Consider the following 143,314-nt stretch of genomic DNA (forward strand, 5'->3'; position numbering starts at 1 on the left):
TACTTACACAAGAAGCATAAACACTGTTGCATTTAGAGTTGGAAGGGACCCACAAGATTAAATACAATACCCCCTTCATTTTCCAGTTGGGAAAAAGTTTGCAGAGTAAGTTGTCCTGGGGAGCTCAGCAAGTTAGAGGCTGAGCCATGCTTTGGTCTGCCTCCACCAATCTCCAACTCTCCCTACTGCACTCTGCCCCAGGAAGTACCCAGGAACTTCTACATGTAAGTTGACACATTGAATCTTTATTCCTACTAAAGTTGAAAAGAGTACAGTAGCCCTGATGGTCACAGTTTGGTATGTAAAACCCCATCCACCTTCTCCAAGAATAGGACCCCACTGGGTATTTACTAGTGTCGGAATCTGCTCAATATCCTGTTTTGCTAAAAAGTGCTTTTTCCCCTGTTGGAAATTAATCATTTTAATCTCGTATTGGGCTATCTGGGTTCACATCCTGAATTCTTCCGTGAGCTAGCAGTGTGGTCTTAGGCAAGTTTTCAGCACCTCCACGACCAAGTTTCCTTCTCTGTGAAACAGAACAATAGTTTCTATGTTAAAAGGGAGTAAAAATGGTGGAATAAATTAATAAACAAAAAGCATTTAGCATGGGTCTTGCACATAGTATTTAGAAGTCAGCTATTATTATGATTATGATTATGATTATTATATTCTCCCTGGTGCTCTGTTTCTGGTTATCTTTCATTGACATTTAACTTTCAAGTTAAAGTTGTAGGATGCATGTTTTTCCCTCTTTTGCAAGTTCCTTTGTGAAGGGGACAATGTCATAATAGATTATGTCTAGGACAGAGCTCTGCAGTCAGCAATACTCAAAGAATTGTTGACCTGTTGAGCCACCTTCTCGTCCTTATGTAACAGTTGGGATCCAAGAATTTCTTTTCCATAAGCTACAGAAAAGCCCACATTTCTGGTTTGCAAGATGGCAGATTCAACCAACTGGATTTAAAAAGAAAAAATCAGCTGTTTAAGGGAAAGTTCCAGGGCCTCCCTGAAGTGGTAGGGACAAGATGCCTATTCTTTGTGGCAACTGTAGGCAAGATCCAAAACAAGAGAGTTCCACTACAGCTGGCAAGGTTTGGGTTAGGTAGCAAGAGGAGCTTCTCGCTGATCTGGGGCTTGATAAACCTTCAGCGAAGGCTGTGGTGCTTTATTTCTAGAATGGTTCTCACAGCATCCCCCCTGAAGACAAATGGAAAGACATTTCAAATCTTTTTTTAAAAAAATGGGGGGGCAGCACTGTGGCATAGTGCCACCTGCAGTGCCAGCATCCTCCATGGGCACCAGTTCGAGACCTGGCTGCTCCACTTTCAATCCACCTCTCTGCTGTGGCCTGGGAAAGCAGTGGAAGATGGCCCAAGTCCTTGGGCCCCTGCACCTGTGTGGGAGACCTGGAAGAAACTCCTGGCTCCTGGCTTCAGATTGGTGCAGCTCCAGCTGTTGCAGCCAACTAGGGAGTGAACCAGCGGATTGAAGCTCTCTCTCTCTCTCTCTCTACCTCTACCTCTACCTCTACCTCTACCTCTCTTTCTCTCTGTGTGTAACTCTGACTTTCAAATAAATAAATACATCTTTTAAAAAAAATAAGACATCTCATGTTCTTGTGCAGGTAAAACAGAGTAAAGAAGCCAGCATCCTGGGACTTGAGCCTGAGTATCAACAGTTAACTTCCCAACAGCTGGCCCAGTAGCACCCTTCCTGGTCACAGAGGCAGTGCCCAGGGTTATCCCTCTCTCTCCAGGCTGTGGTGGAAGGGAATATTTGGGAACAGTGGGCCAGGGGTGAGGGTGTGAGGAAGCAGCGACATCATCTCCCTTCAGCAACCTGAGCTCCTTGGGAGAAAGGTGCAGCATAAATACCAGGTATTATGACGATGAATCAGAATTGTTTCTCTTTAAATCCCTTCTGCACCTTAATACTCTGAACGATGAACCATTTCCAGGAAAAGAGAATAAGAGGTTTGAGAGTGGTTCTCCAATCAAGTGGAGTGTTCAGGGTCCTTTCACCCAGGCTTCCTAAATTTTATTTTTCCTCTCAGGGATCAAATGTCTCTGAGTGGCCAGACACCATTCTCTCTAAACAGGAAATTCCCTATTCCTGACCCCAACCTTTCCCTTCCTCCTCCCCACCCCCATTTTATTTACTCACTGACCCGAACATAACATAAACATTGAATCTCATTTATTACCTGAAAAGTATCTGCCCTCATTCTGTTGATTTAGTGGCAATTATTTAGAAACAAAACAAAAACTACAAGATTGGGTCAAACAACTCTGTGTGATGTTTACACCAAAGCAATTCTTTTGGTATTTAATTTAAATAATTGATAGCTTACTCCCCAAACACACCATGAATTTTTTTTACAGTCTTCTTATTTTGAAATAGTCCTTCCCCAACACATCTCTTCTCTGCCTGGAAAAATCCTCCCCATCATTCAAAGCCTATTTAAAATACCCCCTCCTCCGTGAAGACTTCACTAATAGTCCTCTGGTACCCACTGCAGCTGCTCCCTTCTCGGTGTTTTGAGAGTGTGTAGGGTGGTCCCGCGTCTTGGGTGTTAGCACAGCACAGGATTCTCTGGGACTACTGAGAAGCAATCACATGGAGGAGGCCACACAGGGCTCTACAATCATACTACCTGGTTTCACATACACACTCTACAGCTTCTTGGTTTTGCGACCCAAAGCCAAGTGTTTTAGCTTTCCTGTGGGCCAGGAATTTCATCTTGTTAGGTTTTGCTTGGTGAACTTCTGACCTTTAAGAGGTTCTACACAATCCTTGTGGGATAGATGGGTAAGGAAGAAGGAAAACTAGAGAGGAGAATAAATGAAGATGGTGCTTGGGGAGATTAGAAGAAAGAGGGAGGAAAAGAGGAAGGACTTTTAAAGAAAAATGAATCACTTTGGATTTGTTGAGACATCAAAGATCTAACCCCTAAGTTTGTGACCCACTCTACAACCTAACTCCCATGGGGCTCTGGCTTGGAGGATGGAAGTTAATTTTGTCAACTAATGCTGTATCTTGAAAATCAGCAGAGTTTGGACTAAGGCTCAGGTGCAGCAACAGGATGAGACATGAGCAGACAGGTTCCATCAGTCTGCCCTGGCACAGTTCACAAAGTCTGCCTCGCAGGCAGGACCTGGCTTTGGGACTATCCCTTTCCCTCCCTACCCTACCAAGCCAGTCCCACATAGTCTTGGACTGGAAGAAGCCTGTAGCTATAGAACTTGGCAAACAGCGTAGCCTTGTAAAACACAAGTCAGACAGTGCCACTCCCTTGCTCTTGGGGCTCTGATGGCTTCCCCAGTTATCCAGGATATAATCAGTCCAAGGTTTTTACCAAGGTCCCAGCCCTGAGAACTTCCTGTACTCTCTTCTTACGCGGTCTCTGCTGTTCCTCAAATATACCTAATAGGTTCCTCTCTGGTGATCTACTTATCAGGTTAACAGGATGCATCTAGAAACTCTTGGAAAATTGAATTAAAAGATAAAAATAACAGCAAGCATTTGACATAGTTGTTAGTACGCTGCTTGGGATGCCCATATCCCATATTGGAATATAAGATTTGAGTTGAGCTCTATTCCTGGTTCTGGCAATCTGCTAATGCATACCCTGGAGGCAGCAGTAATGGCTCAAGTGGTTGGGCCCCGGCCAACTACATAGGAGACCTAGATTGAGTTCCTGGTGCCTGGCTTTGGCTTGGCACAGCCCCACCTGTTGGGGAGTTAACCAGTAGATGGGAGGGTCTCATCTCCTCTCCTCTCCTTTTCTATTCTCTTCTCGCTCTCTCACTCTCTCTCTTTCTCTCTCTTCCCCCATCTTCCTTCACTCTTTCCCTCTTAAAAGTTAAATATTTTTTTAAAATATAAACTTTATTTCAACATAATCTCCATCAACTTCAAGACACTTTTGCAAGTGATGACTCTAACCATTTAGTTCACCTCTAAAAAATGAGCACCTCTATAATTTAACCATGTCGGTCCTTTTTTACATTACTAACTGAAGAAAAATGGGCATCCATGAAAGATTAGAAAACAGAGGGTGGCATTGTGGTATGGTGGATCCATGTCCCAGCTGCTCTACTTCTGATCCTGCTCTTTGTTAATGGCCTGGGAAAAGCAGTGGAAGATGGCCAAGTGCTTGGGCCCCTGCACCCATGTGGGAGACCCAGAAGAAGCTCCTGGCTCTTGGCTTTGGCCTGGTTGAACCCTAGCCATTACAGCTATCTGAGGAGTGAACCAGTGGACAGAAAACCTCTAACTCTGACTTTCAAATAAATAAGTAAATAATTTTTTTAATGATTTTATTTATTTATTTGAGAGGTAGAGTTACAGACAGTGAGAGGGAGAGACAGAGAGAAAGGTCTTCTATCGCTGGCTCACTCCCCAAATGGCTTCAACAGCCAGAGCCAAGCTGATCCAAAGCCAGGAGACAGGATTTTCCTCTGGGACTCCCACATGAGTGCAGAGGCCTAAGTGCTTGGGCCATCTTCTACTGCTTTCCCAGGTCACAGCAGAAAGCCAGATCAGAAGAGGAGCAGTCAGGACTAGAACCGGTGCCCATATGGGATGCCAGCTCCACAGGCGGAGGATTAACCTACTGTGCCACAGTGCCAGTCCCAATAGATAATTTTTTAAAAAGAGAGAAAGAGAAAACAAATCAGAAGGAGCCAAATCATGACTGTAAGGTAGATGGTTTCCCATTGGAATTCTCACAAAATTGTCCTTGTTTGAGGAGAGGAATGAGCGGGATTATTTTCATAGTGAGGAAGGACTTGCTGGCCGAGTTTTCCAGGACTTTTTCTGCTACAGCTTTGGCTAACTTTCTCAAAACACTCTCCTAATAAGCTTTCAGAAAATCAGCAAGCAAAATGCCCTGAGCACCCCAAAAAGCTGGTGTCATGACATTGGCTCTTGACTCGTTCACTTTTGCTTTGACTAAACTGCTTCCAAGTCTTGGTAGCCACTGCTTTGAATGTGCTTTGTCTTCAGGAGTGTACTTCTAAAACCGTGTTTCATTGCCTGTTACAGTTATAGAAAGAAATGTTTCGGGATCTTGATCCCAGTTGTTCAGAATTTCCACTGATAGGGCCAGCTTCGTGGTGCAGCCGGTTAAGCTGCCCGTGATGCTGGCATTCTATATGAGCACCGGTTCGAGTCCAGGCTGCATTACTTCCCATCTATCTCCCTGCTAATGCCCCTGGAAAGGCAGAAAATAATGGTCCAAGTGCTTGGGCCCCTGCCACCCACATGGGAGACCTGGATGGAGTTTCACGCTTCTGGCTTTGGTTTGGACCACCCTTTGTTATTATGGTCATTTGGGGAGGGTACTAGTGATAGAAGATGTGTGTGTGTGTGTGTGTGTGTGTGTCCCCTTCTCTCTGTAATTCTGCCTTTCAGATAAATAAATCTTCAAAAAAAAATCCCCACTGAAGGCTCTGCCCTGGTCTTTAGCTGACCAGAACAGCTTTGACATCCATTAATCAGAAAGTTTGCTCCACATTAGTTTCTTAGAACTGTGGAAGCTGAATCATTTGAGATGTGTGTGTTTTTGACAGTTGTTTCTGCTGTTAGTCATTGGTCCTCTCAATTAGGGTGCAAACAAGATGAATGTTTTCCTCGCAAATTAATGTGGAAGACCTACCACCATGGGCTACACCTTCAATATCATCTTGCGCCTTCTTCCAGAAGTTGTCCGTTTTAAAGTGCCAATTTCTCCGGGGAGTGCCATCACCACGCACTTCCCATAAAGCATCAGTGACTCAACCTTTCTTCTCCCCGAGCTTCACCATAATTTGCTCTGGCTTCAATTTTAGCAGACTTCATGTGGCTTCAAGAGGGGCTCTTTACAAACTGACGTGTCATCCTTCAGAATGCCTCAAATTGGATGTTATTCCAGTGTGTTATAACAAGTTAGTATAAGGTTACCTTTGTGCAAGAATGTTTTTTAATCAATGCATAATTTTTCATAACTAATATTTTCAGTGAACTTTTTTTTATTTTTTTAATTTTATTTATTTTTTTGACAGGCAGAGTGGACAGTGAGAGAGAGAGAGACAGAGAGAAAGGTCTTCCTTTGCCGTTGTTTCACCCTCCAATGGCAGCCGCGGCCGGCACGCTGCAGATGGCGCACCGCACTGATCCAAAGCCAGGTCTTCTCCTGGTCTCCCATGCAGGTACAGGGCCCAAGGACCTAAACCATCCTCCACTGCACTCCTGGGCTTCAGTGAACTTTTTTAAAACCCCTCATATATGCATGACCTGCTCCCTCCCCTCATGCAGGCTCGAATGTCACCTCTTGGGAGACGTGTTCCACGGCCACGTTATCTAAGGTGGGCCCTCACACTTGCCTCACTTACCTTTTTCTATTTACCTTCATCACACTTATCTGACACTGCATCTGTTACCTGTTTGCTCACTGCTTTACCTGGTGTTTATCTGCTTCTGCCCACTATGCACCTTGTGATTGCAGAAACTGCATTTTGTTTCATATAGTGGGCACTCAGGAAACAAATGGCGAGTGGAGGATGGAATGGAGGAACCCAACTCATTCATTCTCAGGGAGGAGCTGAGGGCCCAGAATGGGGTGGATTTGTTCAAAGTCACACACATCTGCTCATGTGAGGCAGATCCTGGGTTTACTCTCATCCCCTGGATCCTGCAGGCAGACTTTGGTGCCAGCCACACTGACAGTGTGCTGCAAAGGGGCCGTGGCACCCTCACCACACATCCACATACACCCCCCATGTGGACTCTGCAAAGGAATCTTCATCGCAGAAAACCCAATGCACACAGGCACCCTGCTCCCAGGTTGCTCTCTGCACTGTCCTCTTCTCTTCTCATCTCATAGTCTTACTCACTGCTTACTCATTCTGAATATGAAAGGAAAGATGATTTGGGACACTCAGGATGGCCAATCACGGACTATGTCCACAGATACAGGACCAAAGTCCAGTGGATTTTGTTATGGCAGGGCTAGAGGACAGAAGAAATCTCTGGCAGCACAGGACATTTGGGACTAGAATGGGTGTCCAGAGAGGGTGAGATATTTTTACAGTCCTACAGAGACAGGAGAAAGCCCCAACTCTCCGCTTATGTAACATCCGTTCAGCCATTCAGCAAATATTTATTGAGTGTCTGCTGGAACGTTTTGATGCTAGACTAAGATCAGGTGCATGAGCAGTATGATCTGTGAGGTATCTGCTAGCCCCAAGAACATTATAGGTTTATAAGTATGTGATTTGGCCCTCAAAGAACCTCTTTCTAGAACAACATCTTCATCCAATAAAGTGCTGAACAACAAGGACAGGAAGTATCCACCAAAGGCAGTGACGTATCTATATCCCCCTCTCTGCCCTATTTCAGAAACAGATAACAATGACACCCCATCATAGAATCTAGGATCTGAGGTTGTCTGGGCCCTCCAGAGCTCAATTTTTCCATCACCCTACCCCTAAGAAAGACAGGACTTCCTTTGTCCTGGGCAAGTGTGGGTCATTCTGAGAGATTCCCTAACATAGCTGATCCCACAGCCTCCTTTGTCCAAGATGCAGGCCCTAGAAGTCCTTCCCATCACAAAACTCCTTCTTCCTTCATGCCTCCTTGTTCTCGCTTTTTAAGTTTTGTTTAAAGTTAATCTGTTATAATAGTCAATTGTTTCAACAACTAACACCTCACATACTATTTTCTAAAGAACACATTTAAAATTAATCAATCTGCCAAGTATGTGTTTGATTTTAATTATATGCAAAAATCTATACTAGCTTTGGGAAGAGGTACAAATTAAAAAAATGGGAAAATGTATGGTGAGTCTAAAAACAGGCATCTAAATTGAAAATCTCAGCTCTGGCCCTTGTCCCTGTGACAACAATCCTCTTTCTCATCTCAGATTTATCATCTGTAAAATGGAAGGCGCAAGCCTTGCTCCATCTATCTCACTGGGTTGTTGCAAGGCTTGATTTAAAAAATAAATGGGGGCTTTATAAACTGTAAAATTCCATGTAAATGTGAGTCAGACACAATGCAGTGTAGTGGAAAAACACTGAACTTAAAGCCACAGAGTTGAGCAAGGCCCAGGACTGACTCTGTCAACTACTTCCCTTGAGACGTTGGGCAAATCACTTAACCTCTGTTTCCTGATGCATAAAAATGGCTTGTTGTGAAAGCTGAGACACTGCATGAAGAAACATTGCTCACTGGCTCCTGGGCCCTAGCTGATCCTCAGTCCGTTCAATCATTTGCAACCTACAAGGGGAGAACTGAGCAGGCAAGTGGACCTCAAAGGGGTTGCAGTAGCAGGGAGCACCTTGGTCTGGCCAGGCTTGAAGTGTCTGCCTGAGGAGCAATGAGAAGTGTGACCAGAAGGGCTGTGAAGTGGGGGACAAGGGGAAGGTGAGTGCCCCAGAAAGAAGTTCAAGCTTCAGAGAGACACTGATGGTGTCAGGACTGGGGAGTGTTAGAGAGAAGCTTCTTTGTGGGAAGTGGCTCAGGACTGGGGAGCACTCTGGAGTTGTTGGGTTCTCTACTCCAGAGCTGGGGCGCTAACCTGCTGCAATGGAATGTGTGATTCAGAGGGCGAGGACTGTCCAGCAGCTACTTGACATAACCAGAGCCCAGAGAAAGACCTAGGCAGATTTCTAAAACGTGGGCCTTTTTTTACCCACCAATAGGTTTAACAGACGGCTGTGCTTGTGAAGTTTCTGTGGGTCAGAAATCGGTGGAGTGCCCTGGCTGGGTGTTTGGACTCCAGGTATCTCATGAGGTTGCAGTCAAGACATCATCTGGGGTTGCAGTCATCTGAAGGCATGACCTGGGGAGCCACCTTCAAGATGGCGCACTCACAGCACTGGCAAAACGACATTGGCTGTTAGGCAAAGACCTAAAATCTGCACCACATGAGCCTTTCTATAGGACTGGTCAAGAGTCCTTTTGACATGGTCTCTAGCTCCCAGAGCAAGTGTCCAGGGAGCTCAAAGCCAGAGTTACAATGTCTTTGCTGACCTGGCTGGCGCCGCGGCTCACTAGGCTAATCCTCTGCCTACGGCACCGGCACTCCGGGTTCTAGTCCCGGTCAGGGTGCCAGTTCTGTCCCGGTTGCTCCTCTTCCAATCCAGCTCTCTGCTGTGGCCCAGTAAGGCAGTGGAGGATGGCCCAAGTGCTTGGGCCCTGCATCCACATGGGAGACCAGGAGGAAGCACCTGGTTCCTGGCTTTGGATCAGCACAGCACGCTGGCCGTAGCAGCCATCTGGGGGGTAAACCAACAGAAGGAAGACCTCTCTTTCTCTCTCTCTCTCTCTCTCACTGTCTAACTCTGCCTGTCAAAAAAAATGTCTTTGCTTTGCTGACCTAGCCTCAAAAAACACACAACCATCACTATCATGGTATCCTATTAATCACACCGGCCAATCCTGATACAGTGTGGAAGGCTCCACCAAAGAGAGGAACCAAGGACCATTGGACACCATCCTGAAACTGGCTACCATGGCAGAGAGACTGTGATGTTGAAGAGAATGGTCTTGGAACCAAGTGGACTTGAGTTCAAATCTTAGATCTCTGATTTATTCCCTGTGTGACCTTCTTATTCTGTAAAGTGGGAACAAAACTTGGAGCAAAATGCAGCAAAATGACTCATGTTAGCATCCTGCAAAATTGTGAGAAGTTAGCAAGGTGATATACAAAGAGTGCTAAGTCCAACTTTGGATGCAGAGTCCATTTTTGGTTAATGAATCTTTGTTCACTGGTACAATGGACAAGCTGGTAAATGGAAGGCACTTCTGGAAGCATAAACCAGTCCTGTGGTAGGTTGAACAATGCTGCTCAATGGTATTAATGCCCTACTTCCTGGAACCTGTAAATAGAGTAACTTATATGGCAAAAGAGACTCTGCAGTTGTAAACCAAGAATTCTGAGATGAAGAGACTGTGCTAGATTATCCAGATGAGCCCAGAGCTGTAATCACAAGAATCCTTACATGAGACCCACAGTAGCAATAGGAGTGACATAGAGGGGAAATGCAATGTGAAGGCGGAAGTGGAGGTTGGAGTGATGGAGCCTGGAGCCTGAAGCCAAGAAACCAAAGTGTGCTGACAGCTGGCAGCTGGAAGTGACGAGGAACAAACTCTTCCCTGCAGCCCCCAGAAGGACCTAGTCCTGCACACACCTTGATTTTAGCACCCGTAAGGCTCACTTCCTACTTCTGACTCTCAGAACGGTAACAGAATGGTTTTATGCTGCCTTCATCCACTGAGTCTGTGATGTGAATGGAAGGGGGAGGGAGAGGGAAAGGGGAGGGTTGCGGGTGGGAGGGAAGTTATGGGGGAGAAGCCATTGTAATCCATAAGCCGTACTTTGGAAATTTATATTAATTAAATAAAAGTTTAAAAAATGTGCCACAGCAGTGATAGGAAATGAATACAATCCTTTGAGGGTACCTAACTGACACCTGGCACCTAGGGAGGCAGACAGATGCAGAGAGAGGATAAAGGAGGAGAGGGAGTGGGTGTGTATTACTGCCTTGGGGGAAACCCCTCACCCCCTGCAGAGTGGCAGCCTTAATTGCTACAAGTGGCAGGCTAGCTGAGTGAAAGGAGTGAGTCCAGACCCTGAACATGAGTGAGAATAGAAAGAAAAGCCTAACAGAGTGGTTTGAAGTTGACAGGCCAGGCTTCAGTGTCTCTGGTTTGTCCAGAAGTAAAATTGTGCTGGCTGGTTGCTGACAACATCAGTGGGCCTGGTCCAAGATGAGCCATCTGCTCACTTCTTTCTTGCTCAGAAAAAGGCCAGTGAAGGGGGCTCAGAAAAGCCATCTCCTGAACCCTTGGGAGAGCTGGAGGGAGCGGAAAGCGGAAGCTTCACTTACTCATCCTTCTTCTCCTGCTGAGCCTGCGTCATTTGCAACGCCTTACTTGATTCATGGCTCTGAAGGCTGGAAAGTCCAAGGGCATGGCTCCAGCATCTGCTCAGCATCTGGTGAAGACCTTCTTGCTGAAGTGCCATGGTGCCTGCACCTGTTGGCGAGGGGCACCGTGGCAAGACAGAAGGTGCTCTAGCACAGGTCTCTCCTTCCTCATCTTATAAGGCTGTGAATGCCACCGTAGGGAGCCCACTCTCATTACCTCATTCAATCCTGTTCACCTTGCAGGGGTCCAACTCCAAATGCTCCTAACATATGAATGTGGGGATGACGTTTCCAACACATGAGCTTTTGGGAGACAGCTCCTGTGAGGCCCTAGAATGTGGAATATAGGACAAGTTGGAGAATCTGGAGAATTCTGGAACTCTCTGATAGGTCAACCAAAGGCTACTATTGGAGCAAAGCAGACGTCACCCACATGGTCACTTTGACAATAGGATCCCAGACAAAAGAAGGCAGTTAAAGAACGTCTGGGCCTTCCTTCCTCAAACAACAGTGTCCTGAGCATGACTCTTCTTGGTTGATGTTAAGATTGTTCCTAAATCTGTGTATATAAAATATATGAAACTTGTATAACTTAAATTTAAAAAAGAATTAATACATGTATACAGTAAACAAAAAGTCCAAACTGTACAAAACTTGTATAATGAAAAAAATGTATTCATATTACAATGGCTTCATTGAAATCAGTTACATATTATTACAAACAACCCAAGCTTTGGAATGAGTTTTTTATTTCATCCTTCACCGGCAACTTACAAACTCTCTGAGCATGGGTGTGTATCTTAAATTCAGTCACTACCAGCAGATCATCGACAAAATGGGAATAATTACCCTTATTTCAAAGTTGCTGGGAAGGTAAGAGCTATGTGTAGTATGCCTAGAATGCAATAGGCTCTCAGGAAAAGAGCTGTTGCTGTGGCTGTTGGCCAGGCCATGCCTAGTGGGAGAAGCCTATTACACCAGATGGGAATGGTTGACCCTGAAGAATCTCGCTGTTCTTCCATGACCTTTGCCACTCCGCTGATGGACACTGCTCAGGAGTGAGGGCTGAGCTCTTGCTTGGTGCCAGACACAACTGATGGGATAAGTAGGGAAGATGCAATGACTGAGCTAGTGGCGGGGTACAAGCCGGAACACCCATAGGACCCTCTGCTTCCTGGACAGCCACCACCAGGCAGCCTCCCCAGTAGACTGTTCTGGGTCAGTGCAGAGCCACCTCCACCTCCGCAGGCCACGCCAACTGCTAAGAACTGGAAGATCTCACTGGCCCAGAATCCCGTCCTCCCTGCTGAAAGCAGGCTCTGAGTGAGACAAGAAGGCAGACGTGGCCTATCGGTAAACAAAGCCCATGTGGTCTCCCCCAATAGCCATCGCCTGTCGGTAAACAAAGCCCATGTGGTCTCCCCCAATAGCCATCACAACAGAAGCTTGTATCTCCACTCATCCTGTGCCAGAGGCTAGGCTGACAATCTTCTCAAGGAGGTGTATGACCATTCTACCCATTTTCTGGATGAATAAACCAAGATGTAGAGAAATTAAGTAACTTGTTACAGGCTACCCAGGAGGTGAGCAGAGAATGAGGACTGCAATCCAGGCATCTGAGTGTGAAGCCCTGCTTCCCTTCACCAGGGCACTCAGGAACACTGCCCCAGGGACCCACAGGACAAGGAATTTGCCCTTGTCCATGACCAAGAGGAGCCTGCAGTGCTGAGAGAGGCAGCAGATACCCAAGTGGTAATCTGGGGATTCAAAGAGGCTTGCTGCCTGGGAAGATCCAACCAGACTGCACTTGCCCTGTGGGTGCCTGGCCCCTCCTTTCTCCCTCAGCGCCCTCTCCACTGCTCCAAGACCTTGGTGGTGATGGTGGGGGGAGGGGGGTTGGCCCCTGCATCGCTAATGGAGAGAAAGCTGCTGCAGCCAAGGCCTCCCCAGGATCTCCAGGCCAGCCCTAGGGGAGAGGCTTCTTGGCTGAGGACGCTGAAGAGTTTCAAGCCCTGCAGAAGCCCCTCCCAGGCAGGGAATTAAACAAAGGACAGAGAGGGAGGAGGGCCCATCTGAGAGCTGAGCTTTCCCCCACCAAGCACGGAGCCAGCCTTACACGTCCTGAGCACTGCAGCCCAACAAGTTGTAACTCACCCGGAGTTCTTGCCCCCAGCTGCAGCACTAATTACAAGGGAGAAGTTGAAAGGGAGTTTTCCAACTTTTGGTGACAGTGCGGTTTTCTCTTTCACCCTCCTTTCTCTTCTCCTCCCCCGTTCTCCCTTCCTTCTTCCCTCTCCTCCTCTTCCTCTTCTTTGGGTTCCTGCAACACGCTCCCACACCCTGAGCAAGAATCACATGCTGCAAGCACCTTCCAGAGGTCATGGTGTAGAATCTCTGCCTTCAAGCACCAAACCATCGCTCAGCCATCAGCATCCTTGAGAGCTGATGATCCAGGGAGTAGGTTTCTCCCTTTCACAATGGTCTTCAAAAGCAATGGTTATTTCTCACAGTTCAAAGAATGCACCCTCATGCAGAATGTGCGGAATGTGCAGTAAACCTTTGACATTCCAAAGGATCATATCTCAAGATCTTCATGAGCCCCCAAATTTAAGAAAATGTAACTATCAGGGACATAACCTAAGGTCTTTACAAAGGGCTCCTTAACTCTAAGTCTAATCTACATCAGCACAGACTGAAGCAAGGGATGACCTAGCTGGAGGCTGGGGGACAGATCAGGCACCACCCACTTTACAGATGAAGAAACTGAGGCCAAAGGGATGCATCGCTCAGCTAGATGGGAAATTAAGGTGTGGCAGAGAGTAGGAAACTGCCTTGGGATGAGCTGAGAACTGGCTGGTACCTGGCTCGGCCAGTTAGTAGGAGACACGGGGAAGCCAGCAGAAGCTCTGCCTCCCCACCCCCGCAGCCACCTCTTGCACTAACAGATTAAGTCCTCCAGCTTGACTAAGCCCAGGTTTACCAGAATCCAGAGCCGGGCCCATTTTGTAGGGAATGAGACACTGGTGGGGCTGAGCAGCCTCCCCCAGCCCAGGTGGTTCCTCTCTGAGGTAGACTGTGTGCATGAGAGCTGAGACCACACATCCCCAGAGAAGGCAGCCACGAAGGAGAGGAGCAGCTGCTGGCCCTACATGCTGCAGGAACAGTTGGTTCCAGAGTTCATGTCCTACCATGCAAACAGGGAGAACTTGCCAGTGCTGCAACTTCTAACCAGCCTGCTTCCTCACGCCCGTCCCACACTCCACACTACTGAATCCTGGTCCTCTGACAACTAGCATCAAGCAACGACAAATTTGCCTTGCACAGGAAGAAAAAGACACCCCAACTGGCAGTTGAGCTTATACCACTCTTCCTTGGCAGCTAAAGAGCTCTGGGCAATCTCTTGGAGTTTGTTGCAACCTGTGTTACTGCCTATGCTCCTTTCCCTGGGATTTAGCTTGGGGCTAAAGCCTTCACTTGCCACTCCCTTTGCACAACCCAGAGCCAGCTGTGTGGAGTCTTCATTCCTAGACCTGCAAAGGACCGACACAACCGTGGCCAGATTTCTCTGAGCCCTAGCCCCAGAGTCTTTGCTCTCTGCAGCTGCAAGGTCCTAGCTGGATGCCCCTCTATCTTGCGCTGGAACCTCTAAGGTTTGATTTCTTTTTCCCTAACCATGCCTAAGCTCCTCCAGCTTCTGCTTCATAGTTTATCTCCTCAATGGCTCATCAGAGGGAAGGAAGAGGAATGTGAAGAGAGCTGTCCTAAATAATAATAGAAAAAAAGAGGGAACTATCTGCATACTACTCTAAGAACTCCACTACTGAGTTTGTGGACTTCCATTGCCTCTGAAGCTCGTGAGATCCTCGGGTGATCACTAACATCATAAATAAGAGTGTCAGTTGTTAAATCAACAACAGGAGTCACTGTGCACTTGCTCCCCATGTAAGACTTCTGTCCTTAATGAGTTGTACTATGAGAATTAACAGTAAAACCAATCTTCAAACAGTACTTTATACTTTGTGTGTCTGTGTGGGTACAAACTGCTGAAATCTTTACTTAGTAGAGAGTTGATCTTCTGTATATAAAGATAATTAAAATGAGTCTTAATGAAGAATGGGATGGGAGAGGGAGTAAGAAGTGGGACAGGAGTGGGGGTGGGAGGGCAGGTATGGGCTGAAGAACCACTATATTCCAAAAGCTGTACCTATGAAATTTATATTTATTAAATAAAAGCTTTCTTAAATATAAATAAAAATAAATTAAAAAAAAAACTCTGCTAGCATCGTTCTTCCAAATGACCTAGAGGGAAATTTAATGAAGAACATCAATGGGTCAAGTTTGGGGGATGGGGGTGGGAAGACTTTTGAATTCTCCAAGGATCTTCAAAGACTTGAGAAATGTTTGGAAATAGAAAATTAATAATTGTGGAATCATTTGCAAAAAGTAAGAGTGCTAAAATGAACTCTGCCCAAGATGCTGTGGCCTCTGAAAATCACAGTTTACATGCACAACCTCCCTACTGGCTCCGGTACCCAGCTGCTCACACGAAAATGCACATGTGCACCACCTGCACACAAACCGGAAGGCGCCAGGGACCGTGCCCACCCCCTGGGAAGTTGCCAGAATCAACAAACAAAAATACAGGCCACCCAGTTAAATTTGAATTTCAGACAAACAGCAAATAGCTTCTAATAGGTCTCAAGTCTTGCATGGGACACATTTATACTAAAATTTATTTGTTGTTTATCTGAAATACGAACTTAAGAGAATATCTTAGATTTTATCTGGCTTCCCCAGCCCTACGGCGTCTGCCTCTCAGTCCCTCGCAGAAGGACTCCTGCATAGGTGCACGTAGACACTCTGCCAGGAGCACGAACTTTAATCCACTGTGAATTCCTCCTGCTTTCATACCACCATCTGAAACTTACCCGGGACTGAGGACGTAGGGAGTAGCAGGCTTTTTCCAAGCCCTCCATCCTCTGTCGTACTTGTGATCTCATTCAGGAATGTAGCTGTTGACTCAAAGGATAGGGGCGTAGAGGTGCTCAAATTCACTGAATGTCAAGACCTTTGGCATGCTAGAAGGTGATTATCTCACCCATTCTAGACTCTCCTTCCACTGAAGTCCTGGGAGAGGAAGTTTGGGTTAAGAAAAGCCTGAACGTATTGGCTCATGGAAGAACTTTAATTCTCAAGTGCTAGAATAATTAAAGAAGTTGCTTAGATTACTCTTTCTGGTTTCTTTAAAAAAAGATTTATTTATTTATTTGAAAGGCAGAGTTACAGAGAGGCAGAGGCAGAGACAGGCAGAGAGATCTTCCATCCACTGTTTCACTCCCCATATGGTTGCAATGGTCGGAGCTGGGCTGATCCAAAGCCAGGAGCCAGGAGCTTCTTCCGGGTCTCCCATGCAGGTACAGGGGCCCAAGGACTTGGGCCATTTTCTACTGCCTTCTCAGGCCATAGCAGAGAGCTGGATCAGAAGTGGAGCAGCTGGGTCTCAAACCAGCACCCATATGGGATGCTGACACTGCAGACAGCAGCTTTACCCGCTATGCCACAGCACCAGCCCTCCTTCTGGTTTCTAAGGTAATATCCCAAAGATGTCCAGGTTAGTGGGTGCTGTCTTGGCAGATCTGTTCATAAAAGTGAAGAAGGTTGCTTTGGACCTGTTACGAATGGCTCCCAATCCCATGCTCCAAAGAGACTAAACTTGCTCGTGGAGACAGTGTCCCAGGATATCTTTCAGTCCCTTCCATGCACACAGGCTGGAGTAGGGGCAGCCTTCACGTTGATGGTCTCTCTTTCCTAGTAGAGGAGAGAAAATATCCCCAAGATCCTGATAGGGCTCCTTGAAACATCTCCCTTGGGGCTTTGCCCTTGCCAGGCACGTGTGAACAAGACTCCCTCATGTTTCTGACTCACTCTGAAATGAGTTCTGCCCAAGAGCTTGGGTCTGAAGCTGGCAGCTTGGCAGAGAGCCCAGCAGTGGGGGAAGGAGACATCCTCTCCAGGTTTCCAAATCTGCGTTGCCTCATCATATACTGCTGGCCAGCCTTCCTCTGAGCCTCCATCTCCAGGCTGAAACTGTGGGGTCACTTAAACCAGACAGGTATTGTCAGGAGAGCCGAAGCGGTGATCTCTATGAATGTATGATGGGTTTTTTTTTTTTTTGGAAGATTTATTTATGTACTTGAGAGTCAGAGTTGCAGACAGAGAGAGGGAGCAACAGATACAGAGAGGTCTTCCATCTGGTGGTTCACTCCCCAAATGGCCACAACAGCTGGAGCTGGGTTGATCCAAAGCCAGGAGCCAGGAACTTCTTTCAGGTCTCTCACATGGTTGCAGGACTCCAAGCACTTGGGCCATCTTCCACTGCTTTCCCAGGCCATCAGCTGGGAGCTGGATCAGAAGAGGAGCAGCTGGGACTCAAACCAGTGTCCATATGGGAAGCAGGCACCGCAGGCAGATGCTTAACCTACTACACCACAGCACCAGCCCCTATATGAAGGGTTCTTAAAAGAATGGGGTACAAACTCAAAATATCAGTCATCTTGCAAGAGTAATATATGGTTGGAAGCTTTTAAAACAAAAATTACTTACCAAAGAGCCTTCCCTTGAGAAACTCAGAGTGTGTGGGATGCAGGAAAGAAGCTCTCTGGTTTCCTAGAACTCAGTCAATTTAGAGAGAAACCAGGTCAAGCTACAGGCTCCCAGAGGACAAGGCAAGAGCAATGGGAAGAAAAGTTCAACCTCCAGCAAGAGGAGAGACGTTTGATGCCGCTGGTGCTCGCGAAGAGTGAGAGACGTCTAGCATGAAAGCTGGAGAGTGAATTCTTGTCGTGCAGCTTCTTGCAGAGCTGACGTTCCACAAAGACACACAGTCCCAACACTCTGCAAGGTGGGAAAAAAAGGGGCTGTGCATGACAGCCAAACACCTCTCAAAGTCAGAAAATCCATGATGATGTTCCAGTAAAGGCTCTTCTGGCTTCAAAGGAAAGAGCCTCTCTCCAGCTTGTTCAAGGGAAGACAGAGACTGTTGAAAGGGTACCAGCAGGGTATGTGGACTCACAGTGCAGGTGTCACAAGACCCTGGAACAGGAAAGGCAAAGCCTTTTGGATCCATAATCATTCTCCCTTGTCTCAGCTGAGTTCCATCTTCCTTACCTGCTTCTGAATATTTGTTCTCATTGCCCTTGTCTCAGTATCTCAGCCTCCTAATACTTCTCAGTGTTACCACCAACCAATCCTTCCCTCTGTGCCTTTCATTCACGTTTGTGAGAGAGAGAGCCTGCATGGCCCAGCCTCCAGCATGGCTGTCCTACCCTGAACCAGTCTCAGTGATGGAACAGGGAGAATACAAACCATGGCCCCACCACCCGAGAACAGGGGCAGAACAGGCAGGCACCATTGCGCCTGTCACAAAGAGCAAAGAGGAATACACCAAAGGGGGAACCCAAGGTCATCTTTAAAAGAGTGAACACTCTCCACTACCCACAATGAACATGAGAGTTGGGACTTCAGATTAGAAGCTCATATCACAATATGCTGAGAACTGTCACGCATTAGCCTGTTTCATAGACCCACAAGCCCTGCACAGAAGGCTAAATGTCCGCATTGCAGATAAGAGAAAACAAAACAAAAAACAGGTCAAAACAGTAACCCGCCAAGGTCACTCAGCTAACTGGTGGAGGCACTCGGGCCCCACTCTGATCTGTGTGATGCCTAAGCAGTGTGTTCCCAGATGGAGTCAGCAATGCTTTCCTCTGCAAAGGAAGCCAAGTGGAATGCGAGCTAGAAAAGGCCATCTACTCTCCAAATCACCCTAAGTGAGGAAGAAGGGGAAGGGAGAGGAAGACCGGAGGAAGAAAACGGACTCTTTTTTCCCTGAATAACAGGAAAGATGCATGCTAGAGATGTGGAAGACATGAGGTCTGTCTGAGGAAGCTCGGGGGAAGGCACAGGCAGCAGTGAAAAATGAAATGCAAGGCCCTAGAGAAGTACTCACTTTAAAGGAACAATTTTGCTGTTGTTCTTTGTTCTTGTACCAAATGTACCTATAAAAAAAAAAATCCCTGCCGTTGCTGTAGCAACAGAGAGAACCAGATCCCCGGAAGGCCTTTGCCAGGTCAAGAGCCTTGTCATTCATCCCAGCCCCCACCATTTCTATTATCAAGGTGAAGGGCAGAGGCCTGCCCAGACACACACTCGAAATACACAGCAGAAACCCAGACTTCGCTTGGACTGGAAGGAAGAGAAAGTCAGACAGGGCAGCAGGTAGACACTAGCAGCTCTGTCCAGTTACACCTGACGACAGGGACAGAGGCAGAGGCCAAAATCAATGCCCGAAGTGGATCCACAAGGAAAGTAAGAGGAAGCGGAACAAAGAAAAATGCTGAAAGTTAAAACAGGCGTGTGTGAACACACACACACACTCACACACACACACACACATAAATAGAGCAAAGAGAGAAGGGCAAGTGGCCTTTTTTGTTCCCGTGAGAGATATCTGGACTTTGCAGCGAGATCCTGTCTTGGGTCTTTTCCTCGTGTTTGAGCTGCATTGAATGGGCAGTTGCCTGGCATGAAGGTGTTGTGAGTCAGCCGCAGATTGGAGCTCAGTCCCTCTGTCCCTCTGCTCTGCTCTCTGCCAGACCACACAGCCTCCTGCCCTGTTCTGCCAAGCCCAGCTTAGCTCATTGTCCAGGTAACACACTTCAAAGGCACCAGGGTGAGATGGGGCGGGCTGGGCCAGCCTCAGGGTGGGAGTATATCCCAAAAGGCTCAGGCCCAAACACTCCTCATCAATCTTCTGAAGTATCTTCCCTCCCTCTCACTTCCCTGACACTTTGAATAACCCTGGGATGTTAAAACTGGAAAACCCAATTTCTCACTGGGGCTGTCAGCTTCTTTTGCACTATGAGTCTGTGTGGCTTTATTATCGTGGGGTTGACCAGATGTCAGCCAATGTTGCGGCACAGTCCTGCAATAACAGAATTGTGTGATCTTCTCTGGAGTTGGCTGTACACTCTAGGATTGTCAGATGATGGGTGCCTAACTGGTCAGAAAATACAGGGCATCTGTCAAGGTGTGTGTGTGTTGTAGAAATGTCCCCGGGTGTGGGTCTTCCAGCCCCCAAGTTGGTTGCTTGTATCTGTCTTAGGACACAACCTTTGTGCTGCTTTATACTAAATAGATAGATCTGATCCCTCACAGAAAACTGTGACGATCTCTGCAATAAGGAGACATACTTCCATTTGTGTACCCGATAGCACAAAGTGTAGCTAATCCCCTAACACCCTCGTTCAGTGAATGCATTTGCTGCTGGCCTCCCCCGAAACTCTGCAGAACTTGACAATCATGAAAATATAACATGTCCTCCTCTTTTAAATCCTTTCTTGATGGGGTGCAAGCATGAGATCCAGCACTGGGCCCAAGACTCAGAACCTAAGATTAATGTATCATCTGTGTGTAATCTTGGACATGTTGTTTATCCTCTACAGTAATGTTGTCCAATAGAACTTCCTGTTTTATGCAAATGTTCCATATTTGCATTGTCAAATACAGAAGTCACCTCTAGCTATGGAGCTCAAGTTTTGATTTTGTTTCATTTTATTATCTAAATTTTGATAGTCACAAGTGTTAGGTCTGTATTAGCACAAACCTAAGAAATCTCATTTTCCAAAGGAAATCAGAATAAGAAGACCTTTTACCTCTTAGTTTGAGAGGAAGATTAAATGAGACAATTCCTGAGGCTGGCACGGTTGTGCAGTGGGTTAAGCTGCTGCTTGCGATGTCACCATCCTATATTGGAGTGCTGGTTTAAATTCCGTCTACTCCACTTCCAGTCCAGCTTCTTGCTAATGCGCCTGGGAAAGTTGCAGATGGCTCAAGTGCTTGGGCCTTTGCCACCTATGTGGGATAACAGGATGGAATTCTGGGCTCCTGGTTTCAGCCTGGCCCAGCCCTGGCTGATGCAGCCCTTTGGGAAGTGAATCAGGGTCTTCCTGTCTCTCTCTCTCTCTCTCTCTCTCTCTCTCTCTCTCTCTCTTCTCTCTCTCTATCTCTATCTCTATCTCTCACTCACTCACTCAATCAATCATTTGCTCTGACTCAACGCTTTCATTTCTTTCTTTTGCACACACACACATGACACACACAACAACTCCAGATTCTTCAAAAACCCCACAGGATGTGAACATGAATCTTAGAGTCCTACTCTGAAGGCTCAGGGGTTAGAGACTTCATACAGAGTGCACAAGAGATGACACAGGAAGCTGCACACCCAGCAGGTGAGTGACTTGTGCACAGCATTCTCTTCCGATACCACCAAGCCTCCTGCCCAGGGCGCTGTCCCCTCTGCAGACTCTCTCCAGGCACCCTCTGTCTTTCCTCTATCCTTCAGTACTTTGGTCTCCTTCTTTCTCTTTTTTTCCTTAACCAGGTAATTTTGCACCTAAGAATATCCTTTCAGCATTTGTTGTTCTTATTGAATATAAGCCCAAGTGTGATGAAAAATCTCTTTCCCATCCAGTTCTAGATGTAATCTTAAGGAAACTTAAAACTACAGTAATGAAGCAAGATTTGACATCCCAAGCATCCACAAAATTCTAATGGAAGGGGCAGGCTTTGGGCCTAATGCTTAAGTCACCAATTAAGATGCCAACATCCCACATCAGAGTACCTTGCTTCAAGTCTCAACTCTAGGCACTGAATCCAGCCTCCTGCTACTGTAGACCCTGGGAGGCTGTGGTGATGGCTCAAGTACTTGGGTCCCAGCCAGCCACATGCCTGGATTAAGGTCCCAACTCTCAGTCTCATAAAACCAAGTGTTGGGCATTGCGTTGTTGGGAAAGGAACAAGTGTATGAAGATCTCTCTCTCCCTCTCTCTCTCCCTCTCTCTCTTCCTCCCACCCACCCACCTGCCCTCAGGTACAGAGGTAAATAAAATGCAAATGGAATTATTTGTGTGTGGTTCTCAATTCCTTTTCCTAAACACTGAACTGCTGGAGACACATATGTCTCCCCTCACTCTCACCTGCCCTGTGCTGTGTTCCCTGGGTTCTAGTCTTATACCTAGTTCAGCTCTACAAGCTTCTGCAGAGCAAGAACTAGGTCTGATCTTACATACAGTCTCTGGCCTGGAACAAAATCACCTTCTCTCAACTGTTGAAATAAATGGAGGTGATACGAGTGTGTCTTTTCCCTTCTCAAGAACCTCTAGAATCCTTACCAAATCTTAGCCTGGACAGCTCCCCCACTAGACAGCAAGGCTGAGAGCATAGAGCTCCTGAACATGCCCCACACTTCCCAGGAGCAGGTGTAGAAGAAGGGCTTGGACATGTGTGGTCACTGGGTCCCCACCAGTCACCTCTCTGCCATGCTCAGTGACCAGCCCTGGGCCTGGGACACCCCTTGTTCTTGGGAGGAGAGCCCCACATCTGCCTCCTGCCACCTGAGCTCACTATGCTGTTGCCTGACCAGTGAAAGAATGTTGGGGAAGGTAGGGATGTCAGTTCCCTGCCTCCTGCTTCCAAACCACCTCTCTTCTGTCGCACCCTGCACTCCAGCCACACAGATGGCAGAGGGAGGGGGAAGCCATCAAGGAGCAGTTCTTATCAGATTTCCAGGCCTCCACCTGCCCTCACTGACCTCCCCAGGGCCACCCTGAGTCACTGTTGAAGAAGTTCAAAATGTAACTGCATGCTTTTCTGGTGCCCAGGTTAAACCCTTCTAGGCAGTTCCAGGAGTCTGCCATCCCACTTTGTCCATCCCAGCAGATCCAGGTGTTCATTTCTCACAGACCCCACCCTCTGTACCTTGACATGATGACTAGGTCTTCACTTCCCTCATTATGACGAAATCCAACACATTTCATCCCCTCCTGCTCCCCTGCAGCACCTCTCTGCCTATCTGGAAAACTCGGAAGAGGAGGTGGTTGCCTGCCTACCCAGACTCTGAGCTCCTCCACCCACACCAAAAACTGTCTATTCCAGCTCTCTCCCTAGGTCCACCCTCTGCCTTCTCCTAGGGCCATTGGAGTCAGCATTCCCCAGAGAAATGGAGCCATCAGGATAGACACACACATACTTACTCAGGAAGATAAGAGATTTACAATGGCAGTTGGCTCACACAATTATTCAAAGCAGGAAATCCAGAAGTATAATTTAGTCCGAGGCCAAGGGCCTGAGAACTGCACAAGCTGGGGGAGAGTGGACAGCATTAACATCATCCCCAGACTTCAAAAGCCCAAGAACCAGGAATTCCAATACCCAAAGGCAGGACAAGACAGACGGCCCAGCTCAGACACAGACAGAGCAAAGCCATTTCAGCCACTCTTCTGCTCCATCTTCTTCTATCTGGGCCCCCAATGCATTGGACAATGGTAAGGGCAGATCCTCTTTAGTCAGTTCACTGCATCAAATTCTCATGTCTTCCAGGTACACCCTCCAGATACACCCATAAATAATGTGTAACCAGCTCTCTGGGCATCCCTTAACCCAGGAAATTTGACGAAAATTAGTCAACCCAACCAGTAATCCAGTCTGCCCACCTCTCTTCTCTCTGCCAAGGACAATCTCTTGGATGAACTGGTCTGTACTGATGATTCTGTGTGGTGACTTGTGTGACTTCTACCCTCAGCAGTCCACTGCACTCCCTCTGAATCAGAGCCTCAGTGACTGTTCTTCACCAGTCTGGCTGCTCCAGGCTGCTCCAGGCTGGCTGGCAGATTAGCATGGTGGTTAAGTGTGGAGACTATCAACTCAAACAGCTTAAGCACAGAGCCCAACTCCTCTTAGTAGTCATGTGATCTTGGGCTAGTTTTCCAAAGCGGTCAATGCCTCAGTTTCCTCAATCATAAAGTGAAGCTAAAAGTATACTTCCCTTGTAAGACTACAGAGATAATTCAGTGAAATGATGCATGTCAAGTGCCCAACATATAATACATCTTCAACAAAAGTAGACCCACTGAGGCAGACTTTTGACCTAGTGATTAAGGTACTGGTTAAAAGGTTCACAACCCATATCAGAGTGCCTGGGTTCAAGTCCCAGCTCCAACTCATGACTCTAGCTCCCTGCTAATGTAGACCCCAGAAGGCAGCAGTAGTAACTCAAGTGATTGGGTTCCCGCCACTCCCATGGAAGACCTGGATTGAGTTCCTGGCTCTCAGCTTTTACCCAGCCTAATCCTGGATGCTGCAGGCACCTGGGGTGTGAACAAGCAGGTGGGAACACTCTCTCCCTCCTTACCGCTCTTTCAAATAATAGTTTTCTTCTTTCTTTGTAAGTGTCCCTAGCTTCAAAAAGCAGAGACTCAGACTGCCTTTGCTTTGTTCCCCTGGATATCCCCTCCTTCTCCTTTCTAGCAGTGGTTTACACTGCCCAGGTCAGTTCAGATCCAGGTGCCCTTCTCTGCATGTTCCCTCTGGCTGCACCAGTTAATATTGCCAGGCTTTGGGGACTGATCCCAGATCTGTACCACCAACCCTGCCACCTCGTCTGTGCTCAGCTGCTTTACCTGGATGGTCCCTCTCCACCTCCTTTTCTCTACCTTTCTCTTTGCACCTCCTACCCCATCCTCTCAGATCTCAAACTCTGGAAACTGCAATTTATTCACCCTCCACTGACCCATGTTCCCCAAATATTTTTATTGGTCTCCAAATTCTTCCTCCATAATATAAGGAGAAATCACCTATTACCCTACATATTACTCAGAAACTAAGTGAATTTTTAATACATAAAAAGAAATATGCTCCATGAACCTAACATTGTACCTGAAGCTAAAGAGTCATGTTTTCATTATATCTTACAACTTAGTCAATGAGGCTAGAAGGAGCAAGTAGAACTATATAGAAGTGTCAAGATGGCTTTGGAGTGATGGCTGTTAAACCTGAGGGATATTTTCACATCTTTTTGGAATTTACCATAGTGAAAAGCTTTTTTTAATCAAATTAGATAACCAGTCAAATCTTGGAAGGAAGGAAGGAAGGAAGGAAGGAAGGAAGGAAGGAAGGAAGGAAGGAAGGCTGAGGAAGGGTGAGCTGATACTCCCTTCCCAACCCCAAAGGTTAACAATAGACACAAAGTGAATTTCAACTGCCCCTTTATGCACCCCATGTGCCCTCATGTGTATCCCATTCTCCACCCAACCTGCACCCTTCCTGGTTTTTGCCAGACCTGTGCACAACTGTAACCTCGGTTCTTCAGCTGTGAGAAAATAGGTAGGTGGATGGATAGATACAGATGTACACATGCGATGCCAGCCAGTCAGGAATTAATAGGATCTTTTATAATTAATTGTATTGTTCTTTGCCACTTCTTTTTGGGGAGAGGTGGGGGGTTGGATCCAGAGACCACAACAGAGCTCTTTGGCATCTGACAGCTCACCTTTAGGTCTCTAGAATACAGAGCATCCTCTCGCCACATTTCACATTGCAATTTTTTCCAGAGTCCAAGTTGTATGGGGCCCCTGACACACTTTCAGACCAGGAACTATCTGATTCCAGTGATCGGCTCATTTGTGTCTTAACTGATGCCTTCTGAACATGGGACCCATTGCATCAGATGAAGAGGGTGTGCATCACACCTTTCTGGGGACCAAATAAATCCCTTTACCTGTCCAGCTTGGTGACTCCTCATTTAGAATCTGGCTCCTTTTTTTTTTTTTCTTTGACAGGCAGAGTGGACAGTGAGAGAGAGAGACAGAGAGAAAGGTCTTCCTTTTGCCGTTGGTTCACCCTCCAGTGGCCGCCGCGGCCAGCGCGCTGCGGCCGGCGCATCGCACTGATCCGAAGCCAGGAGCCAGGTGCTTCTCCTGGTCTCCCATGGGGTGCAGGGCCCAAGCACTTGGGCCATCCTCCACTGCCTTCCCTGGCCACAGCAGAGAGCTGGCCTGGAAGAGGGGCAACCGGGAAAGAATCCAGCGCCCTGACCGGGACTAGAACCCTGTGTGCCGGCGCCGCTAGGTGGAGGATTAGTCTATTGAGCCAGAATCTGGCTCTTAACCTTTAGAACCAACAATAGTCCTCACTGGTTTCCTCCCAGGCTCACAGAGTAAAGTATCATTTGCTTCAAACTCAGGCCTGACCAAGATCAAGCCTTAGGAGATGCTCAGGGTGGACGCCTGCCCTCTCCAGCACAGGCAACTCTGCCCGCAGCCACTGCCCCCTGCCGCCCTTTACCATCTGGTCGGGTGTCTAACTGACTGTGGAGAGCGGGTCAGTTAGCACAGAAGTAATAGCTATCAACAAAGGAAATGAAAATGTTTGGTTTCTTTTCTTTTGCCTTCAAAACTTTGGCAATCTAGAAAAGATAATAAGGGATTGAGGATACTATTGAGTCATCAAAAAAAGAAAAGGAAGAGCAGGAAAGAAAGAGACTTCATTTATCCCCAAGCAGTCACCAAATGCCTGCCAAATGCCTGTTGCTGTTCTAGGCAGCAGGCTACCCCACAGAGAACAGAGCAGCCCAACTGAAGGCATTTTCTTTCCAGGTTTAAATCGGGCCTGGAAAGACTACAGAAATAATGGTGTGGATCTGAAAAATCTGGTTATAAATGTACCATGTAAAGGTGGTTAAAGAAGGCATTGTGAATTATAATCATTCTAACAACCACTTGAGTGTATTATGGGTTGAACTGTGTCTCCCAAAATTCATGATGAAGTCCTAGCCCTGAGCACCTGAGAATGTGCCCTTGTTTTGAAAAGTGCTGCTGCAGATATACTTAGTTAAGATGAAGTCATAATGGAGTATAGTGGACCCTTAATCCAAGAGGACTGGTGTCCTTTTAGAAAAAAAAAAAAAGAAACTATTGCTTAATGGGTTAAGCTTCTGCCTTCAATGCCAGCAACCCAAATGGGCACCAGTTTGAATCCCAGCTGCACCACTTCTGATCCAGCTCTCTATTAATGCATCTGGGAAAGCAGTGGAAGATGGCCCAAGTGCTTGGGCCCTTGCACCCATGTGGGAGTCCCAGATGAAGCTCCTGGCTCCTAGCTTTGGATCAGCCCAGCTCCAGCCATTGCAGCCATTTGGGGAGTGAACCAACAGATGGATGATCTCTCTTTCTCTGTGTCTCCTTCTCTCTAACTCTTTCAAGTAAATAAATAAATTTTTAAAGGAGAGAGAATGTGTATAAAATGCTTTGCACAAAGTCTGGCATGAAGTAAATTTTTATATGTTATATATAATAAAAAGTATTATTAATGTTATGAAAGAGAGAGAGTGGCATTCAAAGTACATGGCCTAGGGAGCCCTGCCCTCCAAAATCAACCTGTTCCAGTTGGGTAAATATCTCCATCCACTCAGTCTTTCAATTCTTGCTGCAAACAGATGTTGGCATTTTTGGTTGGCTTGTGGTTAAGACACTTCCATTAACTGCCTGCTTGGTAGTCAAATTGGTGCATTTATTCCAATTCTACATCTATAAAATCAGAAAGAACTGGTAAGTCATGATGTTTGTGTTGTATAAAGCACTTCCTGCTTCCTCATTTACAAAGATATCAGAAGCCAACTCTCCTGGCCCCATGACAGCTCTGTGTGAAACCCCCAATATACCCAATCCCCCCCGTCCGCATACACATCATCCATAATAAAATAGACTGTTTATATGTCTTATGTTTACTTCATATGTGGTTTTAAAAATATTTAGTTATTTATTTGAAAGGTAGAATGACAGAAAGAAGGAGACATACATACATAGAGAGAGAAAAAGAGAGAGAAAGAGAGAGAGATCTTCCATCCACGGGTTTACTCCCCAAATGCCCAGAACAACCAGAGCTGGGCCAGGCCAAAGCCAAGAGACAGGAATTCCGTCCAGGTCTCCCATACTGGCAGAAACTCAAGTACTTGGGCTATCAACCGTTGTCTCCCAGGTGCATTTGCCAGAAGCTGGATCAGAAGCAAAGACAGAATTTGATCCCAGGCACCCTGGTATAGGATGCAGGCATCCCGAGCAGTGTGGCTGCACCCGTGCATCACAACACCCACTCAGATGTGTGTTTTTGTCCAAGTCTTGTCACTCGGCTGCATGCAGATTCCTTCCTCCCGCCTGGAAAGGAACTCTCAGAGGACAGTTCCTAAGTCTGTTTAAAAGCCCGTTAACAGCCCAATTAGATTGAAAGACTTTGCAGTCCTTCCAACAAATCAAGATTTGATTAGGACCTCTACAGGTAAGTTTCTTGAAGTTCTAGTCAACTCAGGGGTCTGTGAAACTGTGAACACAACTCTGTGTTCATGGTCAGGTGTCTGCATTTTTGGCATTCTTAAGGAGGTGACATATGTGACCCTGAGCTAGGCAAGCAATACTGAATACTACTCATGCACTCTTCAAGCAGAGAGCCATCCAGAATAAGAGGGGGGAAAGAGAGCAAATGACCAGAGCAGTGTTTTTTGTATTCTCTACAAGTTGTATTGCTGGGGGGGGGGGGGGGGTGTGACTTTGCTAGTAGTCTCAGATATTAAATGTAGTTTAGGTTTAATCTTTAGATTTAGGAGATGTTTTCCGTTTTCAAAGGCATGGGATCAGGGAAACACTGCTTGCATTGTCATTTGCTAATGAGCTGAGGAGCAGAAGTGGGATTGATCCCGAGACAGTATATGAGGGCTGAGCGAAGGCTGGGTGCCATGGTGCCATAGGTCAGAAATGAAGGTTTTGCAGAGCCATCCTGTTTTGCAAAGGATTCAAGGTGTTTTCATAGAGCATTTTGATTCTGCTCCACTTTTGTATTTCAAAATAACTTTTAAACTACTATGTAAGACATGACTCCACTGGAGTTTTTTTCTTAAAAGTAGAGTAGGACAATTAAATCATTAAATGGAACATCAGACATGTATACGCCAAACTCGAAAACTGCACTGTAACAGTTAAACTACAATCACAGAAAAAGTAGTGATTTATTTTCCCCCAAACTTCAGCCAAAGATCAACCAAAACACTAAATTAATGTTTTATTTTTGCATCCCTAGATGTGCAGGTTTGGTTAAGTTATTTATATATTTGTTGGATTTTACAATGAGATAAGCATATGAAGCTTATACTTTAATATGTTTGTACTTATGCTGGTTGCATTATAATTAACATATTTTAACTGCAACGATAGAGATCTGTTATAGTTTATTTTTATTTTTAGGTCCATAAGTTATTCACATTTGAGACATACAGAATTGACCGTACTAGTATAGAAAAGGACAAAATACAAAACATCAATGTGGGGGCCAACATTGTGGCGCAGCAGGTAAAGCTGCTACCTGCAATGCCAGCATCCCATATGGGCACCAATTCAAATCCAGGCTGCTCTACTTCCAATCCAACTCTGTTAATGGCCTGGGAAAAGCATCAGACAATGGTCCAAGTGCTAGGACTCTTCCACCCATGTGGAAGACCCAGATGAATCTCCTGGCTCCTGGCTTCAGCCTGGCTCAGCCCTGGCAATTGTGGCCACTTGGAAAGTGAACCAATGGATGAGATCTCTCTCTCTCTCTCTCTCTCTCTCTCTCCCTCCCTCCCTCCCTTCTTTCTGTGTAACTCTGACTTGCAAATAGATAAACATATCATTTTTAAAAAATCAGAAAATATCAATGCAGACATTGCCAATAGTCAAAATGATACAGAGATATACCTTGGCATTTAGGATTTAGGAAGATGTCAAAATAATTAGAGGATGGTAAATGTTTTCCATCCAAAAAAATCATTTATTAAGTGCCTCTGTACCAAGAACTATACCCGGGCTCATAGCCAAGAGGTCGAAACAGAAGGAAAAGCAGAAACAAGAAAAAAGGTGAACAAGACCCTGTGCCTTCAGTATGTTATGCCCAGTGGGGAAGACAGGGCTACACCAGGTAATACTGATTAAGCACTACCAAGGTTTACATAAAGTGCCTAGGCAACCCTATGGTGCAGGCAGTATTATTCTCCTATTTGAGCTATGAATACACAAAGGACCCTGTGAGCACCAGCTAGGAGCCCTTAGGAAATCACACGAGGGAAGCAGCTAAACTTTGCAAACTAGATGTGATTCTAGCCGAGTCTTTAATAATGACTGGGAGCTTACCAGGCAACACGAGGGAAAAGGTGCTCCTGTCTGATGGAAGCTTGTGCCAAGGTGGAGGTGCCAGGGAAAAGCACTGTTTCTCTAAGGAATGGCACAAGGGTCTAGATTGGTCAGGCTGAGAACACAGCAGAGGCAGCTGCTTTGAAGAGGTTCAGGTCTATCTCGTCAGCCCCAGTCATGGATCCAACCATGTCTCTGAACCTTTCCATTCCGGTAGACAAAAGTGTTTTCTGGTGGTGTATAAACCAGGCTCACCTCCTCCAGCCAGGGTCACTACCAAACACAGCCATACAGACTGTGTGCTGCACAGCAAGAGCCCCAACTAAGTGATGCCACTCACACAGCCTGCACATTCATTTTCACAATGGGTAAGTCTGGTTTCTGTCGCTCTGAGAGGGGGAAAGAGAAAGAGGAGAGAGAAAGGGAGACACAGAGAGAGAGAGAGAGAGAGAGAGAGCTTATCAGATGCAAAACACCTGATACTGGGTACTACATGGAAAAAGATTTATTTGTCTCATGATTTGGGTGACTAGAAAGTCCAAATAGCATAGCTCTGGCATCTATGAGGGCTCTCCAACTGCACTGCAACCTAGTGGAGAAGTAGAAAGGGAGTAGTTGCGCACAAAAGGGAACAAGCAAAAAGGTGACCTCATTCCGTAAACACTCCTTCTCAGGTAACGAATTCAGTGTCACAAGGGGGAAACTAACCCCTGAGACCTAACTCACTCCTAGGCAAAAACCATGAATCCTTCCTAAAGATGCAAGTATGTCCCATAAGACACTCACCACCTCAATGGCATTTACAGACGGGATCAAGTTCCCAGCACATGGACCTGTGGGTGACAACTACCGCAGGCCATCCCTGGGCAGTGAAGTGTCTTGTCCTAACAAAATCTGTGTTTTACAGGTGCCTTCTGTTGAACCATAGAAAACTACCTAGCAGAAGGACATCTGCAAGGTATTCCACACAAAGGTGCTCCCATGCAACAGTGGTGGCAACTTTGTTCTTCCCACTTCTCCATGCTTAACTGTGATGAAACATCAAGGCCAACCACACACTGTGCATTTTATTTGGCCTTGTGAGGGCTCAAATGCATCAGATTAAACCTGCCTCCAAGCCCATGTAACACTCTTCTGTCTCTTCTTATTCCATGTGATTTTGTCTTCCCTACCCACTCCACGCCAACACCTCCTGGATCTGGACTTACTAACTGCTGTCTTCTAAGTCACAACAGATCATTTTCCCTAGTTAATGTCGTTTTCCAAAATTCATGCACTGCTTCCAAGCTGCCCAGGGCAGGAACATGCCAGATCCCATGATTAAGAAGACAAAAGGTCTCCAGCCAGAAACCATATTTATGGAGCCCTCTCTGTCCACCCCCCGCCCCATCTGTCTGGAATTGCTCCAAAAGCCTCCTAAACATCAATCCATAAAACGATTAACTTATGTACTGCCCACATGGGGCACAAATCACTCTGACTCACAGCTGGCTCTTGATGCTGTAACAGCCAGCCTTGGGGTCAACATAGCCCCTAGTTAACTTGCCAGTACAGCACCACGACAAAATTAACTCTAGGGTAGCACGTGCTCTGTCTGTCCTGCAAGAAAGCTCCTACCAGGCCCAGAAAAACACTGTGGGGAAAGGATATAGCATCTGATGAGTGGCTTCCTCTTAGAAGAGAGGAGGGACGGTAGGATGGAGCACCTCCAGTGAACTGTTACCTGTAACACTGTGTTTCTTTCTAACAAAATCTCTAGCAGCAAGGGCAAAATGTTACCATGCATTAAACAGCTGGTGAGTGGAAGATAACTTGTTATGTCATCTTCTGCTTTTTGTTTGAAATGGCCCAGGTCCTTGGACCCTGCACCCACATGGGAGACCAGGAGAAGCATCTGGCTCAAGGCTTCGGATCAGTGTGGTGTGCTGGCCGCAGCGGCCATTGTGGGGTGAACCAACAGAAAAGGAAGACCTTTCTCTCTGTCTCTCTCTCTCACTGTCCACTGCCTGTCAAAAACAAAACAACAACAACAAAAAAAGAAATACACCATAATTAACATTGTCAAATGTTTAAGCAGGGAAATTCTGATAGACTTAAAGTCACAAAGTTCTGACCCAGCCTTCTTCTCAGAGGAGAGGGAGCAGGCATGAAGGTAGCTGCTGGTAGGACTTGGAGGAGCTGGCACCTCTGGCTGGATGAGCATTGTTTAGGCACAAGCAGCTGTGGTGCCGAGACTGGGGCAGCACATACGTGACACAGAATCTGTCCCTCCTCCCACGCCCAGATCCCATTGTTGAACAGGGCTACCACGTTCTGCGGCTTCCTCTGTGGAAGACAGCCTTTTTAATGATGTATCTATTCTGCCACCTAGCCTTCGGCACAGTCACTGCAACAGCCCTGTAGTTGTGTGTCCCTCTCCTGCAGAGACCATAGTGTCCCCAGACATCCCGCACGTACGGAGGGACCTAAACAACTGGGGGCTTTGCTTCTTGAAGATCATTGTTGCTTAGTTTGGGGCCAGGATGAGGGAACAGCATGAGTACGCCTCATCTGTGCTGGCTCCAGGGAAGAACCTGAAGTCGAGGTCCTGAGGATGCAATAAAAAGCATAAATAAGCACGTTTGAGAGAAGGATGAGCGCAATGCAGAGCTGAGGATAAAGATAAGACCCTTAGCCAACAATTCTCCCCTCTAGTCAGAAGGCTCCATAATACTTTATGTCATATTCAAGTCTGGCTTCCTCAAACTATGCTATCTGGTATAGTCCTTGCCTTGCAAATCACTTAGGAACTCACAGAAAGGGACCCCAGGCAAGGACTCTTCAGCTGTAAATGCTATCTCACCTATGAAAGGCTGCACAGATCTTTCACTTGGTTGCATTTCTTAAACCTTGGTTTTGATACACAGTTCATTTTTAAAGAAAAAAAAAAAAGAGTGATCCCTGAGCAAGTGAGACATAAATGGGTGACACTCGATTCCTACTTCTCCAAGTAAGACTTAGTTGAATGGAGTCAAAGCTGCTCTTTGCCAGAGTTGGAAAGCTCACAGCTGCAAAAGCAAGTCCACAGCAAAGGAAGTCCTGGGGCAGGGTACCTGGCCTCTGACATTAGCATCTGCCAGGAATAAATGAGCCCCTCCCAGCCAAACTCATGGAAGAAAAACTATGCTGTTTTCCAAAGCAATCTTCTAAAGAGGGCTGTGAACAGAATGGAAGGGGAGCATAAACAGAATCAGGAAAGGATCATGGACATCCCCACTTCCCCCTACACCGTCGTAACAGAACCAACACACTCCCCTTCCACTGTCATGCTCTGATTATGAGAAGCAAAGCTCATCTAGCCAATTCCCCATCTTTGGACCAAGCCACTTTAGACAATCTCAGGTGACTGAGAAAGCTTCTCTCAGCCCCTCTCCCAGAGCCTACCCCAGCAGCCCCAATTCCTGAATCCCTCCTCACATAAGTCCCTTTCAAAGTTGGGACAAAGAGTGCCTGCCTAGCAAGGACACAGTAGCAGAGGAACCTCTGCGGGAGGCCCCACCCACCTCCTACCACACTCTGCACCTTCCTTCTCCTTTCCTCATCCATCCCCTCTTCTTTTATCCGAGCCTCAGGAAGAAGGCCACCTCTCTTGGAATACAAAGGGCCTGGAAATAGGCCACTCACGTTCCTTGAGAAGGAGCACCACCCTTTCCCCATCCAAGCTGGCTTCTGCAGGTGCACCTGGAGTAGACTGAACCAAGGAGGTTCAGAAAGAGGAGCAGGAACTGGAACCCCCATTACACACCACTCTGCCAGTCTGAACTTGACACAAAAGAAAAAAATGACCCCTGATCTCCCTCACTTCTCACCAAGCTTTCAGGTATCCATTTGAGTCGCAAGGAGACTTGTGTGACTTTTTTTTTTTTTTTAAATCGTTACTCGGGAAGTCTCCCTCTCCCAGCCAACACCTAAAACCCCTTTGGCAACAGGAGCTGAAGCACCACTTTAAACTTCAGGCTTGTTTTAAAATGTGCCTTTTGGCAAATAGATAAGTGAGAAAAAGATCGGGATCTGGGGGGTGTTAACAGCACCAGGCGAGATTCTCCTGAACCGAACTAGCAAGAGAAATATTTTCTTCAAGGCAGCCGGCCAGGAAGAATTCTTATCATAGATAAGGGTGCAGTCTAGTGGCAAACTTCGTGAAATGCAACAGCCCCTTCTCCAAAGCAAAGTTAGAGCCCATCTCAAGGGAGCCAGGGCTGTGTAAAGAGCCTCGCCCCGAGGTCTCCCCCAAAGGGATGGTGACCTTGGTCCTCTCTCCCTGGCCTGCCTGTGAACCCCATAACCCACCCACAGAGACTTTAGGAAAAGCTAAACAGAACACCTGCCTTCTTTCAAGACTCCAGCTTTCTTTCATTTTACTAAGGAAACAGCGGTCCCAAAGTGTTAGAATAGACTGAGGTTTTAAACGTCATGGTGAGGGCTCTGGTAGGAACCCCCTCTCTGGAATGTGCCTGCCGGCACCCCTCACTCTTATAAGAAGGTGTCCTGCTCTGTCACGTGGCTGCCCAGGAGAAATAGAGGGCCAGGGCCACACCTGCTGGCTCCCCTTCCCTCTGAAAACCCACACACAAACACACAGCAAGTTCTTCAGTTGTCACAGGGTTTCTTCCAGCAAGTGTCAGTTCTGCCACTCAGGGCTCCCGACAATGCTGTTGTGAGAATGTCCCTTCCTACAAGACTGTGCAACACTCACCCCCCCACACACACATTCCCCCAGCTTCCCGGGCCAGCCCTGCGGCTGAAGGCAGGTGGCTACTTCTTGCCTCTGACTAAAGACAGTCCAGCCCTAGCCCCCAGCCACACAAATGCCCCTGCACCAAATCCCCTTCTTCAGACTCTGGTGGAGGAAAATCCAGTTTTTCTTCTTTTTTTCCTCTCTTTAGCTCAGCTCACCATCCATGCCTGGCCAGCCTACACTACCCGTCCCCAAACACACACACACACACACACACACCTTTCCTGGTAACTCAGGCACCAGCAGAAAGTCCGTGTACAGAGCTTGGGAAGCATTTATTGGGCACCGTATACATCCAGTGGGGTCATAAGAAAAGGGCTTCTGCCTCCAGCCTGCGCCCAGGCCGGTTAAGGGGACAAGAGGGAGGAGACCAGTCACTCTCATTGTGTTCGCCCTGCTCCGCCGAAGAACTGCGGCTTCCACTGGCCCCTCCACCTCCTCCACGCCCTCTGCAGCTCCAGCCAGTCCCCCCAAGCCCCTCTCTTACATTCCGGGGGGAGGGGGCCGCTGTCCAGGGAGCGGAGGGGAGCCCCCGCGTGTCTCGAAGGCCTCTCCCCACCCCCACCCCGTGTGAGTTTGCGCTGCAAAGCTCCTTGGCATCCTCTCCCGGGTTGGGTGTTGGGAGCTCAAATTGCAGCTACAAACTGGCTGCCAGCCAGGGGCCGGCTATTTAAAAGCGCCGGCTCCACCAGAGCCCGTAGTCTCTTTGGAAACTTCTGCCAGGAAAGAGCTACGAAGCGGTGTGGGCTTTTTCCTTTTTTTTTTTTTTTTCCTTTTTCTTCCCTTTTTTTTCCTCCTTTTAATTAGCCCTCCTCCGTTTGCACCCTTCTCCTACTGCACGCAGAACCTGCGAATTTCGAAGAGGTGGTGACAGAGTGGGAGAAAAGAGGTGCTAGGGTTTAGATTTATTTTTATTTTTCTTTTTCTTTTTCTTTTTTTTTTTTTTTTTTGCTTCTTTGCCTAGTTTCTTGATTTTCTCCCACCCTCTCGGCTGCCGCCAGCTCCTCTTACCTGTTCCGCTGCAGCCGCGCGCCGCCCGCAGCTGGAGGTTAGAAAGGACTGGGGGTGTATTTTAAATTTTAAGCAAAAAAAAAAATTTTAAGACCAATCCATTTTTCTCCTCCTCACCCCCCCCCCCGAATAACCCCTTCTGCACAGCCTTCGAACTCATTATTTCGGAGGTTGCTTTGGGGTTAGCGATTTTGTGGCTCCCGCCCACCTCCCCTACAGCTCTGACCCGCTCGGGCTCAGGGCTTTTTCCACCCTCCGCCCACCCTGAGTGCACCTGGCGAGGCTCTCCCCCTCCCACCCTCCAAACCTGTTGCACGCCTTTAATCCCTGCAACCGGGACTCGCTTGCAGCCGCCTCAACCCTCCACCCCCCGCTACATTTTGCAAGTGTCTGGAGAAGGCACCTGCTCTACCTGCCAGACTTAAAAGAAAAAATCTCCGGGCTCCCTCTTGGCCCCCTTAACTCCCTGCACTCTCGCTCTCCTGCCCCGCCCCGAGGGAAAGCGAGAGACTCGAAGATGGTGCTCACCGCGGTCCTCTTGCTCCTGGCCGCCTGCGCTGGGCCGGCCCAGGGCCTGGGCTCCTTCGTGCACTGCGAGCCCTGCGACGAGAAAGCCCTGTCCATGTGCCCCCCGAGCCCCCTGGGCTGCGAGCTGGTGAAGGAGCCGGGCTGCGGCTGCTGCATGACTTGCGCCCTGGCCGAGGGGCAGTCTTGCGGCGTCTACACTGAGCGCTGCGCACAGGGACTGCGCTGCCTCCCGCGGCAAGACGAGGAGAAGCCGCTGCACGCCCTGCTGCACGGCCGCGGGGTTTGCCTCAACGAAAAGAGCTACCGCGAGCAAGTCAAGATCGGTGAGCGCGCTCGGGGTGCCAGTCAGCTGCGCGGCGCAGGGCGGGGGACTCGGGACGCGCTGGGCCCGCACGCTTCGCGCAGCAAGTGGCCTCGGGCTGGGGTGCAGTCCGGGAGGAGCCGAGGAGGGTCATTGTACCTGGGGATTGGAACCTTGGCCAGTACTGCCGCCCTAAGCTGCTGTCCAGTGAGCAGCTCCCAGATTTCGCTCCTTCTCTTGCCACTTGCTGGGGTCCCACGCGACCCCTGCCCCCACCCCCACTTCCGACCACTAGCTCTGATCTCAAAGTCTAAACCCCAATCTGCAGTCGGAAAGGATGCCTGTTACATTATCGACTCCCTCCCCACACACTCCCCTTCCACGTTTTTTTTTTGGTTTTTTTTTTTGTTTTTTTTTTACCCTGAATTGGGGTGGGGGGGATCTCTTGTGAAAATACTGTTTAAATTCGGACCTGGAGAGGCGCTTCCCATCTTCTGAGCTAATTCCACCTTTGTGCCTCCCAGCTCCTCTCCCGCCTCCCCACCCCGCCCCTCGTCCCCTACTCCAGCGCCTCTGGACAACCTTTACATACGCAGACGCGCGCGCGCGCGCGCGCGCACAGGCACGCACACACAGAGACACGCACACAGACACGCGCGCACACAGACACGCACACCACTTCACTGGTCAGCAAGGTCTTGGGGGGGGGGCCCTCGTGCCCCTCCCACTTGCACACCCACTGCTTTTGACTTGGTATGATTGATCGTGGTAAATGGTAAAATATATTACATTGCAAAATGCATTTTTTTTTCCTTCCAGCAAGGGAAAGAATGTTTTAGGAGCACTGGGGTGGGGTTGCGGCTGGAGGGAGGGGCGTGCAGAAGGGTTTGGTGTTGTGTTCGGGGTATTTGTGTCTGGATCCAGTTCCTTCCCCTCCCCAGCTCAGAGGTTACCTTGGATGAAAGGTGAGCGTGAGGCTCCGAGGCAAGGTGGGAGTGAGATGCAGAGCTGGCGATCTCCAAGCCTACGCCGACCCCTCATCCTGCCCCACCTCCCACCCTCCACCCCCCCCTCCATTCCCCACCCTCCACCCCCCCCCATCCCTCAAACCAGATCATAAGGGGGTGTGGCGTGAGCGCTTCAGGGGCCTTGGAAACTACGAATACAAAATTCAGGGGGAGGAGACAGAAAAGGCCACGCACCAGGCCACCCCTTGCTGGCCCCGCCCCCGGTGGCCCCGCCCCCATGTTATCTGCGCCAGGCATTTAGGGCTTAAATGATTGACAAAGCTACTTGTTCAATCAGAACAGTTCTCCTCCTTGGGCTGTGTTTCTTTATAGAAAATCACCAAGTCTAAAATTAAAAAAAAAAAGTTTAATAAACTGTACACAGAAGTATGGGTTCTGAGATGTTAACTTGGTTACTGGTTATCTCCAAAAGTGGTTAGTTAAAATTGGTTCAGTATGCTTATTTAGTGTAGTTTCTTCCTGGGAACATGCCCATCTCCCCTTCCTTCACTCACAAGCACCCCAACACGAATTTTCTTAAGTGCAGACTACAGAGGCTGTCTTGTAGGAGAGCAGAGTCTCCGCGCTTGCCAAGAGGCAAGAGAGCTTTCCTGGGTTCGGTCCCAATGCCCGCAAACCCTACAGGTGTTGCCCATGGCTGGCGCCAGCACTCCAACTTCGCAAAAGGCAATCGTTCTCCGGATTGCAAGATGATATTAAAAAAAAAAAAAAAAAACAGAGGGAGGTGGGACTGCAGACACTGGAAGCACCAGAGGTCGGTTTGCGGGGTTATTTTTATTAAGATCCACTTTTCAAAGGCAGCCCCACCCGCCTTCAGCTGGGGGAATGTGGATTTGGAAAGGCTCAGCGCTGGGGAGGGTGGGGGAGGTATGAATTGATTTCCTGGCTTGGAAGGGAGCGCGCTGGCTCCAGTCACGTCGAAAATATGCAAGATATCATTCAGCCGCATCTTGGCCCTGCTTCTGTTTGCCCAATCCAGTGGCTGGTGTGGAAGGTGTGTGCTGAGGGCGCAGGCGCGCGCGCAGTTACTGGGAGAGTGGACGCATCCAATGTCTCAGTCTAACCCACTGGGGGCGCACGCGCGAGAACGCACGACTCTCGTCCCTAGGAGGGTCCTCTTTAGAATTCTCTACTCCCATTCAGGTGCACCCTCCCCTTCCCCACCCCCTCCCCAGCCCTTCTCAAAGTCCCCACCCTGCCCAAGGCAGGTGCCTGGCGAGCAGCAGTTGCGGGTTGGCTGCGCTCCCCGCGGCCAGGGCCGAGTAGGAGGGGGCGCTCCAGGATTCTGCTGCAGGGCTGTTGTTGGGTGGGTCCCCCAAAAGTTGGAGGAGACAGCTCTTAAAGAGAGGGAAATGGACAGAGGAAGCATGCCCTTTGGTCCTTTAGCCAAGATTCCTGCTCTCCAACTCCCTCTGCCCTCCCACCCAAAACCGAGCAGTGGAATGTTTAGGATACATTAAATATACACTGTGCAGATTCGAGGTCTTTATACCAGTATGTGTATATTACACATGATATGCATGGACTATAACGTGATTTATACAGCACACCTAACCAAAATCTATATCATGTATTTGTAGATAGTTTATATTACATAACCCCCAAAAGTGCATTTCTGGAGTGAGACAGAGAGCGGAGGAGAGCAAGGTGGCAGCCGGCCAGGACTTGGGGAGGGAGACCAGCAGGCGGGTTGGCCTGGTGTTTTGCTGGGCGCGTTGCTGGGTGACTGTAGAGGGAGTCGGCACAGAGCAAGGGTGCTCAGAGCTGGCCTGGCACTGCCTGCTCTACATTTTACTTCAGCCAGTTCAGGGGCAGAAATAGATATAGAAACAGAGAGCTGTGTGTGTGAGGCTGGAGGGGGCGAGAGCCTGGAGTTATTTATTGGACCAAATTCAATAAATATGAGTGAGCTGCAGTGACAGGAGGAAGGCCTGGGCTCTGCACTGGGTGTTGTTGGGGTGGGGGGGGGCCTTGTGGCTTTTATGGGCGGCACCGGGTAGACTCACCCGCCCCAGGCTGGTGAGACATCAAATTTGAGCCAGAGAGGACGGTGGGTTCTGGGTTTCCATTCTGTCAGTGAGAAAGAAGAGACCAAGAGGGACAGAAAGTATGCCTCTAGGGAAGAAGTCAGGAGGGAAACCTACCCTCCCTAAAATAAAAGGAATTCAGCCTTTGACGCTTGGAGGGGTTTGGCCCCCATCACCCTGGGTTCATCTGCGAGCCTGGTCCAAATGCCATGTTGAAGCAAGTTCCAGACTGAGGCTCATTGGCCAAATTTATGTCTGGGTTGAACACGATCATGGAAAACTGAGGGAGCCAGATTGCTTTCCCACTCACACTCCCTCCCTTTGAAACAAGTCTTTTAGAGACTGGCTGTGCTTGTAGCCAACCAAAACGGAGTTAGGAAGGCCAGTGATGATGGTGCATTAACTCGACTTTTCTTTCCCTTCTTTCTGCTGCGTCAGCTCAGACTGGAAGAACAAGGGTAGCTGGCCATGTGCAAGCTCCTTTTCTGTCCATTTCCCCTTTCTCGGCTCCCTAACCCTCCCCCAACTGGAAGGCAACCCCTGAGGGGCAGCAGCTGTGAGTCAGTCCTGGGGCTGGGGCTGGGGCTGGGGCCGGGGCTGAGCAGGCAGGTGGGCCCACAGCTGCAGAGGGAGGGCCAGGCTGACCCGGGAGCCAGAGGTCAGCGTGAGGGTTACAGCAAAGGGCATGGGAGCAGGCACCCCTGCAGAAGCCGCCGTCCCTTCATGCAAGGGGGAGGAGCTAGAGGGAAGGGGGTAGGCTCTGTCTGAAGCTTTTCCTTTGTACCTGAGTAATGCCTGAGAAACTTGAAGATTATTTAATTGTGTGGAAAACAAACCTCTGGCGAAGGGACCAGCACACTCCAGACCGGCTGCAACCAGAGCTGGAGGAGCACAGTGAGCACCAAGGGACCCCCGAGGCAGAGGCGAGAGGGCAGCACCAGGGTTCCATTGGGAGACAAGGAGGTAACTGGGAAGGGTTCTGTTTAGTTTGACTTTTGCACTTTTCCTACAGTGTTGTCACAGTTGCAATTCCCAGACACCATCCTGAACTTGTGATCTGGAAGCATTACTGAAAGCAATAAGATTGAGGACATGTCTGTGGAAATAAGGAAGCAGATAAACCAGGAAGCCAGGGTAGACTTATTCTACAACCCTTCCCCAAGATCAAGAGGACCCCCCACACACTGCTTTTGTTTCCAGCTCCCTTTCTGTCCATGATTTCCATTATAAGGTCATTTCTTTCTTTTTAAAATACTAAGCCAGAGGAGAGACTGGAAACCTCTGTGACAGAGAAGGTGGCCTTTCCCACAGGACCACTTGGCTTAGCCCAGTCCTAGCGTCTCTCCAGGAATTGTCTGGGTATTGGCCAGAGAATGCCAGAGTTGGGAGGCACCCAGAGGCAGCATCACAGTCAAGGCCCTTTGTTTTACTGAGGACAAGCTGAGGCCCAGATTGGGAAGTCACTTGTCCCAGGTGAGGGGCAGGACTCGAACTCAGCTCCTGCCACTCCTTTCTGCCATTCCTACCTGCTTTGCCAGCCACAAGCACCCTTGTCCAGGCCTGGTCTGAATAGCAGCAAGGCCTTCGGCAAATATTGGCAAGTGCTGCCCTCTGGGGTGATGTCTGTGATGATGAAACCCTTTAGGGAACCCTTTGCTGGAACCCTCAGGGTGATTCTGAGGTGCCCGTTTTTAGGGGCAGCAGGGGGAGGAGTGGAGGAATCACAGCAGAGAATGCAACACTCTGTTATTTCATACCCACATTTGCTCTTTTCCTACACAACCCTGCAGACAGGGCCAGCTCGCGCCAGTGGCTTAGTTTGAGACAGAGGACAGGGACGGGCTATGAAGAAATGTCGTTCCACCCACCCTGCAGGTTCAGGCACCAAATCTCACTTCCTGGGTGGCAGGGGGCTCTCCTGATGGGGGCAGGTGGCCCCCATCTCCAAGGAGAACCCAGCCCAGAAGTGGCCTGCTTCCAACAGCACAGGCCTGACAAGGGACAGGGATGCAGGGTGATGAGCTCTGAGGTGAGCTGGGGTGGGGATGGGCATCTGGAGGAAAGAGGAAGAACCCTGGGACATAAAAACTGATAAGGAAAAGAGCGAGAGAGCCCCCTGCAGGCGGGCGGCAGATCTCTCAGTGGGAGAGGAGAGAGGCTTCCAGGTTACAGCTGGGGCCTGAGGTGGGCCTGCAGGGAGTGCTGGAGCCATCTCCATACACACTGAAGGCAACAGCTCCTACCTCTGGGATGATTAAGAAGGCAAATAAGACAAGCTGTTTCCCTGATACCTCTATCATGTCTCGGTGACCAGAGCATTCAAACAGCTCTCTAATAGCTCTTGTGAAGTGCACAGTACATCACAAGGGTACTTCAAAATGCTTGTGAGAAATAGAATTAAAAGGTGAGGTTATCCAGGTGCAAAGAAATGCTGAAATCCATGCATATGCAGGGTCTTCAAAGACACACATTGGTATAAATTCACATTTGTCGATCATGTGTATTACAAAAAATTGTGCATGGGTTTCCAATATTTATGCACCAAGATAAACTTACTTTTTAATTCCATTTTCCATGAAACTTTTGAAGTAGTCACAATTAAAAGTAAAAATATTTTCTGAAATCTGAAAAAGGAAAAAAAAGAATAGCCCCTCCTCCCAACTAGGTTAGACTAGTCAGCTGAGCCCTAGGAATGTTTGAAACAAAATAGGTTATCTGAATTTTTAAACAAGTGATTGTTTGTTGATTGATTGATTTGAAAGGTAGCACAGACAGACAGACAAATAGAGAGACCTTCTTGGTTCTCCCTCCCGAATGCCTGCATCAGTCAGACAAGCCAGGAGCCAGGAATTCAGTCCAGCTCTCCTGTGTGGATGGCAGGGACCAGTGACCTGCTGCCTCCAAGCTGCCCATCAACAGGAAGCTGGCACTGGAAGCTGAGCTGGGACTTGAACCCGAGCTGGGACTTGAACCCAGGCACTCAGACGCGGAATGCAGGTGTCCCAAGCAGCATCTTAATCGTGGCAGCAAATCTCCACTCCTCATTTTTCATGTGTCAACCTGAATCATCTGATAGGGCCCCATCCCTTGCCAAATCCTGAAGTTAGGCCTGGCTGAATTTGCACTCAGATCCAGGACTCAGATGACCTTGCTGAACTGTTTACTGTGGGTTTCACTTACTCTGAACCATCTAGATGGTTCCATCAAGGCCGTCACATCCCTCCAGCCCATAATAAGATAACTCTTTCTGATGCGTTCTAGCAACACTCCCAGGTGAAATGTGAGACAAGCCATGTGTGTAATTTTTAATTTTTTAAAAGTAGCCACCTTTTCAAAAAATAAAAAGAAACAGGTGAAATTGCTTTTATTAATAGATTTTAACACAATCACTTCAACACATGCTCAAAATAAAAGTTATAATGAGATATATTAAGTCTTAGAAATCCAGCGTGCATTTTAATTACCTTAACAGCACATCTTGAATCAGACACTAAATTCTCATTGGAAATATTGGATCTGTATTTAGGTTTCATTTAGGTTTCAAAGATTTAAAGCAGAACAAGTCAATTCATGGCCCAAGGCCATTCTGCATATGTAGACTTCAGAATTTTCCAATAACTGAATCGATAGCAGTTCTTTTAAACTAGTTAAAACTGAATAAAATTTAAAATCCATGCCCTTGGTTGTATTAGCCACATTTCAAGTGTGCAGTAGCCACATGTGGCCACCTAACTGGACCACACAGAGGCCCCAGCGAGCCCTCCCTCCCCTGAGAAGGGAACTGCCATCTCCACTCTCCACTTGCACCACCCAAAGGTCACGAAAGAAGAGTCTGGGCCTCCGTGGACAGACCTGACTCCCTGCAGAGCTGTTGGTCCTGGGATGTGCCGGAGAAGAAAGCTCTGTCTGCTCTCTTCTGCCCCCTTCTGGTCAGCCAGACTTTTGCGGTAAAGGCTCTGCCTGCCTGGCGGGTTCTGAGCCGACTGTGATGGGTCAGGAATGGAAATGTGGCCAAGTCGAAAAGGGCACTCCGGTGAGCAACTGAGGAGCACCCATAGGCATTCCTGCCAAGCATGCTCCCCTTCCTGGTCTCCTGGAGAGACCGCCGTGGGGGCTGTGTAGAAGGGCAACGTGTTCCCTAGGTGCACATTTATCACCAAATACCTCTCAGGAAGCAAGGAGTGTGGCCACAGTGAGAAAGGGGAAGGAGCCTTTCTTTCCTTCTGGTCCCTGGATGTGGGACGTGAGTGAGTGAGCCCTCAGCTTTCCTTCTGTCTCTAGCTGGGCACCTGCCACATCCATGTGCGGGGGCCGGGGGGGGGGGGGAATGGGTCTCCTTTCCTGCCTTTTTAGGGCAGATGACCTCATGCCCTTAATGCAGCATGAGGCAAAGGGATTAGAGGGAAGAACTCCCAGGGTGAGGTCTCTAAGTGGAGACTGGTTCCCAGTGCACCCATGCCACGTCCTCACCTGGGGTTGGCGGGTAGATTCCCCAGAGACAAAGGCAGAGCCCCGGGAGCCTCAGATCTGATGGGCTGCAAGCAAGTTCTTAGCTGGTGATTGGGAGGGGAGAGGCAACCGAGCCTCCTGTGCTGAGACTTAATTAGTATCAACTCATTGAGCACTCATGGTAGGAGAAGGGGTTATTGTCTTCATCCTCCCCACAACCAAACAAAGAGAAAGGAGGAAGAAACCAGAACCAAAGGAGAGTACACCTGCACCAAGGCTTACAGAGGCCCTCACAGTCAGCAGCCCCATCTTCCTCCCAGGAAGAGCGGCTGGAGGTTGGGGGTGGCACCGCTTGATGCGTCTCCTCACTGGTGGAGCTGAGTGCTCCGCCTCCTGATTCTGAATGTTTCCTCTCTGTGCTATAGAGTGCCCTTATTTCTCTGGCCAGGATAGAGATGTGACAACCCCGCCTTGGCCAGCCTTGCCACAAGTATGCAGCACCCAAGCCCTTCCTGAGGGGGTCTGGGGAGGCTGAAGGAAGCCCCTGGCTGCCCTGGCCTGCCCGCAGGAGCCTGCCCCACTCCACTCTCATCCTCCTGGCCTTCTTGCTTCTCGCAGCCGTTCCTTAGGATGGCACTTGCTGGGGTCCATTGTCCTTGTGGAGAGACCAGCGCTTGTCTCCTCCCCGGCCCATGATTCCACTTTTAAAAAGAGCCCAGAACATGCACGTGTCTTCCTGACCACAGAGGAAAAGCCAACCATCTTCCCAGAGCCTGGAGCCAGGCAGATGCTGGCCAGGGAGGGGACAAGGAAGAAGAGGGTCCTTGCTGCTCCCCCAGGAAGGTGCCACAGTCCCTCCTGGCCAGCCCCTGGGCCTTTTTCCCTTTATGCAAACACACACAGACACACACACACAGTACAAGTGAGTCATCTGGCAAATCCCAGCAGGGGAGCAGTCAGACTTCAGGAAACCAAGACTTGTCTTCCACTTTCACACAGGGAGCAGCTGATCCCTCATCCCCCGCACTCCCCCCCACAACACCCAGGCCTTGTGTTGCAGCGAAGAGCAGCAGGCCAGCCAGCGCGAGGCAGGGAGGGGGCCTGCGGAGCACCGCGCCTGGCTTTGCTATTTTCGTCCCTACCCAGGCACGGATCAGTGTCCTCCAGCCAGCTCTGTCCAGTAGAACTTTCCGTGATGATGAAAGTGTTCTATATCCACGCTGTCCAGCACAGTAGCCAGTGGCCACATGGAGCTCTGGAGCACTGCACTGTGGCTGGAGCAACCGAGGAACTGAATTTGTATTCTATTCAGTATTTATTCATGTTAAGCAGCCGCATTGGCTCATGGCTGCTGAATTGGCTAGCACAGCCCTAGGCCAAAGACAAGCCCAGTGCATCCAGGCTCACCTGTGATGCTTTCTGCCTGTCCCCCTGCACCCTGCTGCCGTGGGTGGTCACACTTTAAAGCCACTGTGTAGCTGCACTGACCTTCCCCAGTGTCCCAGCCACGCCCCACACTCTTCCAGGGCTATGAATCCCTAGTGCACCTCCATCTCGTGCACTTCTGAAGCCAAGCTGCTCTACCCATTTTTCCCTTACGTTGGTCAAGATGGAGTGGGAGACTAACCGCAGTCCAGGGCCAGCTGTCGTGGTGCTGGGGCCTGATCAGGAGGCCCCGAGTGGATGGTCAGATTTCAGACAGCAGCAAGCATCCCCCTCTATCTGTCCACCGCTGTGACTAGGAAGCAAATCAAAGCCCAAACACCTCTTAAGAGCCCGCCTGCGCCTGCCACCAAAACCCCTGGCCAGTGCAAGAGGACAGCAGCAGCCAAGGGCAGCTTTGGAGGAAGCAGTTGAGTCTGGGTAATTTGTATGCATTGTGCAATTGTGTTGGGTGTATTACTCCCCCTGCCCCGGACACTTCAGAGTCCACAGCGGCTGGGCCTCCACCTAGACACTCTCTATGTTTGCTGGGACTCGGAAGAGTGCAGTCCTTGGGCGCATGTTCATGTTACCATGGGGAGAGGCCCACAGCCCCCACAGCTGCCTCAGAGGGAACGGGGAACACTCTGTGAATGCAGGGGCTGCCCGGGGCCCCCTCCGCTGTGGCAGGACCAGGGCTGTTAGAGAGCTTGCTGGCAGGACCAGGGACGGAAGCCTGAGCAGAACCCACCCAAACACCCCAAAGGCCTCCCTTCCTTGGTCGCTGGCTATTAACAGGACATCAAAGGCCCTGCCTCTTCCTCTTCAGGAGGAAGTCCAATATTCCACATTTCCCTCCTCTGTAGAATCCCCTCTGCATCTAGAGGTGGGTGATGGGTCTGGGACCTGTTTCTCTTCCCCCCAGGTCAGTTTCCAGTTGCAGATTAAAGAAACAGCAGGGCACGATGCACCCCTAAATGCTGCCCCCTCCTCCGATCCCTCCATCTGCTGTCCCACCCACCCTGCCCGCACATGGGCTCTTTCTCGCCCTCACTTCGCACACCCCTGACCCTTCCAGTGCATGTGCTGCAGCGCCCCCCCCACCACCAAATACAAGGAAAGGATTGTGGTGAATCAGAGAAGGAAGAGGAGACACATAAATTGCACATTTTAAAACTGCTTAGGATCCCCAGACAAGAGCATAGGTTGTGTGAGCATCAGTCTCCCACGCCATCTACTGGCCACTAGAGGTGCTGGCCTATTTGTCTATAGAGCTCCAGAGCCCTGTATTTTGTTGCTGCTCAGGTGCATGGCAAAGAAGCCAGGAAGCAGGTTCCTGTGTCCCATCTAAGTGCCCCCTGCAACCTCGGTTCATTCTCTCTTGATGAAGTAGGTCAGGTGTACCAGTGTACTTGTTGTGCCTTATTTTTGCTTGACCTAAACTGCAAAGCCTTCCAACACTGAAAGCTTATTTCTGACTTGAGCCACCAGGCAGCCGAGTAGTGCTAGCTGGCTCAGGTCTTCCAGCTCCGTCTTGCTTTCCAGATCTTTAATCTTCACGGCTCTGCACTGGCTCCCCTCCAGGTTTCCACTGTCTCTCTGGAGCCTCCAGGTGACCACAAGACCCTGATCGGTATCTTTGATACTCGACTCCTCCATGGACGGAGGAATAGGTCCCACAGGGTTAAGTGGCACCCAAACCTGGGAGGCACAGCAAGAATCAGAGCCTGTCCTTGAGAAGCAGCCAAGGTGGCTGCAGGCTCGGGTGTAGGGAGCCTTGTCCTCAGGGGCCCCACCCCCCTGAGGCTAGGGGAAGGAGAGAGGGTTTGCCAGGAGTATTTTGAGGTCCTTAAAGGAAGAGACCAGGATCTACATTTGTTGTCCAATATCGTCACGGCCTGGTGTTGGGGAAAACACCTGACCACTGCCAATGAAAAGGCTGAGAGGGGCCAAAGCTCATTTGCCCCGAGGTTTGTGGAACCGTGTGTTAGCCCCCCATTCTCCTCCCAGGAAAGGTGACCCAATACAAGGACAGCCTATAGCACATCTTTGAGAAAGTCTTAAAAGGTGAAGCAGCTTGAAAGAAGGCCCCCGTGTATCCAAGTCTGCCGAGCCCAAGGCATGTGAGCGGACTGAGATGACAGCTGGAGGAAAACGTCCTCCGACCAAAGGGACAGAGCTGCCTCCAAGAGACTGGGGGCCAGGGGTGGGCAGGATGACACCCCCTTCCCAGATCTTCAAGAGCTAGACACAAGTGCATGCACTTCTTTCCGCTGGGGCTCAGTGGGTGCAGGCGAAGTGGTCAGTTGCAGGACTCCAGGAGTGGGTGCCTCCTGGGCTCAGAGGCCAAGCCTGGGAACCCAGCTTTGCTGGCTGTCCAGGCTCTGCTGGAGCAGCCCACTGCAGGAGCTGCTCACCTTCTGTCCCTGCCCTGGCCAGCAGCCAGCCCTCAATCAAGCCTCTCCCTGCACTCCATCTGGTTGTGGTATTCACTGGGGAAGGGGTTTGGCCATCCGGCCTCTCCAACCCCATCAAGGCCCCAGCATTTCAAGGGCATCCGTCTCCTGCCCTGGCTCCTACCCTGCTTGCTGATGCCCAGAGAGGCTGAGTGAAGTGTGTGCAGCCTCTTGGGGAGGAGCGCCCAACAGCCCTTCTCACCAGGGTCAGCTCTCCCTCTCTCACCACTCCCCCCATCCTGGGTATATGATGCAATCTTCAGATTCCCCCAAACCTGCCATGCTCATGCTCACCTGCCCACCCCCTGCAACCTTTGTCCTGAAACCCCAGAATACAGCTTGACCCCAAAACATCACTAGCTTACTCCCTAATCTACCTATCAAGCACTTCACCCCATTGAGAAATCACCAGGCACGGGGGACATCAGGAGACAACTGGGTGGAGTGAGTGAGGAGGCAGAGGAGGGCTGGGGTCCTGGTGTTGGGCTTTGTGCAGGATGAGCCTGCACAGCACATTGCTGCCGCCTTCTCCCTAGCATCTTGCCCACCAGGAATAGCCTCCGATCTCCTGGGCATGCACAAGCCCATCAGCTCAGCACCACCACTCCACACCCTTGGAGTCTTCCTCCAGGCAGCAGCTTCCCTGCCAGGGTCTTACAGACCAGAGTCCTTCGTTAAACCTCACAAATCCTGAGCCAAGAAAGACGCAGGTGCTCGGGGGCTTCTTGCCACCTGGCCTGGTTAGGCCAGATCTGCAAGAGCTCCCTGCACCTTCCTCTGGGCTGGGAGCTCAAAAAACAGCCTCCGTGCCTGCCCCAGGGACCAAAGACTTTGTCTTCCTAGGTGGCTGCTCTCCCCTTGCACCCCCCTCTCCACCCACATTCCCCATCCGGGGTGCTGGACTATCACCACTTCCGGGAATCCTGGAATATGGGGATGGATGGGGAATAGGATGTCCCGTTGCCTCATCCTGTTTATTTGGGGTCACTCAAAGCCCCATTTCCTTTTTAGGGTATTTGAGAACAGATCAGTGAAGACAGAACCACCCACACCCACCCACCCCAGCACCTGTCTCATGGTGGGGAATCCTGACCACATCCTGCCCATGTGGGAGAAGCAATCATAGGTCTCCCCACTCTGAGTCTGTGAGGCTGGGGGTGTGTGGGGGAAGAGCTGAGAAGAGAAAGGGACCCAGAGCCGGGTGTCTACGAGAGAATTTAGTGGAAATCTGGACAGGCCAGGGGAAAAGGGGGCTTGGCGTGGAGTTCAGACCTACAAATACATGAACGAAGTCCTGGTTCTCTAAAGGTCATAAGTCAGCTAAATACAGACTGTCACCAAGTCACTCCTATATTTAAACTTGCGCCGCCCTAGACAGCTGTCGGCCTCTCTCAGACTGAGGCTGAGTAATGGCCCAGCCTCCAGGGGCCTGGAGCGAGGCCTCATTCTGTCTGCCCCCTGCTGCTCCCTCTGGCCTCCTACGTCCATCCAGCTCACCTGGCTCCCATTTCCCCTCTTCCTGCCCTTTGGGTCCCCTGCTCCTCCTCCCTCCCCACCATTCAGCTCCAGACCCCAGGACCTTGGTTCCGTGGATCCAAATCCATCCGCAAGCCCAGTGGTTCTGAGAGCCTGCGGCCTCTGCTCATCTTAGCTGTCGCTGGGATCCCCAGCATCTCAGCTCTCAACCCCACCTCCCGCCACCACCCCATCTGCTTTAGCCAACTCCAACCAGCAAACTGCCCACACCTTCCAGGGGACAGTTTCCTCACCCTTCCTCCTTCCTACCCCCCAGAACCCTCTCCCTCCTGTCACCCTTCCACTGTGGATCAGAGAGACTCTGCCCATGGTCCCTTCCTCCAGGAAGCCTTCCTGCCCACTCTTCCCCTGCCCCCCACGCCAAGTTGCCCACCGCTGAATGAGCTTCGGCCCCTCCTCCTGGGAGAGCAGAGACCTGGTCCACTGTAGCCTTGATTACTCACCGCGCCCTGGGAGGCTGACCTTGAGGCCTTTTCCCTCCCCCTGCAGAGAGAGACTCCCGCGAGCATGAGGAGCCCACCACCTCCGAGATGGCCGAGGAGACCTACTCCCCCAAGGTCTTCCGGCCCAAGCACACTCGCATCTCTGAGCTGAAGGCCGAGGCCGTGAAGAAGGACCGCAGGAAGAAGCTGACCCAGTCCAAGTTCGTGGGTGGAGCTGAGAACACTGCCCACCCCCGGATTGTCTCCCCGCCTGAGATGAGACAGGAATCTGAGCAGGTGAGCCTGAGGACCCTACCGTCTGCCACCCCCCACCTCCTGACCATCCCAGCTGAGGCAGCAGAAAGTATGATGGCCTGGCCAGGGACCAACTGTGTGCCTGGGAGCTCAGTTTAGGATTCGGGAGAATTGTCGGAGACAGAGAGAGCAGGAACAGAGGTGGCACTCGTGCGGGAAGAGTCCCTGCCAGTGCAGTGGCCACTTGCTAGGTGTGTCACCCCCAGAGCTGGAGGCTTTCCTGGAGCATCCAGAGACAGCCACCTCCAGACTTTCTTTCCCAGCAGGATAGAAAGCCGAGGGTGGGTGGTCTGAAGGACCAAAGGGAAAACATGGCTCCACATCTGGCCACAGGTGGATCCTTGTACACTCTTGGGGCACACAACGGGGATAGGGAGCAAAGAACCAAGGGTGGCAACTCATCCCTGAGCCCTGTCAGCTGCCGTGTCCACTTGGGCCGTGGCAGGTGCTCATCCTTGCTGTCCACACAGGGCCCCTGCCGCAGACACATGGAGGCATCCCTGCAGGAGCTCAAAGCCAGCCCACGCATGGTGCCCCGGGCCGTGTACCTGCCCAACTGTGACCGCAAAGGATTCTACAAGAGAAAGCAGGTATGTGGTCATCTCCTCTCCCGAGCTCCTAGGCTCCAAAAATGGCACCTGCCAAGAGAGGGCCACCTTGCACGTAGCTAAGACTTCTACCACTGGTGATTTAGTGTTTCCCAAAACCCAGTGACCCCTGGACATCCGAGAGCGTCAGAGTCCCCTGGAGGGCTTGTTAAGGTGCTGCTGGCTAGGCGCCAGGTCTGGAGCGGACTCTGAGCTCTCCAATGTATAACAAGTTCCCACGTGCTGCTGCTGCTGCTGCTGCCTCCAAGGCACCCCCAATCTAAGGCAGCGTAAGAGCCAGAGCACCTTACGGTAAACCTTGGCTCTGCCACTTCCTAGTCATGTCCTCTCACCCCAGGCACGTTTTGTCTCTGTGCCTCAAGACCACGGTATAAAATGGGCAGAGCAGTCCCTGCCTCACAGCATTGAGAGAAGTGAGTGCTTAATCTCTGGGACACTAGACAGTGTTCAGCAGCTCTGGTACGTGACCATGCAGCACAGTGCTGCCTCCTGTTACATCCTTGCCATTATCAGGTGGCAAGTAATTACGGTACCCGTTATTATTAATTATTCTTGCCACAGTCATGATTATCAGGGCGTGCACCTCTCTTGGAGAGCCTTACAGAATTCTAGGTTGGAGAACCCCAAATGGATACCAACAACAAGAACAAAATAGAGATCTTAGGCTCTAGCCAGAGGCAGGCTCACTTCTGAAATTGGAACACCAGAGTCCCCTGCCCTCTCTAGGGATCAGTCAGGCCGGGGAGGGGGGTAAGATGGGCAGCAACAGAGCCTCGGGTACAACCGTCCTCACTGCCTGTCGCTCTGCGCCCCAGTGCAAGCCTTCCCGCGGCCGCAAACGTGGCATCTGCTGGTGCGTGGACAAGTACGGGATGAAGCTGCCAGGCATGGAGTACGCGGACGGAGATTTTCAGTGCCACGCCTTCGACAGCAGTAACGTTGAGTGATGCGTCCCCTCCCCGTCCCCCCTCGCCCCCCCACCCCCAGCCCCGACTCCAGCCAGCGCCTCCCTCCACCCCAGGACGCCACTCCATTCATCTCATTTAAGGGAAAAAGAAATACACATGTATCTATTTGAGGAAACTGAGGGCCTCGGAATCTCTCGCAAGGGCTCGACTTTGAATATGGCAACAACGGAGACGCCAGAAGCTAAGGAGACCTCTCCTTGGGCAGGATTTTCTTTTTGAGGCAGGTTGAACGAGCGGAGAGGGGCAAGAGGAAGAGAAGGGAGGAACGCGTCAGCGTAGGGCAGAGAAGAAGAGAGACAGAGTGACCAGAAGGCACGTGGGCAGGAAGGAGAAAAGGCCACTGGGCCAGGGCTGGGTGCAGGAGGTCGGGCAGCGAAAGGCGTGGCTTCGATGGCGTTCTCCCCGTTCCGATTGGTCGGGGAGAGAAAGGAAGACAAGAGAGGTCATCGCCTCTCGCGGATCAGTCTCCTCCTCCAGCCTGCAGACGTGGGCGGCCCGACCCCCGTGCCTCCTCCCCTCTAACCCCTAGGAGGAGTCTTCTCTCTCTCTCCCCCAGATTCATTTAAAAAAAAAAAAAAAAAAAGCATTCCATTCCTCCGAAAAGTAATCGATTTCACCGCTGAGTGATCTTAGGTAAACAGGTCTCCCTAAGCGAGATCCGTGAGGCTGAAATCCGTGTGCCCTTTGCACTGCCCCTGCATTCATGTAGAAGTCAGTTCACACCGGATACAGGAAAGACCTGTTCTTCCAGGGTGACTAAAAAAACCTGCAGAGACCTGCTGGCTTCAGCCCCTCGTTGCATTGGATTCACAACTAGCACAGCACCCTCTGTGGAGGAGGATGGACTGAAAACCAAGTGGGCTTGTATCATCTACAAGGCTCCATATAGTCATATATAGGCATGTAAATCTATCTCCTATCTTTATTTCGTTTCTTCCTTTTTTTTTTTCTTTTTGCATTAATTTTTCAAAGTAGTTCCAATGGGGGCGTTGAGAAGCTTCCTCGTTCTGGGAAAACCAAGAAAATCCGTATTGTCCAAATACAACCCATAATCGCAGTATCCCTGCCCCTAGTCAGGGCTCCCCACAAGCAGCAAACCCAGGTCTGTCTGGGGCATGGTGTTGAACAGCCAGGTAGAAGTCAGCCTTTGTTGCTGTTCCCTGGCTCATCCCATTCCAGTCTTCAGAACCTTGGGAAGCCATCGTCTCTGAACCTCAGGACATGGCACCAAATGAGCCCAGCAGGTCCATGTTGCAGCATGAGTCCTGCCCTGGCCTTGTCCTTGCCTGGGGACAGAGCATTTGAAAGGTCTCTCTCTCAGTCTCCCCACTGGCAGAATAGGAGAGAGACTGACCGGAGAGATGGCCAAGAGGGAGGTGGTGGGGAAGGCTGTGGGTGCAGAGCAACAGGAAGCTGATTGTTGAGGCCAGAGTAGACGGCGTGGAGGGACAGAGAGGTGGCAGGAAGGGACACAGCCGATAGAAATTCCTGGGCATCGCTAATGCACAAGCCCACTGGGACTCAAAGAGAGAAGAGAATGGCAGAGCAGGTTGTAAGATAGGAGTGAGCTCAACTCAGGCCACAGAGCCAAGAAAGGCAAGGATCTCAAGGCGGATCCTGGACTCTAAAAGCTGCATGGGAATAAGGATCAGCAGGAACTGGTCGGGATTTTGAAGGGGCGAAACTTTGAGCTCAGACTGCCCACCCTCAGACCACCATGAGCCACCTGAGGCCAAGGAATCTTTCCTGCTCTTCATTTGTTCTGGCCAAGCCTTGCTTCTTCCCTGAGGCAGAGGATGGAAGAAGGGCCCAGGACAACCAGGGGCAGGTGCCTCAGACAGCCGGGTTCCGATCCAAGAAAAACTCTCGTCCTCCACATATGGGTGGCCTTGGCACTGTGCTGGAAGGCTGAGCTGGCCCACCCCCCAAAGGAGGCTTGGCCACTGCCACAGAGGTTTCTTGCTGTGGATGAAGCTCTCTCTTGATGACGTGACCCAGAGGAAACCACCCTCCAACACCTAACTTGGGGCAATGGACAAGGGACAGGGAAGAAGCAACTGCGTGAGAAACATGTGGCTGCAGCATGTGAGAGATGTCTCCCCTAGCCTGGGCAGCTGGCTGGGGGCAAGAGAGGTGGTCCGGCTTTGCGAGACAAAGGGCCTGATGGGAGCGACAGCGCCAAGACCTGACCTCCCACGTCAGTGCACCCCGCCGCTCTACACAGCTATCCCCAAACCCCGACTCCGTGCTATGTCGTTGGCCAGTATCCTCAACCTTTGGCACCCTACTCCTCCTTCTGCCATTCTTCTTTTGGATCTTGAGCAGTCATCCAGCTGGGGTCTGCTAAGTGGATACTGGGGTGCCACACCCCTAAGAAGAGACTGAGCCAGGGACTGCCTCCTCCTCCCTCTCCCTGATTCCCAAGAGGGGCTCCCTCCTTCCCCGCTGTCTGCTGACCTGACGTGGAAGGTCTCTGCCCCTTAGGCTGGCTCTCTGCTGGCAGCCGCAGGTAGGGAGAAGGGTTGATTTAGCCCCCACAGCCTCTCCAGTCCTCAAGAGTTCACGCCTGCCATCCCAAACCTGTGAGTCTCCCTGGCTCACACGGGTGTGTTGGCACATCTGGCCAGCCCAAGAGGAAACTGGACCTGCATGGACACATGGAACTAAGCATCCCGAATGGGAAAACTGGCTGCACCCAAGGGAGAAGACTGTGGAAGGAAATCACTGAGGGACGGTCACCCTCCACCCTGGGCAGGGTTTGGACGGTGCCAGCAGGCTAGGTCCTGAGCAGGGATCTCCTGGGCTCCAGGCTGCTGTTGGCCAGCTCTCTGCTCACCCCACAGCCTTACACCCTCAGTTATCGCAGCCCCAGGTCTGAGTGTGGCCCACCCCTGCCCCTGCTGACTCAAGCCTCACTCCAGCAGTGGAGAAGACGCCTCCGTCTTCCCTAGTACCACGAGGAATGGACGGAGGCCTGGACAAGACGGCTCCTCCTTCCCCCAGCCTGCCCTGACCCACCTGGGCTGGCAAAGATGGGCACCTGGGGAGGGGGAGACTCAAACACCTCTCTGACAGCCAGGCCTACACAGACAGGCCTGGGACACTCAGCCCTGACCCAGGGATGGAAGGTGAGCACAGGAGGCCTTGTGTGGTCACCTTTCCCCCTCGCCCCATCCTCCCATCACTGCCTCGTGGTCTCCATGGTAACCCCGAGGGGTTCACCTTCTCGGAGCGAGGTGGGTCTCAGCCACCCTCCTCCCCAGCTCACGCACAGTGACAGGGCTGCCACGGCTGCCACTGCACCCACCAAGCCCCCTCAAGGTGGGCCGGTTACCCCCTCCCTCTCCCCCTGCCACCTTTATCCACAGACTCAGACCCAGAGAACTGCAGGCCAGAATGGGACCTCCAGACAGGGAGGGCCAAGGAGACGCTACCCACTGGTCTCAGAGAGGAAGTGCTGTTGCTTCCAGGAGAAAGGAGGCTGAGTTTTGAGCAGAGTGGGGGCAAGGACAGGGGTGTGACCATCCGACCGTCTGTTGTACTGTCTTTATTTTTTAAAACCACTAAGGTGCAAGGATCCTTTTGCACTGTTTCACCACCTCCTTTTGTCTTGTAGGTTTTTGTTTCTTGTTTCAAAAACACACTTTCTTGGTTTTCTCCTGGAGTCTGTAGTGTAGACATTGGCAGACTCTGGCCTCTTTGTTCCTTCTGGGTGGGGAGGGCCCGAGGGGAAGGGGTCTCCAGCCCCCCCTGCACCCACTGGCCCCGCTTCTCTGGTCCCTGGCCACCGCCTGAGCCCCATCTCCACCACCACCACCACCGTCACACAGTAGCTCCCATGGATAGCACCGTTGTCAGACAAGATTCCCTCAGATTCCGAGTTGCCTACCGGTTGGTTTTTTTCTTTAAGACAGCAATAAGCACAGCACATATTACTGTAGCTCTCTGTAGTGTTAGGTACATGCATACCATAGCTCTGGTCTCTCTACTTGTTTTTGTTTTCAACTTTAAAACAACAATAAATGCTCATAATCTTTACTGGTGAAAGGATGGGAAAAATAAGCCAATAAACGAAACCAGTTTGTGAAAAAGCAAAAGGCAGAAAACTATCACGTGAACGTGGAAGAGCTCAGCTCCTGTTTAGCATTTTGTACTTAAGGAAATAAAAAAACCACAAAAAAAACAAAACACCCAGAGGATCTCACGTTTTATTAAAAAGTGAAGATTGCTGTATGCTATTTATTCAACTTATAATTTATGTTACTCCTTGATCTTTGTCTTTTGTCATGACAAAGCATTTATTTAATAAAGTTATGCATTCAGTTAGCCTGCGTCGGCTTCCTCTGAGCGCTCAGGGTGCATAGGGAGAGGGCGAGTGAGCGCCAGGGATCTCCTCAGGCCACAAACCCAAGGGGAAGGAGAAAGGACCCTGGTGGGGGCAGGGCTGGGGACCAGGTCTCTCCCTTGATTGGAGAATGGGTGACCCTGGAAGACAAGCACCCCGCAGAACTCAGTGCCCCCTTCTCCACACATCCAGAAGCCGCCGCAGACCAGTGACCCTAACCGCCCTGGGCCTTCCTTCCCCTTGGGTAGCAACTTCACAGGGCCCTTGTGAGGATTAAACAAGAGAGGGAGTGCCGAGCTCTAGGACAGCCAGCACACAGTAGGCGCTCAGCTGTTGCTGAGACTGTTACTATTAGTCCTGTCTTTTCATCTCAGCCTTTGCTATTAAAATAAAAGTGCCTTAACCCACCCTGACATGAATGATGAGTCGCTTCTCCTTGGAGAAGACTTTAAGGAATTTCTAGAGTGTTCTAGAATGTTCCATCGCTTTGCCTGCTCTTAGAGCCTGGAAACTTCCGGCCAAGCAGAAAATCCCCCCTTTTGGTCCCCACCCAACCCTCACTCCCTTTTGTGCCCAATAAAGAGGAAAGTTGTGAAATGACGGCTATCATTTAAACCATGTCCTCCTGCCTTCTGCCTCTATCACCTGTGGCTCCCTCCTTCCCAGACCCCTTTGTCACCCATGCTCTCCCCTGTGCATCCCATTGGCTGCACCCTACAGAGGCCTCCCAGAGGTGATGGTGTCTGCACTCTGCCCAGCTCAGCAGCTGAGGCCATCAGGAACCCTGGCGTCCAGCTCAGGCCAAGTCACATGGCAAGTGCAGTCACTGGGGGCATCTCAGCCTGCCTGTCATCAGCTCATGTTCTCCTGGGGTCACTGAGACTGCTCCCTGAGATCTCATGGTACCAGGTTCCCTCAAGTTCGGGTAGAAATGCTTCCAGCCCAAAAGGCCCCGGGCACAGGGCTTCCGAACAGGTGTTTTCTCAGCATCTGCCCTGCGGTCACCTGCAGCCAGCACCTGGCAGCAGAGGTAAAGATGGGAGTGCTCAAGATGACCAAGAGGTGTGGAGGGCACGGAGCCTTGAGCTGGGGGCCGAGGAGGGCACGCGAGAAGGCCCTGGCACGTGGCTGCCATCACCAGGGACTTTCTCCTGGCATCTCCATCAGAAGCTATTCTTGCTGCTGTCACCACACACTGCCCAGAGCAGGTGTGGCCCAGGACCAGTCTCTGCTTTGTTCCTGCCTGGGGGCTTCTCTCACTCCCAGCCTCATGACCACTTCATGACCACCACGTCTCTCCACTCCTGGCTCCTCCTCCCTGCCCTTTAACCCTCCTGAGCTAGCTCCCTGCTCACACCCCAGGCCAGTTGGGATCCTGGCTCTTAACCCCGCCCCTTGTCTTACCACCTCGCAGGGTACCTTAGGGGTGCTTGTGACTCATTGGGCGCCCACTCCTCGCCTCAACCTGCTGCCCACCACAGCCCTCTCCTCCATCTACTCAGGCCACACTCTCAGCCTTGGTGCCCCAAAAGGATTCTGGAACTCAAACCCGAAATTCCCATTTCCCACTCTCATCGCAGTAAGAGAGATACAGAGCCAGAGAACGGCTAGAGTCAACATTTTCCCCAGTGAAGAATGAGAGTTTCTAGTTCCCCTCTGCAAAGCCAACATTTTCCCCAGTGAAGAGTGAGAGTTTCTGGCTCCCCCTCCCATCTTTAGCAGTCCATAGACCTCTCTGGTTTATCTTCCTTCCATAAGGAGACCAGAGCCCTTGTTCCCACCCTTGCCTTCTGCTCCACTGGGCCCTACAGCCCCTCCCCCAATCCCCTGCCTCCTGTCCAATATGGTACCTAGGAGAGCTCCACCCCACAGCAGCCCCAGGCTCTGCAGGCTCCAAACCCTGCCCAGAGACCAGTTAGAGTCCCTGATTGGATCACCCCTCCCGTGATCCCTCGTGTCTACAGCACACTGCTCCTTTCCTTGCGCCTAGCAAACGCCCTTGACCTTGCGCTATCAGAGACAACCTAGACCAGCAGATGAAAACTCCCTTCATCTGTTCATCCTCACCCCTATGGAATTCACCACAAAACCACTCATCAGCGGCCAGCGTTGTGGCAGAGGGTTAAGCTGCCACCTGTGACGCCAGTATCCCATAGGAGCGCCTGCTCGAGTCCCTGTTGCTCTGCTTCCCATCTAGTATCCTGCTAATGCACTTGGGAGAGCAGTGGAAGACGGCCCAAGTGTTTGGGGCCCTGCACCAATGTGGAGATGTGGAAGGAGTTCCTGGCTCATGGCTTCAGCCTGGCCCAGCTCCTGCTGTTGCAGCCATTTGGGGAGTGAAGTAGCAGATGGAGGTGCTCCCTCTCCCTCTCCCTCTCCCTCTCCCTCTCCCTCTCACTCTCACTCTCACTCTCCTTCTCCTCTAACTCCATTTCTATCTCTCAAGTCTCTCTGTCACTCTGCCTTTCAAATAAATAAATCTTTAAACAAACAAAGCACTTGTCACACTCCTTCTTCCCTGTGCCAGTTCTCCTCTGCTTCTGAGAGAGGAACTGCCTCTTCCTCCACCCTCCCCACCTGCTGCCCCCTCCCCAGCACCAGCCCACACCCCTCTGCACTGGTGACTGGGCAGGGTGCATGTGAACTTCCTTTGCATGGAAGGGACGGACCAGATGCCCCGGTGAGGAGGAGGAGGGGGAGGTAGGCTGTGGCCTCCACCCAGCATCCTTCAGCAATTCAACTCAAACCCATCCTGTACACGCAGGTAGTTCCTCTCTCATCATTATATCTTACACCTTACACAGCACAATTGAATAACGACAGTAGACATGGATTTCACCGCCTCCCCCAGCCACTTGTCTGCCTTCCCTTTCTCCCTGCATCCTGCTCACTGCCTGCTCACCGCCTGTTCTTCCTCCTGCATTCACCAGCTCAGAGAATGGCACCACCACCAGTTGGCTAAGCCTGACCCCAGCCATCAGCCCTGACTCGCATTTGCCCCCTGCATCCCACAAACTGCCAAGGAGGCAGCAACTTGCAGACGCCACAGAGACCTGGTCCCACTCTGCATCTCCTCATTTCCCACCCGATGGCCTCAGTTCCTCCTGCCAGGATGTGCGTCCACCCCCTCCTGTACTTCATCCCCACGAGAGACCTCTCAAGTACAGTTCACATTCTAAACACAGGTCCACTCCCACTCACCCTCTGGCTAAATTCCTCCCGTGGTGCTACCTAGCTCTTGGTCAATCTCCTAGCAAGATGCCCAAGGTCCTTCCTTATGGCTCCCCTCTGGCTTCCTCTCGTGGCTGCTCCTCCACCTGCATCTGCCTTTCACACACCTGCGTGTCATCTCCAAGCTCATTGTGCACCTCATGACTAAAGCTTCTGCACGTGCTGCTGTCTGAACCCCCTAAACACACATGCATACACTCACACATGCACTCACACACATGCATACACTCACACATGCACACACACACATGCATACACTCACACATGCACTCACACACATGCATACACTCACACATGCACACACACACGCATGCATACACTCACACATGCACTCACACACGCATGCATACACTCACACATGCACTCACACACACATGCACTCACACACATGCATACACTCACACATGCACACACACATGCATACACTCACACATGCACACACACGCATGCATACACTCACACATGCACACACACATGCATACACTCACACATGCACTCACACACATGCATACACTCACACATGCACACACACATGCATACACTCACACATGCACACACACGCATGCATACACTCACACATGCACACACACATGCATACACTCACACATGCACACACACGCATGCATACACTCACACATGCACTCACACACATGCATACACTCACACATGCACACACGCATGCATACACTCACACATGCACTCACACGCATGCATACACTCACACATGCACTCACACACACATGCATACACTCACACATGCACACACACATGCATACACTCACACATGCACTCACACACACATGCATACACTCACACATGCACACACGCATGCATACACTCACACATGCACACACGCATGCATACACTCACACATGCACTCACACGCATGCATACACTCACACATGCACTCACACACACATGCATACACTCACACATGCACTCACACGCATGCATACACTCACACATGCACACACACATGCATACACTCACACATGCACTCACACACACATGCATACACTCACACATGCACACACACACACATGCATACACTCACACATGCACACACACATGCATACACTCACACATGCACACACACGCATGCATACACTCACACATGCACACACACATGCATACACTCACACATGCACACACACATGCATACACTCACACATGCACTCACACACACATGCATACACTCACACATGCACACACTCACACATGCACTCACACATGCACACACGCATGCATACACTCACACATGCACTCACACACACATGCATACACTCACACATGCACACACGCATGCATACACTCACACATGCACTCACACACACATGCATACACTCACACATGCACTCACACACATGCATACACTCACACATGCACACACTCATGCATACACTCACACATGCACACACGCATGCATACACTCACACATGCACACACATGCATACACTCACACATGCACTCACACGCATGCATACACTCACACATGCACACACGCATGCATACACTCACACATGCACACACACGCATGCATACACTCACACATGCACACACACATGCATACACTCACACATGCACACACGCATGCATACACTCACACATGCACACACGCATGCATACACTCACACATGCACTCACACGCATGCATACACTCACACATGCACTCACACACACATGCATACACTCACACATGCACACACTCACACATGCACTCACACACACATGCATACACTCACACATGCACACACGCATGCATACACTCACACATGCACACACGCATGCATACACTCACACATGCACACACACATGCATACACTCACACATGCACACACACATGCATACACTCACACATGCACACACACGCATGCATACACTCACACATGCACTCACACACATGCATACACTCACACATGCACACACACACGCATGCATACACTCACACATGCACTCACACACGCATGCATACACTCACACATGCACTCACACACACATGCACTCACACACATGCATACACTCACACATGCACACACACATGCATACACTCACACATGCACACACACACATGCACACACGCATGCATACACTCACACATGCACTCACACACACATGCATACACTCACACATGCACACACACATGCATACACTCACACATGCACACACACATGCATACACTCACACATGCACTCACACGCATGCATACACTCACACATGCACTCACACACACATGCATACACTCACACATGCACACACACATGCATACACTCACACATTCACTCACACACACATGCATACACTCACACATGCACACACACACATGCATACACTCACACATGCACTCACACACACATGCACTCACACACATGCATACACTCACACATGCACACACACATGCATACACTCACACATGCACACACACATGCATACACTCACACATGCACACACACGCATGCATACACTCACACATGCACACACACATGCATACACTCACACATGCACACACACATGCATACACTCACACATGCACACACACGCATGCATACACTCACACATGCACTCACACACATGCATACACTCACACATGCACACACACACGCATGCATACACTCACACATGCACTCACACACGCATGCATACACTCACACATGCACTCACACACACATGCACTCACACACATGCATACACTCACACATGCACACACACATGCATACACTCACACATGCACACACACACATGCATACACTCACACATGCACACACACATGCATACACTCACACATGCACACACGCATGCATACACTCACACATGCACTCACACACACATGCATACACTCACACATGCACACACACATGCATACACTCACACATGCACACACACATGCATACACTCACACATGCACTCACACGCATGCATACACTCACACATGCACTCACACACACATGCATACACTCACACATGCACACACACATGCATACACTCACACATACACACACATGCATACACTCACACATGCACACACACACATGCATACACTCACACATGCACTCACACACACATGCACTCACACACATGCATACACTCACACATGCACACACACATGCATACACTCACACATGCACACACGCATGCATACACTCACACATGCACACACGCATGCATACACTCACACATGCACTCACACGCATGCATACACTCACACATGCACTCACACACACATGCATACACTCACACATGCACACACACATGCATACACTCACACATGCACACACACATGCATACACTCACACATGCACTCACACACACATGCATACACTCACACATGCACACACACATGCATACACTCACACATGCACTCACACACACATGCACTCACACACATGCATACACTCACACATGCACACACACATGCATACACTCACACATGCACACACACGCATGCATACACTCACACATGCATACACTCACACATGCACTCACACGCATGCATACACTCACACATGCACTCACACACACATGCATACACTCACACATGCACACACACATGCATACACTCACACATGCACACACACATGCATACACTCACACATGCACTCACACGCATGCATACACTCACACATGCACTCACACATGCATACACTCACACATGCACACACACATGCATACACTCACACATGCACACACACATGCACACACTCATGCATACACTCACACATGCACACACATGCATACACTCACACATGCACTCACACGCATGCATACACTCACACATGCACTCACACGCATGCATACACTCACACATGCACTCACACGCATGCATACACTCACACATGCACTCACTCACACACATGCATGGCCCAACCCAGTCTCCCCGTTCCCCTGGTTCAAAAGGCAAGCACTTGCCTTGTTCTGCACACACCCATGCACATACATGTGCACACATGCCCTCCCTTCCCCTAATTCCTACTTCTCACAACTCTGCCTCCACAGCCTGCCCTGACGTGTCTCCCTGACAGCACACTTGGACGGATATTCAGCCTGACTGCACCTGCAGCCTCCACTGGAGGGTGCTCGCCTGTCACGTCCCTCCACCTGCCGATCATCTCTAGGCAACCTGTCTCCCTGTGCTGGAACGGCAGCCTTCAGCCCCGGATCTGCTGTGGTTTGGGTTTCTGGTTCGCTGGAGTGTTCCCCAAGGGTCCGTTATGATCAGAACCCTGGCCCCCAGGTGGCAGTGTTGGGACCTGGACGAGGTCCCCAAGTCACTGGGGCTGTGTCCTCTAGAGCGAGCCCTGCTAGGCCCCCAGAGGTTCTCAGGAGAGGGCTGTGATGAGAGCCTGAGTCTGGCCCCACCCAGCCTCTCCCTGTTCCTCGCTCCTGCAGAAGCTCTCACCGTTGCTCTATGTGCCTGCAGCCACAGAGCTCTGCCGTTTGCACTTGGAATCCCCAGCACCGTGAGCCCCAGGAACCTCTCTGCTTCCCAAGTAGCCTGGGCCATGTGCTTTGTTATAGCGATGCAAGCTGACTCACAGGATGCCCTCCCCCGCACCTAGGAGGGAGAAAGCTACACTGAGGAGTTCTGGCAAGCTGGCAGGGATGGCTTCCTCCCCTCACCACAGGCCTCTGACATTGGAATCACACTGCTGTGTCAAGGTGAAGTGAATGGGACTCATGCAGATTAGAAATGCACACACAAGTAGCAGAGTTCTGATTCTGCCCCAAGCCCATGCTCTTGACAACCCCTCGTAGGTAACCGGCATCCAAGACACACTGAACAGTAACTTCCCAAATCCAGGCTGCTTAAGAAAGAGCCTGGGACTTGTGCAGACACACGGGATCTATGCTCGGTTTAATGCTCTACTGTCCCTGCCTGGAAATTCTTAATAATTTCTGAACTGGGGGACTTCCTACTTTCAAATGTACAAATGAAGTCACCGTCCTATGTAAGAATCACACAGAAGGTGTATTTAAAGGAAGCTTCCCAAGTCTCTTCCTGGGAGTGACATGCCAGTGGTCCAGGATCAGGCCGGTGAATTCCTAAGTCCAATAACCTTCCCCAAGGGCCGCAGCCGACTCCCCAAGGCCGGAGGTAAACACAGCTGCAGTTCCCCAAACCGCCACACGGTGCCACTATAGTCCGATGTCTGGCAATAGCCAGGCTTAAACGTGAAAGGCACAGCGAGTTCCAGGAGGATCTGCTCGACATGCCACTGGGTGCAAACAGCAGCAGTGTATCTGGGCCACAGGTGACATCATCCAGTGAGGTCCTTGCAACTGGAGTCACAGTAGAGGTGCTGCTTACATGTGGGACGTGCAAATGGGCCCAGAGGCCGTGGCACCCTTGGAAGGGAAGCCCTCTGCAAAATGCTTAGAGAGGACCTAAGCAAGCCAGCAACACTGGGGCCAGCAGCTGCCCCAGCGATAATCCCTCCCCCTTGGTACCCTCCTGTTGTTTCCAAAGCACCTTCACGTCCATAGTCATACTGATACCACTGTGACTGGAATTATGCCCATTACACAGATGAGGGATATTGACTCAGAGGAAGCAAGTGGTGTAACCCCCCCAGCAACAGACTGGGTGAGGCTCCCAGCCTTCTCAGCTGTCCCAGACTCTTCCACGGAACAACCTGGGAACCTTTAAAGAACCCTACCCAGACTCCTCCCCTTACCCTGCCCCAGCTCTGCCCTTCCCCTAATTAGATCAGAATCTCCGAGGGTGAGACACTGGCATCAGTTATTTTCAGTGGATTCCGATGTTAGCTAAGGCTGAGAACCGCTGTGCCTCCCGTGAGAGCAGGTTTGGATTGCCCCACCCGGGACAGCTGGCCTGGATGCCGGCTTCTCTACACAGCAGCTGAGGGAACGGGGGTGGGGGAGAAGGGCTGAGTGGCAGGAATGCCCATCAGCAGGATGGAAGGAACTCAGACCCCATGTGGGGACTGTGGATCTCAGGGTTCCAGAGCTTCGGACCTTCTCCTGCCTCCACCTACAGGGGGCAGTGTAACTTCGGGGCTGAGCAGTAACCACACTCAGGTCTTGGTACCCCAGCCCTGGGCGGTGAGGCTGAAGAATCTGGGAGCTTGTGCCCCATCTGTAAAATGGAACTCACTTTAATGCCTCCTGTACAGATTCAGGAGGATTAATCGAATTAATGCATTTCTGGGCAGCTGATTGCAGCTGGCCTGGCCCCCGTGTAGCCAAGGATACTCCTTCCTGGCAGGGATCTGCCTGTTCTTGGGCTCTGGTTTTCTTGTACCAGGGGACAGCTCACCTCACACTTAGTAGCACCCCCCACCCGCACTCCACGGTGCCCCTCTGCCTCTCCAGACTTGCTAGACAGATGGACGCTCAGAGGGCGAGTGGGCGAAACTACTGGAGCAGCCCCTGCTCCGTGTCCAGAACGATCCACCTCTGGGCTGAGCAGGGGATGGGGGTGCACAGGAGCTTCTGAGCCTGAGCCTGCCCCCCCCACCTCCCACTGCAAAGCACTGAGGGCTGGGACCAGCAGAACCAAGTGATGGAGCTCGGCTGTGGAACCTTGCTTAAGGAATGGAGCCTTGAACACTGCTGTGTCTGTGTGTGCAATCTCTCAGCCTGCGTTCCTCTGCCCACACACAGCCCTTTATCTGCAGGTAACATTGGCCAATCTGCAGGCAAGATGGCTATTTGCCCCTTCAACACCCAGAGAGTGCAGCCTTTATTCTCAGTGGCGACAGCTTTGTGAATAAGCAAATCCATGGTAGGCCATGCTCTTCCTCCTGGCCTGAGCTGCAATGCTTGACCAGAGCAGGACAGCTTCTCTTCATTTCAGGGGCCAGGAGCCCACCCCGCCCTGGCCGCTGGCCCCGGGAGCCCAAGCAGGGAAAGGCCAGATTCCTGGGGACGGGTCTGGACTGAGAAAATTCTTCTCCCTCTATCACGAATGGGGAGCCGAGATGCATCTTCCCCACTTTCCCAGGAGTCCAAGAAGGAGGCTCAGGAGCCCTCTGGAGTGCATCCCCTACGGTGGCCCCAAGGACTCAGGCAAGAGACACATGCTTGAATTTTCCTCTTTAATCTTAAGCAAAAGAGACACAGGGGTTCAAAAATAAAAATTTCTTTCCCTCCTCCCAAACCTGTACCCCAGCTCCCTCAACCACACCCCGCTTCCTCCCCAGGGGGAAGCGAGAGGGGAGGGTGTAGGCATCTCCAGCAGGGGAGGGGGCAGGGGGAGTGCCGAGCGCGGTGCTGGTCTCTTTCCAAATATAAATACACGTGTCAAAGCTTCTGGAAAATCCTCCACTCCCACCACCCAGGCCCTCTCTGCTGTCTGCCGGGGTTTGGAGAGAGGGTGGGGGAAGAGGGTGCCAGGCACCGGCTGGCTGTGCATTGCTGCATCCGCTAGGCATCCACCACGGGAGCCTCCTCTTGATCACTGTAGAAGAGATGGCACTGGGGGTCTCCACGGATGGTGGGGGCTCCCTCGATCACCTTCCCAGTGTTGGGGTTCACACACCAGCACTCGCCACGCTGCCCGTTCAGAGACATCTTGCACTGTGGAAGAGAGAAGAGGAGACGGTGGAAGACAGGCCTCACATGCAGGTCCCAGCTCTCCTTCCTCGAATCAGCCCAGCCCAGGGCTGAGTGGAACTGCAGGAGGCAAATCTCAATGTGCACCCAGGACTCCTCTTAAAATGCTGATGCAGGGCCAGCTCTGTGGCCAATGGGTTAAGCCTCCGCCTGCAGGGCTGGCAACACATGTGGGAGCCAGTTTGAGTCCCAGCTGCTCCACTTCTGATCCAGCTCCCTGCTAATGCACCTGGGAAAAGCAGCAAAAGACAGCCCAAGTCCTTGGGTCCCTGAACCCATGTGGGAGACTCAGAAGAAACTCCTGGCTCCTGGCTTTGGATCCACCCAACTCCTGCCATTGTGGCTATTTGAGGAGTGAACCAACAGATGGAAGACCTCTCTCTGTCTCTCCCTCTCTCTCTCTCTCTCTCTCTTAATTCTGCCTCTCAAATAAATAAATTAATCTTAAAAAATAAATAAATGAAATGCTGATTCCTCTCTAGCATGGGCCTGGGACTCTGCTTGGCTAACAAGCCCCAACAGAATGATGCTGATGCCGCTGGCCCTGGTATCACTCCAGATCAACAGGGCTGTAGAGGACGCTCCAAGGTAAGAAGAATCTGCCTCCACCCCTATCAATGGGCCCCACCCATGGGGGACCCAGTATCCCGGAGTTTAGATGTCACGTAAGCTGGGAAGTCTCTAGAACAAAAGCCAAGATGCACCAGGCACTGCATAAGCGGGGCTCACACTGCCCAGGCAGCTTCTATCTCACACACATGAGTGTATTCACGCAAGCCTCTCAATCACCTGGTGACTTAGGTACCATTATTGGCCCTGCTTTTACAGATTGGTTAGGAACTCACCAACACCACTCAGTGAGAGGCAGAGCCAAGCCGCAAACCCAGACATTCCCGTTTCAGGGTCTCTGTTTTTATCCGCAAGCTATCTGGTTAACTCCTGCAAATCACTTTGGCCCCCACCTGTGCAGCAGGCAACCTGTCTTTCATTAGGAGACAATATTATGTTTCCTGAGCTCCAAACGGTTGGCTTGCGTCTGGAAGGTGTGGGGACAAATGAACAGCTTTCAAAGCTGGACTAATACTTAAAAGGGTAAGATGCCTATGTGGTGCAGGTGGGGAAGTGCGACCCCCAAGGGATTGGCAGAGCCCTGAGCCTCCTCTCCTGGCTCCACCATCCGTGCACCCTTTAAAACAATGCTCTCTGCCTGTTAGGATCCACAAGGCAGCCTTTGAACATTTGGACACCCACAAAGCACCCCAGTCCCATGCAACCCAAATCCCTGGGGGTAAGACCCTATCGTCTGCATGGCTGTGAGCTCCCCGAAGATCCCAGGATGCAGCCAGGGCCGAGAAGCTGCTTGAAATCGGGATGTCAGCCACAGAGCATCCTGGCTCTCCCTTTCTGCCTCCCACGCCTTCTCTGCCTTACACCAAATGCCCAGACTCTTCTCCTGGGATCACGGATGGTGAGGTGGAGGCAGCTGGAGATGAGCTGAGCAAAAGGACAACAGAGGGATTTGTAACCATTACCAAGTCCATGTGGCTAAGCTCCTGCACGTACACACTGCTCACTAACATATGCACATGGGCAGAAAGGAGACGGGTAGGAAGGGGAGCTCCCGGGTGCTCTAACTCAACTTGCTAACTATCTCTAAGGAGCTTACGATCTTGTTCTAGTCTCATTTTTTTTTTTTTACCTTATTCAATTTGAAAGTCAGAGTTCCCAAGAGATGGGGAGAGACAGGCAGCTGGATCAGATATGGAGGAACTGGGTCTCAAACTGGTACCCACATGAAAAATGGTGGGTATTGCAGGTGGATGCTTTACCAGCTACACCAAAGCCAGCCCACTAGTCTCTTTTTTAGGTATGTTTTCAATGTCATATCTCCATCCTTCTTTCTCTTGCCTGAAGTAATCTGAAAACCAGGAGCAGGCGTTTGACTTACTGGTATCCCATGTTGGAGTTCCATTCTGGGCCCCAGCTTCCTGCTGATATGGCCCTGGGAGGAAGTGGTGATGGCTCAAGTACTGGGTCCCTGCATCCTACATAGGAGGCCTGAATTGCACTCTTGGCTCCTGGCTCCAGCTTCATACAGCCCCATGTGAGCATTTGGAGAGTGAGCCAGCAGATAGAAGAATGTCTCTCTTTCTCGCCCCAAAAAAAATAAATCACTTTAAAAAGTAAAAGAAGAAAGAAAAAGGAAACTAGAGAGGCTACTTGGTAAATGGCTGAAATCCGTGATTCTGGAGTGTGGTCCATGGACCATCAGCATCTCATCGCCTGGGAGCTGTTGGAAATGCAAGCTCCTGGTCCCTATTCCACCTGTCAAAGGGCAGTCTCTGGGGCTGAGCCCACGAATCAGCTCTGCTAGCTGTCAATGCTCAGTACAAGTTGCTCTCCTCCAAACCTGCCGGCACTGCTCACAGGTGGCTGGGTAAGCAGAGTCAGCCTCTGACCCACCTGAGGCCAGGGAGGGGTGCCCCACCCTCCCTGTCACCACCACACCTGTGGTTACAGCAGCCTCTGAGTCTCCCACTTAGCTCTGGGAGGATCACAGGTGGGCGAGGCCTGGGGCTGGCAGCCACACTCACCTGTTTGAGGTTGTACAGGCCGTGCTTGTCACAGTTGGGGATCTGCAAGGCGTAGAGATTCTCCAGGGGGCCCCGATCATCAGGAAGGCGCATGGTGGAGATCCGCTCTAGAACTTGGTCCAATTCCTGCTGGCAGAGGGTCTGCGGGCACAGAGCATGTGGGAAGTGAGAACGAGGGGCCCACTCAGCCTGGCCTGGATGCAGCCCAGGTAAGAAAAGAGAGGTAAGGAAAGAGACTTTCCCATGGCCACACAGCTGGGAGCAGGGACACAAAGCCCAGTGACCTCCCTATCATGGCCAATCCTTGCTCAACCTACCCCCTAAAGAAAGGAACATGGATGATTTCAATTCTTGGTTTGTGATGGTGGCCTTGATGGGCCAAAATGGGCTCGGCATGGGCGAATACTGAATGCAGGTGGTTGTCTCCAGGGTACCTACAGACAACCATGGCCCAAAGCTCCCTTCCCTTCCCTAAACCCAAGGCTCAAGAAAGCAGAGTTGAGCAGGAGAAAGGAAATGGGCAGCTCAGTGAGGGCAGCACATCACAACAAGAGTGAGCAAGTTCCAGCAGGTTCCCCAGGATGCATGCTGTCCACCTATGTCCTAAGTACAGACAGAAATGTGTAGGTGTTAGAAGAAAGGAGTGGCCGGCGCCGCAGCTCACTAGGCTAATCCTCCGCCTTGCGGCGCCGGCACACCGGGTTCTAGTCCAGGTCGGGGCGCCGGATTCTGTCCCGGTTGCCCCTCTTCCAGGCCAGCTCTCTGCTGTGGCCAGGGAGTGCAGTGGAGGATGGCCCAAGTGCTTGGGTCCTGCACCCCATGGGAGACCAGGAGAAGCACCTGGCTCCTGCCTTCGGATCAGCACGGTGCGCTGGCCACAGCGCGCCGGCCACAGCGGCCATTGGAGGGTGAACCAACGGCAAAGGAAGACCTTTCTCTCTGTCTCTCTCTCTCTCTCTCTCTCACAGTCCACTCTGCCTGTCAAAAAAAAAATAATAATAATAATAAAAAAATAAAAAAAGAAGGAGGGAGCTTCCGTCAACCGTATATCTAGTCCATTTCACAGCCAGACATACTGACAGGCCCAAAGGCCACTGAATATGCCAGCACTAGAAAGAAGAGGGCTTTGTCGAGGTGACACAGGAAGCCACTCTCACGGGGATGTCCTCTGGCTTCCACGACACTCCCTTGTCATGCCCACCCACCCCAACGGAGCAAGACCCCACTGACCCTAGCAGACAGCGGCCACAGCTTCTTGGGCTCCTCCAGACCGAGGTGGTGCTTGCCACCTTTGCCCAGTTGCCGGTGTTGCTCAGCAATCTTCTCTCGGAACACGGCCAGCTCCTTCATGCCCGTCTTGAGGGCCTTCCGGCCCACACCAACCCCAACTCCCAACACATTCATGGTCCCGTCCACGTTGTTCTCTACCAGGGTGCCTTCAGAGTGGTCATCGGCGTTGTCTGCAGAGACAAGAGAGGAAGAGCTCCAGGTCTGGCTCCCCAGGGGCGTGGGCTCTCCAAGGACCCCCTGGAGCCCTACCAATGCCCAAGATGGCAATGCCCACCCACCCAGACCCACACTCAGGAATGCACGTGGATTATCAACTTCAGCTCCCCAGTACCTCTTAGGGAGGTGCTCTTAGCTCACAGAGGCCAATTACTTGACGAGGTCACCGATCTGCCAGGTAATGGATCCAGGACTTGAGCTCCAGAAAAGTGACAAGGGTGCTTCCATCCTGTCATTCTGCCCCCATCCTACAAGGCCTACAGGCTGAATGCACCTGGTGAGGCTCCTAACAAGGAATGGGATTAAGTCCTGTCTAGGGCTCCATCGAGCACTAACCCTCAGTTCAAGTTCTTCATCACTTTTGGTATGAAAGGTGCAGATTAGGTGAGTTTTTAAAAACTCATTCCCCAGAAATCACTGGGCTACCACAAGTCAGGTGAGGGAGTGAGAGGCAGGAAGCCACAAGGTCACCCAGACCCCACCGTCTCCAGCTCTCCCCTGCTGTCTCTCTTCACTTGCCAATCTTCCCCACAGCAGAGTTCCCACAGTGCTTTGTTCCTGGGTGCCAGGGTACCACCTCTTGGACTCTTACTTGCTTCCAAGTTCGTCTGTGAGTTCTGCCCCAACCCTATCACACGGAGCCCTGGAGACGGGAACTACAACTGCCTGCACTTGATCGTTTCAGCTTAACACAGGGTACGAAGCTTCATCAAGGGGGAAAGGAACAGAATCACGGTAGAGCTGTAACCGAGGAGATGAGTCCCAGGGAGCTCTGGAATCAAACAGTGCTGCCTTGGCCTCTGGGAGACACAGCAGAGCAGAGAGAGTCCTAGACTCCCAGCCCACCCCTCCCAGGGTCCACACCAACAGGCAGCCAGAGTCAGGTATCAAATCCAGCTACCAAGGATGCAAGCACCCTAACTTAATCGGCTAAAATGCCTGTTCCATTAAACTATTTCTACACAAGCATTCGAGGTTACTTGGTGGTCCCATAGGAATTCAGACCCAGCGTGGTGGGCTCCCATGGTCACACTCCAGGGTACTGAGAAGGTGGAAAGGCCCAGCCTTTACCTGTGCGACAGGAGCTATGACACCCTCTCTGGGTTGTTGTGAATTGTGTGGGGTTCATACACCGCTAAGGAAGAAAGCATTACTTCCATGCCAGGTACAGCACCGGGGACTGGTGCTACAGCAATATCTTCTGACCAGTGCATTTCCTGGCAGCCAGCAGCATCCAACAGGTGTGCCACACCCCTCGCCCTGGGCCTGACACCTGGTGAGCTCTCAGTAGCCACAGCAGCCTTGCTTCAGAGCCCAGCTCGGGGTCTTCGCAGAGCACTGAAGTTAAACCTCAGCTCTGTCCCTTTCTCTCTCAGTCGTGTTTCCCTGCACATAACTTCTCTGAGCCTCTGCTTCCTAACTGCGAGCTGTTAGACTTAAGAGTTCTCTGTGCATAGAACCATTCGGAGTAGGCTGTAGGTACATGTGACTAGGAACCCAGAAATTCTGTGTCCACCTGACTTCAGTGGCCTCAGGGATCTGCAACCTCGGCCACGTGGAACCGGACCAAAGGGAAACAAGTCTGTGAGCATTTGGAAGTTGAAAGATGCCTGAAGAACCCTGACAGTTCCCCAAAGTATTGCTCCAGCCAGGTTTCTGGCATCCAAGGCCACTGCATGATCAAATCAAGAAGATGAAAAGAGCAAGAAGGAGTGCACAGGGACAGTGACAAGAAGTGTGAAAGGGCAGAGAGGAAAGAAGACACTAAAACAAGCAGACACGGGGACTCTGGGGCCATTTCCTACTCAGCAAACAACTCTGCACCCATCCACGGTCCATGTGCCCTGAGCACCGCCACCATGGCACAGCCCCAAACAAGAACTGTATTGATGGACGGCGCTGTGGCTCAATAGGTTAATCCTCCGCCTTGCGGCGCCGGCACACCGGGTTCTAGTCCAGGTCGGGGTGCCGGATTCTGTCCCGGTTGCCCCTCTTCCAGGACAGCTCTCTGCTATGGCCTGGGAGTGCAGTGGAGGATGGCCCAAGTGCTTGGGCCCTGCACCCCATGGGAGACCAGGAAAAACACCTGGCTCCTGGCTTCAGATCAGCGCGATACACCGGCCGCAGCAGCCATTGGAGGGTGAACCAACAGCAAAAAGGAAGACCTTTCTCTCTGTCTCTCTCTCTCTCACTGTCCACTCTGCCTGTCAAAAAAATAAATAAATAAAATTAAAAAAAAATTTAAAAAGAACTGTATTGATGATGGTGACCTTGGGATCTCGGTGCAGCGTGGGGTTAAAACGCCAAGTATCCAGCATGAAATTTTTTTCTACCTGAAATTATTAAACTTCAGAAAAACCAAACTTGAGCCATTTATGAAATGCAGAAATCTTCTGAAATCTGGGAAATTCTTCTTTCTACAACAACTATTCCCCCGAGGGTGCTAAGCAGCCTGGGTTTTACAGTAAATGAAGCAAGAGCAGATTAAGTTCTAGTCCTGCAGGGGCAGGGGCAGGAAGATTTAGAGTTTGCCTCTGGGCTGGGCAGGAGACCTGTTCTACCACATCTAATCAGACCCAGCCACAGTGCCAAACCCTCCTCACACATCTGCCCCCCGCCCTCCCCCCCGCCACTCACTGAGGCCGGAAGCGTGCAGATCCAGGGGCCCCAGGAGAAGGGTGCAGCATTCCCTGCTCAGCTGCCTACCAGGGGCCCAGAAGAGGACACCGAATCGCCCTATATTGCCATGCAGATTTCCTCCATATGCTACGTCTGCACAAGGTCACCATCGTGCAACCGGGACCACCTGTGCAGTCAGCCTGTGACCTCTACAGAGACACTGGAGGTACAGGGCAGAGGCAGAAGGGAAAAGGCCTGGGAAGCTCCGAGGTGGATGAACCTGCAAAACAGACCCAAGGGGTCCAATGCCAGCAACCACCCACCTCCTTAAAACTGAACTTCGACGCCTCCTGCAGGTGCTGCCCAGCAGAGGCAGGCGCAGCCCTTCTCAGTCCTGTTGCCATTGCTGCATAGGCTTCTCCACACGTAGACCCGAGTGAGACGTTTCAAGCTCCCTACCCCACCCTCCCTGCCGACACTGGGAGCACAGGAGAACAGGTGGCTATAAGTCCTTTCCTGTGGTGAGCATTTGGCAGGGCGGTTAAGATGCTGCTTGGGGCACCTGCCTCCCATCCTGGAATGCCTGGTTTGAGCCCCAGGTCTGCTTCTGAATCCAGCTTCCTGCTGATGCTGGCTCTGGGAGACAGCAAGGGATGGCTCAAGTGGTTGGGGCCCTGCCCCCTGTGTGGGGGATCCAGACTGAGTTCCAGCTCCTGGTTTCAGCCTGAACCAGCCCTGGCCATTGCAGGCATTTGGAGAGTGAATCAGTAGATAGAAGATCTCCCCCTCTCTCTATCTCTATCTCTCTGTCTTTCGAATAAATAAAGTCCCTTTCTTCCAAGTTGCTTGGGGCCACAGAAGGTCTTTCCTTCCACCTTCCCAGCCACCTGGAAGCCAAATGAGAGAGACAAAATGGGAGCCTCTAACTTGCCTTCCCCCAAGCCCTTTGGACTTGAGCGAGCCCCTGGCTTCCCCTCTGCTTCTCCCTGACCACAGCAGCAGGAAAACCATCTGGAGACCTCCGTGCCACTTCCAGGGTTCACAAAATAATTAGAAAAAGGCAAGGTCCCTGGGGTCCTGCTGGCACAGCACGCTCACCTACAGCACTTCCAGAAGCTTCCACTCCGTGGGTTGGAGCCTGTAACACTCAGAGGCTCACCTGACTCTGCCCTTCAGGGAGGAGGCTTGCCTGCCTGCCCCAAGGCTTGGGTTAAGACGGCTGCTCTCCACCATGGCTGTCGTCACAGGTTCTCTGGTTTAAGGAGTGAAAGGTGACTCACATGTAGTCCTATGCTGGAGCTTCTGGGAAGGCCACACTCATCGAAACCCAGGGTCTGGAACATTCTCCAAAGTCAAGGTCTCCCAACCTCTGCACTTCTAACATCCAGACCAGTGCTGGCCATTGTAGGAAGCTGAGCAGCATCCCTGGCCTCCAGCCACTGTGTGTCAGAGGCACCCTCCCAAACAGGGCGAAAACTGCCTTCCTGCATTGCCCAGTGGCATCTGGGAGGCCAAACCACCCTGAGATGAGAACCACTGTTCTTAAGTCAGGCCTTATGCAAAGGCCTGGACCTGGCAGCACCCAGCTCATTGTTGAAATGACTCCCACCCTCATGCAGAGCAGACCTAACTGTAACACCCCTCGCCATGTCTAAGACCTCTCCACCACCTTCCACCCCACAGCCAAGAGGGCCCCCGGGGTCTGCCCAAGGCAGCTCAAAGGACTTTCAACCTCTGCCCCTTCTTTCCTAAGCCCAGTGGGCACGTGTGCCACAGACGGTGGCCAAAGCAGCAGCCCTGCGAAGAGTCCAAGAGGTCAGCCCTCCTCTCCTGCTCTGAGAAAGGCCCTCCAGCATCTCTGCAGACACATTTGAAGAAAGAGGGGGGGCATTTGTGCTGAAGATGCCAGCCAGGGTCAACTTGCCCAAAAGGAACAGCAGGGACAGTGCCCAGAGCTTACACATTGTTTGAATCTCCTTTAGAATCATAGAAAAGGGACAGGAATTTATTGTAGCAGTTAAGACGCCACCCGGGAAGCCAGCGTCCCACCCTGAAGTGACTGCTTTCAAGTTCCGGCTTCCTTCTGATGTGGACCCTGGGAGGCAGCAGGTGATGGCTCAAGTGGCTGGGTGTCTGCCAGCCACATGGGGGACCAGGACTGAGTTCTGGCCTCCCAGCTTCAGCCCAGCCCAATTCTAGCCATTGTGGGCATTTGGGGAGTGGATCAGTACATGAGAGCTCTCTCTCTTTCTCTCTCTTCCTTTGCCTTTATGTCTTTCAAAAATCAGTTAATTTTAAAAATTTTAAAAAATCAAGCTGTTAGATCAAAAAGATAACAAAATATTCATATATTTGCATTTATAAAACCAGCTGTAAAATGACTTTAACATAGTTTGATGGAAGAAGGGCCCATGAAATGTCATATATGAAACTGGCTCCAGGTCCCAGAAGGCAGGGCCCACACTGGGCAGTTTTCCTAGGGGAGGATAGAGTTGGCTTCCCGTCCAGAGATGGCCCTGACCTCTCCCAGGTGCAGGTCCATTTGTCCACCCTCACGGAGGCCACCTGGATTCAAGGGTATGTTTCATTCCATTCCTTTATTGATCTCACAACTACCAATGAGCCTGCCAATAAGATGAGGAAATCCACAGGCCTGCTTAGCTGGCACACGCTGTTTTTATTTGTTTTGTTTAAAAAAAAAAAAAAAAACATTTTATTTATTGATTTATTTGAAAGGTAGAGTTACAGACAAAGTGAGAGAGAGAGAGCAAGAAAGGTCTTTCATCTGCTGGTTCACTGCCCAAATGGCTGCAATGGCCTGGGCTGGACCAATTTGAAGCCAGGAGCCAGGAGTTTCTTCCGGGTCTCCCACGCAGGTGCAGGGCCCAAGCACTTGGGCCATCTTCTAGGCTTTCCTAGGTCATAGCAGAGAGATGGATCAGAAGTGGAGCAGCCAGGACTCGAACCAGAGTTCATATAGGATGCCAGCACTGCAGGCAGCGGCTTTAACCTACTATGCCACAGCGCCAGCCCCATGCTGTTTTTAAAGGTAGTAGAGCGGTCATTTCTGTCTCTGTGACCAGCTTCAGGACCCAAGTCTTGCAGCCAGCTCTGAGCTACACACCTCGAAGTAGAAGCCCAGGGAAGGGAAAGATCCCAATGGTTGGCAGACTGAGAAAAGCCTCCGTCCCTGTCACTATTCCCAGCAAAAGAAGTTTGAGAATTCAGACTCCAAAGTCTCACTGCCTGAGAGCCAACCCCATCTTTACCACTTTGCTGTGAAGCCCTGGGTAAGTTAATTAAGCCCTCTTGCCTCCATGACTCATTTGTGTTAAGAGGACAAAGAGAATCCACCTCCAAAGAGGACCCAAGAGATGCTGGGCACACGTACCGTGAATACAGACCCATGGCAGGAGCGCATGGGGTGGCCGTTTAGTGCTTCCTCCCCACCAGGGAAGCGCGCACACAGCCTCCACCCTCACTGGGACAAGGGCACCGTCCCATCACCAAGTCCTTCCCATACGTCCTCTTCCGGGCTGCGGGAGCTATCCGCAGGAGAGCATTCCAGATGCAGAACTCCAGCTAGAGATGGAATTTGCCCTCTGAACAAAAATACCAAGTTGCGTTTTTTTTTCTGCCTAAGAGAGAGTTAGTTCCACAATAATATTTATGAAGCAACCCCTTTGTATGCTGTGCAGAGGTCCCAATAAGAAAAGTGTTCTCAGCAACCCAAGTCACTGGCAGGGACCTCGGAGACGTCTCCTGGGGATTAAGCATTAACTCGTCTCCCCTACATAGCAACTAAGAAAAATGGGTCAACACGGAAACAGGGGATTTTGTGATTTTATACAGAAGGTAAAGCTTTTCCAGAGAGAACTGGGTGGGGAGGGGGGGGTTTACAAAATCTCAGAGCTGTTCAGTAAAGGGGAGAACTCCTGTGCCTACCTTAGTGGTATTGCCATACCTTTCCACCTTAGAGAGTTGTAGATAAGGCAGGTGTCCCATTTTACAGATGGGCACACCTAAGGCCCTGGAGGGCTACCATCTGATCTACAGGGACAAATATGTCCTATTTGTTGTCATAAGAGGTGCTCCATCATGGGTACAGGGGAGTCCCCCCCATTGCTCCCTGAGCAACCGTTACGAATCTAGCCAAGGAAAGCAGCCAGAAGCTGACACCCCAAGACCCCCAAGACTCGGGGCTCTCTGCCAACCTCCGGCATTAAAGCACCAGTTTTTTAAACTTAGCCTTGGCAAGGCCCTTTTTTCCCTTGATCATGGCGCCGACAACCCTTCTCAAGAACCCAAACCCTGTGTGCGACAGGTCCTCACTCTCAGAAGCCTCTTTTTCTCCTAGTACAGTGTTCTGACCTCAGGGCTCCATGGGGAAGCTGGTTTGACTCCCGACCTGCAGGAGACCTTAACATATGCTTGGGAAAATAAGCCCCAAGAAGCTAAAAGCAACCCCCTGCGCCTCCTTGCTGGCATTGTGTGGCGCTGGGCCTTATCCAGGCCTGGTGAGGAGATGCGACCCTTCCCCAAAGCCATCACACATCTTCCTCAAAGCTCAGCAGGTCTCCTCCTTTCCTTTATTCCAAAGACATCCTAATCTTTTTCCAGCTTTCTCCTTCTACCTCACGGCTACCTTGAAACGCAAGAGCTGAGGACACAATGAAGATGACCTCATCCAGCCCTGAGCCCATCACTGTCTGCAGTGGATTCAACAGGCAGCAGCAGTCCTGGCCCTACGGGAACTGCTTTTGAGTTGCAGGCCAGAGAAATGAAGGCCAGCTGATTTCCTGGTTGCACCCTGGCTAGGCATAGAACTCATACCTTCTTGATTAATTCCTCCCAAAATGCACTTTACCTTGACTGTGTTGGGCAGAAGAATAAATACTAACCACTCTCCTCTTCCTCCCCTTCCACAGACAACTGCTCCTTGAATAGCCACAGCAGTGGAGAATTCATTAACAAGCCTGAATGGGCAAAGAACGCCAGGAGTCAAGAGCCCTGGATTCCAGCTTGGCCTTATAATTCACCCATGACTTCAGGCCAAATCCTTTATTCCGAGTTCTAAATTCTCAAATCTGAAAAATGGGACTAATAGTCCTGCTTAAATAATGGCTCCTATTTAAACAGGATACGATATGATTGTCATCAAACTCCCATCATGGGCAAAAGCCAAGCTTCAAAAGAAATGTGAGAGTGATCTCTAGAATGGGGAGAGCGGCTATGTAGGGGGAAGGCTGGATGACATTTGATCTGCAGAATGGCCAAAAGCCATGGAAAAAATGAGTTAGAGTTCTGCAATACTCTTTGCATATTTCCTCTGAAGCTTAATTTTGTTGGTTGTATAAATTCTGTGTTGCTAAATATCAAGGCTCTCTGCCACTGGATGGAAATGCTTGGGCAAGAATGGATTTGCTTCAATTGCTTTAACTTTGTTTACACAAAGTTACACAAAGTTACAAAGGAAAGGAGGATGAGGGAAAAGGGGTCCTATTTGTTGTTGTTGTTATTTGTTTGTTTTAGCTAAAGTTTAACCTAAGGACCTTAATCTCTCTGGTGAGGACACTGTTTATATGTCTTTCCTCACCTTCCACCTTTTTTTGGTTTTCCTCCAAAGGTCAGAGGCAGAGGACGGCCCAGGTTGGGATTCTGAACAGTTCACACAGATGCCCATCGAGGCATAGGATGGCCCAGGAAACAGCCCCGTTTAGTCAATGCCCTTATCCCAGGGATCCAGCTAACACCCGGCTTCATCCAGGTCTCTCTTCCCATTCCTTCCCCCACTTCCCCCAACAGAGCCAGCCAAGCAGAATCTGACAGCTGTCCCTCAGATGCCACCCGAATCTGGGAGAAAAATCTTCCAGGGGGCCGGAGACCAGCCTCTCCTCTGCGTGGCCCCTCCTCTCTGAATCTCCCTGTGGTAGGGGGAAGGGCTACAAACAGCCCTCTTAGATGCTCCAGATCCACAAGTCCCCCCCGGTTATAAGATAACACAAGTGGAAGAACCGACCTTACTCATCCAGGAACCACCTGCACACCTGCAGCTGCACAGGCTCATCACCAGCTGAGTGCTGTAGAGCTCAGCGAGTGGAGTGGGAAGCCCAGTGGGCACCTGCCCCCGCCCTCACACCGTGAAGGAATCTGGAGGAGAGGACAGAACAGGAAAAGGAGCCAGCGAATCCCCTCCCTGCCGAGCCACCCTGACTCTTCTGGAATTTGCGTTGGGACTCTGCTTCTTTTGCAGCCTTGGCCAAGCAGTGCGAAGGTGGTAGACGGGCCTGAAAGGCAGAGGACCCAGCTTCCCACCGTGACTTTACCACCAGCCCTGGCATTCGAGAGCTGGCAGCCGGGTGTTGAACTTGAGGTGCTTGCTAACGACATTCCTGGATCCCAGTCCCAGAGATGAGTCTTGCGAAACAAGCCCCTCAAGCGCTGGCATTCCCAGGGCCTTCATGCCTGTGAGTCTATCTCTCTTCTACTGGGTTTCCCGAAGACCTTCCTGGTGAGCGGAGAAAAGAGTCTCTTCTTCTTAAGAGCTATGACCTCACACGCACACTTGGCAAAGACCCAGCCCCATGAGCTCTTTCCACCCACTGATCCATGGGGTCACAAGCAGACACAGATGCATGCTGGGATGCATGCAAAGAGGCCCCGCTTGGCTTCCTGGAGATTTCTAGAGCATGCCCTCACACCACTGTCTCATCGCAGGCTCCCTGACTGAGCCAGAAACAGCACAGCCACTCAGAGCCTCCCTGCCTGTGCACTCTGCGAAGGGCTGCTTCATAAACACCAGGTCATTCCTGGAATCACAAAGGCCTGGGGAGGGTCAGGGCTGAAGCAGACAGTTGGAGAAAACAAAAACATGCTCAAATTCAGCCCAGGTCCTCTGGGGCTCTGGCAGCCATGCTGTCCTTGAAGGGCCAGAGAAGCTGCTATCGAGATGGCAAACAGCACTATCAGTTCTCACTCCTTCCCACGGCTGCGCATGTCTCTCCTCTGCTTCAACGGCAGCCATCTGGGAACCTGGCAAGGTGACCTTGCTGCTGAAGGTCCGAGTGACTGCAGTGTGCATTTCAGTGCAAACCTGAACAAAGGGCCATGGAAATGTGCCTGACCCAGCAGTTTTACTTCTCTTTAAATGCACACAAGGCCACACGCACAGAAATGTTCACTACAGCATTCTCTGCAGTCGCAAAAAAAAAAAAAAAAAAAAAAAAAAAAAAAAACCTATTAGCAACTTCAAAAGTCTTTCAATAAGTGTATGGGTAAATAAAGTCAGTAGGATAATACAATGGAATAAAATACAACAGTTAAAAGGAATACCTTCCATCTGTGCAATAAATGTGAGTAGGTCTCAAAAATGTTAATAAAAAAGTGAAACTTCTTTGTATATTTTCCATTGACTTTCAGGTAATTTGGACAGCACTGGTCAACCATCTTAAATATATAACTACACCTGAGATGTATTCAGTATATGCAAATATATGCATACTAGTCATCCATCGTATTTATGCACAGAAATCTTTTTGGCTAAGATAAACACTAAGTACTGCATCCTAACAGACAAAATGCTAACAACTTACAATTCTAGGCAATAACTTCTGTGATTATACCATTCATAGCACTTTTCTGTATTTTTTTGAAAAGTAGAGAAGCAGACAGAGGTCTCCTAGGCTCTGGTTCACTCCCCAAATGCCCACAACAGCAGAAGCCGCAAGCCAGGAACTCAATCCAGATCTCCCACATGGGTGGCAGGGATCCACTACTTGAACTATCACCTGCTGCTTCCTAGAGTATACACAAGTGCACATTAGCCAGAAGCTGGACTTGGGAGCAGAGCTGGGACTCAAATCTAGGCACTATGATATGGAGTGTAGGTATCCCAAACAGCACATAACCACTGTGTCAAACACTTACCCTCTTTTCTACATTAAAAAAAAAAAGTTTCTTAAGAAAAAAAAAGCCTCTAATGCCATCTATCTCTCCCCTTCCTTGTCAAGCATGCATTCAGTGAACGGTAGTGCTCCTGCAACCCCACTAGCAGGAAGAGGACGAAATGACAGCAGCATGGGAGACTGCACCGCCACTTTGCTCGGCCAAGCAATGCTAACAGGGTCATCCACTCACCAGCTGGAGCCTGGCCATGGGCTCCCATCCAGTGCTCTGTGCCATGAAGAACTAGGAAATGAGTCAGAGGAAAGATTCAAAGAAAATGGAAGAGGGTCACAGAATCAAGAATGGGAACGATGGAGGCATCAAGATGACTCAGCGGCAGAATGAAAAGCCAAGGGACAAGCTCATGTTGGCGCAGCCCAGAGCGTGCAGGATGGCAGAGGTGCCCAACGGCCAGTCAGACCCCGTAGAAAAGAGACATCTGTTCTGTCTCGCCAAGGACCAAAGCGGAAACAGCCTTGAACCAACCCAGGAAAGACCCACAATAGAAGCCATCCAAGAGGTTCGTGAGAAGGAACAATCGACCAATTATACAGAGTTCCCCTGGTACATTTTAGGAAGAACCTTCCAAGGAGAAGGAGAATAGATGGTGTGGCCCCAAGCACCCAAATCTACTTGACTGAGTCAGCAAGAGGCATGGGGACACCGAGCACTTGGGTGGTAATTTAACTCAGCATCCTTCACGGCATCCCACCCTGTGTCCATTCATTGGCAAAAAGCCACGTCCATGTTTTTTTCTTCCTCTTCTGTAGGATGGATGCTTCCTGAAGGCATAAACTCCCAGAGATATTTTTTTAATTGTAATAAAGAGGGCAGGAGGGGAGACAGTCTGTGTGCTCAAATAACATTTTGGGGAAGGATCCTGCGTTTACTTTTTCCAAGACTAAACAGGTACCTCTCAAAGTTGATCCTCTTACTTCTGTGACTTTATTCACCATAAAAAGACCTCATCAAGATATTTCCCAAAGCAGTAGAAGATGGCCCAAGTCCTTGAGCCCCTGCACCTGCGTGGGAGACCTGGAGGAGGCTCCTGGCTCCTGGCTTCGGATTGGCATAGCTCCGGCCGTTGCGGCCAACGGGGGAGTAAACCAGCAGATGGAAGACCTCTCTTGTTCTCTCTGACTCTCCCTTCTCTCTCTGTGTAACTCTGACTTTCAAATAAATAAATTAAATCTTTAAAAAAATCTTTATCGAAGCCTTGATCAGAAAGCTAAAGAGTCACCTACTGGTCTGCATGAGATGCATGAACACCTCCATGGACTTGCCTTCCTCTTAGGCATCATTCAACTTTTACAAACGCTTTTCTGCCCTGTTCAGCACCAGAGTATGTATGATTTAGGTGTTAGGGCAACTTCTTTCTTATATGGCTGTACTCAAAGCTTAGACGTTAGAAGAGATGACTCTCCAAGGATCATCTCAACAATTGCCTTACATAATTTGATTCCATTTATTCTTGATCTTGCTTTTCCTATCTCCTTCCTCCCTCCCTCCTTGCCACATAGCAGAACCAGGGGTGGGGTGGGGTGGGAGTGTGTGGATAAAGAAAAGCAGTGAACAAAGAGTAGCATGAGTTGGGAAAGGAAGGACATTTGCCTCTCCAGGGACCCATATTCAAACTACTTCCCCTCCAGGCATTTCCACTGACATGGACCCACAGTCCAACTCCCACTGAGTTACAAGATGGAATCCTCCCAACCTCTCTCTCTCCCACTACCCTCCCCTTCTGCCAGCCTCTTCATCCCATAGCACTGCTCTCAGATACTACAGGCCTGACAAAACTGAACCCAGAGGATGCAAAAAGAAATCTAAAGCCTGCAAAGATGCCCGAGATTGCCAGCCACACTCTCAAACCAGCACAAGAAGCGTCCTGAATATAAATAAGTGTCTTTAAATAGGTCACCATGCTTTTCTCTTTCTTCAACTACAAGTTCACGGATTTTGTCTGATCTAACACTGCATCACATCCGTCTCCTCCCCTGGCTATGCTTTCTTGGCTTAAGAGGCAGCAAACCAAACCAGAGATGGCAAACGGAGCCTCAAGTGAGAATACTAACTTCTGGAGCATAAATGGGCCGTGGTTGGCCATCCAATTGCTGGTAGAACCACTGTGAGGAACAATGACATCAAGGGCCTTGACTGCCCCACTGGAAAACCATCAACCATTGACTCCACACTCTGGACTCATCAAAGGCTTTCCATGGCAAAGAGCAGCTGCCCAGGTAAGCCACATCCCCTTGAATAAGCCACACCCTCTAAAGGATGGCCAATCAGAAATCATCTAGCCAGGCATTTGCCATCCTCCTGTTCTCTGGTGAACAGCAGAGGCAGAGAAAGAAAAGGGTCAGAACGCACACTTGATTATCTGACTTTCTGTGCTACATGGTGTGTATGGCAACCACGTGAGACTGATAACTTCTTATCTCCTCCCACACCTGGCACAAGAGCCACAGTGTTTGAGGTCAAAGGCTTGTAGTCTGTGGCAGAGCCAAAATCAGATCCAGGTTGTTCTGCTTCACAGCTGGTCACCAACCACAGTGGCATTTGGTCAGCTGGCATCACCCAAGGAAAGACTCCCAACCAGAATTCACCTCCAGGGCTTCATTTCTTCTGCATCTCCACAGGACACCCGTCTTCCCAGGGAAGGAAGCCATCAGTCATATGCCAGCTGGCCCCACCCCTTCATCCTGCCTGGCACACTGCCTCCTGCTGCAGTTGCTATAGACACTACCCAGCACTATCAGACAGCCACAGAGGCAGGGTACAGGGCACAGGGGAACTGCCATTTTCATTTTTTTCTTGGCCTCAGGCACTTTAGAAAGTTCCAAAGGCAACTTGGCACCTTCAGCCAAAACTGAAGACAAAAGATCTAAAAGAAACTTCCTGGAGAGCTGCATAAAGGAACATTTTTGCAAAGTTATGCTGTAATTACTACGTCCTAGGGAAAAGGAGCTTTTCCAAGAAGCAGTCTACAGTGTGCTGTGTCTGTGCACATGCAGGGTAGATGGAAGAGAGACCCTGACTCCATTCCAGGCAGGGTTTGCCTTGACCCCACCTTGACTACTGCATCTGGCAAGTGGGGAGAACCCCAAGGGTAAAACAGAGCTGGGGGCGGGAACAAAAACTAAATAAAATACACAGTTTGCTAGAACTGGGTGATGATGTCTAGAACAACCCGAGTTTAATGACCGTTATTTTATCACTCACCTGTCATGGAAGCCCCCTTAGCTTACTGCCAAGGGCTCTCGGCAGTTCCACTGTCCAACCTGTATCCTTCCAGCTGGGATGTATCCTATTTTCTCAGCAGATTCCTCTTGCCTCTCCACCCCCAACTTACCAAGGCCTTCCGGGGCCCAGAACCCCACCCCTCCTCGACTTCCTGGCTTGGTGAGCCCAGTTCCTTGAATGAACACAGGCGGACACACCTACAGCAGTCCATTAATTAGAAACCTCCCGGGGCCTCCCTCCAGCCAACTCCTCTGCCCAGTCCTCACTCTTGCTCTGCCTCCCACCAGCCAGGAAGAGATGTGGGGCTGGCAGCCAGAAGGGCTCCAGGGGCTGCCAAGTTGCCCCTGCTCCACTCCCCCAAAAAAGAAAAGAGAAAAAAATTCCTGACTGCAGTTGACTCTGTATTTCTTTCCGGGGCAGCCAGCTTTCTGAGCAAGGTCTTGACTGACACCCAGGGGCTGAGCCAGGCCAGATCTCCCCCGCCTTTGCTAAGGAACGGGAGTGGCCAGCGGCGTGGGGGTGGGGACAGCCAAGGAGGAGGAGGGGGCATGAGGAAGGGTCCATTCCCCACCAGGAACCAATCTCCTCCATACCTTACAGAGTGGGAATGGGGGCGCTATCCCACCTGAAAACCAACACCTCCGTAGAGTGGGCTTTTCCAGGTTTCCTCTCCCCACCATGAAGTCCCCAGAGAGCCTAAGAGAACCTTCCAACCCTGATTCCCAGAGGCAAATATCGAGCTTCATCCTTATGCGTGAATGTTTCACCATCATTTAAGCAGTCACTTTCTCTTCTCTCCCGGGACCTCGCCCCCATGAGACGCCTTACACTGTTGTTGTGGTCGCGGGACACGGACAGGCTGCCACTCAGAGGGCTTTCTCTGAGTGCCACGGATACAATCAGGCGTTAGGAAGGCCCCGCCTGCTCAGAAAATACTCCCCCAAGCCAGCGTTCCTGCTGGGAGTCCACTCCCCCACTTGGAAGTGACCTCAAGGCTGGAGATGATGTAGTAAGAAAACATCGCTATTTTGGAAAGAACATCCGAGTTCTCAGCCAGGATCACGTTCGACTTTCTGGCATCCGAGGCTTGGAGGGGGCAGACTTGGAAGCCCTCATTTTCCTGGAGCAGGGAATGGGCCTCATGGGGTCCTTGCTGGACTTAACAGCAGAGAACCTTGTACTCACACCACAGACATTTAAGTGGCAGGGCCGTCTGACCCTTTGATTCCAACGCCTGGGCCTAATACATCCCCTCTGGGGGGCTATGATCCAGAAAGCCCCCTCCCCACCAGAAGTGGCCTAGGGTCCTCTCCAGTCTTCTGGTCCCTGGCAGCTGGAAGGTTGGCTCCTCTAGGTTGGCTGACCAGGTGAAGGCAGGACTGGGCCCTCTGTCACCTGCTCATGAACAGCAAGCTCATGAACAACAGGTGTCCAAGTTCTGGGGACATCTCTTCTCCCACAGTCCCTCCCAACCCTGTCCTAGGCACCACAGAGTGAGGTGTGAACTCCGTACCAAGAATGGTCGCCCCTGGACATGAGGATCCCAAAGGGCCTTGCCCATCTCATTCATTTAAAAAAAAAATCAGGCTGCTACTGTGGCATAGCAAGTAAAGCAACCACATGCAGTGCCAGCTTCCCACCGGTTCTAGGCCCAGCTGCTCCTCTTCCAATCCAGCTCTCTGCTATGGCCTGGGAAAGCAGCAGAAGATGGCCCAAGTTCTTGGGCCCCTGAACCAGTGTGGGAGACCCGGAAGAAGCTCCTGGCTCCTGGCTTCAGATCTGTACAGCTCTGGCCGTAGCAGCCAATTGGGGGAGTGAACCAGTGGATGGAAGACCCCTGCCCCTCTCTGCCTCTTCTCTCTCTGTGTAACACTGATTTTCAAATAAATAAATAAATCTTTTTAAAAAATCCAAAAGCCTGCTGACCACAAACCATTTACTTACTGCCAACTGGGTTTTACATTGCATTGAAAGTATAGTTGCATGATGCTGTCCACCGCCAGCCTCACTCCAGCACCACAAAGGTTAAGTCAGAGAGGCAGGGACATCTCCTGGGAAAATACATGGAAACCAAGTGACTCTGCCAAAAAGACAAGGGCTCAGCCTTTCCACGTAAATTGTTCATCTCTCCAGTGCAGGCATGGCTGGAGGGAGCTGACAGCACTAGCAGTTTCGGATTTACAGATAGGAAACAGGCTCCATCTGAATCCATGTCTTGCCTCGGGAGGCCGGGATGTTGTGGATACCTGAGATGAGTGGCTGGGCCGATGCGTCCAGTTTGGCCTGGTTTCAGGCAGCTAACAAGAACCTGGCATGTGCCAGGAACCTCATGGTACCACAGTTGTGCTAACACAGAGGCCATGAAAGGGTGAAATAGGCAAATCTTCCCTGTCTCACCCAGAGGGAGCCTGGCGTGTGAGGAAGCCCTTGCTGCCCACTCAGGTCTGCACTGGGACCTGGGTCACCCCGAGAGCAAAGGCCAGACTGTTCCCCCATCTCCCGCTGCCCAGCAGCCCATCTCCAGAGGCTGCCCTGTGACCTTTGGTCTCCCCTAACACACTGGGTCACTCACCATCTTGAAATCTCCAAACTCCAGGAACTGGGCCTCTCGCGGGAGTCCAGGGAGTCCCCAGAACCAGAGTCTGGCAGTGATGTGCCACGGCCCACCCATCACCAGCACAGGGCACGTGTCCAGGAACCAAACTTATGGCCAAGTCCAGAGCTTTTGCTTGCCAACAGCACAACACCTTGTTGGCCATGGACACAGAAGGGAAGGGGGTGAGATTAGCTTCTCAGGAAACCCCCCCCCCAACAGAGTCCTCGTGTTCACATCTGCAAGATGGAGGGAAAACCTCCCTCCCCACGAAGGGATGAAGGAAGACAGGAAACAAAGCAGGCACACAATTCATTTCATGATTGAAGGCCGAGAGATGGGGGGAGAGGACAGCCCATTTCCTGGCAGCTGCTGTCATCTCGTGAACACGCTGGCCAGAGATGGCATGGAGAAGCCAAGGGGCCTCACATCTGCCAACCAGATCACAGGCTCCGGGGTGAGCTGGAGTGCCATCTCCCTCTGCTATGCTTCGGTTTGGGCAGAAGCACTAACACTGCTAGCACTAACCTCCCTGGGAAGAAACTGTCACCTTTGTACCCACCCAAGTCCCTGCCCTCCAAGCCCTGCCCCTGCAGGCCCATTCGAGGATCCGAGTTCTTTCAAACATTCTAGTCTTTCACATGGCCTCCTTCTCACGGCAGCTCTGAGCAAGGCTGTGGCCAGTATATTTTCTATGCCATTTTTTTTGAGCCCTGTCCACCCACTTAGCCCATAGCTGTTGGAGATGGGCCGGCAGTGGGCCAGGTGTGAAGGAGGAACCTGGGGGGGTGGGGGGGGCAGAGTAGCCTAGGGGAAGAGGAACTGGGAACAGATGCAGTCCCTGGATGCAGAGTCCCTTAAAAAAAAAAAAGAAAAGAAAAAAAGGAAGCTTTTCCCCCATGTTTTGTTTTATCCATTGCTGCATTATGTAAGAGGAGAAACAAAACAACCAAAGGTGGACGTTGTATCTCTTCTTCCTTCCCCCTGGCAGGTATGCAAATACCTCCAGGTATACACCTGCCCTTCCAGGCACATACTTACCTTATCCAGTGCACACAAGCTAACAGGAAGGGCCATGTAAGCCACTCCTCCCTTTGCCTGCCGGGAAACTCAATCATCCAGTTTGGCCAAGAACCTGTGCGTGGATAGACCCACATCAACTCACAACAGGTGGATTGCTCTTTCCACCCACTCTAAATCAGAAATTCCTTAGCCCAGTTTTTGGTTTTTTCATTAAGATACTTTAGCCCTGTTACATGGAATTTTTTTTTCCCCTCAAATATCCTATCAAAGGAATTGGGTCAGTGCGACTACACAAAGGGAGCTGTCACACCTGTGGAAGGTGGGTAAGAAAACTCTGGGCCGAGACCCCAGTTCTGCTGCTTCCTCTGACCCAAGCCCACAGGGGCAGTGCAGCCCAAAGCTTCAGACAGGAACACCGAGAGCCTTGCTGTTGCAAACCTGTGAGGCCTGAGTGCAGGGAGCCACACCCTGCCTGGCCTCCCATCGAGGAATCACACCTGTCCTGAGGCAGGACCCAGAACAGCAGCCCTTAGCTGCCCCATCTCCCCCCAAGGCCCTGTGGTGACTCAGGCAGAGCTGAGCTGCTGAGCTGAGCTAGTTCAGCGAGTTCTGTCCAGGGCAGGGGGAGGCGGGAGGTAGTGGTGTTCGCCATCAGTGACAGTGGGTCCCACTCATTCCTCAGCCTATTTTACGACTTTTAACTCGGTATGCAAATTTATGCAAGACAAGATGCAAAGCAGTGCTCCAAGCCAGAAGTCCCGTTGCTTTCTCGCCCCTTTTCTGGAGCTGTGCTGAGCCACTGTAAATCAGTGCTCGCCTCTGTCCCCCCTTATCCTCCCCAGCAACTGCAGATGCAGAGCCCCCAGGGCCAGCCGCCGGCCTGCCTGTCCGCTCTGGGCCTTTGAATGCACATTTCTATAGCACCTTTATAAGTGCAGCAGGCCAGACGGCCACTTGGGCGGCCCCGCCCCTCGACATAATCCCCTGCTTTGTGCCCGGCAGGGAAGGAGGCTGGGGGATGCTGAGGGAACCAGCCCAGCCTGAATTCTGAAAGGGCCCGGCCTGGCCCAAGCCTGATCCCCCTAACCAAGCCCACCCCTACCCCACCCCCACGCGGACATTCCCAGGCACCCGCGTCCACACCACCACTGAACGCACCCGCACACTTTTCACACCCTGACTTCAGAAAACCCTTTCCATTTTGCTTCTAGGATTCTCCACCCCTGCCCTCTCACCCCGCCTGACTTCTCAGTTTCTCTGAACCAACAAGTCCCAGCCCATCACCCTCGAGGGATGCAGGCTCACCGTCACCCACTTCTGCTACCCTCTGCTACAGGCTGCTGTGCCCACCCCCACCCCCACATCCCTGCCATCCCCAGGAAGCCAGCAACACAGCCCCTGAATCCTGGGAACAAAGACAAAAGAGCTAACAGCAAAGCCGGAACTGCTGGGGTTTGCTGCCTCGAAATGAGAGGGTATGTTTAAAATTCTCAAAAGCAACCTGCTCTAAGAAGAATGCAGGGGGGGTGGGGCTCATTCTTCAGAGGGGGAGAAGAGATGGGAGATGCCTGTATGCCTGCCTACTTCACCTAGAGGAACTCAGCGCTCTGCAGTCGGCACCCCACCCCCAACTCCGACCCCAGCACTCCAGAGAGATCCAGCGCCTGCCCCAGCCTTGCCCCCTCTCCTGCCTGCACCGGGGAAAGCCCAGGCTTCTCCCATAGTGCCCCTCCCCCAGCCCTGCTCCTAGCTGGCAATGGATGCTGGTCCCTTCTCCCCAGTACACCTACTCAGCTGCCACCCACCACATGCCCACCACTGCCTACTGCCCCCTCCACGTCAGAAGCACAAAAAGAGCGGAAGGTGTCCCGGCATGGGGAGGAGACAGCTGAGGTGGCAGCTGGGGCGAGCTGGCTGCAGGGAGTCCCATGAACTGGGCAGAAAATCCAGAGGGACAGCCTCCCCAAGAACTGGCCCCATTGTCCTGGGGCTGCCCCTTCCCCTCCTCCCCTTTCAGGCTCCAGGAAGAGGACAATCTCCAGCAATTGTCCCTGCTAGAGACTCTAACCTGCTTCAGGGAGAGCTGGTTTTCAGGCTCAGAGGGAGCTGAATCAGAGTGGAAAAAAGCACTAAAGCGTCGAAGGAGAAAACGCACACCACACTTTATAAAAAGTCACAACCCCAGAGGCTCTGTGAAAAGTCCTCCCTCCGAGGAAGATTTCATTCGCTGGAGTTCGGCTGGAACTCGCGCACAAGCCACAGAAACTCCACGGAGCTTGGACCGCGGTGATGCAGGAGGAAGTGGGCAGGGCCCGGGCCGGGCACCCCACGGGAAAGGCGAGGGGGCTCCGTTTTCCTAAGAGAAGCAGGCAGGAGGGGTCCACTCTAATGCAGGCTGGGGAGGGAACCCAGGGCTCTATCGTATGACTGGGTACTCAAGGTCAAAAGTGTGCCTGAGAAATGGACTTCAACTCTGACCCCTAATTGCATTCTCAAGGGGAACAGGGGGAAAAAACAATAGCATTTGGGGGGAAGGGGAGGAGGTGCAAAAACTCCAGGAAGGAAGCAAAAAGCAAGAAGGTTTTCCTTTTTTTGATCCCCTTTCTTTAAGATTGAAAAACTTGGTCAGGCTCGCTTGCTTTTTAAACAACGGCCGCGGCGAGTGGACGCCTCGCACCGCTGTCTCCCAGAGGAAAGAAAAGAATCACAGCTTCCTCTAGGCCACGGGGGCAGGAGGATTTGTAATTAAATAAAAAGAAAGAAAAAGAGAAGGCAAAGTGAGCTCCTAATGACCTGGTCGTGTCCCCACACAACTTTTTGGGAGGGAAGAAAGTCCCTTAACAAAGAACCCCAGGTTCCCCATCCTCCCCCCCACCCCGCCCGCCCCGAGAAGGGCTGCCTCCCTGGAGGCGGGGTGGAGGGCTGGGGGCGGGGTGGAGCCGCACTCACGCCAGAGCCGTCGCTAGAACCAGCCTGGCTGCTCCCGCCCTCGGAACTGGGGCCCAAATGCTGCACCGCGCGGCACCACGCCACTGCCCCTTACTGGGATCTGCTTAAATTACCCTGGCGCTGCTGCTGGGGTCCCCTCCTCACCGCTCAAACACCCCCACCCCTTTACGTTTCCATCCAACAGAGTTGCAAGAGCCCTCTGGTCCCCTGTAAAAAGTAACTCTCGCTGCAAAGCACCACGTCCTCTCTCCGCCGCTTCACAAGCCCAGGAGGGGGAAGGGTCCCTCCACAGGGCTCCAGGGTCTCACGCCGGTGTCCCCTCCGCACGCGGGACCTGCAGCAGCGTCTGTCTCCCAGCAGTGATCCCACCAGGGCTCTTCGGTCGGCGGCCGCGGACTGAAGCTGCGCCCCAAACACGCGTCAAGGTCCTACTCCCACGCGTCTGCCCAGCAACCTCCTCCCCAGCGACAGAAGTCAGGGTACGTTCCGCCCGGGGCAGCCTCTCCCCTGCCCATTGATCCCCGCCAAGGCTCTGACTGCGGTCCGCCCCCCCCACCCCGGGTCTGACTTGTGGGGGCACGATCTACACAATTCCCTGTAGATCTGGCGAAGGGCTCCTCTCTTCCCGCCCTGAAACAGTCCCGAGTTCCGCCGCACGCCGCTTCCAACAGTCCCGCTGCCCTCAAAGTTTCCCTACTCGTCTCAGTCCGCGTTACCTGCAACCTGCTGGGGGCTGGCGTCCTGCAACTTTTGGCAAGTGGCCTGGCCGTGGACCAGCGCCCGAAGCGGCAGCTCGGTATCGGGGTTGGGATAGCAGCGCAGCCCGTGGGCGCAGCGCGGAGCGTAGACGCCGCACGCCTCGCCCTCCAGCCGGGCGCACACCGAGCAGCAGCCGCAGCCCGGCTCCCGGACGAGCTCGGCGCAGGGCTCGGTCGGCGGGGGCCCGCAGGCGGCCAGGCGCTCGGGCGTGCAGGGCGGGCAGCGGAACAGCACCTCGGCGCGCGCCCCGCGGCCGCAGCCGCCGCCGCCAGCGCCCAGCAACAGCAGCAGCAGCAGCAGCAGCGGTGGCGGCGGTAGGAGCAGCGGCAGTGCAGAGCCGCCCGGTCTCGGCAGCATGTTGGCGGTGGGGATCGCGACGGCGGCGAGCGAGCGGGCAGGTGGCACGGTCCTGGAAGCCCGCTTCTATCTCCTCCCCGGCTGCCGCAGCCGGGTCCTAAAAAGCCTGCTTCTCCCCGCCCCCTGCTCTCTCCCCTCCCCCTTTTGGAGACCACCCCCTCGCCCTCCCCCGGCACCCCAGCGCGTGCGGACTTATGCGTGCGTGCACGCCCCCTCGCCCACCCTGCAAGAGCCCCGGGCTCTGTTAAGCCCCTATCCCTCTTTCCCCCGCCCCGAGCTCACAGGCTTCTAGCAAATAAGAATCGCTTGCAGGTTTGGTTAGGATCGGCGTGGGAGAGGAGCAGAGCTTTTGTCTCCTATCTTTGAGTTCAGTTTGTAAGGACTTAGTTTGCGCGCCTTCCATGTGGCCGGCCCTGCGCTAACTGCTGGGGACACACAAAGGACATTAGGCGGTCTTGATCTTCAGGTGGATTTCGGTCTGTTCGCATCGACTGTCTCCATCCTCTGGGTATCGCCCGCTGCTGACATGTGGCTTGGAACAATGCCCTCGCTGTCCCGTGAGTCCGGACCTGTCTGGACCGGGCTTGCCCCAAGCAGCCCCTCTTAGTGACCATGGCAGTTTCTCCAAAGGGAGCTCGAGAACTCGAAGTGCAATTTCTGGACACCGAAAAAACCTCCCCCATTCCCCTCCCCTAAGCCCTACCCCTGGTCCCCTCAAAAGTAAGCCCTTAGCAACTCGGGTCCCCATCTACAAATCCCCAGGCACTTGCTACAGAACAAATCCCAACACACCCTGCTTCAGGGGTCTTGGAGAGGTCAGATCAGAGCTGCAGGTGTGAAAGACAGCCCTGAGATAGGGCTCTTCACAGCTCCCCCTCCGATGATGCAAATGGACAAGTGTGGCTTCCTTTCATTGTTCTGTTTGCTTGACCCGAGGTCTACCCAAGCTGCCCCAGCCCCCATCAACCCCGCCTGGACTCAGCCTTAATTATCACCCATCTCCCTGCAAGACAAACACTTGTCAGAGAGATTGTCTTGATGAGGGATGGGCCAATAGCCTGCCTCCAGCCCAGTAGTTCAGCGCCACCCCTCCCCCACAGATTCCTCCACTCTGGCTCTCTGAGCCTGCTAGGGTTAGAGTGACAGCTCCTTAAGCAAGTGAGCACCTGGCCCTGCCTGCGGGTGAGCTAGGTGACTCCAGAAAGGCAAGTTCCAGATCTTCAGGAAATAAGAGTACAAGAGTTACGGGGAAGAGTTTGGTAAGACAGACAAATAGCTGGTTGTCAGAAGCTGGAGGAAAAGAAATCTTTAGTTGGAGAGTGGATGGGAGAGGGCAGCAGCAGTTTCCCTGTGAGTCAGGACTGAGATTGAAGCTTAGAATCCTGCCAGCCCAAAGGAGGGGTAGCAATGACTTCCCAAGACCAGGGGACAGCAAAAACAAGGGCACAGACATGGGAACAGGAGGTTGGAGAGCAGAAAGCCAGCCGCCAGTAGCCAGAGAGGAGAATGCTCAGCGGAGCAGAGGGAGACTGGCAGGAAATCCAGTTGACGTCTCTGGAGGTTTGGCTTGATTTGGTATGCCACGGGATGGAGCATCCATGTCTGAGCAGAGAAGTGAGACCGAGCTGGACTTGCAGAGGTCACTGGAGTGCAGCAGAGAAAGTCACGGGCATGGAGATTCTCCAGGTGACCCCACTTCAGTGTGCCCTGGTGTCCTGAGCCTGCCAGGGAACAAGTTTCTGTTGGCGTACCCTGCTAGGTTCCTTCAGAGCAGGGCTAGGGCCTGGCACCACACCATCCCACACAGATCCAGTGGAAGCTCAAATGTGAACCACGTGTACAATTTTAAATTTTCTAGTAGCCGCATTAAAATGTAGCAAAAGGAAAAGTAGGCATCTGTTTTAATGATCTATTTAACCGAATCTATCCAAAATTTTATCATTTCCAAACAGTGCTGGTGGTATAGTGGTGAGCATAGCTGCCATCCAAAGTTTTATCATTTCAATGTATAATCAGTATTAAAAGTGATTGAAAGATTGAACAGCCCCTTTTTCACACCAAATCCTGTAGCTCTGATGTGTATGTGTACACTTATAGTACATTTTAACTAGTTTTTTAAAAAAGATTTATTTATTTATTTATTTGCAAGTCAGAGTTATACAGAGAGGAGGAGAGGCAGAGAGAGAGAGAGAGAGCTTCAATCCGCTGGTTCATTCTCCAATTGGCCGGAATGGCTGGAGCTATGCCAATCCAAAGCCATGAGCCAGGAGCTTCTTCTGGGTCTCCCACAAGGCTGCAGGGGCCCAAGAATTTTAGCCATCTTCTACTGCTTTCCCAGGCCATAGCAGAGAGCTGCATCAGAAGTGGAGCAGCTGGGACTCGAACCGGCACCCATATGGATGCCGGCACTGCATGCAGCGGCTTTACCCACTATGCCACAGCTCCTGCCCTAGCACGTTTTTGTTTTGTTTTGTTTTTTGTTTGTTTTGTTTTGTTTTGTTTTTTGACAGGCAGAGCAGATAGTGAGAGAGAGAGACAGAGAGAAAGGTCTTCCTTTTGCCGTTGGTTCACCCTCCAATGGCTGCCATGGCTGGCACGCTGCGGCCGGCGCACCGCGCTGATCCGAAGCCAGGAGCCAGGTGCTTCTCCTGGTCTCCTATGGGGTGCAGGGCCCAAGCACTTGGGCCATCCTCCACTGCCTTCCTGGGCCACAGCAGAGAGCTGGCCTGGAAGAGGGGCAACCGGGACAGGATCCGGCGCCCCGACCTGGACTAGAACCCCATGTGCCGGCGCCGCTAGGTGGAGGATTAGCCTATTGAGCTGCGACGCCGGCACCCTAACACATTTTAATTTGAACTTAACCAACATTCAGATGCTCAATAGCAGGGCCAGCGCTGTGGCGTAGCGGGTATAGCTGCCGCCTGCAGTGCGAGCATCCCATATGGGAGCTGGTTCGAGTCCCCACTGCTCCTCTTCAGATCCAGCTCTCTGCTATGGCCTGGGAGAGCAGTAGAAGATGGCCCAAGTCCTTGGAAGACCTGGAAGAAACTCCTGGCTCCTGGCTTTGGATCGGTGCAGCTCTGGCTGTTGTGGCCATCTGGGGAGTGTACCAGTGGATGGAAGACCTCTCTCTCTCTCTCTCTCTCTCTCTGCCTCTCTTTCTCTCTGTGTGTAACTCTGACTTTAAAACAAAACAAAAAAAGATGCTCAATAGCCACATGTGCCTGCCAAACTGGACAGTGCACAGGTCTAAACTGCAGTGCAGCTCACTGAGTAGGCACCCGGTAAGAATTTTTAAGATGAGTAGAAAGCACTGTCTTCATCTAAAAACATTCCCAGCATGGTCCTCACTCCCTTTGAGTCTCCAATGTAGTGTCCAGGAGCTGGGGATGCCCAGTGGTGAAGAATCTATCGAGAAGCTAAGAGAGGCAAGTGTGCATTCATGCATTCAGCTACTCATGTATTTTGAGAATCATTCCCCTTCTACCTCCTTTTAAATTATTGATCTTGAAGCCAAGAACTGTGGAGATGAGCAGACCAGGTAATGCTGACCTCATAAATGCAAAATACACAATGAATTTCTCTTCCTAATGAGGCTGAAGATCACAGCCTAATTCTTTTTACCTAGTTCCTACTTAATAGCCAGTTTTACCCATCCTTACACACACACACACACACACACACACACCTCGACAACAGCTGCATCTTTTTAAATCCTTTCCTAGCCCCCATTAGTCTGAGTTGCACTCCAGAAAGGCCTGTTGCCACGGAGGCTCATGTTCAGAAGCTCTTCTGTGAAATAAAAGCAAAATCACAACGAAAACAACAAATGGACTCAGAGAGCGGGCTTACCCTTGCAGTTAAGACGCCAGTGCACCGCATCCGAGGGCCTGGATTCTCTGCCTGGCTCTGGCTCCTGACTCCAGCTTCCTGCTAATGCAGACGCTTGGAGGCAGCGGTCATAGTGAAGTCACTGGGTTCCTGTCACCTACCTGGGAGACATGTGTTGTGTTCACGGTTCCTAGTCCTAGCCCCTGCCCAGTCCTCGCCATTAGAGGCATTTGGGGGAATGAAACAGTAGATGAGTGCTCATTATCTCACCCGCTATTTCTGTCTCTCTCCCTCTATTTAAATTTTAAAATGTTTTTAAAAATGGAGTTAGAAGGCCATTAAGGAAGTAGGACTCAGGCACATCTCAAGCTGCTGCCTAGAAACTTTGGTTGCCCCCGGAGCATCCCAGAGACCAGACATGACACTGAGGTTTTCAGACTCTTGTTTTATAGACGTGATTGCTAAGAGTATGCGTTATTTCTTTATCTTCTGCGTGTCCCAGTTATATAGCTCCTACTTGCTCTCGTGTTCAACAGCCCACGTAAGCTCCCACTTTCCCTGCCTCCCTACAAAATGCAGATTCAGATTCCAGATTGCAATTTCTAAGACCTCAAACTTAAACTTCATTTTACCTTTACAGAGTCTAGGTTTGAAACCAGATGGTTGGCCCCTTAATGAGGTCTCCTCTTGACACTCCCAAAACCCAAGGCCTCCTACTATGCTCCCCCACTTCCTACTATGCTTCCTGGCCTCAGGTTTTTCCAATAGGTTCTGGTCATAAAGCTTTGACTACATTTGTTAAAGTTTCTGTTTTCTTAGGAGAGGTGTTTAAATGCGAGCCCCATGTGTGCAAAGAGGAGGTTGGGTACCTAGATGACAGCCAAAACCAGAGTCACACACACGACCCCCACAAAATTAAAAGTGGAAACAGACACCCCTAGGAAATGAAGGGACCTAGATGGCAATATCTGCTCGCAGTCTGTTCCTCACTGGACCCACACATGCACTCAGAAATGGCTCTGTGGATTTCTTTCTCCTGAACCCATCAAACTTCCGCCAGACCCCTGATGGAAGCCCCTGCCTCCTTTGCTGGCTGGCAAATAAAGCTTCTCTTCTCACAGACCAGGCTCACACATTGATTGGTCTTTGTGCACATCAGGGAAGCAGCCCTCCCTCGCTCAGAGACACATCTGACTTAACCAACTGGAGCCTAGAAAAGTGCAGGGACTTGACCACTGCCCTGGCCTGGTTAGCAGCAGCCCTGAGACATGGCCATTTTGCTCATTATTGTAGGTCTGGGGCCTAGAACTGTGCCTGGCACACAGATGCTCAGTGTTTATTGAGTGAACCCCGGTACTTTGCTCTTACTCTATCCCCTTGCCCATTGCTCCTTGAGCATTCTTTGCTCAAAATTTCACATGAGTCCTCTGTAAGGGCTGTGTCTTGGGCTGGAGAGTCTGTCTGTGCCGAGCAGTGTGTATGGTTCAAAGTTGGGGACAGGCTGAGGCGGGTCTGCTCCCTTCCCCCTAATCCCGGCTTTTCTCCACTTGAACAACCTTGTACAAACTCCACCCGCATGGCTTTACCGTAACTAAGACCCACCTGTTCTACTATTTATATGATGTTTTAATGCAAGTCAGCTTGCTCTTTATATATATATATATATATATATACACATACATATATATATAAAAAACACTTAAGGCTATTTTTAAAGGAAACTATATCATTCCCATAAATGGAAATCTAGTATGGATGGCCACATACAGATGGTAACCATAAAAGTAAACACAATGAAAACAAAACAGTGTTCTTTGATTCCAGCCAGAGACTGCCATTTGTTGGAACCTCTGAGCCTGGTATCCCCTCCCCTGTTCAAGCAGGTGAGTCAGTAGAGATGAGGCACATCCGAACCGAGATTTGCTCCCCAAGTCATCAGAAGGATGGGAATATTTTGAAAAACATATTATGGAAATATCCATGCAAAAAGGGACACATATCATAGACTTGATAAATATTCACAAATTGATCATACTGTATAACCAGCCCCCAGATCAGGACAGAGAACATGGGGAAGGGACATTTGGCCTAGTTGTTAACATGCCCACTTTCTGCATCAGAGTGTCTGGGTTCAATTCCCAGCTCCAGCTCTGGACTCCACTTTCTGTCAGTGCAGATCCTGGAAGCAGTGATAATGGGGCTCAAGTAATTAAGTTCCTGCTGCCCACATGGAAGACCTGGATTGAGTTCCCAGCGCCTGGCTCAGGCCCTGGTCCAGTCCCAGCTGTTATGGACATTTGGTGGGTGAATCAGCATATGGAAGTATTCCCTCCCCACCCTGCCTCACAATAAATAAACTTAGTTGAAAAGAGAAAAATTACACACACAGAAGCCCCCTTCATGCACCTTCCATTATTACCTCCACCCCCAGAAAGGCAAACATCCTCATTTCTACCAGTGTGAGGAATTTTGTCTATTCTGGTATTTTAAACAGATGAAAACCTGCAATATGCAATCTTTTTGTCTCTGGCTTCTCTCACTCAGTTTTATGAATGTGAAATTCACTCACTTTCTCGTGGGTAGTTGTAGTTCATTCCTTTTCAATGGTAGGTAGTGCTCCATGGTATGCCTACATCACAATTTGTTCAGACATTCTATTGTACATGGTAATGTGGAGAGTTTCCAGTTAACTAGAATGCACACATCTGCCACAAACTTCCCAGAGCATGGTATATTTTAAAGATTTATTTTATTTATTTATTTTTTTTTTTTTGAGAGGCAGAGATACATAGAGAGAGATCTTCCATCTGCTGATTCACACACTCCCCAAATGGCCAAAACAGCTGGGGCTGGGCCAGGTTGAAGCCAGGAGCTTCTTCCAGGTCTCCCACATGGGTGCAGGAGCCCAAGCACTTGGGCCATCCTCTGCTGTTTTCCCAGGCCATTAGCAGGGAGCTGGATGAGAAGTGGAGCTTCTGGGACTTGAATTTGTGTCCATTTGGGATGCTGACATTGTAGGCCATGACTTAACCAATTATGCCACAATGCTGGTCCCAACATGGCATGTTTTTTAAAAGATTGATTTATTATATTTGAAAGAGTTACAGAGAGAAGGAAAGACACACACAGAGAGAGAGAGAGAGAGAGAGAGAGAGATCTTCCATCTGCTGGTTCACTCCCCAAATGGCCACAACACTGCCAGAGCTGGGCTGATCTGAAGCCAGGAGCCAGGAGCTTCTTCCAGGTCTTCCACACGGGTGCAGGGGACCAAGCAGTGGTACCATCTTCCTCTGCCTTCCCAGGCACACCAACCAGGAGCTGGATCAGAAGTGGAGCAGCCAGGACTTGAACTGGTGCCCATATAGGATGCTGGCACCACAGACAGTGGCTTTACCCACTATGCACAGCACCAGCCCCACATGGTAACCATAAAAGTAAACACAATGAAAAAAAAACTGAGAATGTGCACCCATTTCTTTAGGGTCTACACCCAGAGATGGGATTTCTGGGTTACAGAATATATATGTGTTTAGCTTTAGTCAACACAGCCAGAAAGTTCTGCCAAGATGTAGGAATTTATTCTGCTATACACAACACCGGAAGGTTCCATTTGCTCCTTATCCTTCCAACTGTTGAAAATTTTCATCTTTTCTCAATTTACCTGTTCTGTAACTTCATCTCATTGTGGTCTTATTTTGTAATTCCCTAATGTAATTCCCTAGTGAAGCTATGCATTTTTTTTTATTTGTCAGAGAGTGAGAGAGGGAGAGGGAGAGGGAGAGGGAGAGGGAGAGGGAGAGGGAGAGGGAGAGGGAGAGGGAGAGGGAGAGGGAGAGGGAGAGGGAGAATTCCCATCTGCTGATTTACTCCCCAAATGCCCATGACAGCCAAAGCTATGATGAAGTAGAAGGCAGTTTCTGGGAATTCGGTCTCACTCTCCTATGTGGGTGGCAGAAATCCAACTAGATGAAGCATCAGCACTGCCTCCCAGGGTCTGTGTTAGAGAGAAGCTGGTGTCAGGAGCCAGAGGTGGGTAGAGAACTCAGGCACTCTGTTAAGGAATACAGGTGTCTTAACTGCTAGTCCAAACACCCATCCTGGCATCTTTTTATGCAAGAGAATAGGAGAAATCTTAAAAGTGTTATATAAAGGCCAGCGCCGCGGCTCACTTGGCTAATCCTCTGCCTGCAGTGCCGGCACCCCCGAGTTCTAGTCCCGGTTGGGGTGCCGGGTACCAGTCCCGGTTGCTCCTCTTCCAGTCCAGCTCTCTGCTATGGCCTGGGAAGGCAGTGGAGGATGGCCCAAGTGCTTGGGCCCTGCACCCGCATGGGAGACCAGGAGGAAGCACCTGGCTCCTGGCTTTGGATCGGCGCAGCGCACCGGCTGTAGTAGCCATTTGGGGGGTAAACCAACAGAAGGAAGACCTTTCTCTCTGTCTCTCTCTCTCACTGTCTAACTCTGCCTGTCAAACAAAAAAAAAAGTTTTATATAATGTCATGCCCATGTATCATAATTGAATGTCTTGAGTATCACTTAGCACCACTTTGCGAGCATGGGTTGCACACTTTTTCATTAGAGGGCATTTCGCTTTAGTTTCAATTGTTTAAAGAAGAAGGGAAGAGACACAAAAGGAAAAAAGGATAAGAGCATTATTTGGGCAGAGAAAGTGTCCTCCAGTCTCAGTTTGTTGGCCACAGATAAGCACCACCTCCTTGGTGATCCTTGAAATAAAATGCATGGGGGTGAGGGCCTCTGGCTTTTCTTACCCAGGTCCTTGGTTAGAGACGCATAGCAGGAATATGAGGGACCTCACTGCAGAAAAGAGCAAGACAGAAACGTGTGCAAGGCCAGGGCTGCAGGCATTGTGGTGATCTTCTGAGCAAGCCTCCAAGGCCAAGGCAGCCACATGATCTGATCCCCATCTGGTCGTCCTCTTAACCAGCCTTCTTTCCAGATGTCCCTGCCTTTAGAGGCTGCCGACAGGTTGGATAACTCTCAAGTGACCAGATGAAGAACACAGGAAAGAATCAGTGTCAGCTGTCAGCATCTGAGTCCTGGAGGCTGGCAGAGGACTTAAGAAGAAGGGCTGGAGGCTCAGACCCCAAGCTTCAGTTTCCACGTCTGTGCAGCAGTGGTGCATGAAGTTGAGAGTTTCTTGGGGTGAGAGAGAAAGAGAACATCAAGCCCCTGTCTCCAGACAAGCTGGGAAGGGTGTGTGTTAGGCCCAGTGGTTAAGACACCACTTAGGACACCCACATCCCACACCAGAGTACCTCGGTTTGACTTCCGGCTCCAGCTCCTGACTCTAACTTCCTGCTATCGTAGATCCTGGGAGGCAGCAATGATGGCCCAACTTTTTGGGTCCCTGCAACAATGTAGGAGACCTAGATTGCGTTCCCGGCTCCCAGGTTTGGCTCAGTTCAGTCTGGGTCATTATGGGCATTTGGGGAATGAATTAGAGGATGCGAGTGCTCTCTTGCATTCTCTCTCTCTCTCTCTCTCTCAAATAAATAAATAAGTAAATTTTAAAATAAATCAACCTGGGAAGACGTTTACAGAGGAGGGAGGAATCCAGGGATCCACTTCAGGGGAAGGTCTGGGAGTTGTTCCCTAGTATGCAGAAAGGCAGGGATAGGGTAACTGAATGTCCAGAGCGCCTGGCTAATGTGCTGAAGAGTAACAAGAAAGAACTAGAAAGCATGAGAGCACAGCAGTCCTCGGAGACTTGGAAGAAAGCGTGGAAATCAGCCACCCAGACCTTCTCCTCCCTACTGTAGGTTGGAGGTGTGGCTGATTTCAGAGCCATGGCATCAGGCAGTCAAGGGGAGAGACAAGAAGAAGAAAGGAAAAAAACAGCAGCAGAAAGTCTGTGCAGACTCTTTGCACAGGCATTCTTTCATTTAATGGTCTTAAGTGTTGCGTGCAGCCTGGAGGGGTTAGATGATCCATGATCACTTAACTAGTGTGTCAAAACTTTACATCTCTGCTGCCCAGGGGAGCCAAGCATACATAATTGTAATCTAGCTCTGATGCCAACATCAGCAAGTGTGGCCTTGAGCATGCTGTGGCATATTGCTCGGGTTCTCGAAGTTGGCTCAATTTCTGCAGAAGCTTGAGGGGTTACAACAGAAGTGCCAGGGCCCTGGATAAAGGCAAGGATGGCTTAGGGAAGTAGCTGAGCGTGGTGAGAATATGAATTCTGAAGTCGCTCAATCTAGGCTCAAATCTTGACTGAAATTACAGGGACAAGTTGGCTAGTATTCACTCATATTTCTTTCCTGGGGATCTACACACCTATCCTGGACAAAGTCTCATTTTTGGCAATGATCTGTGTGTGGAGTGGTACATGTTACTTTTCTAAAAAAAAGATCTTATTTAATGTTTATTTGCTCATTTTTTATTTATTTGAGACAGAGCTTCAAAGAGAGAGAGAGAGAGATCGTCCATCCATTCTTCAAATGCTTGCAACAGCCAGGACTGGGCAAGACCAAAGCCAGGAGCCAGAAACTCCTTCTGGGTCTCCCACGTGGGTGGCAGGGACGCAGTACTTCAACCATCATCTCCTTCCTCCCAGGTCATTAGCAGGAAGCAGGATCAGAAGCAGAGGCAGAGGCAGAGGCAGATTTCCATCCCAGGCACTCCCATGCAGGAGGCAGGTGTCTCAAGAGGCAGCCTTAACCCACTATGCCACAACATTCACCCCAGGAATGTGTTACTTCTGGGCTGAGGCAATGAAATAAGCCCTGTCCTCCAAAGGTTTTAAATGGTGAGGCCACAGTATGATGAGTCTCAATCAGCTTGGATCCTGAGGGACTGCATGGGAGAGAGAACAGAGTACCCTGCCAGCATGCCTTGTATAGGTCATGTGTGTGAAATAAACATTTGGGCTTTTGAAGATTTATTTATTTAGTTGAAAATCAGAGTTACAGAGAGAGAGGGAGAGAGGCAGAAGAGAGAGAGAGAGAGAGAGAGAGAGATATCTTCCATTTGCTGGTTCACTCCCCAGATGGTGGCAAAAGCCAGGGGTGGAACAAGCCAAAGCTAAGAGCCAGGAGCTTCTTCCAAATCTCCCACATTAGTAGCAGGGGCCCAAGCACTTGGACCAGTCTAATGGACCAGGCCATTAGCAGGGAGCTGGATCAGAAGTGAAGCAGCTGGGACATGAACCAGCGCCTGTATGGGATGCTGGCACTGCAGACAGCAGCTTTACCTGCTATACCACAAGCCAGCCAGGAAATAAACCTTTGTTGTATTAAGCCCCTGAGGTCTCGGAGGCCTGCTTATTAATGTGATATAGACTAACCTGTCCTAACTAACTAATGCAACCATTTAGCTGTGTAAAGTTAGGCAAATTGCTTAACTTCTATGTGCTTCAGTCTCTTTATCTATAAAATGGTGCTACACATTGTGAGCATATAAATAACTTAATTTTTAAGCATTTAAAATGCCTAAGACATCATAAGTACTGAATTTTGTAGGATTCATTTTCTAGCAGCACTAGGAACTATGAATTCCAGTTAAAAGCAGAACATGCATGATATAGATCTGTGGTTATATTTCAGCTTTGCCCTTGCTTGTGGGATGGCATTGACCCAACCAACTTTTCTGAGCCCCTGTTTCCTTATCTTTAATGTGGACAATAGTATCTATCTCAGAGGGTAGAGTGAGGGTTCCATGAACTCAGTTCTTGGGACACTGTAGGTTCCAAAACAAAAATAATCCCTTCATGACTTGTATTTTGTAGCTGGAAAGTTGGTGGCAATTCTCCTCTCAGGTGGGACCACCAAAGCACAGAAGGAAAAAAGCCAAAACTTCCCACAAGGAAGCTTACCTGCAGACCAAAGCCATGGAACTCCACCTGAACCGGCCAAATGGCCACAGTCGTCCACTCTGGCTTTCACAGCACACCCTGCCACTACCCTTGCTCTGGTTATCTTTCACTGTGCAACAGATCACCCCAAAAGTCCTTCTGTAAGTTGATTGGACTTTGCTGGGTGATCCTCTGTGGGATCTGTCATATGGTTACAGCAGACAGTTTCTGGGACTGGAGTCATCTCCACACACAACTGAGCTGATGTCCAAGGGGACTGGGCATGCATACGTGGCTGCCATTTGATGCTAGCTACTAGCTAAGAGGTCAAGCATAGCATAATGTATGGCTTCTCCACAGGGCTTGGACTTCTCAGAGTAGGCGTCTGGGTTTTAAGAGGGAATGTCCCAAGATGGAATGCACAAGACAGCAGATGGAAGTTGCAAACCTCCTGGCATCCAGAGGTCCTACAGCACTCCTTTGCACGCACGTGTTCTGCTGCTCAAATAGCCACAAGGTCAGCACATATTCAAGGGAGTGCAGAGATACCACATGGGACAGAGGATATGGTTGAGGCCATCTTTAAAATGCCTTGTCAACATACCCTCCTCATGGTGGGGAACCTCTGGGTATAAGCCAGGCACCACTCCCTCTGCTCCCTGCTTCTCACAGTCCCAGCCATTCCCTGGGGAGCAAGGGAAAGCTGCTACTCTCAGAGACGGGCCAGTGTGAACAATCGAGCCGGTCTCCTTCCAAGGCGCCACTTTCGCCCAGCCTCTGAAGCTCTCAGTTCTACAGAAAGCACCCGAGAGCCTTGGGTAGAGGGGCTACACGCTAAGCATGTTACAGGATAATTTCTCTTTTTGGAAGATTGTTGGACTCAAGGACTTGTGGGCAGGACCTTGGCGTTCATTGCCTCTGAAGGAGAGCAGAGTTGAGCAATGCATCCCTGGGCCAGAACTTTCTAGATTAAGAGCTAGCAAACTTTTTCTGTAAAGAGCCCTGTGGTAAGTATTTGAAACATTGTAGGCTTTGTATGGTCTCTGTTGCAACGACTCAACCCTGCCATTATAACACACAAGCTGCCAAGGACAATATTCAAACAAATGAGCATGGCTGTGTTCCAAAGGAATCTTATTTACAAGAGCAAATGGAGACCAGAGCTGGCCCACAGAATGAAGTTTGCTGACCCCTGCTCTAGGGCCTACCCAATCCCAGGGAGCAGACTCTCAAAGGCTTCCATGCCCAGAACATACGTAGAGCCTAAAGAATCACTTCCCAGCCTGCGTCCAACGGTGTCTCTACGTGGAACCCCGGGGGAATGACTGCACGCCTTTCGGAAGGGCCAACCCCATAAATGTCAGATTCTTTACGAGAGGCCCAACACCCACAACTTCCGTCTCAGGCCCCAGTCCCTGTTTCCTCCCAGATTCCCCCAGGGGGATGTCCCCAGTTCTCCCCAGCATCAGGAGAGGCGAATCTCCACCTGGCCACCGTCCCGGTTCATCTGGGACAGGACTCTGTGCAGGAGAGGGAGCTCTCTGAGTCTTCTTGGAGGAAGATGGCAAGGCAGGCAGCAGAAGGAGGCAGGGCAGAACTGCAAACCGGAGCAGAAGAGAGCTGACTTTGCCGACAAGGTTGCAAGCAGGGTGCAGCATCTGTGAAAGATCTGAACTAGGCTACCGTCTACGTTAGCTGGGCCTGCCCCCTCCTCTGGGCTGCAGCTTTTCTTTCGAGGAACAAGCCTACATCTGTTTGGCGATACTCTATCTGGAATTGTTAAATAAACCTTTCAGGCCCTGGCAAAAGAAAGGAAAAAAAAAAAAAACCACACACACACACAAAAGGCCCATCTTATTCTGGACGGGTGGAGTGCCTGCAATCCAGCAGACATCCTCATCCTAAATCTATCTGCCGCACCCCTGCCCTCCCAGCAAATCCCCCCAGGCCCCCCGACCTTCAGCTTGGCACAAGATTGTGTTCACTTGCCACCTTCAGCCCCTCTGACCCCAGCAGATTCTTGGTTTTCAGCCTGTACGTTTACTTTTAGCATTGTTGCACTTGGTTTCTCTATCCCCTCCTTTCTTCCCAGGGGAGTCTCTGTCTCTCTGTCTTGCTCAATCAGTCTCAGCCACACAATGCTGTCTGAGCAAACTTGCTTAGGGCCCCACAATTATCTCATGGCCCCATATCCCCCACCCTCACCCTTTTGAGGCCACTGAGAAGCAGGCAAAGCTAAACAAATAAAGGGTGGGAAGCGACCTAGCCAGCATCTCCAAGGCCCTAGCAATGTGAAATCTCAAACTCACTGCTCAGCTTGCCTTCCAGTCTTCAAAGGCACTGCAGCCAGCCTCCCCCAGTCCCCAGCCTCACACTCACACACCACTCACACACACACACACACACACACTTACACATGCACAAACCGAGCCCCTCCTGCAGCTGAAAGCCAAGTCCACTAGAGATGTGTTGCAATGCAGGCTAAAGAATTTGTGTGTCCAGCTGCTCATGCAGGCTTCTCCCCTTCCCCAATCCTACCACCTGCTTTGCTCTTTGCCCTAACTCCTCCTTTCCAGGAAATGTCTTGCCTCAGCAGAGAGTCATGGAAAGCAAGAAGTTGGTGTAGGCACATTTGTGTTTTTTTATTTGGTTGTTTTTGTTTTTTTGTTTTTTTTTTTTTTGTTTTTTTGACAGGCAGAGTGGACAGTGAGACAGAGAGAAAGGTCTTCCTTGGCTATTGGTTCACCCTCCAATGGCCGCCGTGGCCGGCACGCATCATGCTGATCCGAAGGCAGGAGCCAGGTGCTTCTCCTGGTCTCCCATGCGGGTGCAGGGCCCAAGGACTTGGGCCATCCTCCACTGCACTCCCTGGCCACAGCGGAGAGCTGGCCTGGAAGAGGGGCAACCGGGACAGAATCCGGCGCCCCGACCGGGACTAGAACCCGGTGTGCCGACGCCGCAAGGCAGAGGATTAGCCTAGTGAGCCATGGCACCGGCTCTGTGTAGGCACATTTGATCTCTGACAAAATTGCTGCTGGGTGGTGGTGAGAAATGAGCCAGAGCTGCCTCCTTCTCCCTCCCCGCCTCTTTCCCGCCTGGGAGAAGGATGTATAGACGGCACGCTGCAATTTCACAGGCAGGCCTTGTTTCTCCAGGGCTCTGTAATTAAACTCCAGTCCCTCTCCTCCAACCAGCAGCCAGTCAGTGACACTGCCATTGCTCAAGCCCAAGTGAGGGTGATGGAGGGAGATTTGAGTGACAGGAGGAAATCATGAAATAATCCAATTTGGAAACTGGGCCATGGCCGTGAATGGGGGTGGGGTAGACATAACAGGGAATTGCTTTTCCTTAAGGGAAGAGCAGGACTCTCAGCTTGGAGAATCATTATAGGTGGTCAGCTTAAGGAGTAGGAATGGTCACTGTGGAAGGAAGTGATTCTTACTGCACCTTCCTGAAGGTGAGGCCAACCTCACACAACCCTGTCCATTGCTCCTGACACCAGGAACGGAGCCTCTCTCGAAGCTCTCCCAGGATAAGAGTTGGGGTCTTTCATTCTGTGTCCCACCTCCATCTTCTCACTAACACTGGAGGCTCCGTGAGGGCCAGGACTTGCTTTCTCTATTTCCTGTGCCCTTGTCTCCTCTCTGGCCTCCCCCCAGGCCTCCTGCCTGGCTGTGTCCACAGCAGTCCCAGGATGACCACAGGTGAGCAGCCTCAGCGATTCTCTTTGTAAATGAAAGAACTGCAACCCGAGGAAAGGAAATTCATCGCTCAAGGTTATCAAGGTCAGCCCCAAAGCAGTGGCCACTCCACTGGCACCCTCTCTCTTCCCCTTGACCGTGGTTAGGCCATGAACACCACTGACTGAGCACCAGTGTGTGCAGAGCTGATGCTCCGCAGTGCTTCCGGAACATCAGCGGTTCCAGGCCATCCTCTTAGTGTTTGCCTTACTGTTGAGCTGCCTCAATTACTATTCCTTTTTTAAAGATTCATTAACTTATTTGAAAGTCAGAGCTACAGAGAAAGAGAGGGATCTTCCATTCACTGGTTCACTTCCTAAATGGCTATAGCAGCCAAGACTGGGCCAGACCAAAGCCAGAAGCCATGAGCTTCATTTGGGTCTCCCACAAAGATGCAGGGGCCTAAGCACTTGGGCCATCTTCTGCTGCTTTCCCAGGCACATTAGCAGGGAACTGGATCTGAAGTGGAGCATCCAGGACTCACACCGGTGCCCCTATAGGATGCTGGCATCCCATAGACAGTGGCTTAACCCCCTACACCACAGCACCAGCACCAATTACTATTTCTTTAATGTTTATGTTCAAATCAACATGAAAACAAAACATATAACTTGTCAAAGAAAAGATGGTTCTTGGAATACCACATAAAATCAGCTTGTGTAGCATAAACTGATAGAAAATGTAGACAGTATGTTGATCTTTTGGCCAGGTTATGCTTCCAAGGCTCAGTCCACTTGTATGTACGTTTGAAAGGCAGAGAAAGAGAGAGAGAGGAAGAGGAAGAGAGTGAGAGAGAGCACCCATCCACTGGTTCACTCTCTAGATGCCTGCAATGACTGGGGATGGGCTATGCTGCCACTGGCAGCTGGGAACTCAGTCCAGGCCTCCCATGTGTGAGGTAGGGACCCAACTACGTGAGCTATCATCTGCCTGCCAGGGTCTGTCATGGCAGGAAGCTGGAGTCAGCAGCCATACCCAGAATTCGAACCCAGGTACTCTGATATGGGATGCTGGCATCTTCACCACTAGAGTAGGTGTCTGCTCCCCTACCTCATCTATTAAATGTGATTAATAACCTTGCTCTGCCTTCATGGTACAACAACATTCTCACGATGGACACCGGACAGTATAAAGAGCTAACTATAGAGAGGGAATTGTTACTAAAACACATGGTCAGAAGATTCATCCAAGATTTACAAGCCTGGGCATTGCTTTAATGTGTAAGTCACTACAGAGGCAGAAGTAGAGAGAACTCTACCTACTCAAAAGAACGGGAGCATCCGAGAAGACAGAGGAGATGCAACAGAAATAGTGGAGAAATGCACAGGCTATGAAAAGAAACAATGCACACCCACATGAAAAGCGCAAATAACAGAGCCTGGAGAGGATTACAGCCCTGCCTGCAGTTCCACTGAGCCGTGAATGCACAGACAGGGGCCTCTGGAGGAATCGTGCCAATCTCTGCAGCCGAAAACCATGGGCTGGGAGGGCTTCCTGGAGGTGGTGTTAGAAAGGAGAGCCCTGCCTCCTTGGCTATGATGGGTTGTGGAACCCATTTCTCTCTCCCCTACATCTCAACTCCCCATTCCCCTTGGGTTTCAACCATGGGTAACACAGAGGCACAGAGAAATTGCTTTTCCAGACACTGCTGTCAGGGCCTCGGAACCGCAGGTAGCAGCAGTTCTGTGGCTCTGGGGCCTCCCAGCCCCTGGAGCCCCATGCTGCACTAAGTCCTCTTAGCAGAGCTTCCCAGTGTACCTTACTTTCCACCTGCCACCTCCCGGGAAACGTCTCTTCCTCCTTTTCTGCTGTGTTTGTCTCCAGGCTGCAATGCAACCACGTGCATCCCTAATTCTGCCTCATCCTCTCCACCACCACTGTTATCTTCATTAAAACCGTGAGCTTTCAGTCTCCTGAACCTCTCAGCCTGCCTTGGTGACACAGTCTTCCCTTCTGCCGAGAAGGGTCTGTAGTGGCGCTGCTACACTCTAGTGATAATCAGTGGCCAGGGGACTCCAGGGTGTCATTGTCTGGGGCCTGCATAGAGGAAGGTTTGAGGAGTCACAGTAAATGCCCCACCACTATCCCACTGGCCATGCACCCACAACACTCTGGGCTGGAGCTCAGTGTGCGGTATCTGCCCAGTATTTTCCAAATTACGGCTCCTGCCCAGGAGCCAGAATGGAGAATCAATAACTATTTCCATCCACGTCTTTACAAAATAGTAAACAATCCCAAAGCTCAGCCAAGCCAATGACCTCAGTCCCTGCTCTTTGTCCAGAATCCTGCCCTCTGGACCCTGAGTGTGTAAAGGGCCATGCGAGTTGTAATGCAAGAGTCCGTGGCTTGGAACAAGCAGGACAAGCGGCACACACATTGCAGGAAGCCCTTTTGGGGGTTCGGATGCCAGCTCTGCTGGGGGACCCACATGGTAACATTTTCTGCAAGTTACCAAATCGCCTGGAGCCTCGGTTTCCATCATCTGCAAAACGGGGCGGGGGAGTCACTTTTGTAAGGATGGAGTAGAATCACTGTGGGGTATCTGCCGGGACATGTGGTCCAAAGAGCATGTTCACCTCCATGTGTGCCAAATCTGAAGTGGGGTCTTTAGTAAAGGCACTTATCTGTGGGAGTGGTCCTCTGGCTCAGAAAACTCTGATCCAGTGCATGGGGTGCTGGGTACTCCCTCAGAACACCTGCGGGCCCCTGAGCCCCATCCTCAGTCCCTGGCCCTAACAATTGCAAGGGGGTCCCCTCTGCGTGGAGACCTTCCCCTTGCAGGTGCACCTGCTGCCGCTGCCTGCCCACCGACCTGGTCCTGGCTATCTGGAACAGGACCTTCTCTCTAGAGGAAAATATTATTGTGTTTTTGTGGCCACTTGTTTGATCCTCCAGAGTCAATATTTGCAGAGATAAGCACAGTGTGGTGTAGCCAGTGGAGCTGTTTACGACTCTGCCCACACCTCACTGCGTTCCGGTCCTTTCTGGGCCACAGTGGGAGATGCGTGGGTGCATTCCAGCAGCGGGTACTCCTGGTACTCTCCTGAATGGCCTTGGGAGGACATGGAAGGAGGGCTGGAGTCAGCTCGCTCCTGTCCCCTAAAGGGTGTGCCCACAGGTTCCTGTAAAGCCAAGCAGGCACTGAATGTGACCTTCCCAGGCAGCTGGTAGCCTGGACTCCTGCCCGCTTCAACCTCTCCTGTAACACAAATCCCAGGCCTGCTCCGGTCTTCTCTACTAGCTAGTGAGGTCCTTCAGGGGTCTCTCTCTAAGAATATGATTTCCTCTTTCCACGTCACATAGCAGTGCTGGGCTTGAAAGTCTTACTTCAAATAATCTCTTAAAGGATTTATTTATTTTGAGAGTCAGAGTTATACTGCCTTTCAGAATAAATAAATAAATCTTAAAAAAAGACTACATATTTATTTTAAAAAATAAATAAAAGGATGATGTGTATCTATTCCTGAAGGGGAGAGAGAGAGAGGGAGGGAGAGAGAAAGAGAGATTTGAGCGGCAAGTTGCAAGAGAGAGGGAGAGACAGAGAGAGATCTTCCATCCACTGGTTCACTGCCCAGATGGCCTCAAGGGCCACGGCTGAGCCAGGCTGAAGCCAGGAGCCTGGGACTCTATCCTGGTCTCCTATGTGGGTGGCAGGGGCTGGGGTGCTTGTGCCACCCTCCACTGCTTTCCCAGGAGCATTAGTGGGTAGCTGGATGGGAAGTGGAGCAGCAGGACTCCGACAGACGCTCTGACAATGGATGCCCGCCACAATGCTGGTGCCTCCCCCAACACACCCCTGTGGACGACTTGTTACTCACAACTTACTGTCAAGTGAAAAAAGTCAGAATCCAGAGATTATATAAATCACATTCCAAGGGTACTTCCAAAGGTTCATGGGAAATTGAACTGAAATAACGTGGTGTCAAAAAATTTGAAATTTATTTATACCTGAGGTCTTCAAAGAGTTTGTGGAAATATACATTAGGAAAAAGCTACTCACAAATTGTAAAAATATTTTTGCACCAAAATAAAATTATTTTAATTCCATTTCTCCATGAACTTTTGGAAGTACCTTCATGTGTTTGTTAACACACATGAACCAAACTGCCTGTGTTCATATGGAAACATACATAGGGAAAAAGACACCAAGATACAAGCTGTCATCCTGGATGGTGGTTTTAAGAGGTTTTCTCGAATTTTTTTTAAAATTTGGTTTATCTTATCTTTCTAAAAATGTTGGCCATGAATATAAATTGATCTTTGCAATAAGAGGAAAAATTAAAAAAAAAAAAAGAAGGAAAGAGTTACAGAGAGAGAGGGAGAGACAGAGTGAAAGAGAGATCTTCCATTTGAGTCAGGCTGAAGCCAGGAGCCAGGAGCTCCATCCAGGTCTCTCACATGGTTGGCACGGGCCCAAGCACTTGGGACTGCTTTCCCCAGGCCATTAGCAGGAACTGGATTGAAAGTGGAGCAGCCATGGCCAGCGCCGCGGCTCACTAGGCTAATCCTCCGCCTGCGGCCCTGGCACACAGGGGTCTAGTCCTGGTAGCTCCTCTTCCTGTCCAGCTCTCTGCTGTGGCCCGGGAGTGCAGTGGAGGATGGCCCAAGTGCTTGGGCCCTGCACCCGCATGGGAGACCAGGAGGAAGCACCTGGCTCCTGGCTTCGGATTAACGTGGTGTGCCAGCCACAACGTGCCGGCCGTAGTGGCCATTGGAGGGTGAACCAACGGAAAAGGAAGACCTTTCTCTCTCTCTCTCTCTCACTGTCCACTCTGCCTGTCAAAAAAAAAAAAGAGAGAGAGAGAGAAGAAGAAGAAGAAAGTGGAGCAGCCAGGATAAGAACCGGCACCCATATGGGATGCCAGAGTGGCAGGCAGTGGCTTTACCCACTATGCCACAATGCCAGCCCCTATTTCAAATAATTTGACTTAAGTGTGGGTGGGCTATGATAAATATGCTCTGGGTGGGCAGCCATTCTCCCCAGCATTTGTTCACGGCTCACAGTGAGAGGCCAGAGTGACATCTGTTTAGGAGAGATGGCTTCTCCATACCAAGCCATGCAGGACAGAGAAAATCAACATGGCCTCTAATACGAGTCCCATACCAGTGGTAGAGGCACGTGCAGTGCCAAGCTACAACTGAGCTACTTCTTAGGGTTTGGGCAGCTGCAGCAACCACAATGGTTTGGTTTTCCTGGGAAGTCAAGTGGAAGATGAGGAATGGCAGCAAACAGGAAAAAGGAACCGGTTCTTAGTAGGCTGTAAGTCCTACTAGGATTCTTGAACCCTCTCACGCCAACACAAGCAAGCAGCACTGAAGGTGTTAAGCAGAATAACATGAACCAAACTGCATTTACGTGAGGTCACAGTGTAGGGAGCAAGGTCAGGGAAGCCGGTGAGCAGTTGAGCCATATCCATGGAGAAACCGTGAAAGTGTGACCTTCAAATGTAGGAGAGAAAACAGAGGTGGGAAGAGAGTGAAGAAAGGCCTACAGTCTGTACTCGGAGAACCAGAACGTAACACCACCAGCGCTCTCCGTGTATGCAAACCCTTCAATTTGCCATTCCTCCAGAGAACGTTTCGAGGAGGTAGGGAACCCAGCATGAGGAAAGTCCTGAAGGGCTTGGGACCTTCTAGTTAGGTCTGAGTATCTCAGAAATGCTGTAGAGATGCTAAGACCAGCTGGGCTCAGATTGGAGGAGAGGAATGGAGTGGAAGATGAAGCATAGGGTGAAAATGAAAATGAGCAGGTTCCCATCGTCAAGAGAATCATATGGGGACTTTCTGAGAGTTCAGACTCTAAGAGTGTTTGGCAAACTCAAATGTGCACCAGAAAGGTAACATAAATCGGTTAGAAAGGCAGAAAATCAACCAATGTGGGGGGCGGGGGGTAGGGAACCATGTGAGAGGGAGCCCATGGGGTACCTGAAGGGATGCTCAGCTCCGACTAATCGTGGCTTGGCAAGAGAGAGGATCCAATGGAGCCCAAGTGGCTGATTTTCAAAACCAGCTCTCTAGACTTTGACATGAACCCTCCCAGTTTGAAAATGTTGGTAAATAATTCAAACTTTAAAATGAAAAGCATACACAAGGCATATCCAACATGCCTCTAAGGTACACGTGAACTCTTCTGGCCACAGAGTGATACAAAGGAAAGCAAGAGACAGAATGGGCCGCTTGGGGCAGTGCAACCCGGAGACCCACCTGCCTCACAAGAAAGTGCCATTTGGAGACAGGACAGGTGTGCAGACTCTGCCTTCCCAGCAGTGCCCCCATCAGCAAGGACTTCCCTTCCTGGAGTGGGTGAGAGATGGTAAAGTGTGCACACGGGCATCAGACAGCAGAGAACGTCTTCAGCATTCTGGAAGCACAAGCAGGAAGCAGCTTGCCCAGCACTTGAAAGAAGCCAGTGAGCAGATGGGCCCACCTGCCAGGCTCACGCCCCGCGTTTACTTCCCGCCCTCTGCTGCCTGTGCTTCCTCCTTTCACTCCCTCTTCTGTGCCTGCTTTTGTGACCTTTCCCAACCTCAGCTCGGTCCCGGATCCCAGCAACTGCCCTTGGCTCCCTTGTTCATGTCCATCCTGGCTTCTGGAGTTGTCCCAGAAACTCCAGCCTTCATCCTCAAGGTCCTGTGATTCAGGAAGAAGGTGGGACAGAAATGTTGTCTTGTGTCCAAGAACAAAAGTTCAACAAATGGAGTTCAAAGATCTAGTTGGCATTGACGAATGATTCATGAATTGGGCAACATCCCATCTGTATAAAAGCAACATATATAAAATACATTATAAATATAATATATATTATAAAATATATATAAATATGCAAAAATAAGTGTTTGGATGAGCTGAGCTGGAGGGGTGGTCTTCACGGGCAGAGAAAGGCTGGCGAAGCTAAAATAAGGGATGAACAGCAGATGGGGCATTTCAGAGTTACTGACTATCCTTAGAGGGTTAAAATCGAGGAAATTTCCCACTCAGGTGGACTGGGCCTCTTTGTGGTCGGTTGCTGCAAATCCTCGGTTTTTAGGGAAAACTTGCGGGGTAGGCAGCACATGGGGCTTGCCTCTGCTTTGGTCTTGCCGCCTGGGACCCAGGGCTGGAGCCTGGCTGGGAATAATGGGCACAGGGCCTGGAGCTTCAGGATCAGCAACCACACAAGGAGCACACAGGGTGCAGGGACAGTGGCTGTGCCCTCGGAGCCCCCGGAGGAGTCAGCGGGCAGTGAGTGGTCTTTGTGGATTCCAGTCAGCAGTATCTGCAAACCCTAATAGCTGACACCCAGGGGAATCTCTGTGTGCCAGGCGCTCCTTGCGGCTTTGACTGTGAACTCAAGGAAGGAGCCGTCGGTATACCCACTGCACGGAGGACAGACTGAGGCTCAGGGAGATGAAGTTCCTTGCTTTTGTGTGGCTATCCTCTCTTCACCATCCGACTGAGCTGGGGCTTGTCCCTGAAGCAATGCTGTGTGGCTTTTCACCGTTAGGGACTGGTTCCTCCCCCCAACCCCCACCAGTGCATCACAGGGCGTTGTAAAACAGTCATCAGATGAATTAATAAAAAATAATAATAATAAGGATCAGGCCCTTGGAAGATGCAGCAAGATCAAAAGGCTCTAGAAGTTTCTGAATGATTGCTCCCTCTCTGTTACGTGTCGGGGCGTGGGCGAGGGACAGCTTGGGGCCGCACACTTTTAGATGCTGGGTGCCAACCCCACTGCTCAGGCCCTGAGGTTGCACAGTACGCAGTGGGCGCTGACCCCACCGCTCACCGAGCCTTCGGGCTGCGGGAGGCACCAGTGCTTCTGGTTTGCGTGGTTCAGGGAGTGGTCCCCGCGCGTTGTGCAGGAAGGAGCGCGCTGGCCATTTGAAACTGCACGGCCGGGATCAGACTCCTTTGACAACACCCAGCGTAGCAGCAATGTGCGCCGCGCCAGCTGTTTCTGTTCAGGCGCTCATTAATAAAGTAGTGAATGCAACCAGAGCCACCCTTTTCTTTCCTTTGTCTTGTCTGAAAGGGGGCAGGAGGGCCGGCCGACGTAGAGGACGTGTCAGACGTGCGGCAGGAAGGGCTGGGGAGGGGAGGAGCCCTGGGGAAGGAGGGCAGGTGGGCGGCCGGCGGGGGAGGGGAGCAGCGCGAGGAGGGGGAGGGGCCGAGGGCCGGGGCCGGCGGAGGCTGGGAGCTGCGACCCGGGGCAGCGGGTGGGTGGGGCGCACCTGAGAAGGAAGGGGCACCTGGCTTGCTTTCAGTCTTAACAAAGGAACCAGAGCTGATGGCAGAGCAGGGGTGGGTGGTGACAGGGATGAAAGGTTGCACCGAGCACTTCCAGGTCACTGAGGCACCTTCTTGGATATCTGGGCTCTTGGTGACTAGGGAGTATTTCTCCTTGGTTGCCTCATTCAGGGTCCAGCCTGGGAAACGGACAGCTGGGGGACACTGGAAGGCTTTTATTCAGAAACGCCCGCGGAGAAAGCTGGTTACAGAGGTGCCTGGACTGGGGGACAGCAAGAGAGCTGTTTCCAGAGCCCAGGAGCAAGGGCTGTGGAGTGAGGGTTGAATAGGAATGCCAGATGAATAACAGTTCCTACCCTTTAAAAAATTAGTAGGGTCCGGGGCTTGGCACGGTGTGGAGACCCCTGCCTCCCGTATTGGAGCTCCTCCTTCCAGCCCCACCTCTCTGCCTCAGACCCAGCTTTCTGCTGTGCACCCGGAGCCAGCAGAAGCTAGCCCACTCACTTTCCCTGCCTCGCATGAGAAACCCACATGGAGTTTCTGGCTCCTGGCTTTAGCCTGGCCAAGCCCTGGATGTTGTTGCAAGCATTTGTGGAGTGAGCCAAAAAATGGAAGACACCTCTCTCTCTCTCTCCCTCTCTGCCTTGCAAATAAAATGCAAATAAAAGGAAAATAAGTAAGATTTCACGAATTTTAATAAAAGTAAAAAAAAAACTGAATAAGGAATGCAGCAAACACTGTGGCACTGTGCGCTTTGCTGGTAAAAAATATATGCATACTGTACCTCAATCAAAGATTAACATAAAAATATATTCTCTGCCTGCAATTCTGGCTTAACGGGTGTCCTGTGTCTTACTAATCTGCACACTCTCCATCCAGCAGGAGGGGCCAGGATGGCGCAGGCTCCGGGAGGGAGCTGGGCCTCACCAGAGACAGCTGCTGTGGCAGACACGAGGCAGGAAGTTGGGGGGAGTGGGGGAGGAACGACCTGCTTCTCCCCTCCTCCTGGGAGGCCCTCTGGTCACCGGCCAGTTCCTCCAATCAGATGCAGCTATCTGGAAACCAGCCGGCAAAGGGCCCTCAGCAGTGCAGGGGCAGGGACCGATCCTGGAGTGGACTTGCAGTCCTGTTGAATGACCCTGGAAGGCCAGGCCCTCCCGGCCCGATGGCCACGAATGCATTTTATCCAGATTGAAAAGAAAACCGCACAGCTCAGTCCTTCTGAGGTCCTTGCTCTCCCCTACCAGGTCCATGGGCAAGGGGCTACTGCTGGCTGCCAAGGGAGCAGAGGCAAGAACACATTTGCAGACAGCATCTGTGTACAGAGCTCAGGCTAGGAAGGCATCAGACCGGAAGCTGAGGATCTGGTTCCCATTGTCATGCAGAGGGGCTCCCTGTGCCTGTTTGTCCATCCATTCAGTGGCCACTCAGGAGAGAGGCATTGTCCTCAGCCAGTGAGTACAGAGGGTGGTAAATGCTGCAGTACCCTCTGCATTCTCAGGGTGCTTGCAGTGCCAGGCCGAGGGGGAGAGAGTAGATGCAAGCACAATGAACCGAAATGTGAGATGGACAGGACAAATGCAAGAAAAGCTGGGCATAGAAGTGACAAGGCAGCCCCCAAGGAGAAGACGCACTGTGGGGGATGCCTACAGCACAGAGTGCCCAGCTGGGACCAGGTGCTGGGGCCAGCAGGGTGGAAGTGGGCACTCCTCTGCTACTTTTCCCAGAGCTCACAATGTTGATTTCAAGAATCCCCAGAGGGGACCACAAATCTTTGTCCATCTGTCTGGGCTTCTCGTAACCCTGCCAGGAGACTTTCACAGGAAAGAACAGATTCAGTCAGCCAGAGCTCTTGGATCCTCTCCGGCTTCTGCCTCCAGCACTGCAGGTCCCAGGGGAAGGCCAGCCTCGGGGCCTCTGCCCTCAGCTCTGTGACTCCCAGGTCCTGGGTTGTCTGGGCTTCTCTGTTCTGTTATTTGCTGCCTTGTTGCAGCTGACAGCCGTCCCAGCAATCAGGGTAACAGCATCTAACGGTGTATAACCCTGAGCACCGAGCTCAAAGCTCTGCCTAGTGCTTCCAGGGACGTGTGCAGCTCTGTGCAGGGCGCCCTGCACAGGAGCGGCCGGCTATTGGAGCATGGCTCTGGCACCAGGCTGCTGGCATTGCATCTGGAAACAAATCCTTGATGTGTCCATTTCTTCCTTCGTAAAATTTTACTAATAAGTGCACCTCATTGATTTGTAAGACTGAATAAAACAGTGCATGTAAAAATTTATTTGCTATCATTAGTTGTTATTATTTATTAATCACCCTTCATAGATGTAGAAACCTGTGTTCTGGTAGTTGCTTTTTAAACTATGGATTAGAAACCAATAGTAGCTTGTGAAATCACTTTAGTAGACATATTATACATGTTTAATCATTATTGTGTTAAAAAAACATGTAAAAAAAAAGGAAGAATATAGGGGCATTGTGGCACAGTGGGTTGAACCATGCATGGCCTGCAATGCCAGCATCCCATACAGGCACAAGTTCAAGTCCCAACTGCTCTGCTTCCTATCCAGCTCCCTGCCTAATGCTCCTGGGAAAGCAGCAGGAAATGGCCCAAGTGCTTGGGGCCCTGGCTTACCCACGTGGGAGACCCAGATGGAGTTTCTGGCTCCTGGCTACCATCTATCCAAGCACTGGCCGTTGCAGGCATTTGGGGAGTAAACCAGCAGATGGAAGATATTTCTCTGTCTCTGGTACTCTGCTTTTCAAATGAATCAATAAATCTTTAAAAATAAAAAAGGAAGACTATGATAGAAAATATTCGTGTGTCACACCTAGCAAGGGTAAGTATGTGAAACTTGATTCTGGCGCTTATGTGTACACAGTATGGTGTACTGTGTGCTGACATGAAATGCAAATGTGCTTCTTCCTTGGGATCATGGCCCAAAACTTTAGGAAGCACTGCTATAGGCCAAATGGCTGTTCCTGTGACAGATTCTTTGCTTTCCCAGACATTAGCCAGACTGCTGGACTTTCTCCTGGGCCCATCAGTGCACTTCCTTGTAAAATCTAGTTTTAGCAAACAGCCTTGTTAAGCGACTCCATTTAGCTACAGGCTGCATCTGAGAAATCTGATCAGGTCCCAGAGGCCCCACCACCCCTCAGGTGGTATCTGACAGCCCCAGCCTGGGCCTAGGCCTCAGGGCCGCCAGAATCCTGCTAGGTCAGTTCACAATCCCTTGACATCTCCTCTCAGTCTTTCCTGTCCTTGACGCTCAGCAAGCCCCACTAGCCCAGGCTGTAGCTGGAGGTGAGCCCAATCTGTCCCCACTGCAACACTTCAGTGCCACGGTCCCTGTACTTGGCAATGGCCCTGAATTTACTCTTTCTTGCTGCAACAAATGTCACTGGACAGCCCCTTTGCAGCAGCCTACCAGCTGGCTCCTCATACCCAGACTCCAAGGCAGAAGGGCAATGGTCTCCATCACCCAGAGTCAGCCTTGAAAGGTGTTTCAGCGTGGGAGTTCCAGGCTGGGTTGGCTTGACCAGGGCCCTTTAGGTGCTGCAACTGCTGTGCAGATCTCCCCATCTCAGATCCCTTGAGACCATAGGGCTAGGACTCAAAGCTAGGACTGGGTCACAACATGCAGCCAAGACATCCTCCCCCAGGGCTTCTGCTCCCTCCTTCATCTTTTGTAGATAAAGCAGTTCTGTACTGGGGGGTGCAAGTCCAGGCAGTAGAGCAAATGAGTGGAATGTGAAAGGTATGATACAGAAGGGATTTGTAGGGATGTGATAAACTAAAGGTCCCTGGTCATGTCTATAGGGACTGGTCCTAACTCCTATCCAAGCCAACAGAGAAGCTGGAAATCAGATTCTAGATGAAATCTCTGAAATTTGAAGTGTTGACACTCAAATCTAAAACTTCTAACCAGCATGCAGGCCAAGCCAAGACACCCATGAGGCTGATTCAGTTTGTAGATACCACCGCAGAGTGTCTGATCCCTAGGCCTGGGGTGGGCCTGAGAAATGCATTTCTGATAAACACTGAGGAGTTGCTGATGCTGCTGACTGAGAGACTTCACTTGAGAACCCCAGCTCTGCACCAGGGAAAGCTGCTGAGACCCCCGTGGAGGCCTTCACGTTAGGCCAACAGCTTCTCGTGGGGCACTGTCAAGTTTTGATATCCCTAGTTTGCCACTTACAGTGATGATGACGATGATGACTGGGGCCTTAACTTCACAAAGATGCCATGAGGCACCATCAGTAGCACTTAGTTGGAGGAACTGAAGCCAGGAATACAGACACCAGATTCACGGCCCACGTGCACTGCTGTAACAAAACATTAGGTAACCCTTTGTTTGCTTGTTTTTTAAAAATTTATTTTATTTATTTGAAATCCAGAGTTGCAGAAAGACAGAAGGTGAGACAGAGAGAGGTCTTCCATCTGCTGGTTCACTCCTCAAATGACTGCAACGGCTGGAGCTAGGCTGATCCAAAGCCAAGAGCCAGGAGCTTCTTCCTGGTCTCCCACATGGGTAGCAGGGGCCCAAGCACTTGGGTCATCTTCTGCTGCTTTCTCAGGGAGCTGGGTCAGAAGTGGGACAGCTGGGACTCAAACTGGTGCCCATATGCGATGCTGGCACTGCAGGCAGTGGCTTAACCTGCTATACCACAATGCCGGACCGTCCTCTGCCTCTGATCCAATTTCTTGCTAATGTGCACCCTGAGAGGCAGCAGGTGGCTCAAGTACTTGGGTCCCTGCTATCCATATGGAAGACCTGGGTTGAGTTGCAGGCTCTTGGTTTTGGCATAGCCTGGCCCAGTTTTGGCTGTTGTGAGCATTTGATGAATAAATCAGTGGATGGAAGATCTCTCCCTGTGTGTCTGCCTTTCAAATGAAATGAAAATAAATAAATTTTAAATAATTTTAAAAGGTCATCATTAAATTTTTTTATTATAAGCACTTTTATTTAGTAAATATAATTTTCCAAAGTACAGTTTATGGATTACAATGGCTTCCCCCCCCCATAACTTCTCTCCCACCCACAACCCTCCCATCTCCTGCTCCCTCTCCCATTCCATTCACATCAAGATTCATTTTCAATTATCTTTATATACAGAAGATAAATTTAGTATATATTAAGTAAAGATTTCAGCAGTTTGCACCCACTCAGAACATAGTGTAAAATACTGTTTCAGTACTAGTTATAGCATTAATTCACACTGAACAACACATTAAGGACAGAGATCCTACATGAGGAGTAAGTACACAGTGACTCCTGTTGTTGACTTAACAATTTGACACTCTTGTTTATGGCATCAGTAATCTCCCTAGGTTCTAGTCATGAGTTGCCAAGGCTATGGAAGCCTTTTGAGTTTGCTGACTTCGATCTTATTCAAACATAGTCATAGTTAAAATGGAAGTTCTCTCCTCCCTTCAGAGAAAGGTACCTCCTTCTTTGATGGGCTGTTCTTTCCACTGGGATCTCACTCGCAGAGATCTTTCATTTAGGTCAATAATAACGATTCCTTCCTCAAACATGTGAGTACAATGTAAAACTTACACAAAACAAAGAAGAAAAAGTGGCCCACAAAGCAGCTCATGTGTACATATCACTGCCATGCAAATTGTTTGTGTGTCAGATGAGCAGGCATCAAAGGCAAAGCAAAAGGAAGAGAAGCAATAAACGAAAACACGAACAATGGAGGCACGGGGATGGGAATTGTGGCACAGAGGGTTAAGCCACAGCTTGGGATTCCTGTAACCCACATCTGAGTAAGCCCAGATAGAGTCCTATCTCCGCTTCCAATTCAACTTCCTGCTAATGTGCCTGGGAGGCAGCAGATAATGGCTACAAAGTACTTGGATTCTTATCACTCACCTGGAAGACCCCATTGGAGTTTCTTGCTCCTGGTTTTGACCAGTCTATCCATGGCTGTTATGAGCATTTGGGGTCTCTCTATCTGTATTTCTCCCTCTCTTTCTGTTACTCTACATTTCAAATAAAGACGTAAATATTTTTTTAAAAAAAGAAAAAGTTAACAATGGAGTCAATATTTTTCTCTTTACTTACCTATATTTTCTCAATTTCCTACCATGAATATGTTATATTAGCTCAAGAAAAAGGAGGTGTAAAATCTCATAAATCCTTGGCACTGATGTTGTGGATTACTTTCTGCTTTTTCAGGGACTATTTCACTCTTGTTTCTCCACTGTGAAGATTTAATTTAGTTCAAAAATTCCAAAACTATTTCTGGAACGCTTGTCCTGTGGCAAGCACAGCGCTAGGCACGACAGGAAATGGAAAGATTAAGGCGGCCTCAGCAGGTCTCTCTGCTCCAGTAGCGCTTCTGGGCCATCAGGGAGACAGACACCAACATGAAAGACTGCCGTTGGATGGCGTGGATCATATGTACAGAGATGGAAGTATGGGTGGAAGGGAGTTCAGTTAATTAGCCAGCAAAGATATTTTCTTAGGGAAACCCTATTATTACTGCAAACACTTGTGACAGAAGTAATCCCTCATGTCTCACCAGCTTGCCGAGTGCCAGTCTCGGATGACCTGAGCTAGGCGAGGAGGCGGAACTTCTTGGAAGGAGTGAACAGTTCCTGGGCATTGTGCATCTAATTTTCATGATTTCATGAGGCTGATCTAGAACTTAATCACTAGGGAAAGGGGAACACAGAAAAGTGATTGAGAGACCAGGCTCTAGAGTCCAGCCAACTCCCATCCTTGTCCTGCTTCTCATTAGTTACTTAAAGTCCAGCAAGTTTCTTAACCTTTCTGTGCCTCAGTTTTCATCATAATATAGGGGTCATACTGGTACACACCTCATCTTACAGGATTTGTGGCCAGGACTGAACACATACTAGGTTCTCGGGACAGAACCTGGCAAACAGAGAACGCATTGTAGGATCATATTCTTTCTGTTTCTATCCCACCAAGTAAATACTCAAGTAACATTGTGTTTCCTTTTTCATGCAACACCCAATTTTTCCTTCTAAAAAGCCAATTTGTGACAATGATTTAGCAAACATTTTTCATCACCTTCTAGGTGCTTGATACAGCCCTGGTTGCTGGGAAAGCAAAGATGAATAGATATGACCCCACCCTGGGGTTGTCCACAGGCTGGTGTGAGAGAGAAACACAAACAACAGAACAGGGCTGGCAATTGGAAACAGTGGTTGCTCAAAATGTTCTGAAGTCCCAGGAAACATTTGTCTCTCTAATAGTTAAAGTGTGGTTCCCATTATCATGTTTACAGTATTTGATTGCAGAGGAAGGAAGGAAACGAGTATCCTCGGGAAATCTGGCATGTAGCAGCCATGGTGGGATCACCCATAACAGCAGAAGGCTCACCTGGTGCCAGGCACCAGGCTGAGCACCGTGTGTGCATTATCTCTTTCATTCCCATGAAGAGAGGACAATTACTATCCTAATATTGTCCCTAGGCAAAGTGAGCTCCTCTGCTCAGAAGTCAAGTAACATCCCCTAAGCTATGCCACCAAGAAATTACAGAGCCAAGCTTGTGCTTCAGCACACACTGTGGTGCCTCCCAGTGTAATGTTTCATTTGCCATGCGATTTAATTCTCACAGTAGCACTTCGAGGTGGATGCTATCATGCACAAGGAAATTGGCATTCAAAAAATTAAATGCTTTGCCCAAAGTCAAAGAGTTAGATAGGGACAGACCAGCTGCCACCAAAGCTGTGGTCCCTTTCCTAGATACTATACAGCCTGTCATTTCTTCCGATGTAGGTCAAGTGGAATTGCAAGAAAGCACATGGATTGGTATGTAAGAGATGTGGACTCTGTCTTGACTCTGTCACCTTTCAGCCCAGGGACCTTGGACAAGTTGCTTTCTCTCTTCAGGTCTAGGGGCACTGGTCTGTCAAAGATAATTTGGGGCTCAGGCTTCCCCAGGCGAGAACAACAGGCTCTTTGCTGAAATAAACTCAGAGTGGGAGCCTGTGATGCCAAAGGAGTGAAGAGCAAGGTGGCCTCAACAATAAGCACACTGACAATTGTGCACCAGTCACCTCTGAAGTCTTCCATCCTGGTGGGGGGGAATGAGGTGCAGGAGGGCAGGCAATGCCTTCCTTGAAGCTGACTTAAACAATGTCTCTTATCTTTGGCAACATCAGCAAACACACATCAAACACCTTGTAAGAGGCTCTAGCATTAGACACAATCCATGTTTATGTAAGTCAGCTTTTCATTACCATAATGCAATGCCTGAGGCTGGCTGACTTTGTAAAGAAAAGACATTTATTTGGGTCACAGTTTTGGAGGCTGTAATTCCAAACAGCATGACATAGGCTCTGGTAAGGGCCCCCCCTTGATGGCCACATTTCATGGTTGAGGCAGAGTCCTGAAATAGTGACGGGCATCATGTGGTGAGAGACAGGGAGCATACATGTCAGTGTATATATGTGTGTGATCTCCCTCATCTCCCTCCCTGTAAAGCCACCAGGTTTCACACTAATGATGCTATTTAATCTAATTACTTCCAAAGCCCCCTTTACCTCTAAATACCATGGTTGAATGAGGTCTCTACCCTCATGATACCACTAACTTAAGACTTTGGGGACTGAAATCTTACTCGAGTTTCAAGCCATATTCAAACCATAGCACAGTCCCTTTAGAGAGAATGGACTCACAGGTGAAGAAGGAAACAGGAAAGGAAGCAACAGGAGAGAAGGTAACCAATGTCCATGAGAGTTTAAGTAAGAACAGGACTAGGAGAAAATGGGAAAGGCTTTATAGATGAGGATGAAAGGGACCTGGCTGGAGACAAGGGGAGTGGCTTCTACAAGAACACATGAGAGCCTCTTGGACTGATGCAATTCTGGGAGGTAAGAATGGCTATTGGATATTGTGAGGTTAATCAATTGCCTATAGTAGAGGATTGTCAACATAATCTGGAAACTCAGAGGCCATTAATGGAGGACTTGAAATGCAAAAATTAAGAGAATGGTTTCTATCCTTTTAATAGTAGGAGCTCTCAAAGAATTTTGAGCAGGGGGTAATGTGATCACAATAGGGCTTTTCAGTATTACCAGGAGTCCGTTGTGACAAACAAATGGAATAGTCAAGAAAACTGTGATGAGGACAAACAGAGACCAATGGATCTGGAAAATAAGGCACTGCAGATGAGCTCACCGTAGCACTTCCAGAGTGGCCTAAAGCCACTTCACAAAGGAGGTGGGATGGGGGAGAGAGGAGGCAGCACTGAAATGAAAATGAAGAGGTGCTTTCAATCCTCAAAGGAAGCTTCCCCATGAAGGGAAGGTGGACAGGTCCAAGAAAAGTTATCTTTCTCTCCCAAAAGGTTAAAGACAGAAAGAAAGATGTCAGCAGACACAAGGAAGAAAGATGCCCAAAAAAGGAAGGGGAACAGTGGGAGAGCAAGACCCTATAAGGCAGAAAAGATTTCCAAGGGGAGGAAGACAGGGGATGCCTGCCTTTTCCTTCTGGAGCTGAAATATATGGATATGGATATATGGATACATTCTAAAGTTTTAAGGTTCGGATTCAGCAGCAAGTGGGAGAGGATACACAGCTCTCCATGTGAACCCTGTTAGCCTTATTCTCTCCACAAAACAGGATATAGGGCTAATGGCAGAGAGGGAGATTGATGGAGAAAAAGAGGTGTTTTGGTTTGGGCATCCACAGCAGCAGGCTCTAAGATGAGGATGTAGAACAAGTAGTTTATTTGGAAGTTGATTCCAGGCAGCAACAGCAAGAGAGCAGAGAGGTGAGAGAGGAAAGTCAAGGCAACCTATTAAGGATGCTTCTCAGGCCAGTGACCATGGTGGCTCTCCCACTGGACAGCTCTGGGAGCTAGCATCAAACACATATCTCAGAATTATGCTTCCAGAAAGGAGAGGGCCAGGGCATTTATCTACCAGTCCCTGCCAGTCATTGGTTTAGGGCTGCTTCTAAGTGACATACCCGGCCGGCCACATGGGTGGACAGTGACATGTCCACTGGCAGACTGAGTGTAGCTGATTCTGGCAGCCAGATGCAGGCAGCTGGAAGCCATGTGTGCAAAGGGTGCAAGCTCAGAAGATAGCAGTCCAGCTCTGAGAGCATCTGCTTGAGATGGGAACTTGGATTCAAACAATATCTGCAATAGATAAGATGACATAGACAATAATGGTTCTTCAGGGCTACATACAAGGAATCCTTAGCCACAGTGAGAGTCCGTTCAAATTACATGATGTGAATTTGTGATAAACAAAGCAAAACTTGGGGCTCAACCAGATTCTAGAGACGCTTCACTATGTGAGAGTCACAGTGAGGACTGCAGATAGTCAGGATCAGATAAGTCCAGGTACGGGCAGAGCAACGACACAGCAGAAAGTCAGGGGTAGAAACATTCTGAGCATTGGAGACCCAGCGATGGGCAGGTTATGGTGAGCTCTGGACAAGACATGGCAGGCCGCAGAGAAAAACCACCATGGGCTTGACAAAGGAAATAATTGGTTCCACTGCTCTCATTCGACTATGAAGTTGCTGAGAGGAACAGAGAAGGGAAGTGCCTTGATCAACATGGAGTGGCTGGGGCCATGCCACCACTGCCTGCAGCTCCTGTCCTTTTGGACAGATCTTGGTGATCATGAAACTTGACTCACAGATGGAGGAAAACGGGAGAGTAAAGAGGAGCAGGTAATCAGAGCATGGTTGGAGCTTGAGCAGCTGGTGTGACTGGAGTGCTGGCAGCATTAAGAAGTAGCTGGAATGGTGCGCTCCCATGGCAGCAGAGGCTTCAGTACTCCCACTGGAGGGTGGGGGCACTCTGGTGTGAAGGGCATCTTGAAGCTGTGTTTGAAAAAAAGAAAATCAGTGTTTTTGTTTAGATTTGGGGGAGTTTATTTGGAGGAGTGAGCTGAAGTTCACTCAGCTTTCAACAAACCTGTGTTGATACGGAAGTCACAGAAGACATATAGAGGGAATGTTTGGTTTCAGTAGTTTGGACCCATGGAATGGGAATTGGATGGGTTAGATATATTAAAGATGAAGTCTGTACTTCTGAGAATAAGCCTAAAAGTCTGTGATCCACACTGTTTTACCTGATCTCAGATGCCCATGTGCCTTTTTCTATCAGTTCCCACACTGTCTTAACATCCCATATAATGGAAGGTTTGCTCCCTATGGGTTTCTTACTTGGGGATGAGGAAGAGTAAGAAACTGCCCATGTGGGATCACGTGTCTGCCATGCTCAGAAATTGTCTATCAGCTCAGTCTCTATGCTGAGGGTGGGACCTCCTGCCTATGGCTTCTGCATCATCCTTAGGGTGAGCACACCACCAACCCAAGCTGAAAACCATGGCAATTTGTTTTCTGGAATCTTCCCAGGCTGTGTTCTGGTTGCTTAGAAAGCATTGTCTGGAGTGGGCAAGGACCACCTGCATCACTGACAGCATCTCAAGTGAAAAGCAGCCAGACAGGGTCCTGACTCTCAAGAAGTGTCTCTTAACAAAAGTAGGACCCGAGGGACTGGATTGATGTTGGTGTTGTGATGAGAGTACAGAGAAGGTGAGGGGGACAAGGCTGCAAGAGAAGAGGCGTTTAATACAGAAAATTGATTTTTAAAATGCTCTAAGACCATGTGATGGGGGAAAGACAGTCTTTTCGACACACAGTGCTGGGCAAACGGGATATGCACAAGCACAAGACTGAAGTTGTACCCTGATCTTATACCTTATATATAAATTAACTCAAAATGCATCCAAGATCTAATTGCAAGAGCCAAACCTTTACAACTCTTAGAAGAACACAAAGGGGAGCTTCTTCATGATATTGGATTTGATGGTGATTTCTTAGATATGACACAAGAAACAAAAGAAAAACTCCACAAACTAGATTTCACCAAAATTAAAAGCTTTATGTAATCAAAGGACACTATCAAGAGAGTGAGAGGCAACCCACATACTACAGTTCAAGTATGAAATTCATGTTGAAATTTTCTTCCCAGTTTAGTAGTGTTAAGCACTGGTCGAGTGGTGTTAAATAGTGTCAAGAATTGATTTAGTCATTAAGAGGAGTTAATGCTCTCTCACAGAACTGGATTAGTGGAGGTGAGAATGGGTGGTTATAAAGCAAGGCCACTCTCCTGCTTGTACCTGCTTTCCTCTGCTTCTCTGCCTTGTTAACACACAATATGAGGCCCCGGCCAGGTGCACCCCATCGTGGACTTCCAATCTCCAGAACCACAAGCCAAAATAAACTTCTTTTTATAAAAAAAATTTATTTGTTGATTTTATTTATTTGAAATACAGAGAGGTAAAAATATTCTGTCCATTGGTTTACTCCCCCAAATTACCACAACAGCCACAGCTGGGCCAGGTCTAAGCCAGGAGCCAGGAACTCAATCTAGGTCTCCCACATGGGTATCAGGGACCCAAGTACTTGGGCTGTCACCTGCCGCCTCTCAGGATGCACATTAGCAGGAAGCTGGAGTTTGGGATAGAGTCAGGACTTGAACCTAGACACTCTGCTATGGGATGTGGGTATTCCATCCTGTGTCTTAACCACTATGCCAAACACCAGCTCCCAAAATTGACATAGTTCCTTTGTAAATTGCACAGTCTCAGGTATTCCATCGTAGCAATAGAAAACAAAATAAGACAACATAGAATGGGAGAAAATTTTAGCAGATCATGTATCTGGTAAGGGATTAATACTCACGTGCTATAAAGTGGGTGTCATGGCATCATGGATTAAGCCTCCACTTGGGACCCACATGTCTCAGTCCTCAGCTTCCAATCCAGCTTCCTGCTAATGTACCTAGGAAAGTAGCAGAAGATGGCCTAAGGGCTTGGGTTCCTGACACCCATGTGAGAAACCCAGAAGGAGTTCCTGGCTCCTGGTTTTAGACTGGTCTAAATGTTGTGGGCATTTGGGGAGTGAACCAACTAATGGAAGTACTCTTTCTGTCTGTCTGTCTTTCTGTGTCTCTCCTTTTCTCTCTGCCTTTCCAATAAAAATAAATATTATAAAGCAAAAAAAGAAAATTCCAAACAGCTCAATTAAAAATAGGCAAAATGGTGGTGAGTATTTGATGTAGCAGTTAGAACACCACTTGGGAGGCCCACATCCCAGTACTGGAGTGCCTAGGTTTGAGTCCTGGCTCCTCTTTCAATTCCAGCTTCCTGCTAACACACACTGTAGTACACAGCTGGTAATGGCTCAAGTGGTTGGGTCCCTGCCATTCGTGTTGGAGACCCTAATTGAGTTCCCAGACCCTGGTTTCAGCTTTGTCCAACTCTGACTGTTGGGCACTTGGAGAGTGCACCAGCAGATGAGAAATAGATGAGAAATCTCTCTCTCTCTCTCCCTCTCTCTCTCTCCCTTTCAAATAAGTAAAATAAATAAATAAAAACTTTCTAAAAAATAAGCAAGAAGGGGCCAGCATTATGGCACAGCAAATTAAGCTACTGCCTGTGACACCAGCATCCCATATGAGTTCTGGTTTGAGTCCCGGCTATTTCACTTTTGGTCCAGCTCCCTGCTAATGTGCCTGGGAAAGCAGCAGAAGATGGCCCAAGCCCTTAGGACTCTGCTACCCACATGGGAGACCTGGAAGAAGCTCCTGGTTCCTGGTTTTGTCCTGGTTCAGCCCTGGCTATTGGGGAATGAACCAGAAGATGAAAGATCTCTCTCTTTCTCTCTCTGTAACTCTGCCTTTTAAATAAATAAATTACTCTTCAAAAATGAGGCAAGGAGCAGGCATTGTGGTGCACTGGGCTAAGCTATCACTTGGGATATCAGAGTGCATGAGCTTGGATCCCACCTCCACTTCCCATCTGGCTTCCTAATAATGCACTTGGGAGGCAGAAGAAGATGGCTCAGGCACTTGGCTTTCTACCATCCATGTGGGAGACCCAGATGAGTTCCTGGCTCCTGGTTTCTGGTTTCAGCTTGGCCCAGCACTGGATACTGCAGGCATTTGGGGAGTGACCAGGAGATGGAAGCTCTCTCTCTCCATCTACCTCTCTCTGTATCTCTCTCCCTTTTTTATCTCTCTGTCAATGTGCTTTACAAATAAATAAATTCTTTTAAAAATAGGCAAAATGGTAAACCTGAAGTGAAGTTTACCACAATAAAAAACAGAAAAGAATTGATGGCAGTGGGACAATGACACAGAACTGGGACCACAGAGGAGCCACAAGTGGCCATTCTCCTGCCTCAGAAGATAGTGGAGGGCAAAGTCCACAGAGAAAGAACAGTACCAAGGGCAAGTGCGTTTTGGGCACACTGCTGTATGGATGGGCCTGAGCATGCTTGAAGAGGTACAAATTGCTGGAGAGGTTTGCTTCAAAAAAAGAAGAAAAAGTGTGTGATGTGGGACAACAGGAGGAAGAAGACCCATGATAGCAAGCTGTGCGTATGTCTGTGTGTGCGTGTGTGTGTGTGTGTGTGTGTGTGTGGTGCGGGATGAGTGAGATGTGCTATGCACTGGGGAGGAGCTGGCTTAGGGGATATTCCAGAAGATCCTTTTTTTCTAAGGGCGTACAGTCTTAATTCTAGCTCTAAGTATTGTCTCCACTCTGCCATACATAATGCGGGCAGAAGGGCTGTGACATCCTCTCCTGGGACAGAGTCCACATCCCGCACAGACAGATGCTCCATCCCTTTGTCTACAGGATGTCCTGCCGTCTCCCCCACCTCGCTGAACTTGAACTTTTCCAGCAGGCTCTGATCAGCCAACAAAGGGCGCATCCATGGTTAGGACTCAATTTTTCATGATGGCTTTGGAAGTCACCTCAAAGCAAAAACGAGAACTACAGAGAAACGTGGATGCTCTTTTCCTGAGGATCAGGAGCCCCAGAGTAATGATGGACTCTCACAGCCTGCACGGAGGCACAGTCTGAGCTGTGGGATTTGCAGTTTTGGGTAATTTGGGAGCAACTTTCAGGGCTTTGCAGCTCAAGGGCAGCATGTCATATTCTATAGCCATGACACGTTGAAAGACAGAGTATTCTCTCTATGGATGGAGTTAGCTCACACACTCAGCAGAAAACTGAAGGCTCTCAGAGAATTTAAAATGAGGAAAGCCAGCAATGGCCCAGGCAGGAGTCAAACTCATCTCTAGAGAAGGGGGACAACCTGTGTTGGATCAGCAACGATTAAATCAGAACCCAGCTGAGGTTAGATGGGGAGAATCCTTCCTATTGTCACTGGCCAGGGCCGGTGCTATGGTGCAGCAGGTTGACGCCGTGGCCTGAAGTGCCAGCATCCCATGTAGGTACCAGCTTGAGACCCGGCCACTTCCGATCCAGCTCTCTGCTGTGGCCTGGGAAAGCAGTAGAAGATGGCCCAAAGCCTTGGGCCTCTGCACCTGCGTGGAAGACCCAGAGGAGGCTCCTGGTTCCTGGCTTCAGGTCAGTGTAGCTCCGGCCGTTGCAGCCAATTGGGGAGTGAGCCATCGGATGGAAGACCTCTCTCTCTCCCTCTCCCTCTCCCTCTCCCTCTCCCTCTCCCTCTCCCTCTCCCTCTCCCTCTCCCTCTCCCTTTCCCTCTCCTCTGTTTAACTCTGACTTTTAGATAAATAAATAAATCTTAAAAAAAAAAAGACCCTCACTGGCCTAAGAGCTCCCCCAAGACAAAGAATGTCACATTCGTTCCCCTGGTGACTTGTGGGATGGCTGGCTGTGTTGGTCAGCTTTTCATTACTATAACTAAAATACTTGAGAAAACCTATTTATGAAGGGAGGAGGCTCATTTGGGCTCGCACTTTGAAGGTTCAAGGTCCAAGACCAGGCAGACCCTACTGGTTTGGTGGGTGGTAGAGCATGTATGCAGGAACCATCACATGGTGAACACCGATGCAGAGAGAGAACAACTGGGCCCAGCCCCAGCCCTTGTGAGCAGCCCTCTCACGAGAACTGCCCTCTGAGAGCCGTCCCCAGTGGCCCACAAACCAGTCCTGGGGCCTACTGCTGAGCACACCACTCTCCTCGCACACCAACTCCCATCTTTGGAGCTGAAATCTGCGTGAGTCACAGAGCCAAGTCCCGTTCAGACCAGAGCACGGCCCTTGAGGAATCTCCATCACCAATGACTTCAAGCAGTAATGGCCTGATAAAAGCAGACAGACGTGAAAGAATAACTGCATAAAGTCCCATTCCAGCCCACGTTCCCGATAACAGTAATAAAACGAAGGACACAGTGGACTGAATTATTATAGTCCTTTAACTTTGTTTAACTTTGTGAAGAAACTTTGTTTAGCTGAGATGATGGAAGCACTTGGGCTGGTGATAAACAAATAAATGAACAGAAAAATGATGTCTGGCATTTGAAGTGATTCACAGCCTACAGCACTATTACGCACGCATTTTTTCCATAGGAGCCTTGAAACCACCCCGAGGCGCAGGCATAACAAATATTACTTTCTCCTTCAGATGAATAATGAAACTGTAATTTAAATAGCTTAAATAACTACAATCACAGTGCTCTGAGTGACAGAGGAGATTTAAACCCAGTGCTCTGAGTGACAGAGGAGATTTAAACCCAGGGCTGATTCCAAACGTTCTTCCCACTGTCAAAGGGGCCTGTGCTCTGGACAAAATGATTCCAGCCCCGGATTCGGCCCCCACCCACCCGCTGAGACTCCAGGTGTTGGTGAATAACATCTGGGCTTGTTTTGTGTGGATTTTTAGTTTTGTGCAAATCATGCAGTTAAGCTATGAAATGTGTAGCATATTCACATCTTCTCCCACAAAAACACCCAATCAGAAGCCCCTGCTTCTCTCACTGCCCTGCCCCTGCTGCCCTCTGCCCACTGCATCCATCACTGGTCGCTTCCTGCACCTGCTGCCCTGCTGCGGGTCTTCCTCATTTGAATTTAACACTGTTGCTGGCTGTGCCATTTGTTGCTTCCCTCACTTCTGTTCCCTTCTCTCTTTGCTCTCCTCCCCAAGGCCCTGGAGTTGCTTTCTTTGGAACCAGCATCTACCCACTCTTTCTTTCCAGAGAATTGGCCAGCTGGCCCCAGAAGTCTCTCGGTGGACCATCAGCGACCAGGCTAGTGGCTGTCACTCCCGCTGTGGAATGTAGGTAAGCTCCCCAGGGAACTCGTTGCACAAACATGTCATGAGTCAGCTCTTCTTAGAAGAATTCCCCGGTTTCCTGATGGTCCCTGAAGCCTTTGTCAATGTTTTTGTCTGCTCTCCCATCCATTCTTATCCCTGGGTATAGACTGTCTGGCTTTGCTTTTTTCCTCTTTTAATTGTCTGCCAGAAAGATTTTATAGCCTTCACACTCTCTGCCACCTTCTTAACTCTGTCTTTTCTTTGTTTTCCTTTTAATTGTATTTATTTATATGACACACACACACACACACACACACACACACCGAGAGAGACAGAGAGAGAGAGAGAGAGAATGTTCTCATCCACTCTCACCCATACTCCACTCCGCAAATGCCAACAATGACTGGGGCGGGGTTGGCTGAAGCCAGGAGCCAGGTACTCAATCCAGGTTTCCCCTGTAGGTGGCAGGAACCCAATTATTTGCGCCATCACTGCTGCCTGCCAGGTTCTGCCCTGGCAGGAAGCTGGAGTCAGGAGTTGGAGGTGGGAATCAAACCCAGGTACTCAGCTGGACCAGTTGTCTGCCTTCATTCGACTTCTCTGAGATCTCTCTGAGCTTTCCTTTTCGGTCTCATTGGGAGCTTTCCCGTTTCAGTCACTCGCACACCCTCCAGCCTTCTTGAGCTGCTTGCCCCCTCCCGCCCAGTGGGATGCTAGAAGGAGCTTCAGAGAACAGAAGCCCAACGGCTCCTAACCTGAAGTCCCTGTGGTCCATCACTGGGTTTTGCGGGAAGCTGTGATGATCTAAAGTCTCACGTACAACGTCCTGGAGTCTGGGCGCTGTTCCCTGGGACAAGCCATCCCCCCAAGGATTACAGCCTTGGTGCCCCAGGGCCCTGAGTCCTTGGATTGAAGCTGGGTGAGAGGTCCGCGCTCAGTTGCCCATTGAACAAGCTGTGGCTCTACAAGTCTGGGGAGAGTCATCCTGACATGAGACACCTTGGGGCAGACGCCCAGCTCCAGCCCTGTCTGTACCTGCACCCAGGTCAGGGCATATTTACAATGGAATGTAGCCCACCAACATGCTGGGCAAAGGACAGCCACCATCCGATGTGGGGGGAGGGAGGCAGAGGGGGCCCAGGGGCCAGGATTTGCAGAGTTAGCTAAGGAGAACCCACCCCAGCAGGTGACGAGGGCCCAAGGCTCCTGTGCATACTCCGTTGTCCACCATATTTGACTTAACAAGCCCAGAGGAAAAGTCTTAAGATTCCCAAGCAGAGCATCTGCCCAATCCAGGGATCTCTCTGCTCTCGTCACGTGTCCTTGGAGGCCTTGCCAGCCAGTCCCAGGTCTCCAGGCACTTTCACATCCCTGCCTTCTCTGACTTCCAGATAGCCCTCTGCATGCCTCAGAACACTGTCTCTTCAAGCCTCCTTCTACAGACAAGTCTTCGAGAGATGAGACCCCGCTTAAACGTAAGAGAAGGCCTGGGTCAGATGGCTCACTATTGGCTCAACCACGACATCACTCCTCGGGCCAGTTTCCCAATCACAGGAGGAGACTAACCCTCCTTTCTTCTTGTGGTGGGACTGCACCAATAATGTACAGAACACAACTGATGGCACCTCAGTGCCAAAACAACTGATGGCACCTCAGAATGACCAAAAAGAAAGTCTGGCCATGGACATAGATGGGTGTTCCCCACATCCTATTCACGAGCCCTCTTTGCTAATTTTCGTATTCACATGCCATCTGTGCCATTATTTTCTTAATATTTTTCATTTTAAATTAAAATTTCATTTTAAACTACCTAATTTGGAGGCCAGTATTGTGGTACAGCAGATAAAGCTGCCACCTGCAACTCTGGCATCCATATGGGCTCTGGTTTGTGTCCCGGTTGCTTCACTTCCAATCCATCTCCCTGCTAAGGCACCTGGGAAAAGTAGCAGAAGATGTCCAGGTGTTAGGGCCACTACATCATGTGGGAGACCTGGATGAAAGGCAGAGTGACAGGAGAGGGGAGACAAAAAGAGAGAGGAAAAAAAATCTTCCATTTGTTGACATCACTTTCCAAATGGTGGCAATAGTCAAGTCTGGTCCAAGCCAGGAGCTAGGAATTCCCTCTGGGTCTCCCACGTGGGTGGCAGGGACTCAAGTTCTGCCCCCCAGGGTGCATTACCAGGAAGCTGGATGCAACCAGGCACTCTGATATAGGATGCTGGTGTCACAGGCAGCGGCTTAACCCACTGCACCCCAACACCAGTCCTTTCCTTCTCAGTATAGACGCCAGGGTGTTTTACCTGTGCTTCTGACTGACCAGCTGTTAACTGGGGTTTCTGCTACCCTCTCCCCTGAGTCAATTAATTTGCTCAAGTGGCTCACAAGACTCCAGGAAACATTTACTGGTTTACTATAAAGGTCATTACAAAGGAAACAGATGAAGAGCTGCATGGGGGCACAGTATGCAAGAAGGGGCACTGAGCGACTGTGCCATCTCCAGGTGCACCACCCTTCAGAAGCTCCGAATGTTTGGCCGTCCAGTGAGTCCAGTCCCTTTGGGTTTTTATGGAGACTCGGTTGCATGTCCACTGCTAATTGGCTGGTTGGGGGGGCAGTGAGCAAGGCCTCTCTCTGCAGCTTTCCTCTCTCCAGGGTATGAAGAGTGAAAAGGGTCTTATGATCCACTATCAAACCTAGTAGGTCAGGAATTCTTCGTTAGCCAGCTTAAGGTGGGGGGAAGATTAATTAGCATTGCCATCACCCACCTCGAAGAGAACTTCTAATTTCTATGGCCTGCCTAGGGAGGAAATTATGAACCAGGAACCATGGATGGGAACACAAATATACGTTTTGCTCACTGAAAGCTTAGAGCCTATACTTTCTCTTTGTTAAAGAGGGAAATTAGCAAGTGTTTAATGGTTAGTTCCTGCACCTCCAGACTTCTTTTTTGATTTCATCTTCAGGAAGTAGTTTTGTCATGGTCCATTTAATGTTATTTAATGCCCTTCCCTCCTCGTCCTTGGACCAGTTAACATCACCTCTTGTGCTGTGGTTTTCTTGCTGTGCTCTGGGAAATATTAAATATAAGGTTAGGATGTGCTAGAGGGTCAAAGTTCACCACATATATTATATATGTATATATATACATATGTATTATATATATATCATGACTGCAAAAAGTTAAAACCCACACAAACCAGCACCAAATGTGTTTCATAGATAGAGGGTTTGAAGGGTTTCACATCAATTCCATGCCAGTGATTGCCTCCAAGGAGAGAAAAAAGAGGGATGAATCGAGAGCCATGGGGATTTAGCCAGATTCATGCTTTAATTATTTTGTCGGAATGCTTGAAACAAATAGGAAAAAATTTTTACAGTTGTTAATTCTGCACAAGGACAGGCATTTCCCATATTCTTCATACGTTCACTAATTTTAAAATTCTATTTGGGGCCAGCACTGTGGCATAGCAGGTAAAGCCGCCACCTGCAGTGCCGGCATCCCATTTAGGTGCCAGTTTGAGTCCCGGCTGCTCCACTTCCGATCCAGGTCTCTGCTGTGGCCTGGGAAAGCAGTAGAAGGTGGCCCAAGTGCTTGGGCCCCTGCATCTGTGTGGGAAACCTTGAAGAAGTTCCTGGCTCCTGGCTTGGGATCAGCGCAGCTCCGGCCACTGAGGCCAAATGGGGAGTGAACCAGTGGATGGAAGACCTCTCTCTTTATAACTATGACTTTCAAATAAATAAACAAATCTTTTTAAAAAAATTCTCTTTGAATTTAAGAGAAAGAAGAGAGAATGAACAAAAAAGTGTGGGCAAAAGGCACCAGGTAAGTTTTCTAGGAAGGATTTAACACGTGCTGAACAATTAGGGTCCGAATCAGTCAGCTCTAACAAATAGCTCAGGCTGAGTAGCGTAAAGAACAGAATTAATTTTCCTACAGTGCCGGGGGCTGGCAGTCCCAGATGAAGGTGCCAGCAGGGCCTGGTCCCTAGGCTGGTAGATGCCACCTTCTCCCTGTGTCTCAGTTTCCTCTTCTTACAAGAACACAGTCAGGTTAGGGTCACCTTAAGAAGCTCATCTTGATGGAACTGCCTCATCAAATATGCTGTCTCCAAGCATTGTCACATTTGAGGCACTGGATTTTAGGACTGCCACATAGGAAATCTGAGGGGCCACCCATCAGCCCGTAGTGGGCCTTCCCTGGATATCTGCAGATCCCCCGCCCCCGGCCACCCTGCAGCCCCTGCTCACCTCTCTCTCTTGACTGCTTCCCCCTTCTCTCCCCAGTGTCCAGACAGGATTTCCTGTCTGTTCCCACTGCCTGCCCTTCAACTCCTGCTCCTTCCAGACAGTCTGCTGTGCTCCATCTCTCTGTCTGCCTCACCCCTGCTCAGCCTTGCTGGCCTCCTGAGTTCACTCCCATCTTTGACACCTGCCCTGAGAAGCCCATGACACAGCCTCCAACCAGGCTTGCACCCTGAGCTTCACACAGCTCTAACTCCCTACTCACAGGGAGCACATGGAGACATTTCCCCATCTCACACTTGGCCGTGAGATACCTGCGCTCCTCTCTCTGGTCCCCCGTCTCTAGATGCGTCTGCAAAGGTCGTGTCTGTGTGTTCATCTGTCCATTTTCGCTCTGCAGGTCTTATCACTTCCAGGTCACAGGCTGTGTCAGTCAGCATCCAAGCAGGAAGGCAGAAACCTCTCTCAACACTTAAATGGGAAAAGTGTCATAGAGAAAAACAGTTACTTGGAGAGGGGAGAGTTGGGAAGGCAGAGGGTGGTGAGGAGCATGGACACGGTCAAGAGCAGCACCCTACAGATGGTATAGCAACAAGACAGAGGAACTTGGGCCTTCTACTCCGGATTGCATGAGTCTAGGTTGTTCCATGGAAGAGAAATGACCTCTGATTATGTCTATGTCACTGTTACTTGTCTCTGGTGGGGAAGACAAACTCAAACCCAGTGAACACATTTCCTTTTCTATTGCCTAGGTTGGGGCAATTTACAGGGTCAGGCCCTTTACCTTGGCCTAAGGAACAGAGCTATGGCCTTGCCTTCTGAAATAGATATAGGGACAGTGGGTATATCCAAATGAGTGCTGGGGCTAGAGTGATCAATTTTCTCTGTTTGCCTAGGAAGAAGGAGTTTCCCATAAGGTGGCATTCACAGTATTTCAACAAGAAAATTCCACTGCAAACAGGAGTGAGTTGGCCACTTTATATGCTTCTTGTGCTTATAGCAAGCATTTACTTCTTCAAACAGGCACCTGTAGAGTCCCAACCCCTCTCCCCCTCCACCCAGGTCCAAATCCTCCTGTGGGTTGCCACTCTCATCATGTCTGGTTGCTTCCTTTTGTCTCTATGAACAAGACACAACAAGTTCTTCCATGCCTACTGCCTCATTGCCGAAGAGAATGAGTTCTGCTCCAGCCATGCCTGCCTGGTGGAATCACACACACTTCTTCCAGCTGCATTGGCCTTTTTGCACCTGAGACGTTTCCAGCGTCAAGTCTATTGCTCTGCATCTGCATTCCTTGCTTCTAGGAACTTGCTTGACCACAATGTGAGACTCTGGTATCATCCCCAGTAAATTCATAGTATGGTTCTCCCACCCACAGCCTTGTTGAGCTGCTTCCTCCTCCTTCTAACAAGGAACCTCCTGATGAGGACATTGTCCGTAGCAGGAACCTTCTTTCATTCTGTTTTCACCTCCAGTGCAGCTCTGTGGACTGGGAGAAGCAGATGACTGAGTCCAAACCCTTGTGTTTGGAAACCTGCCTCTACCTCTGTCCTCTCTAGAATGCTAGGCAGCTGCTTCACCTTGAAGAGACTCCATTTTCCTATCAGTATAATGGCAGGCTGAAAGATTCCCCCCACACAAGATACCCATATCCTAATCTCTAGAACTTACGAATGTACCTTATTTTGAAAAGGGATCTTTGCAGAAATGATTAAGGATCTAGACATGAGGAGATTACCCTTGTGGGTTCCAAGTGCCATCACCAACATCCTTATAAGTGGGAGGTAGGAGGTTACCCAAGCAGAGGAGGAGGGAGCACTGTGACCATGGAGACAGTGAGGTGATGTGTGCACAAGTCAAGGAGTGCTAGGGGCCACCCGTGTCTGGAAGAGGAGAGGAGTGTTTCTCTCCTAGAAGCTTGCAAGAGAGAATGGTTCTGTTATCAAAGTTTTCCTCTCCCAGAAATTCATATGTTGAAGTCCCAACATCTAGTAGCTTAGGATATAATCATGTTTGAGGATAAGGTCTTTTAAAAGGCAATAGAGGTCGTTGTGTTGGGGCTGATGTCCTTTTTTTAAAAAAATATGAAGTGTTAAGGAATTATTATTATCATTTTTAAGGATTTATTTATTTATGAGGGAGAGAGATATTCCATTTGCTGCTTCACTCCCCAGATGGCTGCAATGGCTGGAGCTGGGCTGATCTGAAGCCAGGAGCCAGGAGCTTCTTCCAGGTCTCCCATGAGGGTGCAAGGGCACAAGCCCTTGGGCCACCTTCCACTGCTTTCCCAGGCCATAGTAGAGAGCGAGGTCAGAAGTGGAGCAGGGGGTCCTGAACTGGCACCCATATGGGATGCTGGCACTGCAGGCAGTGGCTTTTACCCGCCGGGTGTCCTTCCAGAAGAGGAAAACACCAAGGCTGTAGACAGACAGAGGGAATGACTGTGTGAGGACAGAACAACAGGAGGGCAGCTCTCAGCAAGCAGAGGAGGGAGGCCTCCACGGAAAGCACCTTGCTCTTACCCCTGGAGCAGCCTCTGCAACCGTGAGAAAACAGATCACTCCGCCTGTGGGTCTTTGTTATGGCAACCCTGACAAACGGATACACCTGCCAACATCTTGATTCTGGAAGAAATCAGTGAAGCTGATTTCAGACCTCTGGCCTCTGGGACTGTGAGAAAGCCAATCTCTGTTGTTTTAAGCCACCCTTTGTTACAGCAGCCTAGGAAGGCTGTAGAGGTGATGAAACCTCACAGGCTTGCTGTGGAGATCAGAGGCCATCTGCTTGGCTTGGATGAGTCCTTCCCACACTTTAGGGGTGTCCAAATGAGCCTTTCACAGAGACTTCTCCATATGTTCACGCTTCTGCCCAGGTAGAAGGGAATATGCATACTTATGTCTGATGTATAATGATATATAATGGCTTTTATGGGGCCACCTTCTCTGCTGTATTCTTTGGTGTCTGTTTCTAGCCCTAATGCTCAGCTGCCTTCCATAAACCTCATCTACTAGGGCTCCTCAGAGAGCTAATGATTGCCAATTTAAATATCTATGTCATCACTTAAAGCGAAAGCAAAAGCTAACAGTTATGGGTAATATTCTGTGCCAGGACTGGGCTAAGCGCTTTTCCTAACTTATTTTATTCAGTCCTCTGAGAGCCCTTTCATATGGATGCTCTTGTTTCTTTAACTTTACAGACAGGGAAATCAAGGCATAGAGAGGTTAGACTTTGCCCAAGGAAGAAGCAGAGCTGAGAGACAAACCTGGGACGTTGTTGCTCAGACCCACACCCTTACCCACTATGAAACCTCAGGAGGTGAGGGATTCACTTTACGTTAGTTAACTTTAACTCTCTAACATGTGCTCCGAGCAGAGTTGGATTCCAAAGTCTTGATGGATGAATGGACGGATGGCACCTTCTGTGCACCAAAGAAACAACCAGAAGATGCTCCTCTGGACTCTCCCTTGTCTAGATTCTCTCTCACTCGATCCTTCTGCTATTGCTGCTATGACTGTCTCAACCCACCACTAACCTAGGTGTTTGAGAACAACATCACACTTCTGCAGGGAAGTGCATCTCTGCTCTTCGCCTCTTTAATGTTGGCACAAGGAAGTTGAAGGAACAACACCAGGAAAAACTCACTGTGCAACAATCCATGCTTTCCCTCACCCCTTCTCCCCACCCATCCTCTCAATGCTGGTATTTTCTCCTCCTTTTAGCTGCCATCTCTCACCCTTATTGAGGGAAGACATTGGAATTCTCAGGAGCCTAGCGGAAGAGGTCTGGGTCCAACAAGATTATGGTAATTGTGAGGGGCATGGACACACCAGACCAATTTACAGAAAAGAAACCTAGATCTCAAGATGGTAACAGTACTGGCCAGAAGTCACACAAAATTTGTAATTTTCGACTCCCAATCCAGTTCTGTTTTCCAACATATGAAGGGAGTAAGAAAGTGACCCAGTCTAGAAGAGAGAAGATAGGGCTTAAGGTCCTGGTTTCAATTCTGGCCAGTTGTGTGATGTTAGTCAGATTATGTAAATACCATAAGCCTGAGTTGCTTGGCCTGTACAATGAGATAGGATGGCCTGTCCACCAGCCGGCCAGGTTCTGGGAAAAGAGAACCTGACTCCAGAACTACAGCCTTCAGAAACTGACTCACACAGACCCTGTCTTGTCTTGTTCCACCTGTCGATTCAGGCCCTTTGAAAGAAGAAGGTAGTATCCTATCGGCAATGGGGAGAGGGCACAAAAAACCTTGATTCTACAGCAAATCAGAAACAGAAAAGGGAAGGACAAGTAATAGCCAACCCAAACCTCTCCATCTCTGAGTAAAATCCCCAAAATACCTCGTTGGAGTCAGAAAAATATTTACCTGGCAATTATATTCTAATGTGTTCAGTTGTCCCTCCCTTGTGATGAATGCATCACTATGGAAAATAATCTCTTTTCTAAACTTTGTCATAACTTAACCCCTACCAGAAGGAGACATGCTCCCATGCCTCTTTTCCTCTCAATATTTTTTAAGCACATGGACTCTGCAATCACATTTTTATTGAACATGAAACAGGCCAGTTCTGCTGACTTAATCACAGGCTCCGGGAGCAAGGTTTCTCAGCAGCAGCACTTCTGGCATTTGAACCGGATAATTCTTTGTTTGGGGGGCTGCTCTGTGCACTGTAGGATGTTTGGCAACATTGCTGGCCTCCACCCAGTAGATGCCAATAGCACCTCTCCTCCAAGTCACGTCAGCCCAAAATGCTTTGGACATTGAGAAATGTCCCCTTGAGGATATAATTACCCACCCTCTCCTCCCCTCCTGGTTGAAAACCACTGTTCTAAAGGTTGGGACTGGACCTAGGGGATGATCTTTGCTCTGCCCCACCCGATGTTAAGTACTTTATAGAAACGGTTTTTGAGAATGCTGATGAATTAAGTAAAGGATTTGAGTGAGCTGGATGAAACAAATTTATATATTATATGCCTCAAGTGCACAAAATGTACACATCTTAAGAGACTATTTGCAAAGTTGGTTTTTGGAGCGTGATGCAAGTGAGTTTTTCCTGGCATTTCAATATTTAGTTAGGCAGATATGGCGACACTACAGAGAGCATCAGCTGTGACTGTTCGTGACTTCCTGTACTCTTTAAAAATGGCTGTTCTCCCAGACATCATGTCCCTCTCTGATGAAGTGCTTTATCCAATTTTTCTGCAGGAAAAAAAAAGTTTCCACTGTAGAAATTCTTCACCAACTTGTTAAAATTTATGGAGAATGTTCTGAGTCCACAATGTGAATAAAAAATGGTGTGGGAAGCTTTGGGAAGGGTAGGAGGAAGCCAAATCCATGCAGGCCAGAGGCAGCTCTCCACATTGGACTAGGCTGGTGCTGGAAGCCACATCTCACACCATTGTGTACTGGAGTGTCCAGGAGACTCCAGCTGGGGGTGATTGGCTCAGTGAGAAGGGGCTTGGATGAGAAGTCAAGAGAACTTGGTTCCTGTTCTGGTCTCTTTTGGCTCCAGCATTCTGACATCTGACTATTGGCTTCTGCAGTTGATTGTTAAAATAATGGCCCCTGCTGGATTGGACCTGTCCTGTGCATGCTGCCCTTTGCTATGTGACTTGACAGATGCTTCCATCAAGAGGTGGAGTCTGCTTTCCCATGCCTTAAACCAGGCCTTGTGATTTGCTTTGACCAGTAGAATGTGGCAGAAAGGATACTGTGTGATTCTCTGGGCTAGTCCTTGGTAGACCTTGCAGGTTTTGTTTTCCCTGTCACAAAACACTGCTACTGTCATGTACAAAGGTGCACTCTGGCCTCCTTGAGACTATAAAAGACCATGTGGAGAAGAGAGAGAACCAGCCTTTACACTGTGTGCTG

At 50.2% G+C, this 143,314-nt stretch overlaps 2 protein-coding genes and 1 long non-coding RNA gene across 3 annotated transcripts; 1 reads left to right on the plus strand and 2 right to left on the minus strand.

Moving 5' to 3' along the window:
- Positions 1–17,467: 17,467 nt before the first annotated feature.
- On the minus strand, positions 17,468–37,629 carry LOC138848933 (uncharacterized). The gene is made up of 3 exons (XR_011387120.2): positions 37,536–37,629; positions 20,627–20,825; positions 17,468–18,005 (listed from the first exon to the last, which is right to left on the minus strand). It is a non-coding gene; the product is annotated as an uncharacterized LOC138848933 (long non-coding RNA).
- On the plus strand, positions 35,436–56,139 carry IGFBP5 (insulin like growth factor binding protein 5). Its single transcript, XM_002712468.5, has 4 exons — positions 35,436–36,604; positions 49,990–50,219; positions 50,708–50,827; positions 51,661–56,139. The coding sequence occupies exons 1-4, from the start codon at positions 36,271–36,273 to the stop codon at positions 51,790–51,792; spliced, it is 816 nt and encodes a 271-aa protein (XP_002712514.1). The 5' UTR covers positions 35,436–36,270; the 3' UTR covers positions 51,793–56,139.
- Positions 56,140–66,427: 10,288 nt separating this feature from the next.
- Positions 66,428–92,621, minus strand: IGFBP2 (insulin like growth factor binding protein 2). The gene is made up of 4 exons (XM_002712467.6): positions 92,146–92,621; positions 70,783–71,012; positions 69,553–69,693; positions 66,428–66,922 (listed from the first exon to the last, which is right to left on the minus strand). Exons 1-4 carry the CDS (start codon positions 92,543–92,545, stop codon positions 66,770–66,772), a joined length of 924 nt encoding a protein of 307 aa, XP_002712513.1. The 5' UTR covers positions 92,546–92,621; the 3' UTR covers positions 66,428–66,769.
- Between the last annotated feature and the right edge of the window lie 50,693 nt (positions 92,622–143,314).

The sequence above is a fragment of the Oryctolagus cuniculus genome, chromosome 3 (genome assembly GCF_051225735.1).
Source record: "Oryctolagus cuniculus isolate XC-2025 breed Fujian yellow rabbit chromosome 3, ASM5122573v1, whole genome shotgun sequence".
NCBI classification, from domain to species: Eukaryota; Metazoa; Chordata; class Mammalia; order Lagomorpha; family Leporidae; genus Oryctolagus; species Oryctolagus cuniculus.

What these genes read in the sequence shown, in the direction of transcription:
- IGFBP5 (XM_002712468.5), top strand. Translation starts at nt 36,271, where the DNA reads ATGGTGCTCACCGCGGTCCTCTTGCTCCTGGCCGCCTGCGCTGGGCCG. An exon ending in CCGCGAGCAAGTCAAGATCG is followed by an intron (nt 36,605 to 49,989) that starts GTGAGCGCGCTC and finishes CTCCCCCTGCAG; the next exon opens with AGAGAGACTCCCGCGAGCAT. An exon ending in TGAGACAGGAATCTGAGCAG is followed by an intron (nt 50,220 to 50,707) that starts GTGAGCCTGAGG and finishes CTGTCCACACAG; the next exon opens with GGCCCCTGCCGCAGACACAT.
- IGFBP2 (XM_002712467.6), bottom strand. Translation starts at nt 92,545, where the DNA reads ATGCTGCCGAGACCGGGCGGCTCTGCACTGCCGCTGCTCCTACCGCCG. An exon ending in CAGCCCCCAGCAGGTTGCAG is followed by an intron (nt 71,013 to 92,145) that starts GTAACGCGGACT and finishes TTGTCTCTGCAG; the next exon opens with ACAACGCCGATGACCACTCT. An exon ending in GCCTGTACAACCTCAAACAG is followed by an intron (nt 66,923 to 69,552) that starts GTGAGTGTGGCT and finishes TCTCTTCCACAG; the next exon opens with TGCAAGATGTCTCTGAACGG.